Consider the following 128,353-nt stretch of genomic DNA (forward strand, 5'->3'; position numbering starts at 1 on the left):
TGGCTGTTATCTGCTGAGCAGTTCTTGAGGAGCATGGGCACAGCTTGGATACAGCTTGCTTTTATCTGTTTTGCATGGAGGGGGGGTGTGGTGGAGTCACCATCACTGGAGGTGTTCAGGAGGAGACTTGATGGGGTGCTTGGTGCCATGGGTTAGTTGGTTAGGTGGTGTTGGATGATAGGTTGGACACGATGATCTTGAAGGTCTCTTCCAACCTGGTCTGGTCTATTCTATTCTATTCTATTCTATTCTATTCTATTCTATTCTATTCTATTCTATTCTATTCTATTCTATTCTATTCTATCTACTGATGCCATATTTTATATCCTGCAGCTGTCTGTTTGTTCCCAATGAGGTTATTTTCACTTGGATTTTCCCCTTCAGGAACATCACAAACATTGAAGATGTGGTCAAGGAACCTATTGCCTTCAGTCATTAAGTCCTGGAAGGGGTCATTATACCTTACTAATCACAGTGAGAGTCCATGATGCCATTTGAGCTGGTGTCTGATTCTGTTTCCTTTCATGGTACATCTCATCAGATCTGTATCATAATCATGTATGCCTTTCCATCAATAAACCTCTCTTTTACAATGGGCATTGTCTTTTTGCTCAGTGTCACAGAACAGACATCTTAATCTAAGCTGGGAGGGAGTCTTGATGGGAGGGAGGCTCTACAGAGGGACCTGGGCAGGTTGGGCATGGGCCAAGGCCAATGGGATGCAGTTCAAAGAGGGACATTTCATATGCCAAGCTGAGTTCCACCTTCCAGCAGCATCTTCAAAGAGTACCCCAACACCTTGCTGTCCTACATAGTAACTACTTGGATCCAGCACCAGGCAGCCTTTAAAAAAAGCCATGCAGAAATACATGTGGCAGGGTGAAAACTGGGATGTCACTTCAAGACATGGTTTGATGGCCATGGCTGGACTCTATGATCTTAGAAGTCTTTTCCAACCAAAACAATATTAACATTTGTGGTGGGTTGAAGTTTCCCCCCCAGCATTAACTTTGCCAGACCAACTCAGTTAGAAGCAAATGAAGCTCTACTTGCAAGCCAAATCTACACTCTGCAGTGGAATGCAATCAATGTGAACAAAATATCCAGGAGTTACAATAGTATGCAGATATTTACAACTAATAAACAGCACAAGAACCTCCCCTGGCCAAGAGCCAGGGGAAGCTACTAGCTTCTCCCTCCCTGCCTCCTCCCTTGACCCCCGTGTACAAAAGGGACAAGAGAAAGGATCAGAGAAGTTAGACTTAGCCAAGGCCAGCCAAAGCAGGCAGATTATCTCTCCCTGGTGAAACAAAACCAGCCAGAGCTCAGAAGATAAGAGAAAAGGGAAGAGTTGTTCTGGTACAGCTCCTCTTATTCCCAATGAATTTGTTTAGAATAATCTTTTGTTTTCCTTTTTACTGGACAGGGTCCAGTGGAGGACTATGAGGAGGGTTAGGGGACTGGAGTAATGCCTGGTGAGGAGAGGTGAGGGACCTGGGGCTGTTTATTCTGGAAAAGAGGAGACTTAGAGGGGCTGGGGGTCAGGAGGGAGGGGACAGGCACTGTTCACTTGCTCCCTGGGATAGGACAAGGAGCAATGGATGTAAGCTGCAGCACAGGAGGTTCCACCTCAACACAAGGGGGAACTTCTTTATGTAAAGGACACAGAGCACTGGAACAGGCTGTTCAGAGAGGTTGTGGAGTCTCCTTCTCTGGAGACTTTCAAGGCCTGTCTGGATGTGTTCTTCTGTGACCTGAGCTTGATTGCATGGTCCTGCTCTGGCAGGGGGTTGGACTCAATGATCTTTGGGTCCTTTCCAACCCCTGACATCTTGTGAGCCTGTGAAAGGCTAGAGAGAGTCCCAGGGGGATGGGCACTCCTTTTCAGGCTATTGTAGCATGTTATTCACAGTATCACAGGATCACCAGGGCTGGAAGAGACCTCAAAGATCATCGAGTCCAACCTGTCACCACAGACCTCATGACTAGACCATGGCACCAAGTGCCACATCCAGTCCCCTCCTGAACACCTCCAGGGATGGGGACTCCACCACCTCCCTGGGCAGCACATTCCAATGGCTAACAACTCTCTTGCTGGGAAGAACTTTCTCCTCACCTCCAGCCCAAACCTCCCCCGGCACAGCCCTATTTAGTTTTCTGGTATCTTACTATTTAAGGAGGGTGTGCAGCTGCTACCTCCCTCTTCACTCCTGCTCTCTGGTCAGGATGTGCGTACGTTGTCTCATGTGGGGGAGATGGCTTTGGCTGGCAGGGAACTTCCATGCTGTAATATAGATGCTCTCAGGCCTGCTGAAGCTGAGGGGAGTTGAGGTTTCTGGAAGGATCTGGAAGGGTTTTGCCTGGTAGGCTCAGGTAAAAGCCTGAGCCTAGTTCATGAATGCATTGCTTCTACCTGAATACCTTTTGCATATGTTGGTAAATAGAATTTCCATTTAAACTCCCGATCAGTATGGAGCTCCTCAGAGTAAAGGTTCTGTCCCTCTGCCCTGGGCAGCTGATGGCTCAAAACTTGGACAGCATGACAAGTCACAATAAGAAAGGTGGGTGACAAAGATCATATAACATATTTGTCATCCATGATAAGTTAAAATAAGAACTTGGGCACTTTGGGCCATGATTTAATGGCCATGGTTGGACTTTGTGATCTTAGATGCCTTTCCCAACCAAAAAAAATCACAGAATCACAGAATCACAGGATCACCAAGGTTGGAAGACACCTCGAGGATCATCAAGTCCAACCTGTCACCACAGACCTCATGACTAAACCATGGCACCAAGTGCCACATCCAATCCCCTCTTGAACACCTCCAGGGATGGGGACTCCACCACCTCCCTGGGCAGCACATTCCAATGACGAATGACTCGCTCGGTGAAGAACTTTCTCCTCACCTCCAGCCTAAACTTCCCCTGGCACAGCTTGAGACTGTGTCCTCTTGTTCTGGTGCTGGATGCCTGGGAGAAGAGACCAACCCCTTCTTGGATACAACCATCTTTCAGGTACTTGTAGAAAACAATGAGGTCTCCCCTGAGCCTCCTCTTCTCCAGGCTAAGCAACCCCAGCTCCCTCAGCCTCTCCTCACAGGGCTTGTGTTCAAGGCCTCTCCCCAGCTTTGTTGCCCTTCTCTGGACACCTTCAAGTCTCTCAATGTCCTTCTTAAACTGAGGGGCCCAGAACTGGACACAGGACTCAAGGTGTGGCCTAACCAATGCAGAGTACAGGGCACAATGACTTCCCTGCTCCTGCTGGCCACACTGTTCCTGATGCAGGCCAGGATGCCATTGGCCCTCTTGGCCACCTGGGCACACTGCTGGCTCATGTTCAGGCAGCTGTCAATCAGCACCCCCAGGTCCCTCTCTGTTTGGCAGCTCTCAGCCACTCTGACCTCAGCCTGTAGCTCTGCATGGGGTTGCTGTGGCCAAAGTGCAGCCCCTGGCACTTGGACTTGTTGAATGCCATCCTGTTGGACTCTGCCCATCTGTCCAGTCAGTCGAGGTCCCTCTGCAGAGCCCTTCTGCCCTCTAACTGACCAACATCTGCTCCCAACTTGGTGTCATCTACAAATTTGCTGATGACTGACTCAAACCCCTCATCCAGATCATCAATGAAGATGTTAAAGAGGCTGGGGCCCAGCACTGATCCCTGGGGCACACCACTGGTGCCTGGCTGCCAGCTGGCTGTGGCACCATTCACCACCACTCTCTGGGCTCAGCCTCCAGCCAGTTCCCAGATTCTATGGTTCTGAGAAAGCTGGGTGACAAAAATCCCATGCAAGATTCTCCACATATGATAAGTGAAACAGAGAAGGTTGTTTGTGCTGACCTGTGTGGTTTCAGCAGCACCATTTCTTTTTTTACTGCAAAGCTGCTGCCTCCCAGAGCATTTTTTTTTCACCATTCTATGGAGGAAATTGGAAAAATGTTTCCCCCCAGACTTTTTATTCTTCTTTTCTGTTAATGGAAAATCACAGGTGGCCCCCAGCTCTCCCCTGCAGATAACTCAATAGGAGCCCTGTTGAAAATCATCAAGACCTCTGCTCCCTTCAGTTAATATCCCAGCAGCAGCCCAGCAGGCAGCACATCCTGCCAAGACAAATATGTGGGACTTGGCAAGAGGAGAAGGGGGGCAGTTTCTGCAGACAGCCCTCTCCAGTCTAAACTTCTTAAGGCATGGATACAAACACACTTTTAAAAAGAAGGTGCTGCCCGCTCTGAAAACACAGACTGAGGGAAGCAAACACTGCTAGCTTTGAGCCTCCCTGATGGCTTGGTGTTCAGCTGGATGGCTGGGCTAAACCTGTGTCACTGCTGCCTGCCTCTCACTTTCTTCTTTCACAGACCAGCACCTTTTTGGAGTGACACTAAACACTGGCTGATTTATTGGGGAAAAACAAACAAACAAGAAGGATGCTTTGCCCTTCAGCACCTTTGCCTTCTGCCTCCACCACCTTTGCCTTCTGCCTCCACCACCTTTGCCTTCTGCCTCCACCAAAACACAGCCCCAGCGGTGGGGAAGAAGTTTCCTACACATGTAGCTCCAGGGTTACACCTTCAGTCACTGGGTGGATTTTTATTTCTCATGCCACAGAGCTCCATATTTTGTCAAAAACTGCCTGGTCCCTGGGGGACACCACTAGTGACTGGCCTCCAGCTGGATGTGGCACCATTCACCACCACTCTCTGGGCTCGGCCTCCAGCCAGTTCCTAACCCAGCTCAGAGTGCTGCTGTCCAAGCCAGGGGCTGACAGCTTGGCCAGCAGTTTGCTGTGGGGGACAGTGTCAAAGGCCTTGCTGAGGTCCAGGCAGACCACATCCACAGCCTGCCCTACATCCACCAGACTGTAACCTGGGCATAGAAGGAGATCAGGTTGGAGAGGCAGGACCTGCCCTTCCTAAATCCATGCTGGCTGGACCTGAGCCCTTGGCCATCCTTCAGGTGCACAGTTATTGCCCCCAGGATAATCTGCTCCATCACTTTCCCTGGCACTGAGGTCAGGCTGCCAGGCCTGGAGTTTCCAGGTTCCTCCATCAGACCCTTCTTGTGGATGGGGACCACGTTGGCCAGTTTCCAGTCACCTGGGACCTCTCCAGTGAGCCAGGACTGGAGGAAAATGATGGAGAGCAGCTTGGCCAGCTCATCTGCCAGCTCTCTCAGCACCCTAGGATGGATCCCATCCGGTCCCATGGACTTGTGAGTGTCCAAGTGGCTCAGCAGGTCCCAAACCAATTCCTCATGGATTTCCAGGGCACTACACTGCTCCCCGACCCCATCGCTCAGCTCCGGAGGCCACTTGTCCTGAGCTCCTCCTGCCTTGCTGTTAAACATTGAGGCGAAGAAGGTGTTCAGGACCTCAGCCTAGGATCATTACAGCTGGAAATGGCACTTGAGATCCTCAAATCTTCCTTCTTCCCAGATTTTTTTCTTTACTATTGCCAAAGGTACTAAACAATTTGAGGCAGTAGGACTTGGGCCTTGTGCTTCTGATTTCTTTGGCCTGGCTTCCCAACAACCCAGATGTCTGAGTCCCCACAGGCAGCAGGGTACTCGAATACTCATAAGATCAAAGGTAGGAAAGAATGGCTCAGATCACCAATCCAAATGCCATCCTACCAGCCATGTGTGACTCTGGGACTTGCACAGGGGTTGCCATCCAGGATGTGCATGACATTGATGGCATAAAAAGCCGTCTCATTCAGCTCCACAGACAAAGGTTTTGGAGGGCATGAAATTGCTTTGGGTAGGAGGCAGATTTCCACACTGAGTTCCAAAGTCAAAGCTTGACTGGCAGCAGGAGGAAAGAAAGAAAGGCTGTGGCTTTTGCTTTCCTGAAACATCCTGAACCACAGAAACTGGCTCAATTTACATGAGTGTCAGGCTGCACTGAAACAAGAGAAATTAGTAGTTACAGTCACAAGGCTGAAAATAAGAGCAGGCTGAGTGGATGTGAACGCAGGACAGGCATCTTCCTGGGGGATTTAAGGCCAGTTAATCCAAGCCTTCAGCATTCCACATGAAACTCATAAAAAAATCTCCCTCAGGTCTGGCCAAAGTGTCTTCTGTTCAGTCAGACTTCATTTTCTGGGAAGGAAGAAGGCCCTGGAGAAAAAAAAAAACACCACAAAACCACAAAGCTGCATTTTTATCATTCTTCTGGAGACTTCTTTTCCTCTTAGGCCAAACTTGAACTCCTAAAACATCAAGCACATATTTCCCACTGCAGATCTCTGCACCCTCAATATGAAACTAATCTTGAGACTCAAACAGATAATTGCCAGGGGCAGTCAAATCTAATAAACATCCCATGCTCAGACTCTTCCTATAGATGTTTGCATCTATACCATGATCTTTTTGCCTCCCACTCCCATGGGGACAGTGATATTCCCTAATGGAATCATAGAATCATTAAGATTGGAAAAGACCTTGCAGATCATTGAGTCCAGTTGTCAAGCCAACACCACCATGGCCAGTAAAACATGTCCTGAAATGCCATGAGGACTTTCACTTAACTATGGCCTGTGAAATATACAGAATACAGAATTAACCAGGTTGGAAAAGACCTTTGAGATCATCAAGTCTAACTTATCACCCAACACCATCTGATCAACTAAACCATGGCACCAAGTGTCACATCCAGTCCCCTCTTAAACACCTCCAGTGATGGTGACTCCACCACCTCCCTGGGCAGCCCATTCCAATGGCCAATCTCTCTGTCTGGGAAGAACTTCTTCCTACCATCCAGCCTAAACCTCCCCAGGCACAGCTTGAGACTGTGTCCTCTTGTTCTGGTGCTGGTTGCTAGAGAGAAGAGACCAATCCCCACCTGGCTACAACCTCCCTTCAGGGAGTTGTAGAGAGCAATGAGGTCTCCCCTGAGCCTCCTCTTCTCCAGGCTAAGCAACCCCAGCTCCCTCAGCCTCTCCTCACAGGGCTGTGCTCCCCAGCCTCATTGCCCTTCTCTGGACACCTTCAAGTCTCTCAATGTCCTTCCTAAACTGAGGGCCAGGGCCACAGGACTCAAGGTGTGGCCTAACCAGTGCTGAGTTGTTGTCTCCCACACAACACTCAACCCTGTTTTATCTCTCTGGGCATTGCTGTTCCTCCTACTAATTACAGAAGTACTTTTCCTTGTAATGCCTTTCAGTCATTTGCAATACATTGCACAGAGTTTCTTTGCTTTAGATTCATAGGCCAGAGAAATGAGTATAATTATTTGGATTTCCTTTAAAAGAAAACCACCACATTCTTTTATCTGTTGGGTTTTTTTTCTCTTGAAGGTGTTTTTTTTCAGCCTTTAGCTGAAGAGCTAACAAAATTCTGTTAGTTGGAGTTGTTAAGAGAAGTCTCAGCTTTTATAGTGACTCTTTTCCCACCTGTCCCCACACAAAGGTGTTGCAAGTGCTGAACAGAGAGGCATTCCTTGGCTAAAGCTGCTGCTTTCCACCAGAGGTTCTAAAGTGAAAGTGCATTGGGCCGCCTTAGGCACAGTCCTAGTGTGGTCAAGAACTGTTTCCTCAGCTTTTATTCTGTCAAGTAGTCTTTTCCACACACACATCTTCCTACAAGCTAAAGGCTGAAGTTCAGATTATTGCCTTCATTTAGCTTTGAGGATTGAGCATCCTGCAACACACAGCCCACGAGGTGGCAGAACAAGAAGTGCCTGAGGGAACTGGGTCTGCTTAAGTCTGGAGAAAAGGAGGCTGAGGAGAAACTTTCTTTCTCTCTACTACTGCCTGAAAGGAGGTTGTAGCCAGGAAGGGGTTGGTCTCTTCTTTCTAGCAACCAGCACCAGAACAAGAGGACACAGTCTCAAGCTGTGCCAGGGGAAGTTTAGACTCGAGGTGAGGAGAAAGTTCTTCACTGAGAGAGTTGTTAGCCATTGGAATGTGCTGCCCAGGGAGGTGGTGGAGTCTCCGTCCCTGGAGGTGTTCAGGAGGGGATTGGATGTGGCACTTGGTGCCATGGTCTAGTCATGAGGTCTGTGGTGACAGGTTGGACTTGATGATCTTTGAGGTCTCTTCCAACCTTGGTGATACTGTGAGACTGTGATACTGTGATCCTGTGATACTGTGAATGAGATGGGAGTTGATCTTTTCTCCCTTGTAACAAGTGAAAGGTTGAGAAGAAATGGCCTCAAGTTGCACCAGGGGAGGTTTAGGCTGGCTATTAGAAGGAACTTCTTCACTGAAAGGGCTCTCAAAGCCTGGAACAGGCTCCCCAGGGAGGTGGCTGAATCTCCATCCCTGGAGGTGTTTCAAAGCCACAGAGATGCAATGTTGAGGAATGTGGTTTAAAATCAGGCTTGGCAGAGTTAGATAACAGTTGTGCTCAATGTTCTTAGAGGTCTTGTCCAACCCAAATGATACCATGATTCTGTGACCTTGGGTCAGAGTCCTGAGAGATTGTCTGACCTGTAGTAGCTCTGTTAGCAACTGCCTCAGCAAACAACTGTATCACTCTGTTAACACAATATGGGCAATGCTTCTGCCTGTGGGTACCCTTTTGTTCTTAGGGTAGTTATAAACCTGGCCTTTGGCTTCAAAAGGTCACAGCACCCCTAGCTGTGCTGTGATTGGATGCTACACATGGGGAGTACTGCTGTCTGCTGAGCATATTTCATCCCCCCAGCACTGTGGGTTCCTGATGGGTTAAAGAAGGCAGGGTATGGAGTTTTCTAATAAAAGCACTACCCAACAAACACACTTCCTCCACTTGAAAAGTCTCTGGCAAACGCTGTCCCTCCGTCTCAGCTCCTCCTTACTGCCTCTCCCCATTTCCGGGTGGGTCCTGGCCCCCAGCCCTTATCTCCTCCAGCCCCTGGGCTGTTTACAGAGCAGTTATAAAGAGGCTGACCCAGCAGAGAGTGAAGGGAACTACAAGGCACAGGAAAACAGCAGCGCTGAACCAGTCTGGGTGTCTGCTTGACTCACCAGAGACCTGCTCTGCACTATGGTGAAGGACAATCTGCCCAGCAAACCAAGCATCCTGCTGCTTCTCCTCTTCTTCCTCCCTGGATATTCCTCTCCCACCACTGAACCGTAAGCTACACATGTGGAGGTGGGGAGGGAGGTCTTTTTGCTTCCATTTTCTTCCTGTCTGTCACTCAGCTCTGCTAGTTTCTTCCACTCCTGCCCTGCATCAAATCACTAGCCAACCCCTGAGCCTCCTGCGCAGCTCCACCACTGCTCTCCATTCCCACCCTCCCTGTGACACACTATCAGCCCAGCCCTGGTCCAGCAGAGCTCTGCCACCACTCCTGCCCTGCAGCTGTCTAATAGTTGAGACCCAGATCCCCACAACATCTATGCTGAGCTCTATTCCTACCTAGAAGCCTTCAGGAGTCGGGGGGTGTTTGTGGGCATGATGTTAGAATCCATGTGCACTTACCTTTCCTGTAGTATATTTGTTTCAGCAACTGAGTTATTGCTCCCCATTCTTCTGCTGCTTTCTTCCTAGCTTGCTTTGCTTCCTCCAGTTTCTTTCAAGGCAGTTCATTTCCCTTGGCAGCATCAGATGTACTTGTTCCCAAAGAGGGTCTGTGACCTAGATTCTTCTCCACTGGCACAGAGCCTGGTGCTGGCATCCTCCTGGGGGCATCTCCCCCAGGGTCCCGAGGGGAGGGGCAGCCCAGGATGGCATGAGCTGACTGGAGTCTGGCTTCCCCAACCTCACCTGCCAAAGCAGGTTGCTCCAGAGCCTTTAGCCTGGATGGAAGCAGCCTCACTCTGCGGAGCCTGGCTGCTGTCACACGCTGTGCCTCTGCCTGTGCTGCAAAAGCACAGTTCTTACCAACACAGATCTGGTAAAGTTTCCCACAGAGATTTCATGCCCAAAGGCACCAGAGCAGAAGGCACAGCATTGCTACTAACCCTTACTTTGTGGTCAGAGGTGGAGCAGTGACCACCTCCAGCAGTTTCCCTTTTACTAGACATCAAGCCCTCCTTCACTTGCCCTCTTTGGGTGCTTCTGGGATAGAGAGCAAACAAAAGCTACCTAGGGCTCAGGCAGAGCTCTCTGGTCTGCCTACAGTAATCTGATGTAATTAAGTGATCACAATTAATTCAGTAAGTAATTAATGGTTGGACTCAGTAGTCTCAAAGGTCTTTTCCAAGCAAAACAAAAACTGATGAACATTTACCACTCTTCATTCATCCCTGCCCAAGATCAGAGGGAAAGGGAATGAATCCCTAGTGCTCAGATGTCTCCTGCTATGAGCAGCATGCTGCCCTTTCTCCTCATCCCAGCACCACTTGGGGAGAGAAGAAGGAGGAAGGGCTGAGAGAGGTGGAGCAAAGTGGGGAGGTTGTGCATTAACCCCAGCCAGCAACTAACCACCACATGGCCACTTGCTCACTCCTTCCCCCACCCCAGTGGGAAGGGAGAATTGGGAGAGAGAGGTGAAACCCCATGGGCTGAGAGAAGAAGCAGCTAACAGAGCAGCACATACAGAGAGTACACCACAGGAATAAGAGTGATAAAATACTCTATAAAATGAGTGATGCACACTGCAATTGCCCTCCACTCAGAACCCATCCCCACCACCCAGCCTAGGTGCTCTCTCCCCTCACATTGCAAGGGCTTCCCCCAGCCACTTGCTCCTTTAGATCCTGGGCATGACATCAGCATGATAGCAAATATTGGCTGCCTTGGTCCAGTCCCCCTGGCTGTGGCCCCTCCTTACTTCCTGGGAAAATGAGCTCTAATGCAGCTGAATGCATCATCCACCTCCTATTTTATACCATCTGCATCACACCCAGACCCTGCACTTTCCAGCTGTTTGCCCCTGCTTTTCCTGTCCTCTATATGTGCACACAAAAGCACAGACATCATTCCTTTCATCCATGGGCTGTCCCTCTCCCATGTCTCTTGAGTTCATTTAATCCATGGCTCTGGGGCTCCAGCTGTCATAACACTCTTCCAGGCAAGGCAGATGATGCTGGACTGTTGCATGCTGCATCCAGAGGTGGAGTCTGGTGTGCCTGGGGAGGGCAGTGCTCATGGTCTGGGAGTTGAAAAGTTTATCTTGAGGATGTTGCTGTCTGCCCCTTGATGAAGCCAGTTCCAGCTCCATCACTGCTGCCCCTTGCTCAGTTTCACCCAACCCACCCCTCACTGATTTGAGGGATTCTTCCTGTCACATCAGTATGACATGCTGCTGCCATAGTGGTGGCAGGGTTGTTTAGCAATCAACATCATCTCACTGAACTCACTGTCTGTCCTCACCCAAAACTAAATCCCCTTGATCCACACACTGCACTTCTCCATTCTTCCACATCCCCTACTGGGTGAACCCAGGCCCTTGAGCAATGAGTTTGCCTCTGCCTGAAGCATAGTACCATAGTATCAGTCAGGGTTGGAAGGGACCACAAGGATCATCCAGTTCCAAGCCCCCTGCCATGGGCAGGGACACCCCACACTAGGTCAGCCTGGCCACAGCCTCAGCCAGCCTGGCCTTAAACACCTCCAGGGACAGGGTCCCAACCACCTCCCTGGACAACCCATTCCAGGGCTTCACCACTCTCATGGGGAAGAACTTCCTCCTCACCTCCAGCCTCAATCTCCCCACCTCCAGCTTCATTCCATTCCCCCTAGTCCTATCACTCCCTGAGATCCTGAGCAGTCCCTCCCCAGCCTTCCTGTAGCCCCCTTCAGATACTGGAAGGCCACAATGAGGTCACCTGGGAGCCTTCTCTTCTCCAGACTGAACAGCCCCAACTCCTTCAGTCTGTCCTCACACTGAACTTCTCCATTCTTCCACATCACCTACTGGGTGCACCCAGGCCCTTGAACAATGAGCCAAACCAATTCTGCTGGTGGGTTTGCCTCTGCCTGAAGCAAGACCAAGGCAGATCATCTTCCCTAATATATTGCTCATGTGCACTACAGAGACCTTATCCTTTTCTACAGTATGTCAGAATTTGGATTAGGCAGGGCCAGCTCGACTGGCAGGTCCTTTACTGGGAACTGAGCTGGTGGCCTTTGCTCAATGTGTGTCCCAGTGCTTGAAGCAAAGCTCCCTGGGCAGGTGCTTGACTTCCCATCCCTGGAGGTAGTTCAAAGACACAGAGATGCAGTGCTGAGAGACATGGTTTAGCACCAGACTTGGTAGAGTTAATAATGGTTGGAGCTGAAGATCTTAAAGGTCATTTCCAACCAAACCAGTTCTACCTAGGATGATATCAGTACAGGTTGGTGGATGATGAAATTGAGAGCAACCATGCAGGAAAGGATATCAGGGTACTGGTAGATGAGAAGCTGGACATGAGCCAACAATGTGCACTTGAAGCCTAGAATAGAATGGGATAGGATAGGATAGGATAGGATAGGATAGGATAGGATAGGATAGGATAGGATAGGATAGGATAGGATAGGATAGGATAGGATAGGATAGGATAGAATTAACCAGGCTGGAAAGACCACAGAGATCTTCAAGTCCAACCTGCCACCCAACACCATCTAATCAACTAAACCATGGCACCAAGTGCCTCATCCAGGCTCTTCCCTCCAGGGATCTTCACCTCCAGGCTCTTCACCTCCAGGGATGGTGACTCCACCACCTCCCTGGGCAGCACATTCCAATGGCAGCACATTCCAATGGCCAATCTCTATGTCTGTGAAGAATTTCATCCTAACCTCCAGCCTAAACCTCCCCTGGCACAGCTTGAGACTGTGTCCTCTTGTTCTGGTGCTGGGTGCCTGGGAGAAGAGACCAACCCCCACCTGGCTACAACCTCCCTTCAGGGAGTTGTAGAGAGCAGGAAGGTCTCCCCTGAGCCTCCTCTTCTCCAGGCTAAGCAACCCCAGCTCCCTCAGCCTCCCCTCATAGGGGTTGAGCTCCAACCCTCTAATTGCATCCTGGGCTGCATCAAAAGAGCGTGGCCAGAAGGTCAAGAGAGGTGATTCTGTCACTGTGCTCTGCTCTGGTGAGACCTCACCTGGAGTAGTGTGTCCAGTTTTGGAGTTCCCAGCACAGGAGAGGCACAATCCTGCTGGAGTGAGTCCAGAGGAGAGCCACAAAGATGATCAGAAGGCTGAAGCCCCTCTCCTATGAAGACAGGCTGAAAGAATTGGGGCTGTTCAGTCTGGAGAGGAGAAGGCTCTGGGGAGACCTTGTAGCTGTATTTAAATATCTGAAGGGGACCTACAGGAAGGCTGGGGAAGGACAGTTTGGAAGGGTTTGCTACTTCTCATTATCTGGCAGTCCATTGTATTCTGGGGCCTCCTCAGCCTGCATTACCTCTTCCTCCTTTGGTGACACCCAAAAATCCTTGCCCTCTGGACAGCCTGTGAGTGCTTCCAAGCTTCATGGGTGGCTAGTGCTCCCTATCCAAAACTGTTGTATTAGCACTGCAACCCACTCACTCCACATGGCATCAGCTGTGCAATGGGGAGAGGAGACCCTTCCTTTGAGCATCCAGCCCAGCACTGGTAGTTGGGGTGCCAGAAGGAGCTCTCTCTAACATCTTCATTGATGATCTGGATGAGGGGATTGAGTCAGTCATCAGCAAGTTTGCAGATGACACCAAGCTGGGAGCAGATGTTGGTCAGTTAGAGGGCAGAAGGCCTCTGCAGAGGGACCTTGACTGACTGGACAGATGGGCAGAGGCCAACAGGATGGCATTCAACAAATCCAAGTGCCAGGGGCTGCACTTTGGCCACAGCAACCCCATGCAGAGCTACAGGCTGGGGTCAGAGTGGCTGAGAGCTGCCAAACAGAGAGGGACCTGGGGGTGCTGATTGACAGCTGCCTAAACATGAGCCAGCAGTGTGCCCAGGTGGCTAAGAAGGCCAATGGCATCCTGGCCTGCATTAGGAACAGTGTGGCCAGCAGGAGCAGGGAAGTCATTGTGCCCTGTGCTCAGCATTGGTTAGGCCACACCTTGAGTCCTGTGTCCAGTTCTGGGCCCCTCAGTTTAAGAAGGACATTGAGAGACTTGAAGGTGTCCAGAGAAGGGCAAGAAGGCTGGGGAGAGGCCTTGAGCACAGCCCTGTGAGGAGAGGCTGAGGGAGCTGGGGATGTTTAGCCTGGAGAAGAGGAGGCTCAGGGGAGACCTCATTGATCTCTACAACTACCTGAAGGGAGGTTGTAGCCAGGAAGGTGTTGGTCTCTTCTCCCAGGCAACCAGCACCAGAAGAAGAGGACACAGTCTCAAGCTGTGCCAGGGGAAGTTTAAGCTGGAGATGAGGAGAAAGTTCTTCATTGAGAGAGTTGTTGGTCATTGGAATGTGCTGCCCAGGGAGGTGGTGGAGTCCCCATCCCTGGAGGTGTTCAAGAGGGGATTGGATGTGGCACTTGGTGCCATGGTCTAGTCATGAGGTCTGTGTTGGTAGGTTGGACTCTATGATCCTCGAGGTCTCTTCCAACCTAAGTTATTCTGTGATACTGTGATACTGTGAAGGAGCTGTGCTTCACTACCAACCACTCCTGAGGCAGCTCCAACTCCTCCATATGCTGCCAGTGTTGTTGGCCTTGGATCCTCTCTGTCTCCAATTCCAGAATCTTAGGGGTCATCAGGTCTCCCCAGATGCTTTCTACCAAGGGCTGCAGGTAGGATCATTCTTCCCAGCTGTGCTGCAGAGCACATTTCAAACATCTTTTGCTGCCCAGAGCAGACCAAGAGCTACTGCATGAACAGTTTGGCAGAATCACTGATTAGCCTTATGAATGTCAGCAGGGGCAAATGTAGAGACCTGCATCTGGGAAAGGGTAACCCCCTGCAACAGTACAGGTTAGAGGCTGACCTACTGGAGAGAAGGACCTTGGTAGAATGGAAGTTCACCACGAGCCAGCAATGTGCCCTGGTGGCCAAGAAGACCAATGCCATTCTGGGGTGCATGAAGAGGAATGTGGCCAGAAGGCCAATGGAGGTTGTGCTCCTCTCCTAGTCTGCTCTGGTGAGGCTACACCTGCACATTCCTAGGCATCCTGCTCTAGCAGTGGGGTCGACTAGATGATCTCTGGAGGTCCCTTCCAGCCCCTGCCATTCTGTGATTCTGTGCTTCACTGCCTTCTGTGGCTGGGTGTTTGCTCTCAGAAGTAGCTAAGAGCCAATACACATCCAGCAGTGCACCTGGAGACAGAGCATCACCTCCCATGCATAGACAATCTCATCATGTTCACCCCAGCCACTTTCTCTGGGGTCTCTGTTGATGTTTGCCTCTCACAGAGCCACTGCCTTTGTTGCCAGAAGAGTTTGTTGCATGGAGGGAGGCTGTTGAGGTCTCTTTTGGCAGCAGGGATTTTATTTATCCTGAAATGTCTATAGGTGGAATTTGTGACCCCAGTTAATTAAAGCCCTCACAGTGCTTTGATTCACCTGACTCTTTGCACCAATATCCCAAAGCAGCTAATGGAAGATGTACAAACAGCTTTCTCTTGATAGTTTTCTCTCATGCCTTTCTCCAAGCTGAAGAGTCTTAACCTATTTAGTGCCTCCTCCTTTGGAAACAGTTCCAGATTTCAGGCCTCTCTTCTGTCTTTCACTGAATGTTTTCAGCTAAATCCATATTTTAAATGGATGTCACATGCCAGATGTGGAAGCATAATGGTTGGACTTGATGATCTTAAAGCAACCCTGAGATGCCTATAGATGGAATTTGTCACCCAAGTTACTTAAAGCTCTCACAGTGCTTTAATTCACCTGGCTCTTTGCACCAATATCCCACAGCAGCTAAAGGAAGATTTACAAATGGCACATTTCCTACCCTTATTTTAAAGGCATGAAGCTCAGTTCAGAGGGGAGCCTGCATGTTGGCCAAAACTCCAGCAGAGCAGTGAATAGGAGAAGGAATGAGCCAAATTCCCCACAAAGTAGGGCATGCTGTTCCTTCAGCAGGCTGGATGCTACAGTGAGATTGCCAGTGCCACTGACAGTGGGAGGGGAAATGGATTTAGTGGAAGTAGGCACAGGGTGAAGCTGTGGTGAGAAAACTACAGAGGGAGGGGAGCACTGGAGCAAGCAGATAGTCATGAGCTGTAAATCACCTCCTGAGTGGCTGCAGCTCCCTCCTTCCAATGCATCTCCAGCAGCACACACTGACCAGAGTTTCTGGTTCACCATTGCCTGTTAGTGAGGGAAATGGAAGTATTGCCTGGGTCCCATTGCCTTCACAGCAGCTGTAGGACAGCCCAAAAGCTCAGAGCCCAAGCAATAATGTAAGTCTGGATGTGCACTGCTATCCCTTTCTCCAGGGCTGGCATGGTACACATTAGCCATCCCCAGTGAAGGTCCTACAGCTGGGGAGGGACTGCTCAGGATCTCAGGTGGTGATAGGACTAGGGGGAATGGAATGAAGCTGGAGGTGGGGAGATTGAGGCTGGAGGTGAGGAGGAAGTTCTTCCCCATGAGAGTGGTGAAGCCCTGGAATGGGTTGTCCAGGGAGGTGGTTGGGGCCCTGTCCCTGGAGGTGTTTAAGGCCAGGCTGGATGAGGCTGTGGCCAGGCTGACCTAGTGTGGGGTGTCCCTGCCCATGGCAGGGGGGTTGGAACTGGATGGCCCTTGTGGTCCCTTCCAACCCTGACTGATACTATGATACTATGCTTCAGGCAGAGGCAAACCCATCAGCAGAATTGCTTTGGCTCATTGCTCAAGGGCCTGGGTGCACCCAGTAGGTGATGTGGAAGAATGGAGAAGTGCAGTGTGTGGATCAAGGGGATTTAGTTTTGGGTGAGGACAGACAGTGAGTTCAATGAGATGATGTTGATTGCTAAACAACCCTGCCACCACTTTGGCAGCAGCATGCCATACTGATGTGACAGGAAGAATCCCTCAAATCAGTGAGGGGTGGGTTGGGTGAAACTGAGCAAGGGGCAGCAGCGATGGAGCTGGAACTGGCTTCATCAAGGGGCAGACAGCAACATCCTCAAGATAAACTTTTCAACTCCCAGACCATGAGCATTGCCCTCCCCAGGCACACCAGACTCCATCTCTGGATGCAGTATGCAACAGTCCAGCATCATCTGCCTTGCTCTGGAAGACTGTTATGACAGCTGGAGCCCCAGAGCCATGGATTAAATGCACTCAAGAGACATGGGAGAGGGACAGCCCATCGATGAAGGGAATGATGTCTGTGCTTTTGTGTGCACATATAGAGGACAGGAAAAGCAGGGGCAAACAGTTGGAAAGTGCAGGGTCTGGGTGTGATGCAGATGGTATAAAATAGGAGGTGGATGATGCATTCAGCTGCATTAGAGTTCATTTTCCCAGGAAGTAAGGAGGGGCCACAGCCAGGGACACTGGACCAAGGCAGCCAATATTTGCTATCATGCTGATGTCATGCCCAGGATCTAAGGGAGCAAGTGGCTGGGGGAAGCCCTTGCAATGTGAGGGGAGAGAGCACCTAGGCTGGGTGGTGGGGATGGGTTCTGAGTGGAGGGCAATTGCTGTGTGCATCACTCATTTTATAGAGTATTTTATCACTCTTATTCCTGTGGTGTACTCTCTGTATGTGCTGCTCTGTTAGCTGCTTCTGCTCTCAGCCCATGGGGTTTTACCTCTCTCAGCCCATGGGGTTTTACCTCTCTCTCCCAATTCTCCCTTCCCACTGGGGTGGGGGAAGGAGTGAGCAAGTGGCCATGTGGTGGTTAGTTGCTGGCTGGGGTTAATGCACAACCTCCCCACTTTGCTCCACCTCTCTCAGCCCTTCCTCCTTCTTCTCTCCCCAAGTGGTGCTGGGATGGGGAGAAAGGGCAGCATGCTGCTCATAGCAGGAGACCTCTGAGCACTAGGGATTCATTCCCTTTCCCTCTGATCTTGGGCAGGGATGAATGAAGAGTGGTAAATGTTCATCAGTTTTTGTTTTGCTTGGAAAAGGCCTTTGAGACTACTGAGTCCAACCATTAATTACTTACTGAATTAATTGTGATCACTTAATTACATCAGATTACTGTAGGCAGACCAGAGAGCTCTGCCTGAGCCCTAGGTAGCTTTTGTTTGCTCTCTATCCCAGAAGCACCCAAAGAGGGCAAGTGAAGGAGGGCTTGATGTCTAGTAAAAGGGAACTGCTGGAGGTGGTCACTGCTCCACCTCTGACCACAAAGTAAGGGTTAGTAGCAATGCTGTGCCTTCTGCTCTGGTGCCTTTGGGCATGAAACCTCTGTGGGAAACTTTACCAGATCTGTGTTGGTAGGAAGTGTGCTTTTGCAGCACAGGTAGAGGCACAGCGTGTGACAGCAGCCAGGCTCTGCAGAGTGAGGCTGCTTCCATCCAGGCTAAAGGCTCTGGAGCAACCTGCTTTGGCAGGTGAGGTTGGGGAAGCCAGACTCCAGTCAGCTCATGCCATCCTGGGCTGCCCCTCCCCTCAGGACCCTGGGGGAGATGCCCCCAGGAGGGTGTATGTGCTGCTCTGTTACATTCTTCTTATCTCAGCCCATGGGGAAAACCTCTTTCTCACAATTCTTCCTTCCCCCTGTACTGAGCTGCAGACCCCTAACCTGCACTGCACAGAAGGTTAATACACCACAGGTGCAGGACTCTGCACTTGTCCTTGCTGAGCTTCATGATTTCCCCTCTGCCCTGCTCTCCAGCCTGTCACCTGGTCTTGTTTCTTGCATGTGTTGCTGCAGGTGATGACACACCATACTTACTTTGTGCAGCTCATGACCTTTTACTTCATAACTTTTTTACCTCAAAAAAGTTTTTCACCTCAGCCACTTTCTCTGAGTCTGCTACCCTTTGTCGATGTTTGCCTCTCACAGAGCCACTGCCTCTGTTGTCAGAACAGTTTGTTGCATGGAGGGAGGTTGTTGAGGACTCTCTTGGCAACTAAACCATGGTACCAAGTGCCTCAGCCAGGCTCTTCCTAAACACCTCCAGAGATGGTGACTCCACCACCTCCCTGGGCAGCACATTCCAATGGCCAATCTCTCTTGCTGGGAAGAATTTCTTCCTAACATCCAGCCTGAACCTCCCCTGGCACAGCTTGAGACTGTGTCCTCTTGTTCTGGTGCTGGTTGCTAGAGAGAAGAGACCAACCCCCACTTGGATACAACCTCCCTTCAGGTAGTTGTAGAAAGCAATGAGGTCTCCCCTGAGCCTCCTCTTCTCCAGGCTAAGCAACCCCAGCTCCCTCAGCCTCTCCTCACAGGGCTGTGCTCCAGACCCCTCCCCAGCTTTGTTGCCCTTCTCTGGACACCTTCCAGCAACTCAACATCTTTCCTAAACTGAGGGGCCCAGAACTGGACACAGGACTCAAGGTGTGGCCTAACCAGTGCTCAGTACAGGGCACAATGACCTCCCTGCTCCTGCTGGCCACACTGTTCCTGATGCAGGCCAGGATGCCATTGGCCTTCTTGGTCACCTGGCCACACTGCTGGCTCATGTTCAGCCTACCATCAACCAGCACCCCCAGGTCCCTCTCTGCCTGGCTGCTCTCAGCCACTCTGACCCCAGCCTGTAGCACTGCATGGGGTTGCTGTGGCCAATGTGCAGAACCTGGCACCTGGATGTGTTCAACCTCCTGCCCTTGGACTCTGCCCATCTGTCCAGCCTGTCCAGGTCCCTCTGCAGAGCTGTCCCACCCTCTAACAGATCAACTCCTGCCCCCAGCTTGGTGTCATCTGCACATTTACTGATGACTGACTCAATCCCCTCCTCCAGATCATCAATAAAGATACTGAGCAGGATGTGCTCCCAAACTGCAAGCACCCACATTTTTGCTCAGCATGAGAAGGGTTTGGAAACCTGGACAGGCAAGGACAGGATATGCCAGGAAAGTGGGTGGATTTCTCAGCCCTAAAACTGCTGAATAGTCAACTTTTTGTTTTCACTTTTCTTTAGCTCTCTCCTTTGAGTCTCAATGGGAGTTTGTGGGATACAAAGAAATCAATTAACAGCCTGGAGCCTTTCACACCATCCCTGCCCCCTGCTGTGATACTGAAAAAAACATCCTTTGTAAAGGACTCTCCTCTGGCACAGAAATTGTTCCTTCCACTGCAGGCATTGTCCTTCTTTGGGCTAATTAGTTAAGAAGTTTAATCTGTCTAAACCCCACATAAAATGAATGCTCATGCAATAAAATGAACTCCCTGTGATTCACAGGGACAGAAACAGGTTAGGCAGGAGGGTTTGTTAATTTCCCTTCACAGAATCACAGCCTGGTAGGGTTTGGAAGGGACCTCTGGAGATCATCTAGTCCAATCTGCCTGCTAGAGCAGGATCACCCAGAGCAAATCACTCAGGAATGCATCCAGGAGGGTTTGGAATGCCTCCAGAGAAAGAGACTCCACAATCTCTCTGGGCAGCCTTCTCCAGTGCTCTGCCACCCTTAAAGGGAAGAACTATTTCCTTATGTTTATGTGGAACTGGACACAATACTCTAGATGTGGTTTCACCACAGCAGAGCAGACAGGGAGGAGAACCTCCCTTGACCTGCTGGCCAGGCTCTTCTTAACATACCCAAAAGTACTGTTGGCCTTCTTGGCCAGAAAGGCACATTGCAGGCTCCTGGTGAATTTCTTGTCCACCAGCACTCCTGGGTCCTTCTTCACAGAGCTGCTTTCCAGCAGGTAAGCCCCTAACCTCTACTGGTGCAGGGAGTTTCTCCTCCCCAGATGCAAGGATCTACACTTGCCTTCATTGAACCTCATGAGGTTCCTCTCCACCCAACCCTCCAGCCTGTCCAGGTCTTGCTGAATGGCAGCACAGCCTGATGGGGTGTCAGCCACTCCTGTCAGTTTTGTATCACTGGCAAATTTGCTGAGGTTACACTCTGCTCCTTCATCCAGGTCATTGATGAAGATACTGAACAAGACTGGGCCCAGTACTGAGCCCTGGGGAACACCACTGACCACAGGTCTCCAAACTGACCCTGCACACAGCCCTGGTCACAACCCTCTGTGCTCTGTCATTCAGCTAGGTCTCAATTCACCTTTCACTTAACACTGCTCCCTTAAAACTGTTCCACATTTCTGATTCTTGCTTCCCTCTGTCCCTAGGCAGTACATGGTGCTGCTGCCCTTCCTGATCCACACTGACTCTCCTGAGAAAGTCTGTGTTCAGCTGAGCCACCTGAACGAGTCTGTGACGCTGAGTGCCACGCTCGAGTACCAGGGGCAAAACAGGAGCTTGATTGATGATGTTGTGTCAGAGAAGGACATCTTCACCTGCATCCCTTTCTCTGTGAGTATCTTAGCATTGTGGGCTGATGGCTTGTGCCAGCTGATGTGGTGTAGCAGATCTAAACAATCCAGAAATGGGAAATAAAGACACATTGCAATCAGAAACTTCTAAGCTAAGCCAGACAAAAAATCAATTTGATGTGGAAAGTTGACTGTGATAGCCTTAGAAACTACCTTAAGGGGGGTTGTAGACAGGCAGAGGTTGGTCTCTTCTCCCAGGCTACCAGTATCAGAACAAGAGGACACAGTCTCAGGCTGCACCAGGGGAGGTTCAGGCTGGATGTTAGGAAGAAGTTCTTCCCAGACAGAGAGATTGGCCATTGGAATGTGCTGCCCAGGGAGGTGGTGGAATCACCATCTCTGGAGGTGTTCAGGAGGATGGGGTGATAGCGTGCTTGGTGCCATGGTTTAGTTGATTAGGTGGTGTTGGATGATAGGTTGGACATGATGATCTTGAAGGTCTCTTCCAACCTGGTCTGGTCTGGTCTATTCTATTCTATTCTATTCTATTCTATTCTATTCTATTCTATTCTATTCTATTCTATTCTATTCTATTCTATTCTACTAGTCTAGTCTAGTCTAGTCAATAATTTTCCACTGTTACCAAAATCTGCTTCCTAGGTGAACTTTCTGCACATACAGGGCTTAGAGCACTCTTCTGGAATTCACCCTACAGCTCTGACTGACAGAGCTATGTCTCTGTGATTTGTATAAGCCTCAGAGTGAAAATGAGTAAAGTAGAGCTGGAACTGTGGAATGGTTAAAGGAAGTGAGGTTCATGAGGTCATTTGTCTCCTTCTGGAGCTTATTGATGACTATTTTCTGCAGAAGGCTGCTTGGTGAATAATGTAAGCAACTGGTCCCAGGCTCTAATGAATCTGGGGTGATCTCCTTTTCCATAAATAATGGGATGGAACAAGATCAGATTCAGTATTTCCCTAAGGAAAGGGAGAGAAAGAAGGGAAAAGTTTTCCAGTATTAGAAGGAGGGGAAGAAGCAGCAGAGAGCAACCTCAAGGATATGGAGATGGGACCTCGAGAGGCTGGACAGATGGGCAGAGTCCAAGGGCAGGAGATTGAACACATATAAGTGCCAGGTGCTGCACATTGGCCACAACAACCCCATGCAGTGCTACAGGCTGGGGTCAGAGTGGCTGAGAGAAGCCAGGCAGAGAGGGACCTGGGGTTGCTGGTTGATGGTAGGCTGAACATGAGCCAGCAATGTGGCCAGGCAGCCAAGAGGGCCAGTGGCATCCTGGCCTGCATCAGGAACAGTGTGGCCAGCAGGAGCAGGGAGGTCATTCTGCCCCTGTACACTGCACTGGGTAGGCCACACCTTGGATACTGTGTCCAGTTCTGGGCCCCTCAGTTTAGGAAGGAGGTTGAGTTGCTGGAAGGTGTCCAGAGAAGGGCAACAAAGCTGGGGAGGGGTTTGGAGCACAGCCCTGTGAGGAGAGGCTGAGGGAGCTGGGGTTGCTTAGCCTGGAGAAGAGGAGGCTCAGGGGTGACCTCATTGCCCTCTACTACTACCTGAAGGGAGGTTGTAGACAGGCAGATGTTGGTCTCTTCTCCCCAGCAACCAGCACCAGAACAAGAGGACACAGTCTCAAGCTGCGCCAGGGGCAGTTTAGGCTGGATGTTAGGAAGAAGTTCTACCCAGAGAGAGTGATTGCCCATTGGAATGTGCTGCCCAGGGAGGTGGTGGAGTCACCATCATTGGAGGTGTTCAGGAGGAGACTTGACAGGGTGCTTGGTGCCATGGGTTAGTTGGTTGGGTGGTGTTGGATTGGTTGATGGGTTGGACGTGATGATCTTGAAGGTCTCTTCTAACCTGGTCTGGTCTATTCTATTCTATTCTATTCTATTCTATTCTATTCTATTCTATTCTATTCTATTCTATTCTATTCCATTCCATTCCATTCCATTCCATTCCATTCCATTCCATTCTATTCTGTCATTGTACCAACTCTGAAAGGAAAAGCTTGTCTTAAGGCAGAGGAGACAAGCCCTCCAAGTTCCTATCAAACCGTCTGCCATGTTTCTCTCTTCCTTCCAGCACTGAGTCTTTGGTATCTCTTTAGGCAACTTCTAGACCTATCTGCTACTCCATCCTTCAAAGGCTTCCCCCAGTGGGGTGAATCAGTAAAGCAGTTCTCTTGTTCCTTTTCTCTAGCTTCCAAAATCGAACACCACATCGGTGGCATTTGTCACTGTGGTGGTGCAGGGGGCGACGCTGCAGTTCAGGAGCCGCAAGTCCGTGCTGGTCCAGCACTACGAGAGCTTGGTCTTCATCCAGACAGACAAACCCATCTACAAGCCTGGACAGACAGGTACAGGGGATTAGCTTGGTCTTGACTCTGACAGCAGAAAATATTATGGACTTCAACTCCTTTTGGTTAAAGTTTGCAAACTTCTTCACAGGGGGAGTCAAAGCACTCAGTAAATCTTGTCTCTGTCAGCTGAGATGTAGGTCCTGTGGTACCTTCATCATTCCTGTTCTTCATTCTCCAGGCTCAGCAGATGTAAGCACAGGCTCAGACTGATTCTACTCAACCAGAGGCATGAATCTTTCTAAATTTATCTGCAAGAGAAAGAGCCTGAAGTAATTCTTTGCCTAACTTAGAGATTTCAGTTCAGGGACTGTGATCCAAAGAATGAATATAAGTCATAAATAATCAAAACACTGATGTCTCCTAGTAATTGGTGCAAAATTAACAGTGGGATTCCCTTCTTTTCCATTACACCCTTCAGTTCTGTTTCGGATCATCTCCCTGGACAAAGACTTCTACCCGCTGAACGAGAAGGTAGAGACATAATTCCTTGTTGCCCCTTGTGACCAGAACAAGAGGACACAGTCTCAGGCTGTGCCAGGGGAGGTTCAGACTGGGTGTTAGGTGGAAATTCTACACAGAGAGAGTGATTGGCCATTGGAATGGGCTGCCTGGGGAGGTGGTGGAGTCACCATCATTGGAGGTGTTTAGGAGGAGACTGGATGGGGTGCTTGGTTGCATGGCTTAGTTGATTAGGTGGTGTTGGATGATAGGTTGGATGTGATGATATCTTCCAACCTGGTTTATTCTCTTCTAGTCTATTCATCATCCAGAACCACTGAAGCCAGCCTTTAAAGTGTATGATCCTTTGTTACTCACACCACCCATGACCCTTTAAATATCCCATCCTGGGACATACCCCAGCTGACTCTACTGAGAAGCAATCCCCTTTTCTTCAAGGGTATATAGGTGTTGAAAGCCAGATGTGCAAAGGAACAAGCATGTAGGCAGGAATCTCACTACTGAAAGAGCCAGATGTGCAGTTGGTGCTGGCAGTAGGGTGCAACCACATGTTTAGAGTCAGAGAGAGCAGCATGACAAGGATCTGGTTTGAGGGAGCAGGTCAAGGGTGTAAGTCCACCTTTTAGCTTATTTGGCAACAGCTCTTCATGCAGACAAGTTCTTGGAAAAATCCTACTTGGTCACACTTTCATACTGCAGTGAGACAAAAAGGTGGGACAGTAAAATATAGGAGAGATCCCTTAACCACCCAGAACTAAGGAAACAGCAAGTGTAGAAAGAGAAGAACCCAAAAGGACTTCTTAGAATGTTGTCCCCCTGCCATGAAGGCCAGATTTGGAACTTGCCTCTATCCATATGTGACTCATTTTTCTAACACTGATTTCCCTTTATTCTCTCCCCACAGTTTCCATTTGTCTATGTTCAGGTGAGTGGACAACCCCACGTGTCATTTCAGCACAGCCTGCAGGCACAGAGGTGGAAAGCTACAGCTGTGGTGTTTTCATGCAAAAAAACCACAAATGGGTTTGACCTCTTTCCTTTGTGTGGGTCTTTGATTGGGGAATGGGCTGCAGGAATAGAATGGTTCATCAGTGTGAGCCATGCTGTGAGAAGAATTATACTGAGAGGTCACAGCAGAATAGCTTACTCCTCTCCCCAGGCAGAACTAAGCATGTCCAGTGAAAGGCAGTGAAGCTGGTGAAGCCTGGAGCACAGGTCTTGGGGAGCATCTGAGGGAACTGGGGTTGGTTAGTGTGGAGAAGAGGAGGCTGAAGACATACCTTGGTCTCTCCAACTCTCTGAAAGGTGGTTGTGGTGAAGTGGGTGTTGGTCTCTTCTCCCTAGAAAGAAGGGATAGGATGAGAGGAAATGGCTTCAAGTTAGACCAGAGGAGGTTTAGATTAAGGAAATGGCTTCAAGTTGGAACAGAGGAGGTTTAGATTAAGGAAATGGCTTCAAGTTAGACCAGAGGAGGTTTAGATTAAGGAAATGGCTTGAAGTTGGACCAGAGGAGGTTTAGATTAAGGAAATGGCTTCAAGTTGGACCAGAGGAGGCTTAGATTAAGGAAATGGCTTCAAGTTGGACCAGAGGAGGTTTAGATTAAGGAAATGGCTTGAAGTTGGACCAGAGGAGGTTTAGATTAAGGAAATGGCTTCAAGTTGGACCAGAGGAGGCTTAGATTAAGGAAATGGCTTCAAGTTGGACCAGAGGAGGTTTAGATTAAGGAAATGGCTTCAAGTTGGACCAGAGGAGGTTTAGATTAAGGAAATGGCTTCAAGTTGGACCAGAGGAGGTTTAGATTAAGGAAATGGCTTCAAGTTGGACCAGGGGAGGTTTAGATTAGCTATTTGAAGAAACTTCTTCACTGAAAGGGCTCTCAAACCCTGGAATAGGCTCCCTAGGCAGTTGGTTAAATCCTTGTCTCTGTAGGTGTTTAAGAGGCAGAGATGTGGTGCTGAGGGACATAGTTTAGCACCAGCCCTGGTAGAGTTAGATAATGGTTGGACTTCATGGCCAAAACTGTTCTGTGCTTCTGCATCTGTATGAAGATGTACAGGCTGCCCAGGGAGGTTGTGGAGTCTCCCTCTCCTGAGATACTCAAATCTTGCCTGGGTGTGTCCCTGTGTGATCTGGTGTGGGTGATCCTGCCCTGGCAGGGGGGGTGGACTAGATGATCTTTCAAGGTCCCTTCCAGCCCCTGAAGTTACAGTATCACAGTATCACAGTATCACTAAGGTTGGAAAAGACCTCAAAGATCATCAAGTCCAACCTGTCACCACAGACCTCAAGTGCCACATCCAATCCCCTTTTGAACACCTCCAGGGATGGTGACTCCACCACCTCTCTGGGCAGCACATTCCAATGATGAATGACTCGCTCAGTGAAGAACTTTCTCCTCACCTCCAGCCTAAACTTCCCCTGGCACAGCTTGAGACTGTGTCCTCTTGTTCTGGTGCTGCTTGCCTGGGAGAAGAGACCAACCCCTTCCTGGCTACAACCACCTTTCAGGTAGTTGTAGAGGGCAATGAGGTCACCCCTGAAGTTCTGTGATTCTGTAAGATTTCCTTGTCTGTCAATTGCCCCTGAAACCACAGAACAATATCAAACAAACCATCAACACTAAAGAAACAAAATGATATGAGCAGACATCCCCTACCTTCCCAAACATGCCCTTTTAGTCTTGTGAGGGTTTTGTTTGTTTGTCTGTTCTGCTTAATTGGCTGAACTTCACTGACAGACAGAAGCTAACAGGCAGGATGTTTCTATCAATGATTTTAACCTGAGACACCTGGATTTACCATTATTATCCAGGACACCTTTTAAGGGAACACTGACAGGAAAGGCCAGCGGTGGGCCTTGAAGCCGTGACAGCTGCACAAAGAGTGCTGACATTCATGTCCACAAATCTTGAGTTGGTTGGTGTGATTATCAGTCCTATGTAGGCAGTCCTGTCGTAGCTTCTTGATGCTTCGTGTTGCTGTCTCCATTCTGCACCATCTCAGTCCAGAGCTGGTAGGCCAGAAACAGGCAAGGCTCCTCTTTTCTACCTTCCTATCAGAGTTCTACCATTCTCTCTTCCCATCAGCAAACCTCCAAGATAGAGCCTTAGAAGCTGCTGTGCCGCTGACAAGCTGTAAATATTTGGACAAAGAAAAGAGTGTGGGGTGTGGAGTGCTAGAGTAGGTGGAGAGCATCTCAAACTACCTTCTGCTGAAGCTCTCCCACAGGGCTGTAGACCTTCCCTTCCAATAAGTTCTTACTTGACTGAATACAAGAATTTCATGAAAGGAGCAAGAAGAATCACAGAATCTCCAAGGTTGGAAGAGACCTCAAAGATCATCAAGTCCAACCTGTCACCACAGACCTCATGACTAGACCATGGCACCAAGTGCCACATCCAATCCTCTCTTGAACACCTCCAGGGATGGTGAATTCACCACCTCCCTGGGCAGCACATTCCAATGGCTAACAACTCTCTCAGTGAAGAACTTCCTCCTCACCTCCAGACTAAACTTCCCCTGGCACAGCTTGAGCCTGTGTCCTCTTGTTCTGGTGCTGCTTCCCTAGGAGAAGAGACCAGCTCCCACCTGGCTGCAACCTCCCTTCAGAGTTGCAGACAGCAAGAAGGTCTCCCCTGAGCCTCCTCTTCTCCAGGCTGAACAACCTCAGCTCCCCCATAATACTGCTTTCAGACATCCCATATGACTTTGCCTTACAAGTTGAAAACAGTCATAACTTACTTTCTTTTTGTGCCAGTGCCATGACAGACATCAATGAGAATCACTGGGAAGTCCATCTGGTGTCCTCAGCTCCAGTCAGTGAGGCATGGTGTTTATCCACGCTGTTTAAGCCACCTTATGTAGGCCTTGTCCTCCATCCCCACTATCACCTCTCCCTTCCTCAATGCTCCTCCTCAGTCCAGCACTGACACAGATGTCTGTGAGGCAGTCTTGCAGAGTGGAAAACCCACGTGGCAGTAAATTCACTAGGGTGTTTTTTTCAGACAGACCTCCAACCAGAGGATGTCATTCACATCCCCTTTCCCCTGGGACCTGAGATAAAATCTCAGTGAAGTAAATGCACACAGTCACATACCTTGAGTCACACAACTATCTAGGGTAAACAGACTTTTGGTGGCAGCCAAGGTGCAATGCAAAAACCATGCAGAAAATGGAGGACTGTAAACTTTAACCCTCTTGCTGAAGGAATCTGCATCAATCTATGCAGCACCACTGGGCTAGTTCTACAAGAAATTTGGGGTTAATCTGAGGAATTTGGGGAGTTTGTAGTTGAAAGTTCATAATGGGCAATACTCACGTGCTGTAGTGATGAGATTTTAAGCTTCAGTGTTGGAAGCAAAGAGAGACAGGAAGGGAGAACTCTCAGCTGGATGGACATGTGTGGAAGGTACATGTTCCTGTTTCCACCTTTCCATCACAGATTTGGACTCTTCCACACATACATTTCTCAGCTCCATGATTAAGTGTCTCATTCCTCAGAAGATTATGCACCTCTACACAGTTGGTTTCTATTCCAGGCATGGAAAAAGGACCTTCAGCAGTGTGTATAGCAAGTAAAGGAGACTGAAATGTCCCTCCTCTTTGCCCATACTCCACTTACTTCTGCTGTCCATCTCTTTATCTTGCTACCTTGCCAGTCTGTCTTTCCCAGCTTCCTGGCTCCATCCTTCATAAGGACGCAGGTAGAGATGAGGGGGAGACAACACAGGAGTTCCATGGTTAAACAGCTTTCTTGCATGTCAGTCATGCAGACCTGAGAGGTAAATGCTCACTGACTCTTCTCAGACAGGATAACCTTTCCAGGAGGGTGGTTGAATCACCATCCCTGAAGGTGGCAGAGAAGTGGTGCTGAGGGACATGGTTTAGTACTAGGCTTGGTAGTTAGATAATGGTTGGACTCAATGATTTTAAAGGTGTTTTCCAACTGGAACAATTCTATCCTTTTATGATCTATGTACACTGGGCACTCCACTCTCCCAACCCTGGGAGCCTCCTCTACTGTCTTGTGACCTTGAGTTATCCTCACTTGCAGGATCCCCAGAGGAATCGTGTGTACCAGTGGCAAGGGGTGGAACTAGAGACTGGCCTTACACAGCTCTCCTTCCCCCTCACCTCAGACCCCATCCAAGGCTCCTACAAAATAGTTGTGCAGAAGAGTTTCTCATCTGATGTGGAGCACTCCTTCAGCGTGGAGGAATATGGTAAGGAGAGAAGTGTATGGGCTGCAAGTGGGGCTGCAAGCAAGGCCTTTCACTGTGACCTCTCAATTGGGCATTGTCTGGGACTTGCATAGAAAGGGGTGGACCTGAATGTACAGGCAATGGGGTTCAGAAGGACTGCCCCATAAGATGCTGTGTGTCAGAGGTGTTTGCTCACTTTATGACATTTCTGCAATCTATCTGAGATGGTATTTGCTCATAGCAGTTTTGGGAGTGTGGAGTCTGACAAGCTACCTGTGCATGGCTTGTGGCACCAATTCCAGCTGACCTTGTTTGAGTTACTTTTCAATCCAGCAGCTTGCTGTAAGTAGCACTAGATGTGGAGTAAGAGAAGATAATACTTTGGTGAGTCTGTTTTGCAACTCATGATCTGCTTTAGTTCTGTTTCTTCACTTGTACTCCTTTCTCTTTTTCCCTCTTCTTTCCATGTTGTTGCAAAAGCTTAGGAAACATGCTTGGTAGGAACCTTAGTTTGAAGAACATTCCACAAATCACAGAATGATAGAATCCCTTCACTCAAGAAAGACATTGAGGTGCTGGAGCATGTCCAGAGAAGGGCAATGAAGCTAGTGAGGGATGTAGAGCACAAGTTTCATGAGGATTGTTTAGCTTGGAGAAAAGGAGTCTGAGGGAAGAACTTTCTCTCTACAACTACCTGAAAGGAGGTTGAAGTGAGGTGGGGGTTGGTGTCTTCTGCTGAGTAACAAGTGATAGGACAAGAGTGTCATGGGTTGAGTTGAGTCTGCTGATGTGTATTCAATCCCATGCTGATGTCACGTCAGCTTCAAAATGAAAGTGCTGGAGCCAAGTGTCATGGGGGTTGAAGTACAGACTGTCATATCAGAGGCTTCCTCTTTTGGTTGTGGCTTCTGGCTTCTGGGTTTGGGGTGCTGTTTTTTTCTGCTGGGCTGGTTTGGGTTGGGGAAACTAATTTCTTGCTGGCTTCAGCTGCTGTTTGTGCTGTGCTGTACCTTTCTGTGAAATAAGGCCAGGGTAATTGTGCATCTCATTAAACTCTTTATCTCAACCCAAAGCAGGCTATTTTGTGTGATTTTCCCTCCTGTCTGTGTGGGTGAAAAGGGGCTTGGGAGAGCAGACTGTGTTCACTCAAGACAGAGAGGAAATGGCCTCAAGTTGCAGCAGAGGAGCTTTGGATTGGATATTAGGAAAAGAGCCATTACTGAAGGAGTGGTCAAGCACTGGAACAGGCTGCCCAGGCATATGGTTGAGTCACCACCCCTCAAGATGTGTATCTAGTGGAGTGCCTAAGGGACTGGGACTGGTACTATTCAGTATGTTCATCAATGACGTGGCTGAGGGAACAGGGTGCATTGTCAGCAAGTTTGCTGATGATACAAAACTGTGGCTGAAGGCTATGTTGCCATTCAGTGGGACCTGGAGAAGCTGGAGAGTTGAGTGGGGAGAAATGTAATGGAAAACAACCAGGACAAGTGTAGAGTCTTGCATCTTGGAAAGACCAACCCCATGGACCATGAGCCAACAAAGTGCCCTTGTGGCCAAGAAGGCAAATGGCATCCCCGGGGTGTGTTAGAATGGGTCTGGTTAGTAGGTCGAGAGAGGTTCTCTTCACCTTCTACGCCCTGGTGAGGCCACATCTGGAATATTTTGCCCAGTTCCAGGGCCTTCAGTTCAAGTAGGACAGGGAACTGCTTGAAAGAGTCCAGTGCAGAGCTACAAAGATGATTAAGGTAGTGGAGCATCTCCCTTCTGAGGAAAGGCTGAGGGAGCTGGGGTTTTTTAGCCTGGAGAAGAGGTGACTAAGGGATGGCCTCAGTAATGTTTATAAATATATGAATGGTGAGTGTCAGGAGGATGGAGCCAGGCTCTTGTCAGTGATGTCCAATGACAGGACAAGCAGCAACAAGTGAAAGCTGGAGCACAGGACACTCTGCTGCAACATAGGGAATAACTTTTTCACTGTAAGGGTGGCAGAGCACTGGAACAGGCTGCACAGAGAGGTTGTGGAGTCTCCTTCTCTGGAGACATTCAAACCCCACGTGGACATGTTCCTGTGTGGTTTATTCCAGGTGATCCTTCTCTAACAGGAGGGTTGGACCAGATGACCTTCAGAGGTCCCTCACAACTCTTACTGTTCAGTGATTCTGTGATTCTCATACCAGACTTTCTTCCGTTTAGTGCTGCCTAAGTACGAAGTCCTGGTGAAGATGCCCAAGGTGATCACTATTAAGGACAAGGAACTTCCAGTGTCCGTCTGTGGTCTGTGAGTCACAGAGCTGGAGCACATCTCCCTTGCTCCTCCTTCACTTCTCTTTTCTCAGACTGAAACTAGAGTTGGGGAAGGCTTTTTGTACTCTGTCCTGACATCCAGTGCAGGCTTATTCCACCCTATCAATCCTGAGCCTACTACTTGGCCTGAGCATTGAATGTCGAGGGTCTTCTCCATGTTCCATAAAAGATGATGCCAAACCCATCTGCAGCTATCTCCTCCCAGTTTACTATCCACTTTCTCTCTCTGTCTTTACATTTTAAGTCCAGTCACCAACCCATCATCATCATCATCATCATCATCATCATCATCAAATCATTCAGGTTGGAAAAGGCCTCCAGGCTCATCCTGTCCAGTCATCAACACATCACCACCACGGCCCCCAAACCATGGCCCCAGGGGCCATGGCCGCAGGTTTCTTGAACACCACCAGGGATGCTGACTCCACCACCTCCCTGGGCAGCAACCAAAATTGCCCTAAGCATGAGCTAAGATGCTGGGAGCTGCCCAGTGTGGCCATCAATGTGTAGCTTCCATCCAGTTTAGTACATTCCTCATGGTTTTTAGGACCCTGTGAGGAGAGGCTGAGGGAGCTGGGGTTGCTTAGCCTGGAGAAGAGGAGGCTCAGGGGAGACCTTCTTGCTGTCTATAACTACCTGAAGGGAGGTTGCAGCCAGGTGGGGGTTGGTCTCTTCTCCCAGGCACCCAGCACCAGAACAAGAGGACACAGTCTCAAGCTGTGCCAGGAGAAGTTTAGGCTGGATGTTAGGAAGAAATTCTTCCCAGCAAGAGAGATTGGCCGTGGGAATATTCTGTCCAGGGGGGTGGTGGAGTCACCATCACTGGAGGCTTTTAGCAAGAGCCTGGATGAGGCACTTGGTGCCATGGTTTAGTTGATCAGGTGGTGTTGGGTGACAGGTTGGACTTGATGATCTCAAAGGTCTTTCCCAACCTGGTTAATTCTATATTCTATTCTATGTTCTATTATCTCATCATCTACTATAATACTACTTTGCCATTATAGGTACACCTATGGGAAACCTGTTCCTGGTTTGGTGAATGTCCAAGTGTGCAGGAAATTTTCCCATTCTGCTTCAAATTGTTATGGAAAAGAAGCAGAAGCTGTATGTGAAGAATTCACTAGGCAGGTGAGTCCAAGATTCCAATGTAGTGGTCTTCTTTGTGGCACATGGGCAATGCTGTCTGAGGGATGCCAAATCTGCAGCTGTAGGATCCTGGGGAGAGTAGGACATCAGGGAATGCAGGGAAAAACAGATGTTCTCAGAGGAAAGCATTCTTAAGAAGTGGGTTATTAAACTGGAAACAGAGTTGATGAAGAAAATCCCACAGCTGAAATCCTGACCCCCTTGAAACTAGTGATGAATATGCAGTTAGCAGCTGCAAGGCCTCAAACCCAGAACAGAACCTGTGACAGAATTTTGTGACTGCACAAAGGATTGTCAAGGAGCAAGGAACAAAGAAGGTGAGGAGAAAACAAGGTGGTGATACTGTATGTAGGCAAAACAGAGGGGAAATGGCAACAAGGAAAAGAGTGAATAGAGGAGAAATGGAAAGAAAAACAGAACAAAGGTAGGAAGCAATTGACAAGGAACTCCATTGCCTTGGAGAACTGAGTGCCAATGCAACACAGAACAGGTGTGGATGAAACTCTGGGAAAGAGATGTAGACAAGTTCTGTTCTTGGAGACAAGCCTAAAACATAAGGCTGGGATTTTGCAAGCAGAATTTAAGCACGTTGGGTTTGGGGGTGTCTGTGCCTTGTCTCACAAGGCACCAAATTCATTCACAGAATTCCCATTTCCCCTCCAATTTCCTGCTCAGGCAGATGCTCGTGGTTGTGCTTCTGCTGTAGTAAAGACCAAGATATTTCAGCTCCAGCGCAGGGGATACGAGATGAGCATTGAGGTGCAAGGCAAGATCACAGAAGATGGCACAGGTATGTATCACATGGAGATGCCAAAGCGATGGCAGGCTGTAACAGGAGGGCCCCTCAGTTTAAGAAGGACATTGAAACACTTGAAGGTGTCCAGAGAAGGGCAACAAGGCTGGGGAGAGGCCTTGAGCACAGCCCTGTGAGGAGAGGCTGAGGGAGCTGGGGTTGTTTAGCCTGGAGAAGAGGAGGCTCAGGGGTGACCTCATTGCCCTCTACAACTACCTGAAAGGTGGTTGTAGCCAGGAAGGGGTTGGCCTCTTTTCCCAGGCAAGCAGCACCAGAACAAGAGGACACAGTCTCAAGCTGTGCCAGGGGAGGTTTAGACTCGAGGTGAGGAAGAAATTCTTCACCGAGTGAGTCATTCGTCATTGGAACGGGTTGCCCAGGGAGGTGGTTGAGTCATCGACCCTGGAGGCGTTCAAGAGGGGATTGGATGTGGCACTTGGTGCCATGGTCTAGTCATGGGGTCTGTGTTGATAGGTTGGACTCGATGATCCTCGAGGTCCTTTCCAACCTAAGTTATACTGTGATACTGTGTGATACTGTGATACTGTGGCCTTGCAAAGATGGGGAAGGTGAAGTAATGTGTCTAGAAGTGCTGCTATTTATTAATAATCTCTCTTTACTATGCTCTCTCTCTCTCAGGAACAGAGATGATTGGAACAGGCTCTTGTGGAATCACATCCATCATGAGCAAAATCAGCTTTGACCTTCTGGACTCTCAGTACAGACCAGGGATCCCACTCTTTGGGAGGGTAGGGAATGTCTGAGACCCTGGACAATGAATGACATAGCAAACCAACAAGTGCACAATCCCATCAGATGGAATGGCACTGTGTGCAGATGGCATGGTCCACCTTTCTCTGCCCTTGCACAAGCAGATGAACCAATGGGGCACTGTAACAGATACGTGACCCTGATCCTCCTGGCAGTCAGCCCAGTACTGAATGGAAGGCTTGCTGTTCTAACACATGAGGATAACAGCAGGGATCAGCAAGCATGGGCTATTCCACAAGGGAACATTATCCAGGTGAAAGGGTGACCACAGCACACGTAGGCATGGTGACCTCATCAACAAGGGCACAGTCTCACAGTACACAACCATACCAAGAAGAGCAGGAATCATGACAGTAAGAGGTTCTACCAACAATCCAGTGGCCACCAGATAATGTGATGTGATGAGTCAGGGCTGAGCTCAAACAACAAAGTTCAGTTAGCCAGATGGAAACAGCAGGCTTATCTTCAGTGCAGCTTTAGTCAACGGCTTGGGCAAGGCATAAGACTGAACTTAGAGATTCTGAGCCAAGAGGTAGATGATAATGTATTGAAGGTCACAAATGAGATTCACCAGAGAGTGAACTACTGAGGAGCTCATGGCCCTGACAGATAATTTTCCTGAGCCATTCAGATTGCTTTGCTGAGAGTTTTCTCAGCAAACTCAGTTAACTCAGCCAGCTCAGGACTCACCTCACTCATCTCCACATTCATGCTTTTTCTTTTCTGTAAGGAAGCAACCTTCCTGACAAGGAAGGGGGGAAAAAAGAAGGGACTTTAGGACTTGAGAACTGTTTTCCATTTCTAGACTACATTCTGAAGCTACTGGGGTTTTCTTTGCTCTGCTAGGTGAAACTGGTAGATGGCACCAACGCTCCAATTGCCAATGAAACCATCACAATTTCTGTGGATGGAGACAGATACAAAGGGAATTACACCACAGATGAGCAGGGACAGTCCTGGTTTTCCATAGACACTACCACCTTCACAGAAGCCTCCCTGGAAATCCAAGTGAGTGGCAGAGAAAGGGCAGAGGAGCTGGGGTAAGCCTTTCTGATCATCAGGGGGAATCTCCATCCGTGGGTTAACAGACTTTCTGCCAACAGGAAGATAAAGCCAGTATCTTGTCAGGCCACCTCCCTTCTCTGGGTCTCCTATGAATGCAAGGCATTGGAACAAGCTGCTCAGGGAAGTGGTGGAGTCACCATCACTGGAGGTGTTAAAAAGTGTGTATGTTTGGCACTTTGGGACATGGTTTAGCGGTCATGGTAGTGTTGGGTTGCCGACTGGACTTGCTGATCTTAGAGGTCTTTTACAACCTGTGTGATTCTGTGGCTCTTCTGAGACTGGGAAATCTGGAAGATATCCAGAGTTTTTTCTGTGGACTTTCATGTGAATTGTTATCTGATTTTGGTCAGCTGTGACCTTTTGATTCTTCTTTGTCAGGCTGACCATAGCCCTGAGCTGAACTGCTATGACAGTGAATGGATCACGCCTTCATACGAACATGCCTTGCGTAGAGTCAGCCGGTTCTATTCCTCCAGCAAGAGCTTCCTCAAAATTGAGCCCAAACCCGAGACATTAAGTTGTGGCTCCACCACAGAGATCCATGTGCACTATATCCTTACTCCAGAGGCCATAGAAGAGCAGAGGAAGATTGTGATTTACTATTTGGTAAGAATTGTTTGTGGTTGCTTTGATCTGTGGCCGCAGAGAGCATTGTGGCGCATGTAGCTGCACTCCTTGATGAGCAACCACAGTACTGCTATGCTTAGTCCTGAGTCTGTATTGACAGGAACAGAAACTCTGGCATGTGGCAGTGGGATTGAAACACATTTCTGGACGTTTCTCCTGTTGGCTTCTGTGTGAAAGCATGGGTGGGGTGCACATGTTTTATTAAGAGCAGAAGAGAGACAGTATCACAGTATCACAGTATAACTTAGGTTGGAAAGGAGCTCGAGGATCTTCGAGTCCAACCTATCAACACAGACCCCATGACTAGACCATGGCACCAAGTGCCACATCCAATCTCCCCTTGAAGGCCTCCAGGGTCGATGACTCAACCACCTCCCTGGGCAACCCGTTCCAATGACCAATGACTCTCTCAGTGAAGAACTTCCTCCTCACCTTGAGTCTAAACCTCCCCTGGCGCAGCTTGAGACTGTGTCCCCAAAATGTTGATGGAGAGAGCACTGACTTGGATGCAGCCATCCAAAGCTAATTTCATAATACAGTTTCCACTATTCCAAATTCTCATTCATATATGGAGACCAGCTGATTCTGGAGAATAGGTCTTATGAAGACTGGCTGAGGGACCTGGGGATGTTTAGCTTGGAGAAAAGGAGGCTGAGGGGAAACCTTCTTGCTGTCTACAACTCCCTGAGAGAGGTTGGAGTGAGGTGAGTGTTGATCACTTCTGCCTAGAACAAATGATAGGTTGAGAGAAAATGGCCTCAGGTTGCCCCAGGGGAGCTTTAAGTTGGATATTGGAAGAAACTTACACATTGAGAGGGTTTTCAAACCCTGGAGCAGGCTCCCCAGGGAGGTGATTGAATCCCCATCCCTGGAGGTGTTTAAAAGCTGAAGAGATGTGGTGCTGAGGGACATGGTTTAGCATCAGCCTTGGTAGAGTTAGATAATGGTTGGACTTGATCTTAATAGTTTTTTCCAACCAAAATGATTCTCTGATTCAATTCACCTTTTTCCTTTGGTAGTCATCTGACCACTGAAACCAAACTAATGCCTCTCACTACAGTACTAGAAAAGCCCCCAAAGACTAGAGCTCAGATCACATATCAGGCTGGTGAGAGGCCTTGAGCACAGCCCTATGAGGAGAGGCTGAGGGAGCTGAGATTGTTTAGCCTGGAGAAGAGGAGGCTGAGGGGTGACCTCACTGCCCTCTACAACTACCTGAAGGAAGGTTGTAGCCAGGAAGGGGTTGGTCTCTTCTCCCAGGCAACCAGCACCAGAACAAGAGGACACAGTCTCAAGCTGTGCCAGGGGAGGTTTAGGGTGGAGGTGAGGAGAAAGTTCTTCACTGAGAGAGTCATTGGTCATTGGAATGTGCTGCCCAGGGAGGTGGTGGAGTCCCCATCCCTGGAGGTGTTGAAGAGGGGATTGGATGTTGCACTTGGTGCCATGGTCTAGTCATGAGGTCTGTGGTGACAGGTTGGACTCGATGATCCTCAAGGTCTCTTCCAGCCTTGGTGATACTGTGATACTGTGATACTGTGATCAGCAATGACTGGGATGCCACAATCAATGGAACACACTTATTTATAACCATGAACTGGCTCGTCTTGGGGGGCAGAGAGCTAATTGAGCTCTGACTGAACAATCACCCCTCAGTGTCACTTCTACTATTCAAATGGATCTTTTTCCTTCCTAAATTTATTTTTTCTGGTTATCTTATCCAGTGGCACTAGCACAGGAGATGAGAGAAGCCTTGGAGCCAGGAGGGGATTGGTCTCTTCTCCCAGGCAACCAGCACCAGAACAAGAGGACACAGTCTCAAGCTGTGCCAGGGGAGGTTTAGGTTGGAGCAGAGGAGAAGGTTCTTCACCAAGAGAGTCATTTGTCATTGGAATGTGCTGCCCAGGGAGGTGGTGGAGTCCCCATCCCTGGAGGTGTTCAAGAGGGGACTGGATGTGGCACTTGGTGCCATGGTCTAGTCATGGGGTCTGTGGTGACAGGTTGGACTCGATGATCCTCGAGGTCTCTTCCAAACTTAGTTATACTGTGACACTGTGAAATCAGTGACCAGACACTCCTGTGCTGATGGGCTGCACAGAACAGCAGGGGAGAGTTTGACTGAGTTTATAAAAGAGAAAAGAGAAGCCTGTGATAGAGATGGCTCAGTGGTTGCTTTCAAGAACATGAATTGCAGTGCAAGATTCCCATTTATCACAGTAGCCTGGAAAGCTCTTCTTGCTTACAGCCTGTACTTTTTAGTTCAGTTCTGTGTGAGTTACAAAACTACACCACATTATTTTTTTCTCCAGACTGTTTCACTGTTCAACTGTGTCATAGGGTTGGAAGGGTAAGGGCAAAAAGCCTCCTCCCTCCCCCCTGTAAAGTAAAGGGAAAGAAAATTGAAGGGAAAGGAAAAAAAAACTCACAGCTGAATTAGCAAAGCAGTGGAGCTGTATATTTACAAAGCAATGTAGGATATGCAGGGGAATTTACAGAATTTACAATATTTACAATATATACAAAAATATACAACAAAGTAGCACAGAAATGAGAGTTCCCCCCTCTGCTGAGGGGGGTTCCCCACCTCCGCTCCCCCCTCTCTCCCCCTTTCCCCAGAGCGGGTTAGAAAGAGAGAGAAAGAGAAAAAAGTTAGAAGCAGTTTTGTGTTAATTGGAAAGCAGTTAATGCAGGCCTTGCAGTCTATCAGTTTTCAAGGTCAAGCCTTGGCCGAAAGCCCAGAACAGAGAGCTGCTGCTGCCGAGGGAGGGGGAAACAGACTGACCAGGAAAGTGCAGGCATTCCCAGGAAACTCTGCTGCACTCCCAGTTCAGAAGGTGCTTCCCCCCAATCTACCAATGAAATTAGTTTAGATCCTTCTTTCGTTTACCAACATCCGTCCACCATATCCCTCTTTCTTAAGGGGACAGCCTCAAACGGTCACAAACTGGAAGTGGAATGAGGAGAGCTCCTGATCCTCAGTCTTTTCCAAAGTGTTAGAAATGTGCCTATGCACCACAGACTCCTGTTTGCCCAGAGGCAAAGTGCATCTGAACCTATAGCGAGGGGGGAGTTGGTCTCTTCTCCGAAGTAACTAGAGATAAGATGAGAGGAAATGGCCTCAAGTGGTGCCAGGGAAGGTTTAGATTAGATATTAGGAGAAATTCAAATACTGATACAGTGGTCAGGCATAGTAAGAGGCTGCCCAGAGAGGTGCTGGAGCTGCCATTCCTGGGGGTGTTTAAAAAATGTGTAGACCTGGCACTTTGGGACATGGTTTAGGGGGTACAGAGGTTGAAATTTGGAACTGATGATCTTAGAAGTCTTTTCTAACCATAATGATTCTATGTTTCTATGCTCTATACGTGCAGTACGTAGAAAAGGAAAACCAGACCAAAAGGAAAGTATTTCCCATCCTAAAAGTGGACGTCTCCAAGACACAATATATGCCAGATTGCCACTTGCCCAGTTCTGTGTCCAGTTCTGGGCCCCTCAGTTTAAGAAGGACATTGAGACACTCGAACGTGTCCAGAGAAGGGCAACAAGGCTGGGGAGAGGCCTTGAGCACAGCCCTGTGAGGAGAGGCTGAGGGAGCTGGGGTAGCTTAGCCTGGAGAAGAGGAGGCTCAGGAGAGACCTTCTTGCTGTCTACCTACTACCTGAAGGGAGGTTGTAGCCAGGTGGGGGTTGGTCTCTTCTCCCAGGCAACTAGCACCAGAACAAGAGGACACAGTCTCAAGCTGTGCCAGGGGAAGTTTAGGCTGGAGGTGAGGAGTGGTGGAGTCACCATCACTGGAAGTGTTTAGGAAGAGCCTGGATGAGGCACTTGGTGTCATGGGTTAGTTGATTAGATGGTGTTGGGTGATAGGTTGGACTCAATGATCTCTGAGGTCTTTTCCAAGCTGGTTAATTCTATTCTATTCTATTCTATTCTATTCTATTCTATTCTATTCTATTCTATTCTATTCTATTCTATTCTATTCTATTCTATTCTATTCTATTCTATTCTATCCCATCCCATCCCATCCCATTCCATTCCAAAGCCAAAGCTATATAAAACCCTCTCACCTGTGTCACTTCCAGTCACTGACTTGCAGCATGCAGTAGTACCCCAGCACTTGCTTTGGTCTGGCTGTAGGCTCTCATCTTGTGTTCATAAGAGATCAGATCTCTGCCTTTGAAATGAAGGGATTTGCTAACCATTGGCCATGCTGTTCATGCTCCCACACTATACTTACCTCAATGAACATTCATTCTCCTTCCCTTCAACCCCAGCAGCAACAATTACAGGAAGGTTTCTCTGTCACACAGGTGATGGCCAAGGGAGACATCGCATTAGCAAACACCTCCAATCTGACAGTGACTCCTGGAGATGGTGAGCAGAGCTGTGCCTATTTCTCTGATGACAATTCCGAGGTGGGGTGTTGTCTCTGTGTGTGCATGTGTGTGTGTAGAGAAATTATTTCAACTCAAGTATCCAATATTTGTATTTAAATGTGAGACCTTTTTAAATGGAATGGCTGGGGTTAGTTCTGTTTGCTGTGAGTTCTGTCAGGTGCTATTTTGTTGAAGAGAGAATTTTTGGTATTGTTCCCCCTTTCTAAGCCTGCAGGCACATGTAAAAGCATACCAATGTTCTAACCAATGTTCTAACCAATTCTTTGCCTTTATTTATATAAATGCCCATGGGTTACATATTTCAGTAGCTCAGACTGACTGTGATGAATCTTTAAAGTATTTCAACAATGAGACCATGGAGACCTTTTGGATGTCTACCAGAAGGAGCTGCACTGCAGTGGGAATACGCAGTGTATAGAAGGAAAAGATCTTGGGTGCTGTATGTTCATACAAAGTTTTGCATCCTCATTAGCAGCATAGAATAGAATAGAATAGAATAGAATAGAATAGAATAGAATAGAATAGAATAGAATAGAATAGAATAGAATAGAATAGAATAGAATAGGGATAGAATAGAAGTGGGATAGAATAGAGTGGGATAGGATAGGATAGGATAGGATAGGATAGGATAGGATAGGATAGGATAGGATAGGATAGGATAGGATAGGATAGGATAGGATAGGATAGGAATGGAATGGAATGGAATGGAATGGAATAGAATAGAATAGGAATAGAATAGGAATAGAATTAGAATGGAATAGAATTAGAATGGAATAGAATAGAATAGGAATGGAATGGAATGGAATGGAATGGAATGGAATGGAATGGAATGGAATGGAATGGAATAGAATGGAATGGAATGGAATAGAATAGAATAGACCAGGTTGGAAGAGACCTTGGAGATCATCTACTAGTAGCTGCTGGCTACTAGGCTAAACTAACAGCCTGGCTCATATCAAGACATGTTCTTTCACCTTGTTCGGATTGTGATGTGAAGCTCAGGCCCAGCCAGAAAGAGTTTTTCAACCCAGAGGGATATTTTCCACCGTGGTTGAGGAAACAGTTTGGTGCTCCACCTCAATGCTTGCTTAGGTGTAACTTGGCAAAGTTACTCTTTCAGCCACTCTGCAACCTTTAAGTGCTGCCAGCCATTACAACAGCCCCTTATTTCTATGATTTTCCCCTCATCTAGTTTTTTGTAGATGGCAGAAATCTTGAGGAAAAAAAGGGGCTGGGAACACAAAGAAATTATGTCAGATACTAAGTGAGGAGAAGGCACACTGAGGCCCACCAAACTCAGCTCATTTGGCTACTACACAATCAGTGTTTGAATACAGGTGTGTGGTAGTTTGAGCCTTAATTGGGATTTAAGAGCTCAGATGGGGGCCAAGGCTGTGAATCCCTTCCCTGCTCCCCCCCCACCTCCTCTTTCCTGATTGAGAGGGGGAAAAAAGGAAAAAAAAGAAAGGGAAGGAGCAAATCTACCAAGAAATAATTTGGAATTGGTTTGGATGTAGAGAGGTAACAGGAAGGGTTCACAAGGGTAAGGAACAAGGATGGATGGGGAGAATATGTATACAAAACCAGTCCTTTGGAGCCCTTTGGAGAGGCTTGGATGTAGCAGGGTGGAGGACCAGGCCTGACCACATGTCAGAGAAGCAGGAAGCCAGCAGCAGTCCTCTCATCCAGGCAAGGAGAAGCCAAAAAACAAAGCAAATGGCTGCAGTGTCTTCCTTTTTACAGGCTTGCTGGACAGGGAGGGGGAGTGGAACAGACTAACTCAGTTCCCCAGGGGGAAAACACCCTCCAGGGAGAGCAAGGCTCTCACAAGCCTTTCCCCCCCCACCCCACTTTCAGGATGGGCATAACCCATCACAAAGTGTCTTCAGCCACAGCCATAGACTTCAGCCATGTATCAGTATCCCTGCCCTGACTAACTAAAACAGGTCAGCATGAGTGAACTTGATGATTTTAACCTGGGGAAGACAAATGCTTATACTGGAACTTCTTGTATGTTGCTTAACCTTTTCTTTTCCTTTGCTAGCTTATGGGACATTTCAGTTGATCTTCCCTGTTGAGGCAGCAATTGCTCCTCTGGCACGGATGCTTGTGTATGCCACGTTGCCCAGCGGGGAGGTCATTGCCAGTTCAGCAGATTTCCAGGTTGAACATTGCCTCCCCAATAAAGTGAGTATATGACAGAGTTTGTGTAACCCATAAATATTATTCATTTTAGGCTTGAGGAGAAAGTTCTTCACAGAGAGAGTTGTTACCCAGTGGGATGTACTGCCCAGGGAAGTGGTGGAGTCACCATCCCTGGAGGTATTCAGAAAGGGATTGGACGTGGCACTCGGAGCCATGGTTTAGTAGTCCTGAGGTGTTGGGTGACAGGTTGGACTTGATGATCTTTGAGGTCTTTTCCAACCTTATTGATTCTATGATTCTATAATTTCCTTGTTGCCAGTAGATCAGCAATGAATTCCAGGATGGAGAAAGAATTCACAATGGGTTCATGAAATGGTCTGACCAGGTGTTGACGGAGAATTAATGACTGAAACTCCAGACTAAGTTATGGGTTTCACCACATATTCCCAAGACAAGAACACTCTAGCAGGAGGGTTGGACTAGATGATCTTCAGAAGTTCCTTCTTAAAATCATAGAAGGTTGGAAAAGACCTCAGAGATCATCAAGTCCAACCCCTCATCCAACACCTCATGACTACTAAACCATGGCTTCAAGTGGCATGCCCAATCCCCTCTTGAACACCTTCAGTGATGGTGACTCCACCACCTCCCTGGGCAGCACATTCCAATGGCCAACAGCTCTCTCTGCTAAGAACTTTCTCCTCACCTCCAGCCTAAACCTCCCCTGTTGCAGTTTGAAACTGTGTCCTCTTGTTCTGGTGCTAGTTGCCTGGGAAAAGAGACCAACCCCCACCTGGCTACAACCTCCCTTCTGGTAGTTGTAGAGAGTAGTCTGTGATTTTGTGCCTGTGATAAGTCACAAAGCTGTAACTATAAAAAGTGGAGCAAGATGGAATAAGAAAGAGAATTGTTGATCATTATCAATAGCATTATCAATAACATTTATGATTTTTTGAATTAGGAGAACTGCAAGGCACCAGCAGATCTCAGTTCACAAGGCTAGGTGATTCAGTGTAATAGCATGTAATGATGTCTGGAGAAGTGGCTGCTTTAATTCCCTCCTGGGGTTGCAGGTCAGATTGAGTTTTGCACCCAAAGAAGGCCTTCCTGCTTCCAACGCACGCCTGCAGCTCCATGCCTCACCAAGGTCCCTGTGCGCCCTCCGCTCTGTGGACAAGAGTGTTCTCCTTATGAAGCCTGAAGATGAACTCTCTCCCAGCTCTGTAAGTCTTGGTCATTTCTGGTAATGAACAAGTACAAGAACCAGTGGAGTACCTATTAACACCACTGTAGACATGGAGTTGCACTCACTGCACGTGTTTTGAGATGCCACTTTATGTCAATAGAGCGTTAGGTAGTGTCTGTGTCCTTGGAAGTGCTGACCTGCCATATTTTTCCCTGGTTGTTTTCATTTACCCAGGTGTATGACCTTCTCCCACTGAAGGAAATCCGAGGCTATAACTTCAAGAGCTACTACCTGGAAGAAGACAATGTGAAACCTTGTGTGTCCCTTGACAACATCTTATTAAATGGATTTGTCTACATTCCCATTTCTCCTGATGGTGAAGGTGATGCCTATGACATTCTCAAGGTGAGTGGCAGCCTTTCTTTGTTATTCCTTTCTCTTTTAAATTCAGTCTTGTGACAGGTTAGGCTGAGCCTTTAAGAAAAGGAGAGCTGCAGGATTCTCTAGCTGAATGTTTGGGGGTAAAGAGGAAAGCAAAGATGAATTCTAAACGAATTGCATTGGTCAGATGTGAGATGTGCCACAGCAAATATCTCTAGCGTTCTTTCTCTCACTCACTCCAGCTTCAGTCAGTCTGACTTTTCATTTCTTGGCCAGAGAGCATGCAACTGACCCTGGAATGAAGCTGATAAGAGTAACTAACTGTCTTAACAACTGCTTTGAGATAACAAATTTCCCTTAATATCCTTCTCTCTCTCTTTCTCCTTTCTTGCCTAATTAACTACTAGGGGAAAGGGGAGGAGGGGGAGAGAGGTTTGGGGGGAACCCAAGGGGGAAATCCTTCTTGGGAGGATCTGTGTTTGTGCTCTTTCCTATACATTCTTGTATAACATTGTATATTTTGTATATATTCATTGCATTTTATTATAGCTTGTAAAACGCAGCTTTCCATTCGCTTCTCTGACTGAGTTTAGCTGTGCTTTATGTTGGTGCTTGTGGGCTACAGCATCACACCACTACAAGTCTCCTCTCTTCTTCTCACCTCTCCTGAAAAACTTTTTCATGAACTTTGCTGTGAATTTGCTCTCTTTGCTGTGAATTTGCTCACTTTTGTATGCTAGAAATTAACCAGGCTCAGGCCCTGTATCTATGTAGCCCATCACTGATACCCGAGTGCTTCTCTCCTCCTCATTGCTAATAGGGGTACCTGTGAGTGAGGAAGGAAACAGGTCTGAGAAGTGACCTCTGAAGCCAGTGTTAGAAACTCTTCATGCATGTTCTCTCTCCATCTGATGTAGATAGATCAGTGACTTTGGTAACACACAGACTCACCTGTGCTCATCTGAACAGTCCTGCACAAGACTTGCTGGGTACCTTCAGTCCTATGCTTTTCACACATTTAATTTTGACCTAGGCAGATGTCCCCAAGGTAGACTGGGGGCCTTAGCCACAATTCAGCCCAAGGATGAGAGTAACATGATAAAGTCTCAAAATGTGTGTTGAACCAGTCTGACATTTATGCACAGCCTTTGTGATGCTGATTGATGCTGTATTAAAGTACCTCTATGCTTTATGTATTATGTTCAAACATGTATTTGCAGATTTGTTGTTCTTCTTTCTCTTTGTTTACTAGGAATTGGGCTTAAAAGTCTTCACTAACAGCAAGATCCACAAGCCTGAAATCTGCCAGAATTACCCAGGACACATGATGGAAAGGAGTTACAGTGGTTTTAGTAACTGCTTCATTTTATCTCCCACCCAACTACTTAAAATTTGCCTCTCCACTTCTTTCCTTCCCTCTACTTCTTTGAATATTAATTGCACTAAGCAGATCAGATTCTGCTCCCTTCTGCATTCAGTCCTGAACTGTGAAACTTATCCACCTCTACCTGCTTATCATCAGCTAGAGAGATGTGCTCTGTGATTCCCATGATGGCCCCTACAGCAGGGATCCTGTAGGCACTAAAACACTCTGCCAGAGTGAAATAGTGGATTTTTCCATCACTTCTGAGTCCAGCTATGGGAACCTGAAAAAGGAGTCTTTACTTCTAGGCAGTCACATCATAACAATAACTAGAGGAATAACTAGGGCAAAAATGGGCCAAGACAAATGAGAAGGTGATACCATTCTGGGAGAGATATTCTAACACTGGGGGCTGAGAAATCTGGTTCTGTTCACAGCTCTATCTCAAATAAGAGGCTGGGTAGGTGTGCGGGGCTGAGCAGCAGTCACTGCAGCCAGAGCTCTCCTCCTCTGGGTCCCTGTTTTCACAGTGCCTGCAGTGTTTACAGCTCCCCACCCCTCGGCCATCAAAGCTTACAAAATACTATCTTGTGCCCATTGTCCCCCTGTGCAGAGGGTTCTTAATGGGTTAACACCTCCCCCACCCCATGCAGCCAGAGCTGATCTAATTCACAAGGATTCCATTTAAGCATATAGGACATATTGCTATCCCAGACCACTCTCCCTCAAAAGCATTTTTATCTGCACGGCAAGTTTCATACAATCAATAAGGTTGGAAAAGACCTCAGAGATCATCAAGTCCAACCTCTCACCCAACACCCCTCAGGACTAACTAAACCATGGCACCAAGTGCCACATCCAATCCCTTTTTGAACACCTCCAGGGACGGGGACTCCACCACCTCCCTGGGCAGCACATTCCAAAGGCTAACAACTCTCTCTGTGAAGAACTTCCTCCTCACCTCCAGCCTAAACTTTCCCTGGTGCAGCTTGAGACTGCATCCTCTTGTTCTGGTGCTGCTTGCCTGGGAGAAGAAACCAACCCCTTTCTGGCTACAACCTCCCTGCAGGGAGTTGTAGACCGCAAGAAGGTCTCCCCTGAGCCTCCTCTTCTCCAGGCTAAGCAACCCCAGCTCCCTCAGCCTCTCCTCACAGGGCTGTGCTCCAGACCCCTCACCAACTTTTTTGCCCTTCTCTGGACACCTTCCAGCATCTCAACATCTTTCCTAAACTGAGGGGCCCAGAACTGGACACAGGACTCAAGGTGTGGCCTAACCAGTGCTGAGTACAGGGCACAATGACTTCCCTGCTCCTGCTGGCCACAATATTCTTGATGCAGGCTTTTTGACCCTGCTGGGTTTGCTGGAAGTAAGGGAAGAATGCTCAACCTCATCTAATCTCTGTAAGAAGAGCAGCAGCTTTAGGCAAAAGGAAATATTGAGATGACAACAGGGAAATACACTTGTTTCCTGTAGCCATGGTTTCAAAGCTGTTCTTTCAGTGTAAGAATTTTAGATAAGAATAACCACTGCTTGGAAGGAAAGTATCTGCCTGCCTTAGAACGGAGTTTGACACATCTTTCCCTTCCTTCCTGTCCTTGAACAAATTTGCTAGTCACTGCATCGAGTCTGCTTGAAGATTTTGATGATGAAATAATGGAGCACAGGGCTGACGACAGTCCTTTGGAGACCATCCGAAAGTACTTCCCCGAGACGTGGATCTGGGACACAGTTTCAGTGAAGTAAGTGTGTGTGGGAAGGTATCAGAGCCCCACAGAATGCCAGCTTGGAAGGAACCTCAATGATCATATTGCCCAACTGTGGTGGGTTAATGCCCATTCTGAAAAACAAAACAAAACAAAGCAGGGGGGAGGGCTTGTGAGTGCTTTGCCCTCCCTGCAGGGAGTTTTCCCCCTGGGAAACTGAGTCTGTTCCACTCCCCGCTCCCTGCCCAGATAGGGTATAAAAAGCAGGGCATTACAGCCATTAGGCCCTTTTGTCTCCTGCCTCTCCTGGAGGAGAGCTACTGCAGCTGCCTTCCTGCTCCTCTGCCATGTGGCCAGGCCTGATCCTTCTCTCTGCTGCCTCTGTGCCTCTTCAGAGAGAGGCTGGTTTTGTATTCTTCTTCTTTGTCCCCCTCTCAACCATCCTTGTTCCTTGCCCTTGTGAACCTTACCTGTTATTGCTATATATATATATATATATTGTTTAAAGAAAACTCTTTCCCTCTCTACTTCCAGGCCGACTCCAAATTATTGCTTGGTGGATTTGCTCCTTCCCTTTCCTTTTTTTTCCCTCTCTGTTGGGAGGGAGGAGGGGGAAATCGGGGAGAGATTTTCAGCCTTGTCCCCATCTGAGCTCTTAACTCCCAGTTAAGGCTTAAACCACCACACCAACCTTTCTCAGCAAAAGCATGGCCCATTACCTTTTCCAGCTGAGTCTTAAAAGTGTGCAATGCTGCACCCTCTGCCCCCTACCTGAGAGATTATTCCAAGGGCTGATTGGTCTCATTATGAAAAGTTTTCCTTTTATCTCCAGTTGGAATCATCCCAGGAGTAACATCCACCCATTGCCTCTCGTGTTTTCCATGTGGCTCCTTGTAAAATGATGATAGTTTCCATCTCATTTGTAGTCACCCTTTGAGTACTGGAATGGGGCTGATAAAGTATCCCCTAAGCCTTCTGTCCTTAAAGCCAAACAAACCAAATTCTCTCAGCCTTTTCTCACATGGCACCTTCCCAGTACTTTGGTCATCTTTGTGGCCCTTCTCTGGATTCTCTCCAGCCTGTACCCAGGTAGAGTGTGTCCACAGGTAGAGTGTGGTTCTCTGGGGCAAAACCTCAGGAGATACTAAGCCCCAGTGGAAACATTGCTGCTTCAGTGGGAGAGGTATTACTAGTAGACAGATTTTTCAAGGTCACTAAGTACATAGAATCATAGAATCAATAAGGTTGGAAAAGACCTCAAAGATCATCAAGTCCAACCTGTCACCACAGACCTCATGACTAACTAAACCATGGCTCCAAGTGCCACGTCCAATCCCTTTTTGAACACCTCCAGGGATGGTGACTCCACCACCTCCCTGGGCAGCACATTCCAATGGATAACAACTCTCTCTGTGAAGTACTTTCTCCTCACCTCAAGCCTAAGCCTCCCCTGGTGCAGCTTGAGACTGTGTCCTCTTGTTCTGGTGCTAGTTGCCTGGGAGAAGAGACCAAGCCCCACCTGGCTACAACCTCTCTTCAGGTAGTTGTAGACAGCAATAAGGTAAAGGTTGCTTTAGGATGACACGCAAAATCCAGTGTCCATATGCCAGCTGCTCAGGAGTTTGCTGTCAGCAGGTGGTGTTCAGTAGGCTGATAAAAACACAGATGATCACCAGAATATAGCTGAGATCTTGTTCCATGTCCCCTGCCAGCTCTGAGGGAAATGCTGATCTCGATGTGACGATCCCTGACACCATCACCGAGTGGAAAGCCAACGCATTCTGCACTTCAGCAGACTCAGGCTTTGGTCTGTCCCCAACAGTGTCCTTCAGAGCCACCCAGCCCTTCTTTGTAGAGCTCACCATGCCCTACTCAGTGGTGCGTGGCGAGTCCTTCACGCTGAAAGCCACCGTTTTCAACTACCTGACTGCCTGCATCAGGGTAAGGAACATTCACAGCTTTACTCAGTCTGACAGCTTAGGGAAAGCTACCACAGGCCACTTCCCATTTCATACAGGTGGGAATTACTGGAATGTTTAAGCAAGGGGGAATGAGTTGTTCTGACAAAGTTTTGGAAGCTGTGTTTGATTCAGAACCTAAAGCACTGCTGGTGAGCCTCCACCCCAGCCTTGTCGTGATATATTTATGTCTTTGTCCTGTGGAAATACAGAAACTGTGTTGTCTGCAGACCATGGCATCATTGCACACCATGGCATCATTGCACACCCACAGGAAAACTCCAGGTTCACCAGGGTCTATACCTCTCTGTTTAGCCTTTAGTCTTAGCTCATATAAATATCCCAATATCATGAGACATTTACTGGAATATGCAAACTTCCTGTGATGTACTGCAGGTCCCACTAAGACACTCAGCAGGACTTTGCTATTCTTATCTGCTTCACTGTTCATACCTGCTTCATTATTCATATCTGCTTCACTATTCTTATCTGCTTCACTGTTCATATCTGCTTCACTATTCATATCTGCTTCATTATTCTTATCTGCTTCACTATTCTTATCTGCTTCACTATTCATATCTGCTTCATTATTCTTACCTGCTTCACTGTTCATACCTGCTTCACTATTCAAATCTGCTTCACTATTCTTATCTGCTTCACTGTTCTTATCTGCTTCACTATTCATGTCTGCTTCATTATTCTTATCTGCTTCACTGTTCATATCTGCTTCACTATTCTTATCTGCTTCACTATTCATATCTGCTTCATTATTCTTATCTGCTTCACTATTCTTATCTGCTTCACTGTTCATATCTGCTTCACTATTCTTATCTGCTTCACTACTCTTATCTGCTTCACTGTTCATATCTGCTTCACTGTTCTTACCTGCTTCACGATTCTTATCTGCTTCAGGATTCTTATCTGCTTCACTCTTCTTATCTGCTTCATTATTCTTACCTGCTTCAGTCTTCTTATCTGCTTCACTCTTCTTATCTGCTTCACTATTCTTACCTGCTTCACTATTTATATCTGCTTCACTATTCTTATCTGCTTCACTGTTCATACCTGCTTCACTATTCATATCTGCTTCACTGTTCATACCTGCTTCACTATTTATATCTGCTTCACTATTCTTATCTGCTTCACTGTTCATACCTGCTTCACTATTCATATCTGCTTCACTATTCATATCTGCTTCATTATTCTTACCTGCTTCACTATTCATATCTGCTTCATTATTATCTGCTTCACTATTCTTATCTGCTTCACTATTCTTATCTGCTTCACTGTTCTTATCTGCTTCACTGTTCATATCTGCTTCACTGTTCATACCTGCTTCACTGTTCATACATAGTATCATAGTATCATAGTATCAGTCAGGGTTGGAAGGGTCCACAAGAATCATCTGTGCTGTCTCCAGTAACCCCAGCCCCTCTGCAGCTCCAACCCTCACGACATCTCTCTTTCCAACCATCAGGTCAGTGTGTCTTTGGCTGAATCTACTCATTTCCTGGGTACCCCAGTAGAGAAGCAGGAAGAATCCTACTGCATCTGCATGAATGAAAGGAAAACTGTGGCTTGGGAAGTAACACCAAGATCTCTAGGTAAGAGACTGGACAACAAGAAAATACTGGGATTAGATTTCTGTCAGTGATATCAAATCTTTTGTGTGAGGAGCTAAGGCCATTCCAAACCTGCCTGGAAGGGTGTTGTCTGTGCCAGAAGGGGGAAATCCAAGCCTGAGTTTGAGACACTGCACTGGGATGCAGTTTCCAGGTCCTAAACAGACTATTTAAGTGTTATGTGCCCTTGCTTTCTTAACATGTGAATAGAAATCACAGATTCCCTTGATGCATGCAAAGCACTCAGCTGTTCCTGCTGTGGAGCTCAGAATGTCTTAGCTTAATATGCCTGGGTCTCGAATATTGGAATCAAAGCTTGCTTTCTCTGAAGCCTCTCACAACAAGACTGTTTGACTTGCAAGGGTTGCCTCTCCACTGTTTTTCTTGCTGATGGACTAACACCTGCTCAGGTGGCCATAATGAATGTGTGGATCAAGATAAAAGACTGTCTTGAGTTTAGTTCTCCTTTTGGAAAAGCTTCTTTGTAATGCACCAGAGAGTGGCCAGCACAAATACAAACCCACATGTCCCTGGCACTGCCCAGCATGGCTGGCTGACCCCTCTTTCCTCCAGGGCAGGTGGAGTTCATGGTAAGCACCGAGGCCCTGCAGAACCAGCAGCCTTGTGGGAACATCATTGAGGAGACCCCAGAGAAAGGGAGGAAGGACACAGTTGTACGACAGCTGCTGGTGGAGGTAAGTATCAGAAACACTGTGGCTGTCAGGACCAGGGAAAGGATTGTCCTCCTGGACTCAGCACTGGTGAGGCCACACCTTGAGTGCTGGGTTCAGTTTTGGGGCACTCATACAAGAAGGAGTTTGAGGTGCTGGAGTGGGTCCAGAAAAGGGCAAGGAAGAGGGTGAAGGGTGTGGAGAGCAGGTTGTGTGAGGAGTGGCTGAAGTTGTTTAGCCTGCAGAAAAGAGGAAGCTGAGGGGAGACCTTCTTGCTCTCTGCAACTCCCTGAAAGGAGATTGTAGTGAGGTGGGTGTTGGACTCTTCTGCCTAGTAACAAGTCATAGGACAAGAGGAAATGGGTTCAAGTTGCACCAGGGGATGTTTAGGATGGATATTAGGAAAAACATTCTTCACTGAAAGGCTGGTCAGGCATTGGAACAGGCTGCTCAGGGAGGTGGTTGAGTCATCATCCCTGGAGGTGTTCAAAAAATGTGTAGACATGGCACTTTGGGCTTAGTGGTGTAGGGGACATGGTGGTGCTGGGTTGTCAGTTGGACTTGATTGTCTTAGAGGTCTTTTCCAACTGTAATGTTTCTGTGATTCCATACATGGGAATAATGATGTAATGATTTTATGCTTCACAACAACAGTAGCTGTCTCATAAAGGTTTTCTGGCTTAGACATGATAGCAGTTAGGCCACACCTTGAGTCCTGTGTCCAGTTCTGGGCCCCTCAGTTTAAGAAGAACATTGAGACACTTGAATGTGTCCAGAGAAGGGCAACAAAGCTGGGGAGGGGTTTGGAGCACAGCCCTGAGAGGAGAGGCTGAGGGAGCTGGGGTTGCTTAGCCTGGACAAGAGGAGGCTCAGGGGAGACCTCATTGCCCTCTACAACTCCCTGCAGGGAGGTTGTAGCCAGGTGGGAGTTGGTCTCTTCTCTCTAGCAACCAGCACCAGAGCAAGAGGACACAGTCTCAAGCTGTGCCAGGGGAAGTTTAGGCTGGAGGTGAGGAGAAAGTTCTTCAGCGAGAAAGTCATTCATCATTGGAATGTGCTGCCCAGGGAGGTGGTGGAGTCACCATCCCTGGAGGTGGTCAAAAAGGGATTGGATGCAGCACTTGGAGCCATGGTTTAGTTAGTCCTGAGGTGTTGGGTGAGAGTTTGGACTTGATGATCTCTGAGGCCTTTTCCAACCTTATTGATTCTATGATTCTATCATCTGGCATAATCTCCATGATAAGCTGTGAAGCTTCAGAGCTTTCCTCAGTAATAATGAAGGAAAGCATATGCATTAAATGTCACACTTGTAATTAGCCAGTGTCTCACAGCCCTCAGTTGTCCACACTTCAGTATAATGGGGGGAAAACACTTTGTAAACCATTTCTAAAGACTTTTCAGTATGTTGAAGTTATTACAAAGGAGAATTCCTATTTATTTATATTCATTGCAGAGGAGAATTTATAAGTATTTATGTTTCTTTTAGTTCCATCTCAGTGTTTCTCCCTTTTCTCTGCTCATGTTGTTGATGTTTCTCATTGCTATCAAACACTGGGCTAGGCTCCCCAGGGAGGTGACTGAAGCCACATCCCAGCAGGTGTTGCAAAGCTGCAGAAATGTGGTACTGGGGGGACAGCAGCAGAATTGGTAGAGCTAAATAATGGTTGGAGTTGGTGACCTTAAAAGTCTTTTTCCAACCTTAAGGATTCTTTTATTTCAAAGGTCTTTTCCAGCTGAAATGATTCTGTGATCCTATGATTTTTAGCTTGTTTTCTTACCTTTTTCCCCAAGCCAGAAGGGACTGAGGTGGAAACCACCTACAACTCTGTACACTGTGCATCTGGTAAGAGACTTTTTCTTTCTAAAGCTTTCTTTGCCAAGGTAGAGGTTACAGACAAATGGAGATGAGAAGGTTTGTGAATCCTCCACTCTGAGCAGGAAGGTGCAGGGATCTGATAAGACTGCACAAAGGAGCTGCATGTCCAGCCAGCAGTGACACCAATTCTTCCTGAGGGAGAAGGAAGTGCATAGCCCCAGCAGCAATTACAGAGGCAGCAGTACATCTCTTAGGAACTAAGGCTGGTCAGGTCCCTATGGGGAAAGAATAGCTGGGATTTGATAGAGTTATCTCTAATATCTTATATTATTTGGGTGTGAAATCACAGCCTGGGCTCTGCAGTAAGCCATGTCTGCCCCACCAAAGCAGACAAGGCCACAAAAATAGTCTGTAAGTATATATGTCAGTTAAGGCCAACTGGGAGTGCCACACAGAATTCCATGACAGCCTGTGTGTGCAAGTGCTGCAGGCCCCACACAACCTTTGCAGGGTAGGAAGCTCTGACAACAAAACTACACCTGCATGGATTTGTTGTAGGCTGAAAACCATGGTGCAAGGAATGGTGTCCACATTCTTAACTGCTACTCATGCCTGTATGAGATTCAGCAAGGGCAGGTGCCAGGTCCTGCACTTGGGTCACAACAACCCCATGCAACACCATGGGCTACAGGAAAAAAGGCTGCAAAGCTGCCCAGCAGAGAAAGACCAGGAATCAACAGCCAAGTGAACACGAGCCAGCTTGTGCCCAGGTAGCCAAGAAGGCCACCAGCATCTTGGCCTACAGTAGGACTACTGCAACCAGCAGAACCAGGGATGTGATTGGGTCCTGTGCTCTTTAACGTCTGGACGAGGGCATTGAGTCCATCAGCAGTAAATTTGTGGATGACACCAAGCTGGGGGCAGGAGTTGATCTGCTGGAGGGTTGAGAGGCTCTGCAGAGGGACCTGGACAGGCTGGACAGATGGGCAGAGTCCAAGGGCAGGAGATTGAACACATCCAAGTGCCAGGTTCTGCACATTGGCCACAACAACCCCAGGCAGTGCTACAGGCTGGGGTCAGAGTGGCTGAGAGCAGCCAGGCAGAGAGGGACCTGGGGGTGCTGGTTGATGGTAGGCTGAACATGAGCCTGCAGTGTGCCCAGGCAGCCCAGAGGGCCAATGGCATCCTGGCCTGCATCAGGAACAGTGTGGCCAGCAGGAGCAGGGAAGTCATTGTGCCCTGTGCTCTGCATTGGTTAGGCCACACCTTGAGTCCTGTGTCCAGTTCTGGGCCCCTCAGTTTAGGAAGGAGGTTGAGTTGCTGGAAGGTGTCCAGAGAAGGGCAACAAAGCTGGGGAGGGGTTTGGAGCACAGCCCTGTGAGGAGAGGCTGAGGGAGCTGGGGTTGCTTAGCCTGGAGAAGAGGAGGCTCAGGGGTGACCTTATTGCTCTCTACAACTACCTGAAGGGAGGTAGCCAGTACCAGAACAAGAGGACACAGTCTCATGCTGCACCAGGGGAGGTTTAGGCTGGAGGTTAGGAAGAAGTTCTACACAGAGAGAGTGATTGCCCATTGGAATGTGCTGCCTGGGGAGGTGGTGGAGTCGCCGTCCTCCGTGTTCAGGAGGAGACTTGCTGGGGTGCTTGGTGCCATGGGTTAGTTGTTTAGGTGGGTTGGATTGGTTGATGGGTTGGACACGATGATCTTGAAGGTCTCTTCCAACCTGGTTTGGTTTATTCTAAATAAAGAATGGTTTATTCTAAATTGTCCCCCTGTACTCAGCACTGGGGAGGCCACACCTTGAGTACTGGGTTCAGTTTTGGGGCACCCATACAAGCACTTTGAGGTGCTGGAGTGTGTCCAGAGAAGGGCAATGAGTCTGGAGAACAGGTCTGGTGAGGAACAAATGAGAGAACTGGGGTTGTTTAACCTGCAGAAAAGGAGGCTGAGGGAAGACCATCTTGCTCTCTACAAATCTCCCTAGTAAGAACAGGACAAGAGGAAATGGCCTCAAGTTGCAGCAGGGGAGGTTCAGGTTGGCTGTTAGAAGAACCTTTTTTCCTAGAAAGGGTTCTCAACCACTGGAACAGGTGTCCCAGGGAGGTGGCTGAACCCCCATTCTGTTTCAGAGACATAGAAGTGTGATGCTGAGGGACAGGGTTTAGAACCAGGCTTGGCAGAATTAGAGACTGGTTGGACTTGCTGCCCTTCAAGGTCTTTTCCAACCAAAGCAGCTCTATAATTCTATGTGGATGTGTCTGGAACTGTAACCAACTGGATATTTTAATCTTTTTTAAATCCCAGAGAAGTCTGTGCCAGAGCAAATCTCCCTGGTTCTACCAGAGGCTGTGGTGGTGGGCTCAGCCAGAGCATATTTCTCAGTGCTAGGTAAGCAAAGCATTCCTGATGTCTCACCTGAGACACTGCCACTTTCTTCACCCTGTGCTCAGGCAGCTGCCAAGCCTTGAGCTGTGCTAATTTAGACTGGAAACTTTCCTGTTCTCCAGGTGACATCATGGGCACTGCCATGCAGAACCTGCACCAGCTCCTCCAGATGCCTTTTGGCTGTGGGGAGCAGAACATGGTCTTGTTTGCACCCAACATCTATGTCCTGGACTACTTGAACAAGACAGAGCAGCTGAGCGAGGAGGTCAAGTCCAAGGCCATCGGATACTTAGTGAGCGGTGAGCTGGGTCATGACTTTTGCTTTTCTGCTCATTCTTTCCCTTAGCAACTGGATAAGGACACTTATTGGTCACTGTCTGGGTGCATTCTCTAGCAGAGAACATGGTACTGTGGCAGGGCAGGTGTATATAACAGTTTATCTATAAGAGAATCCTGTACTCAGGTGAAGGTGAGGGGACAGCACCCAAATAGCAACGCACAAAAAGTCCAGGACTGGCAATGAGTTCTGAACATAAGAAAAGGGGTGTATGAAATCCATGAGTCAGCTGGTCACTAATGGCTGCAGCTGCTTATGCAGATATGTGGATAAAGAGCTGGCCTGAGGGCCACACCCAAAGAGTGGCTGTCAATTGTCGATGTCCAAGTGGAGGCCAGGGACAAGCTGGCCCTCAGGGATCAGTCCTGGCACCAGGATTGTTTAACATCTTTGTGGGTGCCATGGACAGTGGCATTGAGTGCACCCTCAGCAAGTTTGCTGATGACACCAAGCTGTGTGGTGCAGCAGACAGCTGGAGGGAAGGGATCCATCCAGAGGGACCTGGACAGGATGCAGAGCTGGGCCCATGATAAACTCATGAGCTTCAACCAGACCAAGTGCAAGGTCCTGCAGCTGGGTTGGGGCAATCCCAAGCACCAATGCAGGCTGGGCAGGGACTGGCTTGAGAGCAGCCCTGAAGAAAAAGACATGGGGGTGCTGGGGGAGGAGAAGCTCACCAGGAGCTCTCAGTGTGCACTTGCAGCCCAGAAAGCAAATCAGATCCTGGGCTGCATCAGGAGAAGTGTGGCCAGCAGGGCAAGGGAGGTGATTCTCCCCCTCTGCTCAGCTCTGCTGAGACCCCACCTGGAGTACTGCATCCAGTTCTGGAGCCCCTGTTACAGAAAGGATCTGGAGGTGCTGAAATATGTCCAGAGAAGGGCCACAAGGATGGGAGAGGGCTGGAGCACGTCTCTTATAAGGACAGACTGAGAGAGTTGGGGTTGATCAGTCTGGAGAAGAGAAGGCTCTGAGGAGACCTATTTGTGGCCTTCCAGGATCTGAAGGGGGCTAAAAGAAATCTGGGGAGGGACTTTTGAAGGTGTCAGGGAGTGATAGGACTGGGGGGAATGGAACAAAAATAGAAATGGGTAGGTTGAGATTGGATGTCAGGAAGAAGTTCTTCCCCATGAGGGTGGTGAGAGACTGGCACAGGTTGCCCAGGGAGGTGGTGGGAGACTCGTCCCTGGATGTTTTAAGGCCAGGCTGGATGTGTCCCTGGGCTACCTGCTCCACTGTGAGGTGTCCCTGCCCTAGGCAGGGGGGTTGGAACTAAATGATCCTTGAGGTCCTTTCCAACCCTGACCAGTCTGTGATCTAAGACCCTTGTGAGAATCAAGACTGGGAAAGTGTCACTCACCTTTGACTAAAACAGAAGTTGAGCTCAGTATGTTGGCAGACATAAGGCTGGTGCCTATGAAGAAAGGACTTGTTTTACTCAGCTATTTTGCAGGGAAATTGTACCTCCAGCAATGAAAATTACCCTGTTTTCTGCATCCCTCATCCTGTGTGAGGCTTACCTTTGTATTTAGTTTTCCTCTGGGAACTGTTTTTCTGCCTCTCTCAGTCCTGGGCTACATTTACTTCTCCTCATCAAGCTTAGGGCAGAAAGCTGCAATGACCACAGATAGCCAGTTTCCAGAGCACAAGGACTGAGGTACTTGGAGCTGTGGGTTTGCCTGAACTTCCTCTATACCACTGAGCAGCACAGCTCACACTGCATGCTACAGCTCCTTTGTGTGTCTCCTTGAAAGGTCCTGTGACATCTGTGCTGCTCTTGCACTCTCCATTTCAGGGTATCAACGGCAACTGAAGTACAAACACTGGGATGGTTCTTACAGCACCTTTGGGCCCCGTTATGGGCAAGCTGGGAACACCTGGTAAGACTCAGTACCACTGACTTGTCATTTCTGCTTTTCATGCCCTTCTTTTCCTCAGTGTTGAATAGAATGGAGTGGAATGGAGTGGAATGGAGTGGAATGGAATGGGATGGAATGGAATGGAATGGAATGGAATAGAATAGAATAGAATAGAATAGAATAGAATAGAATAGAATAGAATAGAATAGAATAGAATAGAATAGAATAGAATAGAATTAACCAGGTTGGAAGAGACCTTCAAGATCATCGTGTCCAACCTCTCATCCAACACCACCTAACCAACTAACCCATGGTACCAAGCACCCTATCAACTCTCCTCCTGAACACCTCCAGGGATGGTGACTCCACCACCTCCCCAGGCAGCCCATTCCAATGGGCAATCACTCTCTCTGTGTAAAACTTCCTCCTAACCTCCAGCCTAAACCTCCCCTGGCACATCCTGAGACTGTGAACTCCTGTTCTGGTGCTGCTTGCCTGGGAGAAGAGACCAACCTCTGCCTGTCTACAATCTCCCTTCAGGTAGTTGTAGAGAGCAATAAAGTCACCCCTGAGCCTCCTCTTCTCCAGGCTAAGCAACCCCAGCTCCCTCAGTCTCTCCTCATAGGTCTTGTGTTTGTTCCTTTGTGTTTGGTCTTTGTGGAGGTGAAGATGGAATCCGTATCATGACACCGTAGGATAGTCACGTGTGACAATGGAGTAGAGGAGGGTGATGAAGGAGATGCCTTTCAGGTTTGCAATGCTGCACTAATAGCTGTTTAGCTGACATCCTTCTTCAGCTCAAGTGGCCTGCAGGATGCCCTAGATAGTTCTTGCTAGCAGAAGATGCTGATGAGTCCCCAGAGTGCCACTGCCCACCCACCTGCAGTCCTCAGGGCTATGAATTGCAGGCTCTATTTTGCATTGATTCTTGTCTCACCCAGTCTGTAAGCTAGATCATGGTGTCAAACCAACCCATTGTCACCAAGACACTGCTTTCCTGCAGAATGCTGATGCTCACATGGCTCCTGTGACCTCTTATGTTTACTCTGCAGCTTGTCTCTGATCTTTACTAGCTCATTTATTAATTAATCACTGTTAATTTTTGCATCTGTAGAGAATTTTAACTCTTAGGACTCATTACTCCTGAATCCTAGAATCAGAGAATTGTTTGAGTTGGAAGGGACCCTTAAGATCATTGAGTTCAACCCTTCTCTAACTGCCCATGGCAGTAGGGTTGGAACTGCTCAGGATTTCTTAGTTCCCTCTATCACTTCCAGGCTCACAGCCTTTGTCCTCAAGTCCTTTGCCCAGGCTCGGCGTCACATCTTCATAGATGAGAAGCACATCCAGGATGCTTTGGTCTGGCTCACTGAAAAGCAGAAGGAGAATGGCTGCTTCCAGAGTTCTGGGACACTCCTGAACAATGCCATGAAGGTAATGTGTCAGCCTGGTTGGCTTTGCATGGACTCATGTCAGTCTGCAACATGACCAGAAGTCATTCCAGGACCCACAGAGCTATTTCAGTACTTGGGGCTGGGGAGGAGGTGGAAGTTGTGCATGAGAGCTATCACACAGGAGTTGATCTGCTGGAGGGTAGAGAGGCTCTGCAGAGGGACCTGGACAGGCTGGACGGGTGGGCAGAGTCCAAGGGCAGGAGATTGAACACATCCAAGTGCCAGGTTCTGCACATTGGCCACAACAACCCCATGCAGTGCTACAGGCTGGGGTCAGAGTGGCAGAGAGGGACCTGGGGGTGCTGGTTGATGGTAGGCTGAACATGAGCCTGCAGTGTGCCCAGGCGGCCAGGAGGGCCAATGGCATCCTGGCCTGCATCAGGAACAGTGTGGCCAGCAGGAGCAGGGAGGTCATTCTGCCCCTGTACACTGCACTGGGTAGGCCACACCTTGAGTCCTGTGTCCAGTTCTGGGCCCCTCAGTTTAGGAAGGAGGTTGAGTTGCTGGAAGGTGTCCAGAGAAGGGCAACAAAGCTGGGGAGGGGTTTGGAACACAGCCCTGTGAGGAGAGGCTGAGGGAGCTGGAGCTGCTTAGCCTGGAGAAGAGGAGACTCAGGGGTGACCTTATTGCTGTCTACAACTACCTGAAGGGAGGTTGTAAACAGGCAGAGGTTGGTCTCTTCTCCCAGGCACCCAGCACCAGAACAAGAGGACACAGTCTCAGGCTGTGCCAGGGGAGGTTTAGGCTGGAAGTCAGGAGGAAGTTTTACCCAGAGAGAATCATTGCCCATTGGAAGGTGCTGCCTAGGGAGGTGGTGGAGTCACCATCACTGGAGGTGTTCAGGAGGAGACTTGATGGGGTGCTTGGTGCCATGGGTTAGTTGTTTAGGTGGTGTTGGATGATAGGTTGGACGCAATGATCTTGAAGGTCTCTTCCAACCTGGTTTATTCTGTTCTATTCTATTCTACAATCAGGTGGAAGCCAACAGCATCTTCTCAGGCACCTACCATGAGACTGTAGATAGGTAGCACAGGGAGAAACCAGTGGTGCTGTGTGGGATCAACATCTGCTTTTGTGGTTCCCTGCAGGGTGGAGTGAACGACGAGATCACCCTTACAGCCTACATCATGATTACTCTGCTGGAGATTCCCCTGCCTGTAACGGTTGGTGTCTGCACCCCAAGCTGAGCCACAGGTGGTACTGAACCACCAGTGCCACCTCAGATTATCAGGTCCCTTTACCTTTTGAAGGAAGAAATCCTGTTTGAATATTCTGTCCATTCAAGCCTAGACTAGCATAACACTTGTTTCTCCATTTTCCTCTCCTCTCTGCTTCTCTCTTCCACACAAACATTTTACTTAGTCTTTTCCTGAGTCCTTTCATGGAGAATTACACCTTTTTCCTCCTTTGAAAGAGGACAGCTTTGATCAATAATGGATCAAATACCATTTAAATCTCTGAAATGAGCCAGATTTCCACACCAGAAGAAAATCTGTGTCTTACAATAGGACATTCCTGTTGCACCACTTCCATGGCCCTGTTGCACTGGCACAGGAGCAGAAGTCTGAGGGGAACAAAAAGGGGGCACAGTCAGGGATACATTTTCATTTTTTCCCTTCCTCTTCTAGTTTTCTTCATGATAAATCTCCATCCTTGACACTGGGGGAGAAAAGATATACCTGTAGGTAATAAGGAATAGCAACACAGAAAACCATACACAATAGTTTGAGTCTGAAGAGTCCTTCAAAGCAGAGTAGGTTTGGACATTCTTATTGAAAGGCCTCTCAAACACTGAAAGAGACTGCCCAGGGAGGTGGCTGAAGCCCCATCCCTGGATGTGCCGTTAGCAAGGCAAAGACCTCATTGCTCCACAGCCTACTAATCAGAAGTTCTTTCTCCCCACATCGTTAAGTCAAAGTGTGAAAGAAAGAGAGTGATGGTGAATAGTGTCACATCCAGCTGGCAGCCAGGTACCAGTGGTGTTCCCCAGGGATCAGTGCTGGGCCCCACCCTCTTTAATATCTTCACTGATGATTTGGATGAGGGGATTGAGTCAGTCATCAGCAAGTTTGCAGGTGACACCAAGTTGGGAGCAGATGTTGGTCAGTTAGAGGGTGGAAAGGCTCTGCAAAGGGACCTCGACCAACTGGACAGATGGGCAGAGTCCAACAGGATGGCATTCAACAAGTCCAAGTGGCAGGTGCTGCACTTTGGCCACAACAACCCCATGCAGAGCTACAGGCTGGGGTCAGAGTGGCTGAGAGCTGCCAAACAGAGAGGGACCTGGGGGTACTGATTGACAGCTGACTTAACATGAGGCAGCAGTGTGCCCAGGGGGCCAAGAAGGCCAATGGCATCCTGGCCTGCATCAGGAGCAGTGTGGCCAGCAGGAGCAGTGTGGCCAGCAGGAGCAGGGAAGTCATTCTGCCCTGTGCTCAGCACTGGTAGGCCACAGCTTGAGTCCTGTGTCCAGTTCTGGGCCCCTCAGTTTAAGAAGGACATTGAGAGACTTGAAGGTGTCCAGAGAAGGGCAACAAGGCTGGGGAGAGGCCTTGAGCACAGCCCTGTGAGGAGAGGCTGAGGGAGCTGGGGTTGCTTAGCCTGGAGAAGAGGAGGCTCAGGGGAGACCTCATTGCCCTCTACAACTACCTGAAGGGAGGTTGTAGCCAGGTGGGGGTTGGTCTCTTCTCTCAGGCAACCAGCACCAGAACAAGAGGACACAGTCTCAAGCTGTGCCAGGGGAGGTTTAGAATCGAGGTGAGGAGAAAGTTCTTCACTGAGAGAGCCATTGGCCATTGGAATGTGCTGCCCAGGGAGGTGGTGGAGTCACAAATACAGTGAACCAGTACAGGATGTGTTAAAGAAAGCCAGACCCAAGCCACGAAAGAGTCTGTGGCTGGCTGTGGAGTCCCTGGCTTCATTCCAGGGGCACGTTAGACTGGAAGGGGAAGGGATGCACAGTGTTTGTCCTGCCAGAGAGAGGAGATGTCCGTTGCTGCTGCAGGGCTCAGTGCGAGGGGCGGCTGCTGCAGCTGGGTCCCTCTCTCCGGCAGCACTCGGTGGTGCGCAATGCTCTGTTCTGCCTGGAGATGGCAGCGGACAAGGAGGAGAGCCACGTGTACACCAAGGCGCTGCTGGCCTACGCCTTCGCCCTGGCGGGCAAGGAGGAGAAGCGCAGAGCGATGCTTGGCTCGCTTGGAAAGGAAGCTGTGAGGAAGGGTGAGTGCTCCCGATGGCACATCTCCTTTGCTGGCCTTACGGCCTCCCTTCAGAAAGTGGCTTCTGGTGGTGGTGAATGGCTGCAGGAAATGGCTTCAGTGGGGGGGTGAGGAGGGGTGGAGGGAGAGCAAAAGCTTGTGCACAGGACTTGCATTCCTCAGAGCTTCTGCTGAGTGCCCAGTGCTGCTTCTCTGCTGTGAGGGAGGCCCTCAGGCAGCACCAGACACCACCCCCATCAGTGCTGAACTGAGGGCAGCTCTGTCAGCATCTCTCACAGTACCACAGTATCACAGTATCACTAAGGTTGGAAGAGACCTCGAGGATCATCAAGTCCAACCTATCACCACAGACCTCATGACTAGACCATGGCTCCAAGTGCCACGTCCAATCCCCTCTTGAACCCCTCCAGGGATGGGGACTCCACCACCTCCCTGGGCAGCACATTCCAATGACGAATGACTCGCTTGGTGAAGAACTTTCTCCTCACCTCGAGTCTAAACCTCCCCTGGGCCTGCTGCTCGCTGCCCAGTGCCAGCTGCTCTCTGCACAAGGGAAGGAGTGCCAGCCTGGTGCTCTGCTGGTGCTCAAGCCTGTAACTGCCTGTGTGAATCTGGAGCCCAGCACAGAGTGGTATCCTGGTCCAGGGACAAAGGACTGAGCCTGGGCAGCTGAGTCCTTAGGTTTCCTCTGGCTGCAGACCTGCAGCAACAGCAAACCTAAGGCTTCCCTCTTCATCCTACGTGACAGATGCCTCCTGCAGGCTCTTCTGTCCTGCCAAGCAGCTCAAGGGCTCCCTTGCAGTAGCTACTACTGATGGCTTGTTGTCTTGTCTCCACCTGCCTGCCTGCTGTGCAGATGGGTCTGTGCATTGGCAGCGGCCTGGGAAGGAGCCGGAGGTGGCTCTCCCCTACCGCGGCGATCGAGCTCCCTCTGCTGAAGTGGAGATGACAGCCTATGTGCTGCTTGCTCAGCTCAGCACACGGCCAGCACCTTCCCAGGAGGAGCTGTCCTTTGCATCTCTGATTGCCAAGTGGATCATCAGCCAGCAGAATCCCAATGGGGGCTTCTCCTCCACCCAGGTGAGCTGCTTCCCTCCCCAGCAATGTCCGGAGCCAGAAGTGTCAGAGATGCAGCTGGGGCCCAGCCAGGTTTGTCAGGGCAGGGACTGCAGCCCTGCAGTAGAGCCTTGCACTTTCTACCCTGGCTCCAAGTTCCCCAGGGGCCAGGAGGTCAGGCAGTGCCTCTAGGAATGACTGAGAGTGATGCATGAGCTGCTTTTGCTGGCACCCTGGGGCAGAATGGGAGGGACTCTGTGCCTGGCCACTGGAGAGGGCTCCCTCTGCCATTTGCTTGTGTAGAGGAGCTGCTGCTTCCCCCTGGGGCGAGCGAGGGAAGGCTGTGCAGAGCTGCAGGCAGCTCAGGGAATGTGCCACTGCAGGGCAGAGGACACAGGAAGGGAATGGAGAGCAGGAAAGGCCACTCTGCCCCTCTGTCCTTGCCACCCAAAGTGGGGGCAAGTGAAGCCTAGAGGGGAGGGTGGCTGCCCCCAGCAGCGGGCAGGCTGTGGGAGCAGAGAGTGGGCAAACCCTGACTGCATGCCTGTGGGTGCTGGGGCCCATCTCTTGCAGGACACAGTGGTGGCTCTCCAAGCCCTGTCCCTGTATGGAGCTGTCACCTATGCCAAGAGTGGAGCAGCTTCCACAGTGAGCCTGAGCTCTGCAGGGGGCTTCCAGCAAGACTTCCAAGTGGATGCCACAAACCGGCTGCTGCTGCAGCGCGTGGCCCTGCCCCGGCTGCCAGGGGAGTACAGCGCTGAGGTGTCTGGTGCAGGCTGTGTCTACCTGCAGGTGAGGGGAGGAGGGCAGCTGACAGCCTGGGAGGGGAGCCCCTTGCCAGGCAGGAGCCAGCTGGGGGGCAGAAGGGAGTGAAGAGAAGGGAAAAGTGGGAGGGAAGGCCGTGGGAGGGGCAAGGGGAGAGCAGCAGAGCTATGTGGAGGGGACAGAGAGGAATGGAAGGGGGAAAGGATGTGGAGGAGCTGTGAGCATGGGAGAAGCAGGGAGGCTGGATGGGGAGAGGGTCAACACTCCCATGTGCTGAGCACAGCTGCACACAGGCTGACACAGAGCTGCTGCTCTCCCCTAGACAAGCCTGAGGTACAACGTGCAGCCCACGCAGGAGGAGGCTCCCTTCATGCTGCATGTTCACACCACCCCAGAGACATGTGTGGACTCCAAGGCTCACAAGATGTTTGACATAGGCATAAATGTCAGGTGAGTCTGCCTTTGGATCTGAGCCTTTGCCAGAGGACACAGGAGGTGGAGGAGGGCTCTGGGAGCCCTGGAGAAGCAGAGCATCCCGGGAAGGTGGGCAGGGAGCCGCTGGGCTGGGAGGAGAACCTGTGGGGGAAGGCCATGTCCTGCAGGGGTGGAGCTGTGTGGGGCTAGTGAGAGGCCACAGGATGACTAGAGCACTGTGGAGGAGCTGGAGAAGGTGGTGCTGAGTGTCAGGACATGGCAGGGGGCCAGGCTCCATGGGCAAGGTGGAAGTGGCCTGAGCTTGGAGCTGAGGTGTCCTGAGTGGCTGCTGTTTGCCTCCTCAGCTACACTGGGGAGCGCAATGCCTCCAACATGGTGATTGTGGATGTGAAGATGCTGTCAGGATTTGTGCCCTTGAAGTCCTCTGTGAGGAAGGTAGGAGCCTGTGTGTCTAACAAGCTGCAGCATGCCTCTTGTCTTTGAGCCCCCTGCTGGGGGCTGCAGCAAAGGGGAGAGCTGCAGGGCAGCAGTCAGCTCTCTCCTGCCCTTGCCAGCTCCACAGCTGCAGTAACTTTGTCTTCTCTCCTCAGCTGGAAGGTCACCCCAGCATTGAGCGCACAGAGACGAGTGCCAACCATGTCCTGGTGTACCTGGACAGGGTGAGAGTCCAGCTGGGCTGAGCATGGCTCACAACCATCCCTCTGCTTCTGTGCTGGGGACATTTGGCCACACCAGGCAAAAGCTTTGGGACTCCAAACTGCTGAGGCTCTGACAAGCTCAGGGCTGAGTCTCCTTCTGACTTCTGCCCACAGTTCAGCCCTCTGGCTCAGTCTTCACAGCTCCTCTGTTCCATGTTCCAATTGGGCCCTGGCTTCTCCTGCAGCCTCAGTGTGGGGACAGGCCCCAGGGCTTCCCTTTGCCCCTTGGCCAGACCCAAGCCTCTCACAGATCAGGGGTCCTGGGCACAGGGGACAGGGGAGAGCCATTGATCCTAGGGCAAGGTGGGGAGGATGGGGCAGGGTAAGGCTGGGGCAAGGTTGGGGCAGCCTGGGGCAGGGTAGAGCTGGGGCAAGGTGGGGAGGATGGGGCAGGGTAGAGCTGGGGCAAGGTGGAGAGGTTGGGGCAGGGTAGAGCTGGGGCAAGGTGGGGAGGTTGGGGCAGGGTAGAGCTGGGGCAAGGTTGGGGCAGCCTGGGGCAGGGTAGAGCTGGGGCAAGGTGGGGAGGTTGGGGCAGCCTGGGGCTGGTCAGTGCCACCTCTCAGCCTCCTTTGCTTCCCTTAACCAGCTGAGCAGTGAGACCCTCAGGTTCTCCTTCACGGTGGAGCAGGACATTGCTGTGCAGGGCCTGAAGCCAGCTCTGGTGAAGGTCTATGACTACTATGAGACAGGTGAGTGTGGGGCTGGGGGTGCCCATGGCAGGGAGGGTGGGCAGCCCGGGGCAGGGAGGGTGATGTGCTGGCAGGCAGAGCCTGGAGCCCTGTCAAGCCTGCTGTGATCACTGTGGAGAGTCTGGGGGGGGTCTGTGACCTGCTTTGGGGCCTGGCAGAAGTATTGCAGCTGTCCCAGCACCAGGAGCTCCAAGGAGCCTGACAGCCTCTTCTCTCCCTTCCCTTCTCTTTTCCAGGGGAGTTTGCCACACAGGAGTACAATGCTCCCTGCACCACCGGTAGGAGAACTAAGAGCCCTTCCCTCCTTCACAGCTCTCTGCGTGGTCCTCCTCCTTTTTTCACTCTTTCCAGCCAGTGGTTTTCTATTCCTGCTCAGTTTGGATGGGTCTGGCCCTGCTCAGAGGCACAGATTTTGTGTGCAAGTCTGAAAGCACAGAGGCACTAAGTTGTCTCATTCCAAATCCCTCACCCCTGAAATCTCAGGAGTGATGTCCACAGTCTCTTTCTCCTGGCTGCAGTGGAAGTTGTGTCCCTGCTGTTCTCCTACTGCCCCTTGGACTTGGTTTTTAAGTCTCTTCTATCATTGCTGTTGTCTCAGATTTGAGGTATCCTGTGGTCCCTTCCAAGGGCTCCAGCTAGTACAGCTGTGAGCCCATGGTAAGAGGACTTTGCTCTTTCCAATCACTCAGCACCCTTCCTCCCAGCAGCACTTGTCTGCAGAGAGTGGTGGTGAATGGTGCCACATCCAGCTGGCAGCCAGTCAGTAGTGGAGTCCCCCAGGGATCAGTGCTGGGCCCCATCCTCTTTAACATCTTCATTGATGATCTGGATGAGGGCATTGAGTCCATCAGCAGTAAATTTGCAGATGACACCAAGCTGGGGGCAGGAGTTGATCTGCTGGAGGGTTGAGAGGCTCTGCAGAGGGACCTGGACAGGCTGGACAGATGGGCAGAGTCCAAGGGCAGGAGATTGAACACATCCAAGTGCCAGGTTCTGCACATTGGCCACAACAACCCCAGGCAGTGCTACAGGCTGGGGTCAGAGTGGCTGAGAGCAGCCAGGCAGAGAGGGACCTGGGGGTGCTGGTTGATGGTAGGCTGAACATGAGCCTGCAGTGTGCCCAGGCAGCCAAGAGGGCCAATGGCATCCTGGCCTGCATCAGGAAGAGTGTGGCCAGCAGGAGCAGGGAGGTCATTCTGCCCCTGTACACTGCACTGGTTAGGCCACACCTTGAGTCCTGTGTCCAGTTCTGGGCCCCTCAGTTTAGGAAGGAGGTTGACTTGCTGGAATGAGTCCAGAGAAGGGCAACAAAGTTGGTGAGGTGCTTGGAACACAGCCCTGTGAGGAGAGGCTGAGGGAGCTGGGGTTGCTTAGCCTGGAGAAGAGGAGGCTCAGGGGAGACCTTCTTGCTCTCTACAACTACCTGAAGGGAGGTTGTAGCCAGGTGGGGGTTGGTCTCTTCTCCTAGGCAGCCAGCACCAGAACAAGAGGACACAGTCTCAGGCTGTGCCAGGGGAAATTCAGGCTGGAGGTCAGGAGGAAGTTTTACACAGAGAGTGATTGCCCATTGGAATGTGCTGCCCAGGGAGGTGGTGGAGTCACCATCACTGGAGGTGTTCAGGAGGAGACTTGACAGGGTGCTTGGTGCCATGGGTTAGTTGATTAGGTGGTGTTGGATGATAGGTTGGACACAATGATCTTGGAGGTCTCTTCCAACCTGGTTTATTCTATTCTATTCTATTCTATTCTATTCTATTCTATTCTATTCTATTCTATTCTATTCTATTCTATTCTATATCAAGCCCACCAAAACATAACTCATAAAGCAGCACATCATGGCCTGGCCTGCCATGATTGCATGCTGCATTCCAGACCTCCTGCCCAAGGCTGGCAGGCCTGTGAAACACCCTGACCCTACATGGAGTCTGCCAATATGAGACTGGCAGGGCTGGCTCCCCAGCACTTGCCCAGCTGTAGTTTTTGGAGCATGGATGGGTCTGTGGATCACAAAACCTTGGGAACTGGTTTGTGATGGGGCCTGACTGTGGCATCTCAGAGCAGAGAAAAGTCATTTGGGCTCGAGGACTGCAGAAGTTTTGTATCTTGGTGGTGGGAAATGATAAATCCCACTCTGGTTCTCTCTCCCTGTGTGCCAGGAGGAGCCTCTGCCCTCTCTCAGCCTCACACAGCTTTGAAAGTGCTACAGGTGTTGAGAGATGTAGATGACCTTCAGCCTTAGTCTGGCTCTCCTGTGCTGTGCTTCATGTACAGTCTGGCTTTGCACCCTCACATCTTGCTCTCTGCTTCTCAGCCTGAGAGGGGGAACTGGCATTTCTGATTCCATTGCTAAAGCTAATTCCTCCTGTCTTCCATCCTTGCAGAGGAAGCAGACCAGAGCAATCCATAAGGTGTATGCACAGCTGCTGGAGCCACCTGCCTCACTACAACCACCATCTATGGAGTGACAGATGAACAGTGCCTGCAAAGCTGGGAAGTGAACTTGGCAAATAAATTACCTGGCCTCACCAATGGGTTTTGAGCTCTTCATTCCCAATTCTGTTCTTCTTGCTGAGCCTCCACTCACAGCTTTCATCTGCCTGGTTGCTTAAGTTGAAGAGCCCCCCCAGCCATGCCTGTGTGCAGGGTAATAAGGCTGACAAGTCAGGGGGGGAGGGGAAGAACAGGGGATGGAATGATTTAACCTGGGGTCTAATGTGGCCAACTCAGTGTTACAAACTCTGAACTTTCATCTGACAAGTGCTTTTGGGAACAGTTTCTCTCCTTTGGCTTAGAAACCATAGCTGTGATGTAATTGCTGTGCCTACACACATCACTCACCAGCAGGCAGCTTGGATGAGCAGCTAATGAGCTAATCATAGAAGCATAGAGTCAGTAAGGTTGGAAAAGACCTCAGAGATCGTCGAGTCCAACCTGTCACCCAGCACCTCCTGACAACTAAACCATGGCTCCAAGGGCCCCAGCCAAGCCTTTTCTGAACACCTGGAAGACCAAGGATGGGTCACCTGCCAACTGGCAGCAGAGGCAAGGTGCAGAAAGTCACCTGCCCAGCCTACCCCAGGCAGCAGCTTGGGAGGGAGCAGCCCAAAATGAAGCCACAACTGTCCTGAGCTTCAGCTTGACCCAAACCCTCCTCTCATCTCCTCCTTGGCCAAAACCCTCCTGAGCTCCTCCCTGGCCCAAAGCCTCCTCAGCCATCCTCACTGAAGTTGTGCTCTGAAGAAATCTGGGGCCACTGATGAAGATGACTCCTCCAGGTGAGACAGAGAGAGGCCACAGCAGGCACTCCAGCACAGCTACAAGGAAGGCAGCCTCTGTGGTATCTCCCCACAGCCAGCCTTCCCAGGGTTGTTTCTTGCTTGTAGAGTAGTGGGAGGAGACCCATGGTGTGCCTTCTTCTAAGAGTGTGCACTGTGGGAGGCAGGAGGGATGTGTACATACATGATACCCCCAGCTGCTAACTGAAACGAGCCTGTGCTCCACTTGAACCTTGTGTGTTCTTGTGGGAGCTTCCACATTCTGTGCCTGCTGCTTCTCACATACTCCAAAGGAGAAGCTAATGACATTGGCCAGCAACCCACCTACCTAAGCCTGGCTTCAATGGCACATTTAGTTTAATCAAAGGGTTGCTTTGGTGAAACTGTCTGTAGTCCTGTTAGACATCTGCAGCGAGCCTCCTCTTGCCTGGCTTTTGTCCCACTCATTCCTGGCTTTAACTTTTGAATGGCAGAAAGATCTGAGCTGACTTACTGCTTCTCAAAACATGCTGCTTGTTCCTCTGGTTCCACCCAGGGTGTTTGTAGTGTGCCTGTCCAAACAGTGTTATCAAGAGCAAATAAAGCCCAGCTCTTTTGCTAGATGTCAGTTGTTTTGTCACTGTCTCCTGTGGGTTATGGGGGGCAGAATCCAATGGTATGAGATTGAACACATCCAAGTGCTGGGTTGGCCACAGCAACCCCATGCAGTGCTACAGGCTGGGGTCAGAGTGGCTGAGAGCAGCCAGGCAGAGAGGGATCTGAGGAGGGCTGGTTGATAGTAGGCTGAATATGAGCCTGCAGTGTGCCCAGGCGGCCAAGAGGGCCATTGGCATCCTGGCCTGCATCAGGAACAGTGTGGCCAGCAGGAGCAGGGAAGTCATTGTGCCCTGTGCTCAGCATTGGTTAGGCCACACCTTGAGTCCTGCATCCAGTTCTGGGCCCCTCAGTTTAGGAAAGATGTTTGTCAGGCAGGATTTCATAGAATCATTATGGGATAGGTTGGATTTGATGATATCTGAGCTCTTTTCCAACCTTATTGATTCTATGACTCATAGAATGGTTTGAGTTGGAAGGGACCTTAAAGATCATCTTGTCCCAACCCCCTGCCATGAGCAGGGACACCTCCCACTACATCAGGTTGATCAAAGCCTCATCCAGACTAGTCTGGAACACTACCAGGGATGCCACCAACCACCCCCTTGCTTTCCATGTCCCCTAGCAGAATCATCAGAGGATCTGCTCCATTATGTTGCTGGGCACTGTGGGAGACTGGTTGGCCTGTGGTTCCCTGTTGCCTCTCTTTTTGCAAGTGGGGCTTATGTTTCTCCTTTTCCAGTCAGAGGGAACTGCACCAGCCCCCCATGGCTTCTCAAACATGATGGAAAGTGGCTCTGTAACTTCCTCTGCTAGTTCCCTCAGGAACCATGGCTGGATCTCATCAGGTGCCCTGGACCTGTGTATCTTCATGTTCATTAGATGGTCTCAGATCTGGTCCTCTCTTACAGTGGGCAGATCTTCATTCTCCCTGACCCTGTCCTTGCCTTCTGCAACGTGGATGGTGTTGTTAGAGCCCTTACTTACCATGGAAGATGGAGGCAAAAAAGTCATTGAGTACCTGAGACCTTTTCCATGTCCTGTGTGACCAGGTCCCTGTTTCCTTCCAGAGAGGGTCCACATTTTCCCTGGTCTCCATTTGTCACTGATGATCTTCTTAGCCTTGATGTCCCCAGCCACATTTAATTCTGTCTGGGCCTTAGCTTTCCTGACCTGATCTCTGGCTGCATGGAGAACTTCTCTGTCTTCCTCCCAGGCTGCCTGTCCCTCTCCACCCTCTGTAGGCATTCTTTTTGCAACTAGTATCCAGGAGCTCATTCATGCAGGCTTCCTGGCATTTTTCCCCCTCCTTCTTCTTTATTGAGACACATTGCTCCTGGGCTCAAGAGAGCTAATCCTTGAATACTAACCAGCTTTCTTGGGCCCCTCTCCCCAAGGACTGAGCAGCTCCTTGAGGAGCTCTAAGTCTGCACTGCTGAAGTCCAGGCCAGTGAGGTTGCTATGCATCCTCCTCCTTGTCCTAAGGATCATGAACTAAACCATTTCATGGTCATGGATTTCAAGGTTGCCCTTGATCTTCACAGCCTATTACACATGAATGGGAGAAGAGACAAGACACAGCAGCAGAAACTAAGGCCAGAGGCATCTGATGAGAAACAAGACTTTATTTATGCTGTTACTTCCTGGTTTGGTGTTGAGGTGTCCTCCTCTAATATTTTAATGGCCTCCCTCAACAAGAAGGTCTTCTAGGAGCAGAGACACACAAGCTGATCCAGCAAGACTCAGACAAGATTTGGCCTTCAGGCATTTCCCTCTTCAGCCTGGGCTGGAGGTGTGAAAAGGAGAGAGGTGAGCATGCTGAAGAGGTGGTGTCCAGAGTCCTGGACATTTTCCCTATGTTCTGGTGGCTGTGTTCAAGCTCTGTTAAAATCTGCTTCACTTGAGAATGCCAAGTTACAGACAGATAACTGAATGGGAAGGGCTGGGCAATGTTTAAGTATCACAGTATCAGTCAGGGTTGGAAGGGACCACAAGGATCATCTAGTTCCAACCCCCCTGCCATGGGCAGGGACACCCCACACTACATCAGGCTGGCCACAGCCTCATCCAGCCTGGCCTTAAACATGGCAGATTTTGAAAGGTCACCACCAAAGTTGTGAACAACCTAAACACTTCACCAAGAGAAGTCTCTCAGTACACTTCTGTGTTTGCAGCCTGGCAAATGTGGCCCTAAAAAGGGTAGGGTAGGGTAGGGGAGAGGAGAGGTTCAGAGAGGAGAGGAGAGGTTCGGAGAGGAGAGGTTCGGAGAGGAGAGGAGAGGTTCAGAGAGGTTCAGAGAGGAGAGGTTCGGAGAGGAGAGGTTCAGAGAGGAGAGGTTCAGAGAGGAGAGGTTCAGAGAGGAGAGGAGAGGTTCAGAGAGGAGAGGAGAGGTTCAGAGAGGAGAGGAGAGGTTCAGAGAGGAGAGGAGAGGAGAGGTTCGGAGAGGAGAGGAGAGGTTCGGAGAGGAGAGGTTCGGAGAGGAGAGGTTCGGAGAGGAGAGGTTCGGAGAGGAGAGGAGAGGTTCGGAGAGGAGAGGAGAGGTTCGGAGAGGAGAGGTTCGGAGAGGAGAGGAGAGGTTCGGAGAGGAGAGGAGAGGAGAGGAGAGGTTCAGAGAGGAGAGGAGAGGAGAGGTTCAGAGAGGAGAGGAGAGGAGAGGTTCAGAGAGGAGAGGAGAGGTTCGGAGAGGAGAGGTTCAGAGAGGAGAGGTTCAGAGAGGAGAGGTTCAGAGAGGAGAGGAGAGGTTCAGAGAGGAGAGGAGAGGTTCAGAGAGGAGAGGTTCAGAGAGGAGAGGTTCAGAGAGGAGAGGTTCAGAGAGGAGAGGAGAGGAGAGGAGAGGAGAGGAGAGGTTCGGAGAGGAGAGGAGAGGAGAGGAGAGGAGAGGAGAGGAGAGGTTCAGAGAGGAGAGGTTCGGAGAGGAGAGGTTCGGAGAGGAGAGGTTCAGAGAGGAGAGGAGAGGAGAGGTTCGGAGAGGAGAGGTTCAGAGAGGAGAGGAGAGGAGAGGAGAGGAGAGGAGAGGTTCAGAGAGGAGAGGAGAGGTTCAGAGAGGAGAGGTTCAGAGAGGAGAGGTTCAGAGAGGAGAGGTTCAGAGAGGAGAGGAGAGGAGAGGTTCAGAGAGGAGAGGAGAGGTTCAGAGAGGAGAGGAGAGGTTCAGAGAGGAGAGGTTCAGAGAGGAGAGGAGAGGAGAGGTTCAGAGAGGAGAGGAGAGGTTCAGAGAGGAGAGGTTCAGAGAGGAGAGGTTCAGAGAGGAGAGGAGAGGAGAGGAGAGGAGAGGAGAGGAGAGGAGAGGAGAGGAGAGGAGAGGAGAGGAGAGGAGAGGAGAGGAGAGGAGAGGAGAGGAGAGGAGAGGAGAGGAGAGGAGAGGAGAGGAGAGGAGAGGAGAGGAGAGGAGAGGAGAGGTTCAGAGAGGAGAGGAGAGGAGAGGAGAGGAGAGGAGAGGAGAGGAGAGGAGAGGAGAGGAGAGGAGAGGAGAGGAGAGGAGAGGTTCAGAGAGGTTCAGAGAGGTTCGGAGAGGAGAGGTTCAGAGAGGAGAGGTTCGGAGAGGTTCGGAGAGGAGAGGTTCGGAGAGGAGAGGAGAGGAGAGGAGAGGAGAGGAGAGGAGAGGAGAGGAGAGGAGAGGAGAGGTTCGGAAAGGAGAGGAGAGGTTCAGAGAGGAGAGGTTCAGAGAGGAGAGGTTCAGAGAGGAGAGGAGAGGAGAGGTTCAGAGAGGAGAGGAGAGGAGAGGTTCAGAGAGGAGAGGAGAGGTTCAGAGAGGAGAGGAGAGGAGAGGAGAGGAGAGGAGAGGAGAGGAGAGGAGAGGAGAGGAGAGGAGAGGAGAGGAGAGGAGAGGAGAGGAGAGGAGAGGAGAGGAGAGGAGAGGAGAGGAGAGGAGAGGAGAGGTTCGGAAAGGAGAGGAGAGGTTCAGAGAGGAGAGGTTCAGAGAGGAGAGGTTCAGAGAGGAGAGGAGAGGAGAGGTTCAGAGAGGTTCGGAGAGGTTCGGAGAGGAGAGGAGAGGTTCGGAGAGGAGAGGAGAGGTTCGGAGAGGAGAGGAGAGGAGAGGAGAGGTTCAGAGAGGAGAGGAGAGGAGAGGTTCGGAGAGGTTCGGAGAGGAGAGGTTCGGAGAGGTTCGGAGAGGAGAGGTTCGGAGAGGAGAGGAGAGGAGAGGTTCGGAGAGGTTCGGAGAGGAGAGGTTCGGAGAGGAGAGGTTCGGAGAGGAGAGGTTCGGAGAGGTTCGGAGAGGAGAGGTTCGGAGAGGAGAGGAGAGACCAGAGACACAGAAGATTGAATGTGGTGCTCAGCCTCAAGGAGACTTCAGTCTCAGTTGTACAACATGACCAGGGAAGTGCCCCTGTGCAGATGAAGGCTGTAACCCTGGGATTGCTGCTCCCAGTGAGCCAAAAGGAAAGCTGTGTCCAACCTTGCACAGAGCATTGGGTAGCAGCAGTGCATTTCTCCTCTCTACTGAGGCATGCCTAGAGACTGCAGCAGGCACAGTGAAGATCAATGCTGAGAGGATGCATAGGCTGAGAGAACCCAAGAACTGCAAAGACTTTCATGTGAGACAACCTGCAACAGCCCAGGCTGGAGCATTTCAGTTGCTCCTGTGCACCTTACCTTGGCTGCAGGGAGCAGTGTACTCCTGTGTGGCAAAGTCATCTGGAAAAGACAAGGAAGAGAGTGGGCAGTCAGAGCCCCTCCTGGCAGGAGAGGTGCCAGAGCAATGATTCTCCCCACAACAGGCCACTGACACCATACCCAGCTTGCCACCAGAGCTCTCATCAGGGCTGGGGGGATGCTAGTCACAACCCTGCCCTGAGGCTGCAGCAGTAAGGCAGAGCCAGTCTGCACAAGCAGCCCTAGGGCTCCACCCAGTATGCCCAAGGCTGCTTGGACACCTCCTCAGAGCATGCTGCAGTGGGGTGGGGCCTACCTGGGTGGGAGAAGAAGGAATGGGGCAAGAGAAGAGGCTGTCAGGCAAGAGAGAAGAGAATGGGGCAGGACAAGGGGGGAAGCAGGCAGGCAGAAGGGGGATGCTGGCTGCATATTTCCCCTAGAGCTCCTGGTTCCTCAGTGCATTGCCCTCCCTGCCCACCCTCCCTGCCATGGGCACCCCAGCCCCACACTCACCTGTCTCATAGTAGTCATAGACCTTCACCAGAGCTGGCTTCAGGCCCTGCACAGCAATGTCCTGCTCCACCGTGAAGGAGAACCTGAGGGTCTCACTGCTCAGCTGGTTAAGGGAAGCAAGGGAGGCTGAGAGGTGGCACTGACCAGCCCCAGGCTGCCCCATCCTCCCCACCTTGCCCCAGCTCTACCCTGCCCCAGGCTGCCCCAACCTTGCCCCAGCTCTACCCTGCCCCATCCTCCCCACCTTGCCCCAGCTCTACCCTGCCCCAACCTCCCCACCTTGGCCCAGCTCTACCCTGCCCCAACCTCCCCACCTTGCCCCAGCTCTACACTGCCCCAACCTCCCCACCTTGGCCCAGCTCTACCCTGCCCCAACCTCCCCACCTTGGCCCAGCTCTACCCTGCCCCAACCTCCCCACCTTGCCCCAGCTCTACCCTGCCCCATCCTCCCCACCTTGCCCCAGCTCTACCCTGCCCCATCCTCCCCACCTTGCCCCAGCTCTACCCTGCCCCATCCTCCCCACCTTGCCCCAGCTCTACCCTGCCCCAACCTCCCCACCTTGCCCTAGGATCAATGGCTCTCCCCTGTCCCCTGTGCCCAGGCTCTGCAAGGGGTGAGAGGCTTGGGTCTGGCCAAGGGGCAAAGGGAAGCCCTGGGGCCTGTCCCCACACTGAGGCTGCAGGAGAAGCCAGGGCCCAATTGGAGCATGGAACAGAGGAGCTGTGAAGACTGAGCCAGAGGGCTGAACTGTGGGCAGAAGTCAGAAGGAGACTCAGCCCTAAGCCTGTCAGAGCCTCAGCAGTTTGGAGTCCCAAAGCTTTTGCCTGGTGTGGCCAAATGTCCCCAGCACAGAAGCAGAGGGATGGTTGTGACCCATGCTCAGCCCAGCTGGACTCTCACCCTGTCCAGGTACACCAGGACATGGTTGGCACTCGTCTCTGTGCGCTCAATGCTGGGGTGACCTTCCAGCTGAGGAGAGAAGACAAAGTTACTGCAGCTGTGGAGCTGGCAAGGGCAGGAGAGAGCTGACTGCTGCCCTGCAGCTCTCCCCTTTGCTGCAGCCCCCAGCAGGGGGCTCAAAGACAAGAGGCATGCTGCAGCTTGTTAGACACACAGGCTCCTACCTTCCTCACAGAGGACTTCAAGGGCACAAATCCTGACAGCATCTTCACATCCACAATCACCATGTTGGAGGCATTGCGCTCCCCAGTGTAGCTGAGGAGGCAAACAGCAGCCACTCAGGACACCTCAGCTCCAAGCTCAGGCCACTTCCACCTTGCCCATGGAGCCTGGCCCCCTGCCATGTCCTGCCACTCCAGCACCACCTTCTCCAGCTCCTCCACGGTGCTCTAGTCATCCTGTGGCCTCTCACTAGCCCCACACAGCTCCACCCCTGCAGGACATGGCCTTCCCCCACAGGTTCTCCTCCCAGCCCAGCGGCTCCCTGCCCACCTTCCCGGGATGCTCTGCTTCTCCAGGGCTCCCAGAGCCCTCCTCCGCCTCCTGTGTCCTCTGGCAAAGGCTCAGATCCAAAGGCAGACTCACCTGACATTTATGCCTATGTCAAACATCTTGTGAGCCTTGGAGTCCACACATGTCTCTGGGGTGGTGTGAACATGCAGCATGAAGGGAGCCTCCTCCTGCGTGGGCTGCACGTTGTACCTCAGGCTTGTCTAGGGGAGAGCAGCAGCTCTGTGTCAGCCTGTGTGCAGCTGTGCTCAGCACATGGGAGTGTTGACCCTCTCCCCATCCAGCCTCCCTGCTTCTCCCATGCTCATAGCTCCTCCACATCCTTTCCCCCTTCCATTCCTCTCTGTCCCCTCCACAAAGCTCTGCTGCTCTCCCCTTGCCCCTCCCACAGCCTTCCCTCCCACTTTTCCCCTCTCTTCCCTCCCTTCTGCCCCCCAGCTGGCTCCTGCCTGGCAAGGGGCTCCCCTCCCAGGCTGTCAGCTGCCCTCCTCCCCTCACCTGCAGGTAGACACAGCCTGCACCAGACACCTCAGCGCTGTACTCCCCTGGCAGCCGGGGCAGGGCCACGCGCTGCAGCAGCAGCCGGTTTGTGGCATCCACTTGGAAGTCTTGCTGGAAGCCCCCTGCAGAGCTCAGGCTCACTGTGGAAGCTGCTCCACTCTTGGCATAGGTGACAGCTCCATACAGGGACAGGGCTTGGAGAGCCACCACTGTGTCCTGCAAGAGATGGGCCCCAGCACCCACAGGCATGCAGTCAGGGTTTGCCCACTCTCTGCTCCCACAGCCTGCCCGCTGCTGGGGGCAGCCACCCTCCCCTCTAGGCTTCACTTGCCCCCACTTTGGGTGGCAAGGACAGAGGGGCAAAGTGGCCTTTCCTGCTCTCCATTCCCTTCCTGTGTCCTCTGCCCTGCAGTGGCACATTCCCTGAGCTGCCTGCAGCTCTGCACAGCCTTCCCTCGCTCGCCCCAGGGGGAAGCAGCAGCTCCTCTACACAAGCAAATGGCAGAGGGAGCCCTCTCCAGTGGCCAGGCACAGAGTCCCTCCCATTCTGCCCCAGGGTGCCAGCAAAAGCAGCTCATGCATCACTCTCAGTCATTCCTAGAGGCACTGCCTGACCTCCTGGCCCCTGGGGATCTTGGAGCCAGGGTAGAAAGTGCAAGGCTCTACTGCAGGGCTGCAGTCCCTGCCCTGCCAAACCTGGCTGGGCCCCAGCTGCATCTCTGACACTTCTGGCTCCTGACATTGGTGGGGAGGGAAGCAGCTCACCTGGGTGGAGGAGAAGCCCCCATTGGGATTCTGCTGGCTGATGATCCACTTGGCAATCAGAGATGCAAAGGACAGCTCCTCCTGGGAAGGTGCTGGCCGTGTGCTGAGCTGAGCAAGCAGCACATAGGCTGTCATCTCCACTTCAGCAGAGGGAGCTCGATCGCCACGGTAGGGGAGAGCCACCTCCGGCTCCTTCCCAGGCCGCTGCCAATGCACAGACCCATCTGCACAGCAGGCAGGCAGGTGGAGACAAGACAACAAGCCATCAGTAGTAGCTACTGCAAGGGAGCCCTTGAGCTGCTTGGCAGGACAGAAGAGCCTGCAGGAGGCATCTGTCACGTAGGATGAAGAGGGAAGCCTTAGGTTTGCTGTTGCTGCAGGTCTGCAGCCAGAGGAAACCTAAGGACTCAGCTGCCCAGGCTCAGTCCTTTGTCCCTGGACCAGGATACCACTCTGTGCTGGGCTCCAGATTCACACAGGCAGTTACAGGCTTGAGCACCAGCAGAGCACCAGGCTGGCACTCCTTCCCTTGTGCAGAGAGCAGCTGGCACTGGGCAGCGAGCAGCAGGCCCAGGGGAGGTTTAGACTCGAGGTGAGGAGAAAGTTCTTCACCAAGTGAGTCATTGTCATTGGAATGTGCTGCCCAGGGAGGTGGTGGAGTCCCCATCCCTGGAGGTGTTCAAGAGGGGATTGGATGTGGCACTTGGTGCCATGGTCTAGTCATGAGGTCTGTGGTGACAGGTTGGACTGGATGATCCTCGAGGTCTCTTCCAACCTTAGTGATACTGTGATACAGTGATACTGTGAGAGATGCTGACAGAGCTGCCCTTAGTTCAGCACTGATGGGGGTGGTGTCTGGTGCTGCCTGAGAGCCTCCCTCACAGCAGAGAAGCAGCACTGGGCACTCAGCAGAAGCTCTGAGGAATGCAAGCCCTGTGCACAAGCTTTTGCTCTCCCTCCACCCCTCCTCACCCCCCCACTGAAGCCATTTCCTGCAGCCATTCACCACCACCAGAAGCCACTTTCTGAAGGGAGGCCGTAAGGCCAGCAAAGGAGATGTGCCATCGGGAGCACTCACCCTTCCTCACAGCTTCCTTTTCAAGCGAGCCAAGCATCGCTCTGCGCTTCTCCTCCTTGCCCGCCAGGGCGAAGGCGTAGGCCAGCAGCGCCTTGGTGTACACGTGGCTCTCCTCCTTGTCCGCTGCCATCTCCAGGCAGAACAGAGCATTGCGCACCACCGAGTGCTGCCGGAGAGAGGGACCCAGCTGCAGCAGCCTCGCACTGAGCCCTGCAGCAGCAACGGACATCTCCTCTCTCTGGCAGGACAAACACTGTGCATCCCTTCCCCTTCCAGTCTAACGTGCCCCTGGGATGAAGCCAGGGACTCCACAGCCAGCCACAGACTCTTTCTTGGCTTGGGTCTGGCTTTCTTTAACACATCTTTTAATCGTTTTTTCACACTTTGACTTAAGGATGGGGGAGAGAGATCCTCTGATTAGAAGGCTGTGGAGCAATGAGGTCTTTGCCTTGCTAATGGCCCATCCAGGGGTGGGGCTTCAACCACCTCCCTGGGCAGTCTCTTTCAGTGTTTGAGAGCCCTTTCAGTGAGGAAGTCTTTTCTAACAATAAGTTCTCCTGCATTCCTTTTGCTGCAGTTCACACCTCAGTTCTGCTTGTATCAGAGTCTTGTTTTACAGTGAGAAGATCACAGACTTTGCAATGAGAATGACCCAACCCACACTGCATTGAAGCAGGCATCAGATCTGCTTTAGTTTAGCGTGCAGCCACTTACAGTTACAGGCAGAGGAATCTCCAGCAGTGCAATAGTGATGTATGCCGTCAGCGAGACTTCGTTGTCCACTCCACCCTGCGGGGAAAGACAAGCATGGCTGTTGATCTCACCCAGCTGATTGTCTTCAGTCTTATCCAGTGGGGATACTTTGTTCTGCATTGCCTCCTCTCATTGCACCTGATCTGGGGGGAGTAGTGCCACTTCTAAAGTGCAGGTTAGCTTTCGTTCCCCGTTCTGTTGTGGTGGTCCTGCAGAATGGTCTCTGGGTCCCTAGTGCTTGCCATCGACTTGAGAATTTCCCATCTGCCTGCATGCTCAAGAACCTCATCTGGACCCATGAACAAGTTCTAGCCTCACAAGAAAGAACCCCAAGCAGGCAGGCAGGCAGGGTACCTTCATGGCATTGTTCAGGAGCGTCCCAGAGCTGCGGAAGCAGCCATTCTCCTTCTGCTTGTAGGAGAGCCAGACCAAAGCATCCTGGATGTGCCTCTCATCTATGAAGATGTAACGCCGAGCCTGGGCAAAGGACTTGAGGACAAAGGCTGTGAGCCTGGAAAGGAGAAAGAGCAGTGCAAGGGTCTGAGCAAGCGTGTTGCCTGTCTGAGATGACAGGGCCTGAGTGCGTATCGTCTGTCTGGAGAGAGGCAAGAAAGCCTGGAGAACTGTGGGACATTAGGCAACATGCATGGAATACCTCCACCTCAAAAATATCAGTGAAAGTCTGCTTCCTGCCTCCATTCCTCTCTTGGCTCAGGAAATCCTGAGATCCCTTTGTGTTGATAGAATAGAATAGAATAGAATAGAATAGAATAGAATAGAATAGAATAGAGTAGAGTAGAATAGAATAGAATAGAGTAGAGTAGAGTAGAGTAGAGTAGAGTAGAGTAGAGTAGAGTAGAGTAGAGTAGAATAGAATAGAATAGAATAGAATAGAATTAACCAGGTTGGAAAATACCTTTGTGATCATCCAGTCCAACCTATCACCCAGCACCATCTGATCAACTCAACCATGGCACCAAGTGCCTCATCCAGGCTCTTCCTAAACACCTCCAGGGATGCTGACTCCACCACCTCCCTGGGCAGCACATTCCAATGGCAAATTATTCTTTCTGGGAACTTCTTCCTAACATCCAGCCTAAACCTCTCCTGGCACAGCTTGAGACTGCGTCCTCCTGTTCCGGTGCTGGTTGCCTGGGAGAAGAGACCAATCCCCACCTGGCTACAACCTCCTTTCAGGTAGTTGTAGAGAGCAATGAGGTCTCCTCTGAGCCTCCTCTTCTCCAGGCTAAGCAACCCCAGCTCCCTCAGCCTCTCCTCACAGGGCTGTGCTCCAAACCCTTCCCCAGCTTTGTTGCCCTTCTCTGGACACCTTCCAGCAACTCAACTCAGTAGGTGAGAAAGAGCATACAGGGGAAGTATAATTGACATTGAAGACTCACCAGGTATTCCCTAGTTGTCCATAACGTGGTCCAAATGTACTGTAAGAACCATCTGGGTGCTTGTAGTTCAGTTGCCTTTGATAACCTGCAATGGAGAGTCAAGGCAAGACTCAGATGCCAGAGAAAGTCTGTTGAGGAATGGATGAGCAGAAGAACAAAGATGACAGGACTAGGTCAGTCCTATCCTAGCCAGTAAGAAGAACTGGCACATCACCATCTCCATGCATTGCTTGTGTTGCATGAGGAGAAGCAACTCCTGCCCTCCTTCAGAAAAAAGGCAGGACATACTAATGACAATGAACAAGTCACTGTCGTGGGTCACCTGAGACCTCTGCACTGCACTGCAACCCAGCTAGGGAGCAGAGGGAAGGAGGTGCAATTATTATGTACCCTAATGCTTAAGCCACAGAAAATAGTAAAGTAAAAAGTAATGAAGGTTTTTTTCAGGTGTAGGGTAAGATTAGAATAGAATTAACCAGCTTGGAAAAGACCTTCAAGATTATCCAGTCCAAGCTCTCACCCTACACCATCTGATCAACTAAACCATGGCACCAAGTGCCTCATCCAGGCTCTTCCTAAGCACCTCCAGGGATGGTGACTCCACCACCACCCTAGGCAGCACATTCCAATGGCCAATCTCTCTCTCTGTGTAGAATTTCTTCCTAACACCCAGCCTAAACCTCCCCTGGCACAGCTTGAGACTGTGTCCTCTTGTTCTGGTGCTGGTTGCCTGGGAGAAGAGACCAACCCCCACCTGGCTACAACCTCCCTTCAGGTAGTTGTAGACAGCAAGAAGGTCTCCCCTGAGCCTCCTCTTCTCCAGGCTAAGCAACCCCAGCTCCCTCAGCCTCTCCTCACAGGGCTGTGCTCCAGACCCCTCCCCAGCCTTGTTGCCCTTCTCTGGACACCTTCCAGCATCTCAACATCTTTCCTAAACTGAGGGGTCCAGATCTAGACACAGGACTCAAGGTGTGGCCTAACCAAGACCATCTGTGCATGAGAGCAGCTCTTTTTCCACATCTGGCCAACATGTGACAGAGTGACTGCAGTCAGGATCTGAATAAGAGCCAAAGGAGATGCAGAGGTCATGACCCAGCTCACCGCTCACTAAGTATCCAATGGCCTTGGACTCGACCTCCGCGCTCAGCTGCTCTGTCTTGTTCAGGTAGTCCAGGACATAGATGTTGGGTGCAAACAAGACCATGTTCTGCTCCCCACAGCCAAAAGGCATCTGGAGGAGCTGCTGCAGGTTCTGCATGGCAGTGCCCATGATGTCACCTGGAGAACAGGAAACAGAAGACAAATCTTAACAGAACTTCGGGCTGGATATCAAAGTCAGAATGAGCTGGTGAGGGAAGGAATTAGGGAATGACAGGCAAGAGAAAATCATAGAACTACAGAATGCACTGGGCTGGAAGGGACCTCTAGAAGTCATTTAGTTCAACCACTTTGCAGGGAGCAGGGACATCCCCAACTAGATCAGGTTTCTCAGTGCCCCATCAAATCTGACCTTGAATATCTCCAGCAGTCGGGCCTCCCTGGGCAGCCTGTTCAGGTATATCAGCAGCCTCACAGGAGAGAGCTTCTTCCCTATACCCAACCTAAATCTACCCTGCTCTAGTTTAAAACCATTGCCATGGTCTAGTAATATCTGCCTTTGTAAACAGTCCTTCCCCAGCTTTCTTGTATGTACTGGAAGGCCTCCCCACAGCCTTCTCCAGGCTGAACAGACTTCCACTCCCTCAGCCTATCTTCATAGGTAAGGTGCTCCAGCCTCTGATCATTTTTGTGGCCCTCCTCTGGACCCTCTCCATCAGGGCCATGTCTTTCTTGTGTTGAGGACCCTGGAGCTAGACACAGTACTGTAGGTGAGGTCTCACCAGAGCAGAGTAGTGTGATCTCTCAACCTGCTGGCCATGATGCAGCCAGGATGCAGTTTGCCTTCTGGGCTGCACATGTGCATTCTTGGCTCATGTCCAGCTTCTCACCCACTAGTACTCCCAAGTCCTTTTCCACAGAGCTGCCCTTTGCTCTGTCCTCTCCAGCCTGTATTGATAATGAGGATTGTCCTGACCCAGGTGCAGGACCTTGTACTTGGCCTTGTGGAACCTCATGAGGTACTCCTGTACCCACTTCTCCAGGTCCCTCTGGAAGACATCCTGTCCCTCTGGTGTAGTGATTGCACCACTCAGCTCAGTGTCATCTGCACACTTGCTGAGGGTGCACTCAGTCTCACTTTCTATATCATTGATGAAGATATTGAACTGGACCCCTGAGAGACACCACTTCACAGTATCACAGTCTCACAGTATAACTAAGGTTGGAAGAGACCTCGAGGATCATCAAGTCCAACCTGTCACCACAGACCTCATGACTAGACCATGGCACCAAGTGCCACATCCAATCCCCTCTTGAACACCTCCAGGGATGGGAACTCCACCACCTCCCTGGGCAGCACATTCCAATGGTGAACGACTCTCTCAGTGAAGAACTTTCTCCTCACCTCCAGCCTAAACCTCCCCTGGCACAGCTTGAGACTGTGTCCTCTTGTTCTGGTGCTGGTTGCCTGGGAGAAAAGACCAACCCCCTCCTGGCTACAACCTCCCTTCAGGGAGTTGTAGAAGGCAATGAGGTCTCCCCTGAGCCTCCTTTTGTCCAGGCTAAGCAACCCCAGCTCCCTCAGCCTCTCCTCACAGGGCTGTGCTCAAGGCCTCTCCCCAGCCTTGTTGCCCTTCTCTGGACACCTTCAAGTCTCTCAATGTCCTTCTTAAACTGAGGAGCCCAGAACTGGACACAGGACTCAAGGTGTGGCCTAACCAGTGCAGAGTACAGGGGCACAATGACTTCCCTGCTCCTGCTGGCCACACTATTCTTGATGCAGGCCAGGATGCCATTGGTCTTCTTGGCCACCTGGGCACACTGCTGGCTCATGTTCAGGCAGCTGTCAATCAGCACCCCCAGGTCCCTCTCTGTTTGGCAGCTCTCAGCCACTCTGACCCCAGCCTGTAGCTCTGCATGGGGTTGCTGTGGCCAAAGTGCAGCCCCTGGCACTTGGACTTGTTGAATGCCATCCTGTTGGACTCTGCCCATCTGTCCAGTCGGTCGAGGTCCCTCTGCAGAGCCCTTCTGTCCTCTAACTGACCAACATCTGCTCCCAACTTGGTGTCATCTGCAAACTTGCTGATGACTGACTCAATCCCCTCATCCAGATCATCAATGACGATGTTAAAGAGGATGGGGCCCAGCACTGATCCCTGGGGGACCCCTCCCCATCTGGACATCAAGCCATTGACCACTACCCTCTGGATGCAACCATCCAACCAATTCCCTATCCACCAAGCAGTCTACCTACTGAATCTGGATCTCTCCAATTCAGAGAGAAGGATGCTGTGGGGGACTGTGTCCATGACCTTGCAGAAGCCCAGATAAATGACATCTCTTGCCTTTCCCTTACCACCCCATTGTAGAAAGCCATGAGATTGGTCAGGTAGGACATGCCCTTGGTGAAGCCATGCTGGCTGTCCCAAATGACCTCCCTGCCCTCCATGTGCTGTAGCATAGTTTCTAGGAGGATCTGTTGCATGATCTTCCTAGACACAAAGGTGAAGCTGACAAATCACTGGTCCCCAGGGTCCTCCTTTCTACCCTTCTTAAAAATGGGCACAATATTTCCCTTCTTCCAGTCTCCAGGGACTTCCCCTGACTGCCAGGACCGTCATGGAGAGTGGCTTGGCAACTACATCAGCCAGTTCCTTTGGGACTCTGGGATGCATCTCATCAGATCCCACAGACTTGTGTATGTTCATGTCAGGATACAGGGGCCCCTTGATGCTGAGTGCTTTCTGACAGGTGCTCCCTTTTCTCTTTCAAAGAGGGCAGAGCCTGGCTCCAGCAGTGAATCTCATGTTCAGCCTCCCTGATGCTTCTTAGCCTTTCCACCTGCTCTTTTAGCTCTGCCACGAGGCTGAGCAGATCATTCACCTCGTTGTCCCACAGACAGGCATTGTCTCTCCTGTCCTCAAAATCTGGATTGATAACAATCCTGGAATCACAGAACGGCACAAATAGGGAAATGAGTGAAAGGTTAGGGTGCTGGCAGAGAACACCGAGCAGAAGTACACACAGAAAGGGGAGAAGGAAGAGCACAACTGGAAGGGAAAGTGCTCAAGACAGACCAGATCAATGATGGGAGTCAGGAGTGGGGGAAACTAAGAAGAAAAGCTGTGAAGTAGGAAGCCAACACTGAGGGGCAGAAACAACATATGGCTCTTCTGCCAGGCTGTGCACTCACCCAGCACTGAGAAATAAGCTCTGCCTGAGTCTGGAACCACATTGGAGGGTAACAACAGAGAAAACTTCTCTTCCACAGGCACTCCTATGACAAAAACAAGACCCAAAGAGCTTCAGTGCAGGCCTAAGAAATGGCTAATGGAAGGGGAGGTCATGGGGGTCTCAGTGAAACAACAGGAACACATTCTGTTACAAAGGTCATCTTTGCTTTTTCCTGGCTGGGAGACATTCTCTGCATGAAACCACACAAAGCCCCTCTTAGGCACTGTAGGCTGCATCACTACAACTTGTTCCTGGGCATGCCAGAAAGCAGGAGACAGCATTTGTAATTCCACTGTCATCACACAAGGGAATGTGGATGCAAACAGTCCTGCTCCACCTCCCCTGATGTGTAGGCAAGAGCATAGAATTACATAGGTGTTTTGGTTGGAAAAGACCTTTAAGAGCAGCAAGTACAGCCACTGTCTAATTCTAACAAGTCTAATTCTAAACCATGTCCCTCAGCACCACCTCTCTGCAGCTTGGACACACCTCCAGGAATGGAGATTCAACCACCTCCCAGGGAAGCCCATTCCAGAGGTTGAGAACCTGTTCCATGAAGAAGTTTCTTCTAATAACCAACCAAAATCTCCCCTCGTGCAACTTGAGGCCATTTCCTCTTGTCCTATCACTTCTTACTAGGCAATAGAGATCAACGCTCACCTCACTACAGCCTCCTTTCAGGGAGCTTGTAGAGAGTGAGAAGGTCTCCCCTCAGCCTCCCTTCCTGCAGGCTAAACAACCTCAGTTTCATAGAATCAATAAGGTTGGAAGAGACCTCAAGGATCATCAAGTCCAACCTGTCACCCAACACCTCATGACTAACAAAACCATGGGACCAAGTGCCACATCCAATCCCCTCTTGAACACCTCCAGGGATGGTGACTCCACCACCTCCCTGGGCAGCACATTCAAGTGGCCAATTACTCTTTCTGTGGAGAACTTTCTCCTGACCTCCAGCCTAAACTTTCCCTGGCACAGCTTGAGACTGTGTCCTCTTGTTCTGGTGCTGGTTGTCTGGGAGAAGAGACCAACCCCCACCTGGCTACAACCTCCCTTCAGGTAGCTGTAGAAAGCAATAAGGTCTCCCCTGAGCCCTGCTCCTCCCAAGGCCTGTCTCCAGACCCTTCTCCAGCTTCATTGCCCTTGGCTGGACATTGTCTATGTCTATCTTGTAGTGGGTGCCCTAAAACTAAACACAGTACTCAAGGTGTGCCCCACCAGTGCTGAGCACAGGGAGACAACCACTTCCCTGGTCCTGCTGGTCACACTGTTCCTGGTAGTGCCACCTGGGCACACTGGTGGCTCCTGTTCAGCCAGCTGTATTTCCAGTCTGTGGTCCATTCTCTAGAGCTTTCTTCTGTCTGAGGTTTCAGGCTCCCAACTGACAGGATGTGTTTTGATTGCCTAAAAGGCTAGCCCACCTGGAGTATGACAGGAGCAGCACTGTCTCCCTCCTCCAAGCATGTCCCACCCATCAAACCACATCAGACCAACTGAGAAGGGTGGGGAGAGGGAGCTTTACCTTTTGCACAGATCACAGAGTTCTGGGAATTTTCCTTCTCAACTCCTTCAGGCTTGCATGACATGAAGGAAAACAGGAGAAGTTAGTGAGACAGGAGGCACATGTGGGCAGAGGAATCCTTAATAAGGACAAAGGTGCCAGTGAAAAGTGTGTGAGCTGAAGGAGAGGTAGTCACACAGAATCTCACAGAGTGATAGGGGTTGGAAGGGACCTCTGAAGATCATCTAGTCCAACTGTCCTGTCAGAGCAGGACCACCTGAAGTAAATCACACAGGAACATGTCCAGTCAGGTTTGGAATGCCTCCAGAGATGGAGACTCCACAACCTCTCTGGGCAGCCTGTTCCAGTGCTCTCAGTCAGAAACACTCCTGAAACATTGATCTCTGAAATCATCATTTAAGCAAGTACAAGAAATGTGATCCCAGTGGAGTGGTGTGGTATGTGGTGGAAGGACAGAAAAGGAGAACACTGCAGGACTCTCACATGGGCGACCTGCAGCTATTGTAAGCAGTGAGAGATGGACTGTGGGAATGGGGGATTGAGATCTCCCCCAGCCTGTGATGCTGATGGACCCAAAGATCATCTCATCTAGGCTCTCTTTCCCTGAAAGGGAAGACCAGATGATCTTTTGAGATTCCTTCCAGCCTGGGCTGCTTGTGATTTGAGGAGATCAGTCCACAGCATGGCAATATAACAGCCAAACCTCATCTTCATACTGCAGGACTGGATAGCCTGCAGCTTAACAGTATTGTGCACTGTGCCTCCCAGTGCTCTAAACTTTCCCTGTCTGCTATTGTAGCAGGACTCCTACTCCAATCCATCATCCTCTGATTTCAATACCCCCTGTTTACAGCCTCTTCTCCTTCTGAGACACCCCCAGTAAGTTTGCCAGTTGGCACATGCTGCTTCTCTGCTAGCTGAGTGGCAAGCAAAACGCCTCTTAAGCTGAGTGCTATGTAGCTCAGCTTTGCCACCACAGTCTGGCACTAGGATGAGGGTGAGGAATTCACAAGCACCTACAGAAATTCAGTGCCAGGAGAGAATTCTCCTCAAGATTCCAGATGTTATAAAAGTCCATGGAAAGAAGTTGAAATCTTCCAGTATGCCCATTTCATAGTATCATAGTATCAGGCAGGGTTGGAAGGGACCACAAGGATCATCTAGTTCCAACCCCCCTGCATGGGCAGGGACACCCCACACTACATCAGGCTGGACAGAGCCTCATCCAGCCTGGCCTTAAACACCTCCAGGGACAGGGCCCCAACCACCTCCCTGGACAACCCATTCCAGGGCTTCACCACTCTCATGGGGAAGAACTTCCTCCTCACCTCCAGCCTCAATCTCCCCACCTCCAGCTTCATTCCATTCCCCCTAGCCCTAGCACTACCTGAGAGCCTGGCCTGAGCAGTCCCTCCCCAGCCTTCCTGGAGCCCCCTTCAGATCCTGGAAGGCCACAATGAGGTCACCTGGGAGCCTTCTCTTCTCCAGACTGAACAGCCCCAACTCCTTCAGTCTGTCCTCACAGGAGAGGTGCTCCAGCCCTCTGCTCATCCTCCTGGCCCTTCTCTGGACACCTTCCAGCACCTCCAGATCCCTCTTGGAATAGGGGCTCCAGAACTGGAGGCAGTACTCCAGGTGGGGTCTCAGCAGAGCTGAGCAGAGGGGGAGAATCACCTCCCTTGCCCTGCTGGCCACACTTCTCCTGCTGCAGCCCAGGATCTGATTGGCTTTCTGGGCTGCAAGTGCACACTGAGAGCTCCTGGTGAGCTTCTCCTCCACCAGCACCCCCAAGTCTCTCTCCTCAGGGCTGCTTTCCAGCCAGTCCCTGCCCAGCCTGGATTTGTGCCTGGGATTGCCTCCACCCAGCTGCAGGACTCTGCCCTTGGTCTTGTTGAACCTCCTGAGGTTGGCTTGTGCCCACCTCTCCAGCCTGTGGCAGGAAGAATTGCTCAGGCAATGTTGTACAGCAGGAAATATCTGTGCCAGCGCTGTGCATCCTTTATAGGGCAATGTGCTGGGTGAGGTAATCTGACAGGTAGATTCTATGCTCTTAGTTTGTCTCTGTATGTTGCAGGGCATCAGCAGTGTCACCACATATCACAGTGTACAACATCTGCCCTTTCTATTATTAACAGGCACATAGCTGGGTGGTTTTTTTTTGCCTAAAGCATCTGCAGCACTATGATGAATAGCACTGCAGACATCACTGCAAGACAGCCCTCTGCAGCCACTGTGAGCTATTCCTACCTAAAGCAGTTGCTGTATTGCTGCAAGTCAAGGGGATTGAGTCCATCATCAGTAAACTTGCAGATGACAGTATCACAGTATCACCAAGGTTGGAAGAGACCTCAAAGATCACCAAGTCCAACCTGTCACCCAACACCTCATGACTAGACCATGGCACCAAGTGCCACATCCAATCCCCTCTTGAACCCCTCCTGGAATGGTGACTCCACCACCTCCCTGGGCAGCACATTCCAATGATGAATGACTCTCTCTGGGAAGAACTTTCTCCAGCCTAAACTTCCCCTGGCACAGTTTGAGACTCTGTCCTCTTGTTCTGATGCTGCTTGCTTGAGAGAAGAGACCAACCCCTTCCTGGCTACACCCTCCCTCCAGGGAGTTGTAGAGAGCAATGAGGTCTCCCCTGAGCCTCGTCTTCTCCAGGCTAAGCAACCCCAGCTCCCTCAGTCCACATACCTCCACCAGCAGCTTCCTGATGACTGTGTCCTTCCACCCTTTCTCAGGGGTCTCCACAATAGCATTCCCACAGGGCTGCTGGTTCTGCAGGGCCTCACTGCTCACTGAGAACTCCACCTGACCTGGAGAAAACAGGGGTCAGCCAGCTCAGGCAGGCAGGGCCAGACAGTGGGAGTCACTGCCACTGCCAGGAGTTTCATCTTGCAGGCTCATGGATAGGGATTTTCCATCATATCTTTTCCACAAGCACATAGCTCTCTCTCTCAGAAGCTGTCCTGGGAGAGATGAGCTGCACTACCATTGGAAGGTGACTTCATTTTGGTGACTCTTTTCAGGACACCAGTGGTGGGACTCACCAGCCCCTCTGCTGTTCATCACAGTGCCACTCCACAGCTGCAATCAGCTGCACATAACAACACAGTGAAAACAAAGTATTGCCATGGGGCAAGCATCTAATCTCTGGGAGGAATATCTTCTGAGCACACCTTCTGGCCAGCAATATCTATGGCTTCAGAAGATGTTAGCTGAGTGATGTAAGGCTTCATAGCACTGCATGTGGTACCAGACACAGCCTTGGACACTGTGAGTCCAACAGCCTCCTAAACACTCTCACATGTGACAGCTGCAGTGGGTCCCAGGAAGCTGTGGTGCTCTAACACCTGATACTGAACGAAGAGAACAGCACAAGGAAACCCTCCCTGCAGCTTTCAGCACCCTGAGATCTTTACCTAGAGTTCTGGGAGTCACCAGCCAAGCCACAGTTTTCCTTCCATTCTCACAGAGACAATGAGACTCTTCATCCTTTTGCACTGGAGCAGCCAGGAAGTGAGCAGACTGAGCCAGAGCCACGCTGACCTGCCAGTTGTAGACAGAGGTGCAGTGAGAGAAGGGAGACCATGGGAGCTAGGGAGCCAGAGGAACAGCTACATTTTCAAAAGCAAAGGAGCAGGGAGCTGGAGCTGTGGGGTCTGTGTCTGGAATGCATAGGAAAATAAGAATTCTGGGGGTGAAGGATCTAGGGATACTTAGAGCTAAGAAGGCTGAGTGAAGGCATGAGGTGTGTGAGAAGGTACACACAGGACTTAAACCTTCCTTACCCTGATGCAGGCAGTCAGGTAGTTGAAAACGGTGGCTTTCAGCGTGAAGGACTCGCCACGCACCACTGAGTAGGGCATGGTGAGCTCTACAAAGAAGGGCTGGGTGGCTCTGAAGGACACTGTTGGGGACAGACCAAAGCCTGAGTCTGCTGAAGTGCAGAATGCGTTGGCTTTCCACTCGGTGATGGTGTCAGGGATCGTCACATCGAGATCAGCATTTCCCTCAGAGCTGATAAAGCACAGAGCAAGGACAGAGGATCATTCTTGTGGCACTTTGCTGACAATTTTTACCCTTTTTAGCCTACTGAACACTACTGCCTCTGTAGCAGACAGGAACACTGCATGTTTGTTACTGTAGGACCACACCACATCCTCTTCCAGCCCCAATCAGGGGACAAATCATGGAATCATAGAACCAATAAGGTTGGAAAAGACCTCAGAGATCATCAAGTCCAACCTGTCACCCAACACCTCATGACTAATGAAACCATGGCTTCAAGAGCCACATCCAATCCCCTCTTGAACACCTCCAGGGATGGTGACTCCACCACCTCCCTGGGCAGCACATTCCAATGGCCAATCTCTCTTGCTGGGAAGAACTTTCTCCTCACCTCCAGCCTAAACCTCCCCTGGCACAGCTTGAGACTGTGTCCCCTTGTTCTGGTGCTGGTTGCCTGGGAGAAGAGACCAACCCCCACCTGGCTACAACCTCCCTTCAGGGAGTTGTAGAGGGCAATGAGGTCTCCCCTGAGCCTCCTCTTCTCCAGGCTAAGCAACCCCAGCTCCCTCAGCCTCTCCTCACAGGGCTGTGCTCAAGGCCTCTCCCCAGCCTTGTTGCCCTTCTCTGGACACCTTCAAGTCTCTCAATGTCCTTCTTAAACTGAGGGGCCCAGAACTGGACACAGGACTCAAGGTGTGGCCTAACCAGTGCAGAGCACAGGGCAGAATGACTTCCTTGCTCCTGCTGGCCACACTCTTCCTCATGCAGGCCAAGAAATCTAACTACAGATTAAGAAAATTCCATCTCAGAGGACTGCCATGTGCTCTCTGCAAACAAGGGAGGACTTTTTGGCATTGAAAAGCCTTGGCACACATGTGGGGATTCAAGTTTTCACTTTAAAAACAACAGTGTTATGAGAAAGGAAGGAGCTAGCTCAAGGTGCTCACCTTACAGGCACCAAACTCCAAATCCACGTTTCTGGGAAGTACTTCCGGACTGTCTCCGTCAGCTTCTCAGGCCTGCTGTCTGTTTCACTGTTTCTAGCTGGCTGATGGCCTGAATGTGGTGGAATGGAAAAGAAAATAACCACTGATAATTGCAAGCAAGCCAGGTCTGCACTAGCCTCATGCCTCAGTCTGACAAAGTGGCAATCTCTGTGGCAATCAGAAGCTGTGCCGGCGGCAGGTCACAGAATCACAGAGTGTTCAGGGCTGGAAGGGACCTCAAAAGCTCATCCAGTCCAACCCCCCTGCCAGAGCAGGATCACCTAGAGCAGGTCACACTGGAATGCATCCAGGCAGGTCTTGAATATCTCCAGAGAGGGAGACTCCACAACCCCACTGGGCAGCCTGTGCCAGTGTTCTGTCACCCTCACAGGGAAATAATTCTTCCTTCTGTTTCCATGGAACTTCCTGTGCCTCAGCTCCCACCCATTGCCCCTTGTCCTGTCACTGGGCATCACCCAGCAGAGCCTGGCTCCAGCCTCTGGGCACTCACCCTTTACATATTTACAAACATGGATGAGGTCACCTCTCAGTCTCCTCCTCTCCAAGCTAAAGAGCCCCAGCTGCCTCAGGTTCTCCTCATAAGGAAGATGTTCCACTCACTTCATCATTCCTGTGGCTCTGCACTGGACTCTTTAAAGCGGTTCCCTGTCCTTCTTGAACTGAGGGGCCCAGAACTGGACACAATATTCCAGATGTGGCCTCACCAGGGCATGGCAGAGAGGGAGGAGAACCTCTCTTGACCTACTAACCACAGCCCTTCTAATCCACCCCAAAATGGCCTTGGCCTTCTTGGCCACAAGAGCACATTGCTGGCTCATGGTCAACCATCCATTCACTGGGACCAACAGGATGTTTGCTTTGGCTGTAGTGAGCACAGGTACCAAGAGCAGTGAAGTTTCAAGGTCAGAACTTACTTAGGAAGAAGAACCAGCCTTCCATCATTTCCCACTGGTCTCCAGTGAACCTCAAAGTTTGTGAGGCTGCACTTCCACAAGGATAAAACAAGGCCAAAGAGCTATTTATGACCTTCTGTGCAAGCAGCCTGTTCCCTTTCATGGGAAAGGGAAGTCACAGTATCAGAGTATCACCAAGTATCACCTCAAAGATCATCAAGTCCAACCTGTCACCACAGACCTCATGACTAAACCATGGCACCAAGTGCCACATCCAATCCCCTCTTGGACACCTCCAGGGATGGGGACTCCACCACCTCCCTGGGCAGCACATTCCAATGGCTAACAACTCTCTCAGGGAAGAACTTTTTCCTCACCTCGAGCCTAAGCTTCCCCTGGCACAGCTTGAGACTGTGTCCTCTTGTTCTGGTGCTGGTTGATAGAGAGAAGAGACCAACCCCCACCTGGCTACAACCTCCCTTCAGGTAGTTGTAGAGAGCAATGAGGTCTACCCTGAGCCTCCTCTTCTCCAGGCTAAGCAACCCCAGCTCCCTCAGCCTCTCCTCACAGGGCTGTGCTCAAGGCCTCTCCCCAGCCTTGTTGCCCTTCTCTGGACACCTTCAAGTCTCTCAATGTCCTTCTTAAACTGAGGGGCCTAGAACTGGACACAGGACTCAAGGTGTGGCCTAACCAGTGCAGAGCACAGGGCACAATGACTTCCCTGCTCCTACTGGCCACACTATTCTCAACACGACTTCTTCATGCCACCAGAGCAGCTAGCAACAGGACATCCCTCTCTTGAAGTGCTTTGAGCAGGGTCTTTGTGACTCTGAAAACTACCTTCCTTTGCCAAATCTATGGCCTCCTCAGGCACGAGGCTGAAGATGTTAAAACTAAAACACATGCCACTGGAATTTTGGAGGGGTAAAAGCAGACATTTTTACTGAACCTACATTTCCACATGCAAAAATTATTCCCAATAAAATATTTTGAGTTTGGGGTGAAATCTGGACACCTTTTACTTTGGTTTTGAACAACTGGAAAACAAAGATGGAGTGGGTGGGACTTGGTTTGCTTGGCTTTAGCAACAGAAAGAAAAACCCTCCCAAGCATGTGAAGAAGAGAAGTTCATAACTAGACTCTAGTTTTGGGCATCTTTTCTTTGGCTAAGTTAACCTCTACACTTGCATAACATCCTGAAAGCACACCAAGTTATCCCTGAGGATTTTGTCATCCACTTCATCTGATTTTGACCAGATATAAAACTGGATGAGTCAATCATAGAATCAACAAGGTTAGAAAAGACCTCAGAGATCATCAAGTCCAACCTGTCACCCAACACCTCATGACTAACTAAACCATGACAGACTGAAAATTGTACTGGAAACCACTTAAGTGATATCTGTGGGGGGGGGAAGTCTACTCTAAAAGCCTAGTGGCCAGAGAATTCAGCAGAATTCAGGGTAATATCCTCTGCTCTGCCAGAGTCTTTGAAAAGACCCTGGTTCTGTTGGCTTCTCATGTGGAGTCATGGAAACTTGTCTCTAGGCCTTCTTGCCCCAGCAAAAGAGATAAGCCTCACACTCGTGCAGAAGTGCTCATTCAGTGCTACTTCCAATGGCTCAGTTCACAACCCCATCTTTTGTCTAAGTATTCACCCCAAAATACAGCTGGGAAGTCTGCTGAGAACAGAGGAGAGAACAAAAGCCAGGTCCCTTACCGCCTGTCCTCATAGCGTAGGTGGGGGCTGCAGACATGACGGAGGGCGAGGCAAAGCGGGCGGCCACGGGCACCAGATTCTCGTTGTTGCAGTACCAAGGTTTCCTCACCCTGGTATTTGTGAAAATCCTTAAACCCATTTCCTATGGGAGAGAAACCAAACATTGGGGTTTTTGTTACTGATTCCTGTTCAGGTTTACCCAGCAGACCTGACATTGGCATTTTACTGCCACAAAAGGAGAAGCTTCCTGTGGATTGGACCTTGACATGACCCTCCTAACCTTGAGCCTAGGTGCCTGGATGACTCAAGAGGCAACAAAGCATAGATCCCCATTGCTCCTAGAACACTAGTTCCAATCCATTTCCAGCCCCTAGGGGTCAAGATGAGCCAGAGAGTAGATACAGCTTTCTCCCTGGAAGGAAATGTCTGTCTGTGATGCAGCTCATATTGATCTATTTGGGGCAACTACAATAGCACAGGGCTATTTATGTCCCATCAGAAACTCAAGTCGACCTCAAAGCTTTTCCTTACAGAAGAAACTGATCCTCTTTCTACCAAGTGGAGAACAAAGCTGGAAAGAGAGGTGAAGCTTATAACTCACTCAATTTGCTTCTGGATAAAAATGAGCATGAGATCATTCAGACTCACAGACTCTTCCTTTGTTACATTGCTAAAGCAGGCTCAAGTATTCTCAGTCCTTCTCCCACTCCACTCCCTAACTATGCAAGCAGGCTATACCTTTAGGATGGAGTAAGTGTCCTCTTCATTCATCTCCACTACTGGAGAATAGGTGATCCCATTCAGGACTATCTTCTTCAAGGGGATGCAGTTCTCCTGGGGCTCCTCCAGGACCATGCCTGGACCATCAAGAGAGCCATGGAATTCCTTTGCTAGCAGCAATCTATAAACCTAGGCAGAAAGAGTCACAGAATCATAGGAGGGCCTAGGTTGGAAGGGACCTTAGAGATTATCTACTCCAAACCCCCTTGACATCAGGAGGGTATTTCCGTTTCCAGTGTCCATTGCCACAAAACACACAGAGGGAACTGGATTCAAGCATCATAACAGTCCCATCCCCTGCATCCCTCCTGGGGGAGCAATGGCAATTTGGGAGTCAAAAAAGAGATCCAAATTTGAAGCTGCTGCCTCTTGTGTTATGGTCAGCGTGTCAGTCTGGTCATTAGGGCTCAAAAAGCACAGGAGCCATTCCATCTGCAGCACTCTGTCCTTAGGGATTGCTGTTTGCTGCTTGGCATGAGCAGAATAAACTTTTTGGTGCTTCTAGAGGCACGAAGAAAATTAATCCATGGTTGGAGAGAATGGCTGAAAAACGATCACCAAACACATGACAGTGTTTGGCTGTGGCCAAGACAAAAGCTGCTTAATTCCATCCCTACAATTGCACAAACCCCCTAAGAAACAGCTGCTGCCCAGTTCTCTTTTTTCACCCACTGGAGGAAGACAAGAAGCAGCACAAGGCAGCTGTCTGGGGCCAGCACTGCCAAAAAGGACTGTTTGCTTCCCACTCCAGCACTGGCCTGCACTTACTCTGGCTGCACTGTGATCTGCTCCACAGACTTACAGAGCTGGGTGACAGTTCAGCCTCAGGCTTCATGAGAAGAACACTCTTGTCCACAGCACGGACGGCACAGAGGGAGTTCGGTGAGGCTCTGAACAGCAAGTGAGCATCAGAGGAAGGCAGGCCTTCAGAAGCAGAGAAGCTTAAGTCCACCTGTAGCCACAGGAAAAGCTGTGTCACATATGCTCCACCCTTGCAGAGCCTTTCCCTCCAGTTCATAAAATCATAGAACTGTGGAGGTTGAAAGAAACCTTTGAGATCCTCAAGTCCAAATCACAGTATCACCAAGGTTGGAAGAGACCTCGAGGATCATCGAGTCCAACCTGTCACCACAGACGTCATGACTAAACCATGGCACCAAGTGCCACATCCAATCCCCTCTTGAACACCTTCAGGGATGGGGACTCCACCACCTCCCTGGGCAGCACATTCCAATGGCTAACAACTCTCTCAGTGAAGAACTTTCTTCTCACCCTCACCTCCAGCCTAAACTTCCCCTGGCACAGCTTGAGACTGTGTCCTCTTGTTCTGGTGCTGGTGAATGCTCAGCTGGAGCTCAAAATCCCACCCACTACTGCTAAGCCACTACCACTGTGGCAGTTTTAGGCTATGCCTTTAAAATTAGCTGCAGATTTTGAGGAGAAAAGTAGAGAAATCTAAATCATTGATTATTGGGGGTAAAAAGGAAAACAAAAGATTATTCTAAACAAATTCTTTGGGTAAAATGTGTGGGATGGACGCAGATGTACCCTAACAATCTTTCACATTTCATTTCCATTTCCATTCCTTTACTTTTCTCCTGTGGTCTTGGCTGTTCAGCTTCGCTGGGGAGATAATAATTGCTTCTGCCTGGCCTTGAGAAGAGATGAGAACACTAACATTGCTTCTCTTAAACTAACATTCCTTCCTCTCAGCTCCTCTTTTCTCCTGTTGGAAGGGGGGGGGAAGAGGAGCCTCCGGGGGGTGGGGGCAGTGGAGCAACTTCCCTGATCTCTGGGGAACCCAGAGGGAGTACAGGGGGGTTGCTATGCTATTTTCTAATTGTAAATATGTGTATAATATTGTAACTACTGTATATTTCAGACTAGACTAGAATTAATAAGGTTGGAAATGACCTGAGAGATCATTGAGTCCAACCTATCGCCCAACACCATCTAATCAACTAAACCATGGCACCAAGCACCCCATCTAGTCTCTTCCTAAACACCTCCAGTGATGGTGACTCCACCACCTCCCTGGGCAGCACATTCCAATGGCCAATCTCTCTTTCTGGGAAGAACTTCCTAACATCCAGCCTAAACCTCCCCTGGCACAGCTTGAGACTGTGTCCTCTTGTTCTGGTGCTGGCTGCTTGAGAGAAGAGACCAACTCCCACCTGGCTGCAACCTCCCTTCAGGTAGTTGGAGAGAGCGAGAAGGTCTCACCCTGAGCCTCCTCTTCTCCAGGCTAAGCAACCCCAGCTCCCTCAGCCTCTCCTCACAGGGCTGTGCTCCAGACCCCTCCCCAGCTTTGTTGCCCTTCTCTGGACACCTTCCAGCAACTCAACATCTTTTCTAAATCACTTTGCTTGCACCCAGACTTTAATGCATGGCCTTTAATAGTATGACATTTAATACATGAACAAAGTTCAGGTGAACAAGCTCCTACACTAGTCTCAATAGCTCATTTAGCTTGGGTTTTAGCAGGACAAAGGACTGGCCTTTAGGAGATCCTGTCTACTATTCTGAAGTCCTGATGAATTTAAGAGATTGTTCTCTTCTTAAGGCTGCTTGTACATCAATCTGCCATTCTGCTCAAGAAATATGTGGGGTCATAGAAGAAAAATGGTCCACAAGCTCACAGAATTATTCTTCACTTTCTTAGTTTCTCCATTGCTATTGAAGCATCACTGTGCCTTGCTCAGCAGATTCAGGCAAGGTTTATCTCCATTTACATACAACAGAAACTCAAATGTCAGGATGAGGTGTACAGGAGGTGAAAGATCTCACAAGAATCAGCTTCACCCCCTGGATTGAGGCTCTGTGTTTTATTTTTGCTCTGTGACCCCACAGGCAGCCACCTCATTGCTGGAATGAGTTTGTGTGAGAAGGAGTGAAATGTATGTGTTGCAGTATGACCTAGGACATGCTGTCCTCTTTTCTCTTACCTAGGGCCATCTGTGAGACCAGTGGCTGTGACTGGTTGCTAAAAGAGGTTTTGTCAGTCTGCCAGCAGCTTTTTTTCCCAACAGTTGAGCCTCTCCACAAACCAGTAAGCAATGAATGACTGATCAGTGGCTTGCCCAGTTTTATTATATCTAAAGACATGAACTCAGCCAGGCTCAGTAAGTGAGCTTCACCATGCTGCAGTCCCATGGCTGCTCAAGAAGTGGACACTTACCTTATTGCTGAAACACTTTTCTATGCTAAACTTGGCTGAATCAGCAATCACCTCACTGCTGGGAGCAGTGGTGTAGACAAGCACTTGGGCCACTGGAGCAATATCACTTTCTACAGGCAGCTGGATTGAGAAGACACCATTGGCTAGGAAATAAAACAAGAGCAAAAAGTTAAGGTACAGGAAGCAGCCCAAATTCTCAGCTTGACTTCATGCTGAACTTCATCCTAGCCACAAACAAACTCCTGGCCTCCAAGTGGGATGAACTGGTGCTCACAGAGATGGGTAAGTCTTGTTTTCCATAAGCATGCTGAATGTTGGTTCAGCTTCTAAAAGTCAGACCCTCAGTCTCCTCTAGGAGCACTGCAGCCCCAGAAATGCAGTGTCAGCAGAAAGATGGCTGCCAAGGGGAATTAGAGCAGATATGTACAAAGCCTAAATAGAGGCAGAGAAAAGGAAACTCAAACTCTTCACATATCTTGGGGGACATGGAGATGTAGAGCCCTGCATTTACATGGAAGCAATGTGTATGCCTGACACTGCTTCCTGGCTTCCCAGGACAGTGGCAGCTTGGCAGGGGATTGAAACTCACCACTGTCCTGGTCCAGATCCAGAATGTGGGTGCCTGCATGCTTAATGATTCCCTTGGCCATCACCTGGATGGAAAGAGAAATCCTGCTGTGATTGAGGTGGTGCATGAGCCAAACCTTAAAGATGAGGTCTTGAAAGGAGAGCAACTGAGGTCTAGGTCTGCTGCTTACAGGCTGCTCAGCTGATTTCTGCCTTCCTGTGGTAGAATCCCAGTGCCCACTCTTTACTCTGCTGCTCCTAACCCATACCTTCATTTCTTTTGTGGGAAAAGAGCATATGGAGAATGATGAAAAAGTGCTTAAACCTTCTGTCACACACCACAGTGTCTGTCTCCAGCCACCCTACAATTGCCAGTGATAACCTCACCAAGCGGCAGGTGCAAGCTTACCAGGTAGTAAAAGACTATTTTCTTCTGCTCTCCTGTGGCCTCTGGAGTAAGGATATAGTGCACCCGGACCAGTGTGGAGGAACCACAGCTTAGTGTCTTGGACCTGGGCTCAATTTTGAGGAAGCTATTACTAGGGGAGAAAAAGCGTTTCAGGGGCAGGTAGCCTTCTTCATAGCGGGGAGAAACCCAGGACCGGTCGTAGCAGTAGGAGTGCACTTTATGGATTGCCTGGAAAAGAAAACAACACACACAGACAGATCCTTGAACACAGGTATCATAGAAACATAGAATCAATAAGGTTGCAAAAAACCTCAGAGATCATCAAGTCCAACCAATCACCCAACACCTCATGACTAACGAAACCATGGCACCAAGTGCCACGTCCAATCCCTCTTCGAACACCTCCAGGGATGGTGACTCCACCACCTCCCTGGGCAGCACATTCCAATGGCCAATCTCTCTTCCTGGGAAGGACTTTCTCCTCACCTCCAGCCTAAACTTCCCCTGGCACAGATTGAGACTGTGTCCTCTTGTTCTGGTGCTGGCTGCTTGAGAGAAGAGATCAACCCCCACCTGGTTACAACCTCCCTTCAGGTAGTTGGAGAGAGCAAGAAGGTCTCCCCTGAGCCTCCTCTTCTCCAGGCTAAGCAACCCCAGCTACCTCAGCCTCTCCTCACAGGGCTGTGCTCCAGACCCCTCCCCAACTTTTTTGCCCTTCTCTGGACACCTTCCAGCATCTCAATATCTTTCCTAACCTGAGGGGCCCAGAACTGGACACAGGACTCAAGGTGTGGCCTAACCAGTGCTGAGAACCATAGGGAGAAGAGCAAGTACAATTCTAGGCCATGTACCCTGTCCTAGGGTGAGGTATTACAAAACATGCACATTACACAGTGCATTCTCCATTTACAGAGGGATGCTCAATATCACTTTCCCCAGGTAAACAAACTATTAGGGGGAGAGTGCCTGTGAATGCTTTGTACTCCCTTTCTCTTTGTGGCAGGAAAAAGGGGGTGAAAAATAAAAAGAACAAAATGAGGAGGACCACTTAGAAACTCAGAACAATAAATAAACCTCTGAGAGATGCAGATGACCTTACCTCACCATAAAGAATATTGTGATACCTGGGAAAACATTTGATCAGAAAGCCAGCAAAGCAACTGCAGCACTACACATTGGGAGGCAGAGTCACCCTTGAAAAAGATTTGTCTAGGTAGAACTGGTGATCCCTTGGAGCAGAATGGACTGTTAGGATCTCTTGATGTGTTTTCTAATCTTATATTGCTATTGCCAAGCAAAAATCAAATACAAGCAGAGTGTAGTTGTGACATGGCAACCTGGTTTGTTGTGCAACTCTTTCCACCACACTGGTGTCAAGTTTAGCACAAACCAGGAACGAACAGCGAAGTGTTTTTGCATATACAGTAGAAACTTCAGAGGTACTCCCAGCCCTGTGGGTCCCTTCATCACCTCCTTTGTCTGCAGGACTCACCCTAATTCCAACAGAATCGAAGTTCAGCATGGAGGTGTTCAAGGAAAACCATGCCCTGCCCTCTTCATTTGTTGTGTAGTTGGTTTCCTGGTCTCCGTGTATAGAAATCCTCACAACTTCATTGGCAATTGGAGCACCAGATCCATCCACTAGTTTCACCTGAAGGAGCAAAAACAGTACAGTATAGGAGGAGAGGAACATCTGGCACCTGATAGACCACCGAGCTAAGACTGTTGGGCTTGGGTCTCCGTTGCACTTCACGTGTGTGTCACCTGTCTCTTTCAGAGAGCTGCAAACTTTCTGAATCTTATTTCTTTGGCTCTGCCGAATAGCATAGCATAGCATAACACAGCATAGCATAGCATAGCATAGCATAGCACAGCATAGACCAGGTTAGAAGAGACCTTCAAGATCATCGCGTCCAACCCACCAACCAATCCAACCCACCTAAACAACTAACCCATGGCACCAAGCACCCCATCAAGTCTCCTCCTGAACACCTCCAGTGATGGTGACTCCACCACCTCCCTGGGCAGCCCATTCCAATGGGCAATCACTCTCTCTGTGTAGAACTTCTTCCTAACATCCAGCCTAAACCTCCCCTGGTGCAGCATGAGACTGTGTCCTCTTGTTCTGGTGCTGGCTGCCTGGGAGAAGAGACCAACCCCCACCTGGCTACAACCTTCCTTCAGGTAGTTGTAGAGAGCAATAACATCACCCCTGAGTCTCTTCTCCAGGCTAAGCAGCCCCAGCTCCCTCAGCCTCTCTTCATAGGGTTCACCTCTGGGTCAGAGGAGAGACTGATGTGCACATGGAGAATGACATTAACTCTGTGATGGTTTAACCCACCCACATTAACAGAAGCTCAGCTAACTGAGTCGGGGAAGCAAAATGGAAAGCTGTATTACACAAGCAACAGCTACACTCTGCAATGGGATGCAATGAATGTGTACAAACACACAGTATTTACAATATTGTACACGTATTTACAAAGAGAAAACAGCACAGAAATCCTCCTTGTGCAGGAGGACATTGCCTCACTTCCCCCTATCCTCCCCTTCCCCTTCTTCCTCTGGGTAATTAGAAGAAGAGAGAAAAGGAGAATGTTAGGGAAATTTCAGGTAGTTCAAAAGCATTGTTAAAAAAAGACAGTAATGCTTATCTGTGAGGTTAGCTGATAAGAGGTCTCTTTCCAGGAGCAGCAGATGCGCATGCCAGCAGAGAGAGAGACAGAATGAGAATGGAATGTAAGATCATTAAAGCTACATCCCACACATCTAGCCAATGAAATTAGTTTAGAATAACCTCTTGTTTTCCTTTTTACACCCAATTGTAGAGTTTTGTTTGTCCTTCTCCAGTCTCCTGCTCGAAAATTTGCAGCTAGCTTTAAAGGCACAGCCTAAAACTGTCTCACAGTCACACCCCTTAGGCCTCCTTTTAGACAGGTGACTGGAAAAGCAGACTTCTGGCTGGCTGGAGAAGTGGAAGCACGAGGACAGAGAAGTAAAGCAGAATGAGGGTTGTGCTCTCAGCTGCTGTTCCCCAGTTCAGGAGCCTGAAGAGGAGAGGGGGCTCACATGGATTAGCAGCACTGAGGTTTGGCATCTTTGCAGAGGGAGGAGGCACATATCTTGTCCAGGGCATTCAGTACTATGTTTGCTTGGCACTAAGGGCATCCCATTCTTACGCTTTCATTTTCCTACCTGCCCAAAGAAGGGAATTCCAGGTTTGTAGTGGGAATCTGAGTTCTCAAAGGTGATTTTGCTAATGGTGGTTGTGATCTCAGAGAAGCTTGTTCCAGTCAACTCCAATCCTGCAGGAAGAAGCATGGAGAATTAATTTGCCACTGTCTGACCAGAATTACTTTTATCCAGGCCAACCTTCCTGTGCTGGATAAGCAATTTTGTTGATACCCCTGGCCTCCAGGTAGGAAAACCTTAGAATTCCAGAAAAGCAACAGTTTGGTTTCATCTCTCGTTCCTGTTTGGCAAGCCTCTCTGCTGCTCTCTCCTGGGTTTATTACACAGGTCTTTAATCCAAATGATTCATACCTGTCCCCTCCTCTTTAATCTTAGCCTCCACGTGGAGTTTATTCTCATACCCACTTCTTTTGAGCTGGAATAACTTGGTCTTTACCACTTCAGAAATGCAGCCATAGTTGTCTGCCTGTTTGAGGAAAAGAAACAAGACCAGTTTAGTCCCATTCTTAGGTTTATCCAACTTAATGAATCCATCCCTGTGCACTGCTCTGAACTGGAAGGGAAACCATCACCTCATTCCCTCTGCTGTTTTTATCAAAACTGGAAAAGTGGGTGAGTATTAGAATAAACCTTTATTAGAATAAACCAAACCAGGTTGGAAGAGACCTTCAAGATCATCATGTCCAACCCATGAACCAATCCAACCCACCCAAACAGCTAACCCATGGCACCAAGCACCCCATCAAGTCTCCTTCTGAACACCTTCAATGACGGTGACTCCACCACCTCCCCAGGCAGCACATTCCAAAGGGCAATCACTCTTTCTGTAGAGAACTTCGTCCTAACATCCAACCTGAACCTCCCCTGGCGCAGCCTGAGACTGTGTCCTCTTGTTCTGGTACTGGGTGCCTGGGAGAAGAGACCATCATCCGCCTGTCTACAACCTCCCTTCAGGTAGTTGTAGAGAGTGATAAGGTCACCCCTGAGCTTCCTCTTCTCCAGGCTGAGCAACCCCAGCTCCCTCAGCCTCTCCTCATAGGGCTTGTGTTCCAAACCCCTCCCCAGCTTTGTTGCCCTTCTCTGGACACCTTCCAGCAACTCAACCTCCTTCCTAAACTGAGGAGCCCAGAACTGGACACAGGACTCAAGGTGTGACCTAACCAGTGCTGAGCACAGGGCAGAATGACCTCCCTGCTCCTGCTGGCCACACGGTTCCTGATGCAGGCCAGGATGCCATTGGCCCTCTTGGCTGCCTGGGCACACTGCAGGCTCATGTTCAGCCTACCATCAACCAGTACCCCCAGGTCCCTCTCTGCCTGGCTGCTCTCCAGCCAGTCTGACCCCAGCCTGTAGCACTGCATGGGGTTGTTGTGGCCAAGTAACTTGGCAAGGAGCATTTTGAAGCACTTGCAGCAGCAGCAGGGCAAAGAGTTTGCAAACTGGATTTGTGTGAAGTTTGAAACTGCAAAGGCTTGCTGCAAAAACACAGGGAATTATTCCTGTGTATGCTACACAGCAGAAGTTTGCCAGGCATCAGGCACTGCTGACTCAAAATACACAAAGCTGTATGAGTGATCCCTCAACCAAAGCCTGTGCCTGTGTAGAAAGATGACAGCTGGAAAAGGATTTCCAAAGTTTGTGACCTCTTTTTGGCATCTTCATGCACAAGGCTGGCCTCCAGAGAGCAGGGAAGTGAGGCATGGAACAGTGTTTGCACTTTCTTTTGACATGTATAACGGCAGTGGCAGAGGCAGTGGTGGGGATCACAGTGTAGCAGACCCCAAAGGCCATAACAATGTCTTTGGCATTCATCCTTGTCCTGGCATATTTCCACAGTTGCTCTTACCCCACCTTCTGTCAATCACTGCACCTATCCATCTTTCAAACACCATTTAGGTTTGCTGTTCCAGACTTGCAAGTCTGAGGAGCGGAAGAAGTGTGGCTCTTTTTCTGTCATAATGCTGCTGCTAAACACAAATTCCTTTCCTTCTTGCTCAAACCACATCACCCCTCCCCTGATTTCTGTTCCTTTCTGGCACCAAGTTCGGATGCCACACAATATCTCTAGTGTAAGCCAACTACAACTCTGCTCTCATCACTCACATCTTTTCCCACTTCCCTCTCGTACTCTCCAGCTGACCTTTTTCTTGGTTGTTTCTTTCATCTTTCCCTTCTCCATCAGCTTCTTGCCTTTGCACACACCTTTCTTCCTGCAAAGACCTCCCTCCTCTTTTCAGTTTTCACATTTCATCTTACACCCAATCTTCTCTCCTTCTTCAAGCTTCCTTAAGATGCACGGACTCTCTTCTGCTAGCACACGTGGACTCCCTTCCCTCCGCGCACCCTGCTTGTGCATGTGGACTCCCTTTCTGCCGCGTGCTCCGCTCACACACATGGACTCCCATCCCTATTCACACTCCACTCACGCACATGGACTCTCTTCCCTCTTCACACTCTGCTCGCACACATGGACTCCCTTCCCTCTGCACACTCTGTTTCCACACACGGACTCTCTTCCCTCTGCACACTCTGCTCGCACATGCAGACTCTCTTCCCTCTGCAGACTCTGCTCGCATGTGCGGACTCCCTTCCCTCTGCACACCCTGCACGCACACATGGGCTCCCTTTCCTCTGCACCCTCTGCTCGCACACATGGACTCTCTTCCCTCTGCACACTCTGCTCTCACACATGGACTCCCTTCCCTCTGCACACTCCGTTCTCACGCATGGACTCCCTTTCCTCTGCACCCTCTGCTCGCACACATGGACTCTCTTCCCTCTGCACCCTCTGCTCGCACACATGGACTCCCTTTCCTCTGCACCCTCTGCTCGCACACATGGACTCCCTTTCCTCTGCACCCTCTGCTCGCACACATGGACTCTCTTCCCTCTGCACACTCTGCTCTCACACATGGACTCCCTTCCCTCTGCACACTCCGTTCTCACGCATGGACTCCCTTTCCTCTGAACCCTCTGCTCGCACACGCGGACTCCCTTTCCTCTGCACCCTCTGCTCGCACACATGGACTCCCTTTCCTCTGCACCCTCTGCTCGCACACATGGACTCCCTTTCCTCTGCACCCTCTGCTCGCACACATGGACTCCCTTTCCTCTGAACCCTCTGCTCGCACACATGGACTCCCTTTCCTCTGCACCCTCTGCTCGCACACATGGACTCCCTTTCCTCTGCACCCTCTGCTCGCACACATGGACTCCCTTTCCTCTGCACCCTCTGCTCGCACACATGGACTCCCTTTCCTCTGCACCCTCTGCTCGCACACATGGACTCCCTTTCCTCTGAACCCTCTGCTCGCACACACGGACTCTCTTCCCTCCGCACACTCCGCTCTCACACACGGACTCCCTTCCCTCCGCACACTCCACTCACACTCGCAGACTCTCTTCCCTCCGCACACTCCACTCACACTCGCAGACTCTCTTCCCTCCGCACACTCCGCTCACACTCGCAGACTCTCTTCCCTCTGCACACTCTGCTTGCACACACTCAGTGCAAGCCCCTGCCTACAAGGCATGATCAGTAAACAACACTTTCTCCTATCACCCCACCCACATGGGTACTCATGGCTCACCTGTCCAGAGAACTCATCACACACTGCTTTAGACTCTTCACCATAGCAGGTGGTAGCTGCGTATTCAAACCTCCGGCAGATGCGGAAGCTGACGTGGCCAGGAACAGGCTTCCCAAATGTGTAGCTACCAGTAGCATGGATTGGAAGAAAAACAGAGCCATCAGGTAAGTGAGAGGGATGGAGAAACATTGCTACCTCCCTCCCCATGGATCCAGGACTCTTCCCTAGAGGTCCCTCCAGGACAAATCAAGGTCATAACAGGAAGAAATTTGGTAACATATTAGGGTAGAGCTTGGTGACAGGGACAGGATCACTAATTCTTATGGTCCCCCATGAGGGACAGGGTTTAGCATCAGACTTGGCAGACTAAAATGATGGCTGGACTCAATGATCTTAAAGTTATTTTTCCAATCAAGATGATACTGTGATTCTCATGCTGATTTAGTTGAGAGTACCCCTCCTCTTGGAGAACATGTTGCACTGCCTACCCCACCACCTAACTCTGGTGGAATTTGTTTGTGCATGGATGTGCATTGGGTCCTCCAGCACGTTCCAACCTCAGCCTTGACTCTCCCTGGAGGATGTACAGAACATTGCCATGCACAATCAAATGAGGTGGCCCAAAGGAAAGAGAGGAGCTGTGTGTCACTTATGGTTTCCTCTCAGCCATGACAAGTAGAAACAACAGTTAAAACATCATTCTCAGGTAAACAAAATTGAAGACCCTTTCCCTGGTGCTGTAGCTGGTCTGAAATAACAGACTCAAAGAATCATTTTGTTTGGAAAAGAACTTCAGGATCATCAAGTCCAACTATTATCTGACTCTACCAAACCTGGTGCTAAATCATATCCTTCAGCACAACATCTCTGCCTCTTTGAAACATCTCCAGGGATGTGGGTTCGGCCACCTCCATGGGGAGCCTTTTTCAGTGTTTGAGAACCTTTCATTGAAGAAGTTTCTTCTAACAGTCAACCCAAGCCTCTCCTTTTGTCCTATCACTTCTTACTAGGGAGAAGAGACCAACACCCAGCTGACTCCAACTTCCTTTCAGGGACTTGTATCACAGTATCACAGTGTCACTAAGGTTGGAAGAGACCTCAAAGATCATCGAGTCCAACCTATCAGCTGTAGACAGCTTTTCTCCAGGCTAAAAAACCTCAGTTCCTTCAGCTGCTCCTCACAAGACCTGTTCTCTAGACACTTCACTAGCTTCAAGACCCTCCCAAAACCCAGAAGAGCTATCTGTTTCTGCATATTACACACAAAGCTCCCCATGCAATAACTGATGGTAGATGTAATCTGTTTTGGTCCTGGGCCCCCAAAATAATTGATAAACATAATGAAGTCTCATATCTCAGTCTCCCAGCTGGACTTCCACCAGTACCAGAAGAAAAAGCTTGGAATCAGGGACTTGAAAGAATGACACTCACAGACCACAAACTTTCACTGTCAGCTTCTCATCCAGAATGGTGATCACCTTGGGCATTTTCACTGTTACTTCAAATTTTGGCAGCACTGCAGCAGAACCACAGGAAAAGAGGCATTGTGGTGAGGGGTAACGGAACAACAAGACGCGAAGCCTGCTCAAAGGTTATGCTTACAAGTGACCTGGATCTCTGTTGTGTCTAAATGATCAGACTTTAGAGGCTTCATAGAGTAATAGAATCAGAGAATGGTAGGGATTGGAAGGGGTGTCTGGAGATCATTGAGTCTAAGCTCCCTGTCAAGACAGGATCACTCAGGGCACATGCCACCTGCGTGTGCCACAGAAGGCCATGAGGACATCAGGCACTCAGCCAACCGCTGTGCAGGATAAGAAGATTGGATTATCACATCAGCTATTAAATATACAGCAGTGTCTGTGCCAACACTTGAGTTATCAGTCACAAGGCAATAAGATGTAGTAAACCAGAGATAAGTCAGTAGAGATACCCCACAGGCATACAGAGCTGGAACTGCAGCCTGGTCTGTGCATGTCCAAAGCACATAGATCTGACCAATTCACAAGATAGGAAGACCTCATAGCATCCCCTGCAACTCTGCATAGGGTGACATCACATCCAAATCCAGCTGCAGAAGGGGAAGTGGGTGGTGGCTGTCCTGGGAGAACTAGGAGGGATTCAGGACTTAGAAACTGTTCTGCAACTGACAGAGGTCAACCAGCTTCCAGGACTCACCTCTGCTGCATGAGCTAGATCATGTCAGACCATGCAACAAGGGCTGCAGCTGGCTTGCTAGGTTGGAAAGCTGTGTTGGTTGCCACCACGTGCAACTGTGTATTAGCTAGGATTTTCTAGCCTAACAGATGGAATCAGCATACAGGTGAGAGCACCAGAGAGTGCTTAAGGCACTAAGGTGTCATGAGAGCTCCAGGATTAGCACGTGGGTGAAGAAAGGCAAAGTCTGCATTTACAGACAGCCTCAGCCTACAACAAAAGGTCAGGGCTTCAGGCCTGATGTGGGAGTCCCATATTTGTAGCATGACACTTGACAGATGTGGCCAACTGAAGATCAGGCTGTGGCTTTAGGTCAGCTCTGAAAGGAGGTGAGGCTTGTGGTTGTCTGCACAGAGTGATCCAACCACATCACTCCTCCTGATGGGAGCCTTGCTGAGGTGAGACAGAATAGCTAAATGGCCTGGGGCTTAGGGAAGAGTGGAGACAGGTCATTCAAGCCCTCCAGACTTCACCCCTCAGACAGGGATGATGCTTGGGAGGGAGTGGACACAGAGACATTTTTCTAGCTGTGCTGAACATCCTGGAGAGATTTTACCACCCTGTTCAGTTAAGCTGTTATAAATCATATGACTAGCTGTTAGAAACTTGAAACTAAAGCAGCAGTTACCATACTCCTCCACAGAGAATGGATGGTGAATTGTCCTCCCAGAGGCCTTCTGTGCCACCACTCTGTAGGTCCCTTGCATAGGTTCAAAGGTGAGGTTGAAGGACAGCTGGGTTAATCCTCTCTTCAACTCTACCTTTGTCCACTGGTACAGACGGTTTCTCTTTGGGTCCTACAGAGAATGAAATCACAAGGAGATGCTGAGAACAGCAGGAGTCTGCAACAGGAGCTAAAAAGCACTAGTGAAATGAAAGCAGTGAGAGGAGGCCCAGACCCAGTGTTTCAGGAAGCTGGGCCCCCTGACGTGGGATGCACCAGCAGTGTTGTGTGGGTAGCCCAAGGCTGGACAGTAGAAGGAGCTGCAACCTGGGCCCAGAGTACATGGCTGGCAGCATATAACTCAAAAGCTCTGTACATTCAAATTAACATAATGGACCTGCTTGATACATAACAAGAGGACACAGTCCCAAGCTGTGCCAGGCGAGGTTCAGGCTGGATGTTAGGAAGAAGTTCTTCCCAGCAAGAGAGATTGGCCATTGGAATGTGCTGCCCAGGGAGGTGGTGGAGTCCCCATCCCTGGAGGTGTTTAGGAAGAGCCTGGCTGAGGCACTTGGAGCCATGGTTTAGTTGATTAGATGATATTGGGTGATAGGTTGGATTCAATGATCTCAAAGGTCTCTTCCAACCTGGTTAATTCTATTCTAACTGGTAGTTATTCTACCCAGGCTGAGGTGTAGGAGATGTGGAACACAAGTGGAATGTTTGCACATACCTCGATGTACACCAGTGGAAACTGGAAAAAGAAGAAAAGAAACAACATTTAGACTGAGTGCCAGCAACCACATTTCAAGGAACAAGATGGTGACCAACAGGATAATGGTCTGGAGCAACATAGCATTTTGAGGTACATCAAGAGGAGGGACAATCCTTTGTCTCGGGTAGAAAGTCATCTAAACAGAAACAACTAACCATGGGTGATCTGCAACACTAATAAGAGCAGGCATACACTATGGCAATGGCAGAATTTCTCTCTGCTGAGGTGTTTTCCATTCCATTCCATTCCATTCCATTCCATTCCATTCCATTCCATTCCACTGTCCTTCTAGGCATTGGTGAGTGCATTGGCTGATGGGCTCAAGGACCCATCCTACCCCCTCATCCTGCTCTTCCTCTTCATTCTCTGCTCCTCATTCCCATCTGGTTTCTATGTATTGACAGTTTGGTATTTAAATAGCAGGACTTTGGGTGGGTAGGGAATTTTCTTTCATCCTCATTTCCTCTCTGTGTTCAGAGTTCTGAGTGAAAACCTGAGCAGGGCAGGATTTATACTAGTATGAAAGAGGAGGAGAACGGCAAATGGAAGCCCTCTGTGGTGAGGACAGGCTGAGAGATTGTTACACCTGAAGAAGTCTCTGGGGAGACCTTCTTGTGGCCTTTAAGTACTTAAAGGGGCTAATCAGAAAGATGGGGACAGACTTAGCAGGGCTTGCTGTGAAAGGACAAGGGGTGATGGTTTTAAAATACAAGAGGAGATATTCAGCCTAGTCAGAAGGAATAAATTGTTTTCCACTCATGGTGGTGAGAACCTATCCCAGGTTGCTCAGAGAGTTGGTAGAAGCCCCATCCCTGGAAGCATTCCAGGTCATTTTTCTGGGACTCTGAGTGACCTGCTCTAGTTGAAGATATCCTTGCTCACTGTAGAGGGGTTGGACTAGGTGACCTTTAAGGTCCCTTCCAAACCAAAACATACCACTCTTCTATAAATGACTAAGGTCCTTCAAATCAGTCATGAATTACCAAAACCACTCCATATTTCAGTTAGCATCCAGTTTCCCAGGTGTCTCTCCATGGCTGTGTGGTCAGATAATGATCTTAAATGTACACTACAGTGGAGAGACACTGGAACAGGCTGCCCAGGGAGGTCAGGGATGCCCTTTCCCTGGAGGTGTTCAAGGCCAGGCTGGATGGAGCCTTGAGCAACCTGGGCTAGTGGGAGGTGTCCCTGGCCATGGCAGGGGGGTTGGAGCTAGATGATCTTGAAGGTCCCTTCCAACCCAAACCATTCTGTGAATTCTGTGAGACTGTTTCTACCAGCATTTCCGAGAATGCAGAAGGAAGATTAATGCAGGAATGTGAAGAACAGACTCTGTTACGAGGATCTGAGGTAACCCAACGACTGCACAATCACCTCACTGTACTGAGAGCTCTCCCCAAAAGACACTTCTTTCCTCTCTTCCCCCTCATAGATGATTTAAGGTCAGCTAGTTAGTGCAAAGGAAGTATCATACTTACCTCCTCATTCAAGGGAAGGAAGGATTGATCCAAAGAAACGATTCTGAACAGCACTGATGGAGAAGGGCAGACAGTGAGATTCCAGAGTGCAGACACGAGCAGAAAGCATCAGTTGCAACAAACAAATGGTGCAACAGAGAGCAGAGCTGTCCTCTGCTGCAAATCCCATTCACTGCAAAGCTAAGTTAAGCTAGAAGGTCACCAGTGTAAGAAATTACATGGGTAAGAATATGTTAAGAGCAAACCCTTGGCAATGGGAACATCTTATTGATTATGAATCTCATTAGTTGGGACCAAAGTTAAATTTCAGCTGCCTTTGTTTACTTTGCAAGGACGCATTTTTCCACTGGAATTCACATGAGTCTCCTAATTTTGTTATAACTAGACTGGCTTCTTGGGAGGGAGGAATGCAAGCAAATTATTTCGGCACTTGGCTGCAAGTTTGTGTTGGCTCTGGACGGGCAGGGAATTCAATGCCTCTTTTAGGACACTCAATTCTGTGCAGGCCAAATTTAGGAGATCAATGGCCCAGAAGAAATAAATGGCTTATATAGTTCTCTCTGTCTTCACTGAGCAAAATCAGCTTCTGCTTTGAAAGCTGTTTCATGACTTACTGCGAATTTTGGCCCTGTTCTCTGAACAGCAACTACCCAGTCTGTCTCTGATTTTAATGTGGGACCCTAACTGCATGGACCACAATAACAGATCCCCCAATGCCAGAGGAGTTGTGTGCAGGTGCTCCAGATACATACATGTATATTAAGGTTCCCCAAATGATTCCCAAGTGAAGCATGGAAAATCTAATCCTCCGCTGCGAGGTGGTGGTTCTGACCCCCACTACCAGCAGTCAACATCTGGCCAGCACAGTTCAGCAGTTTTAGGACAAATTTCTTGCCTCAAACACAAATCTCCACCCCTTTGCTAGTACCTGTCTGCCCAGGCTTGTAGATGGGTTTGTCTGTCTGGACAAAGACCAAGCTCTCAGAATTCTTCACCACCACCGGCTTGCGGCTCCTGAACTGCAGCGTTGCCCCCTTCACCACCACAGTGACAAATGTGCCTGATGACAGGTTATTTGCCTTTGGAAGCTGGAGAGAGAGAAGGCAGCTCATGTTACAGACCACATTTAAAGGCTTCCTGAACTTCAATGGCCTTCATGAAATAAGAGATCTAACATAATCCTGATGGACCCAACACAAAACCATAATCAGGAACAAGAAACTTCTCTTCCTTGATCCACATGCCTACTCATTACTGCTTGTGTAGAGTGATTGTGCAAAGGAACTCCCAGCCTTGATGCCCAGCTTTAAGAAACTCTCACTACCCTGAACAAAAGCTTTCTGTTAGAGGAGGCTCCAACACTTCTATGTCCATCAGTTGGCCTGAAGGGAGAAAGCTCTGGCCTCTCAGCTCCCAGCTCTGCTCTCTGTTTATGCTGAAAGCACTGCACCACAGGCTTCTTTTGCTGGGGAGGAAAAGACATTGCCAAAAAAAGCCAGAGAATGCCTCTGGGATGCCAGGACTCCTGTGTGCTGCTCCTGCCATACATGTGCACACATGCAGACCACACACGCTCCCTTCACATACCAAGAGGGCAAAGGGAGGTGAAAAGTGATGCAGCACAACATGCACTCACAGAGCTGAACAGTCACAGCCATAGCATCCCAGCCCCATAGAATTCTTTTGGCTGGAAAACACCTTTAAGATCTTCCAGCACCACATACTCCTGGGTAAGAAGGAAATTTTCCTTCCATAGGGCTGAGCTGAAAATTGTGGTTCAAGGAATGAAGTCCTTGCTGCTCATACCAGATCTGTTATTTGCTCCTGACCTTTTCTTTTCTCATTAACAAGCTTAAATCCACTCCCATCTCCTGGCAAGCAGAGCAGCTGACCCCCAGTGACACCCTTCAGTGTTGTCTTCAAGCTTGTCTCTCAACAAAAAAACTGAATGTGTAAACAGTTACAAAAAGTTTTCTGTATTCATGTTGACATTCACAGGGCTAAAGGAATAATCCCCCTTCTCCTCCAGATAACGTCTGTGGTCCTTGCAGAACATTTATTTTCCAAGCTAGATATGCCAGATCTCCATAAATCTCTCTCCAAGCAAACAAACAAAAATATCTTCAGCCTACACGTGACAAACCCTAGATCAACAGCTGTCTGAAAATGAGCCAGGAGTGTGCCTGGGTGGCCAAGAAGGCCCATGGCAGGTCTGTGTCAGGAACAGTGTGACCAGCAGGACCAGGGGAGTGATTTTCTCCCTGTACTCAGCACTGGTGAGGCCACCCCTTGGGTACTGGGTTCAGTTTTGGAGCATTCACTAGAAGGAAGATATTGAGGTGTCCAGAGAAGTGCAACTAAGCCAGAGAGACATCTGAAGAACAGGTCTTTGGAGGTCAGGTAGTGATAGGACTAGGGGGAATGGAATGAAGCTGGAGGTGGGGAGATTCAGGCTAGATGTGAGGAGGAGGTTCTTCACCATGAGAGTGGTGAAGCCCTGGAATGGGTTGTCCAGGGAGGTGGTCGAGGCCCCGTCCCTGGAGGTATTTAAGAGCAGGCTGGATGAGGCTCTGTCCAGCCTGATCTAGTGTGGGGTGTCCCTGCCCATGGCAGGGGGGTTGGAACTAGATGATCCTTGTGGTCCCTTCCAACCCTGAATGAAACTATGAAACTATGAAACTATGAACAGCTGAGGAAATTTGGGCTGTTTTTTTCTGGTGAATAGGAAGCTAAGGGGAGACCTTCTTGCTCTCTACACCTCCCTGGGGTTGGACATGGCACTTGAAGCCATGGTTTAGTAGTCATGAGGTTCTTGGGTGATAGGTTGGACTTGATGATCTTTGAGGTCTTTTCCAACCTTATTGATTCTATGATTCTAAAAGGAGGTTGTAGCAAGGCGGGTGTTGGCCTGTACTCCCTAGCAGCAAGTGATAGGACAAGAGGAAATGGCCTCATGTTGCACCACAGGAGTTTTAGGTCAGTTATGCAAAGAAATGTCTTCACTGAAAGCATTCTCAAACTCTGAAACAGGCTCCCCAGGGAGGTGGTTGAACCCCATCCATGGAGGCGTTTAGCAGACGCAGAGGTCTGGCGCTGAGGGACAGAGTTGAGCCTTGGTAGAGTTAGGTAATGGTTCAGCTTAATGATCTTAAAGTTCTTTTCCAACCAAAACAACTCTATGATTCCAACCCAAACAGGGGTGCCAAACAGATCAGTATCTTGAACGTCAGTTCTTCAGACTTCAGGCCAAGGACATAATCTGTGCTCTGAGCTCAGTGATCAACATTCCCAGTTGCCTATGACTTGCTATAGTCCCTGGGGCTGTCAGGTACACAAATTTCCTCCTTCACTCTCTCTCCTGGATAGAGGCAATCACAGCTATGTGGTCCTGTGTTAATTCAGAATACTAAAGCTAGAAAGCAGGCAAGGTCCAGATCTATCCCAATTTGAAGGCACTCAGGTGACAGTGTGGCTGTTGAAGGATGATGTGGAGAGCCATCTGAAGAAGCTGTTCACTGAACAGCCATCAAGACCATCAATACTACCCCCATGTCTTTCTCCTGGCCTGTTTTCCTCCTGTTCTAGAGAGAGGCTAGGTTTCTAGGATTCAATGTTTCCCACTTAGGTAGCACCTTAGGGAGATGTCAGCAGTGAGAAGGTGCTGAAGGTGGACGTGGACATTACCTTTGGCCAAGAGGAAAGTTAATACCTACACAGTGTTTCTCTGGTCATTACTACTCAGCACCCTTACAGTTCATCCCTGGCACAAGCCATCAGCCCACAATGCTAAGATACTCACAGAGAAAGGGATGCAGGTGAAGATGTCCTTCTCTGACACAACATCATCAATCAAGCTCCTGTTTTGCCCCTGGTACTCGAGCGTGGCACTCAGCGTCACAGACTCGTTCAGGTGGCTCAGCTGAACACAGACTTTCTCAGGAGAGTCAGTGTGGATCAGGGAGGGCAGCAGCACCATGTACTGCCTAGGGACAAAGAAGGACTGGTCAGAGGAGCAGGAACTGCTAACAGGAGCTGTACGGAAAGAGCAAACAAACCAGTTTGATGACTACAGCCTTCACTGTACAGAAGTGCAACAAGATCTCCAGGATAAGAGTAAGAGCAGGGGAAAGCATAAAGGCTGGTCTCAGAGGTCAGATACCACAGGAAATCCTCAGTGCAAATGGATCTTTTTCTAGGTTCTGGCACAACAGCAGCATTTCCTCCTGGGACCTTGAGTAATGCCAATGGGGAAGAGTCAGTTGTCACCTCTGATAGGCTGTGAGAACAGGGTAGGATTCAGGAGCCATCCAAGTGCTGGTACCCAGTGAATAAATGCCATTGATGCTGCAAACCGTCTGTAGCATTCCTCTCGTTCCTCGCAGAAACCCCAAACTACCACAGCGTGGTGCCAGATCTTCAGCAACACAACTGCAGCACATCTCAGCTTTTCAGGGAAGCAAGCCCCTCTCTCTCGGCCCAAGCAGGGGGACTCTGCTCATCCCCATGCAGCCTTCCTCCCAGCGGAGCAGCTCGTCGATGGTGCTCCAGGTGTGCCTGGCAACTGCATCTGGGAATCAAACCTGATCTGCCTAATGACTACAGGGCTCTCTTTCAGGTGTGTGAGGACCAGCCTCTGACTGGTACCCCCAGAGCAGCAAGCATCTGGGGGAAGAACCCTTGACACCTCAGCAAGTAAGGAAGGGCACCCCCTTTAGTGGTAGAGAAGGCTCTAACACCTATGTCCTGAACTGCAGCGTTGCCCCCTTCACCACCACAGTGACAAATGTGCCTGATGACAGGTTATTTGCCTTTGGAAGCTGAAGAGAGAGAAGGCAGCTCATGTTACAGACCACATTTAAAGGCTTCCTGAACTGCAATGGCCTTCATGAAATAGGAGATCTAACATAATCCTGATGGACCCAACACAAAACCATAATCAGGAACAAGAAACTTCTCTTCCTTGATCCACATGCCTACTCATTACTGCTTGTGTAGAGTGATTGTGCAAAGGAGCTCCCAGCCTTGATGCCCAGCTTTAAGAAACTCTCACTACCCTGAACAAAAGCTTTCTGTTAGAGGAGGCTCCAACACTTCTATGTCCATCAGTTGGCCTGAAGGGAGAAAGCTCTGGCCTCTCAGCTCCCAGCTCTGCTCTCTGTTTATGCTGAAAGCACTGCACCACAGGCTTCTTTTGCTGGGGAGGAAAAGACATTGCCAAAAAAGCCAGAGAATGCCTCTGGGATGCCAGGACTCCTGTGTGCTGCTCCTGCCATACATGTGCACACATGCAGACCACACACGCTCCCTTCACATACCAAGAGGGCAAAGGGAGGTGAAAAGTGATGCAGCACAACATGCACTCACAGAGCTGAACAGTCACAGCCATAGCATCCCAGCCCCATAGAATTCTTTTGGCTGGAAAACACCTTTAAGATCTTCCAGCACCACATACTCCTGGGTAAGAAGGGAATTTTCCTTCCATAGGGCTGAGCTGAAAATTGTGGTTCCAGGAATGAAGCCCTTGCTGCTCACACCAGATCTGTTATTTGCTCCTGACCTTTTCTTTTCTCATTAACAAGCTTAAATCCACTCCCATCTCCTGGCAAGCAGAGCAGCTGACCCCCAGTGACACCCTTCAGTGTTGTCTTCAAGCTTGTCTCTCAACAAAAAAACTGAATGTGGAAACAGTTACAAAAAGTTTTCTTTCCAAGGAGCTAATTTATGCAGAAAAAACCAATCTGTTGACATCCTCTCCGTTCACTCAGGCAGCAAAAAGTATCCTCTCAGACCCTTCCCTCCTCTTTCCTTCCCCTTACTGCTTTCCTGAGGCTTGACCGTTATCTCGGTTCTATAGACTGTTTTGGGTCCCCCTGAAGCACTACAGCTGCTGCTTGTAGAAGACACTTTATGCAGCCATGGTGTCTTTATTCCTGGGTGAAAAGAAAGTAGGCAGAAGGTAAAGGAACAAAGCCACAGCCAGAGGAACGCAACCCGGGTCTCCTGCCTGCCCAGACACCCCCCTGCATCGCTTACGGCTCTGTGGTGGGTGAGGTGTCTCCAGGAAGGAAGAAGAGGAGAAGGAGAAAGGTGTTTGTTTGGATGAGCAGCTTCACCATGGTGCAGACCAGGACGTGATGAGCCAACCAGGCACCCAACCTGGTCCCTTGCTGCTTGTGCTCCTGCTCTGCTCTCCGACTCAACCTCTTTATACTCTCCTCTGCAAACAGAGGCTGGAGGAGATAAGGGCTACGGGCCAGGGCCGATCCGGAAATGGGGAGAGGCAGCAAGGAGGAGCTGGAGCTAGCAGCTCCGAGTCTGGGCAGCAGGCCAGGCTCTGGCAGGGAGAGGGAGGGGAGTGCGCCCAGGAGGCTGGAGCTGCTTCTCTTTTGGGGCAGGGCAGCAGAAAGTGGTAGAGAAAAAGTGGTAGTTAAAGAGCAGTGGAGCTAACCACAGAAACCAAGAACACCTCCGTTTCTGGGAGGGCTCCTTACATGGAGCTGAACACAGCGCTGCCTCCAGGAGCAGGAGCAGGAGCAGGCTGATCCCTTTCAAACTGGGAGCAGGACATTGGGCTAAGTTTTGGGAAACAAGAGTGGGTGTTCCCAGCCCCCTCTTACAGGCAGGATCTGCAAACACGGAGTGCAAACTGAAATCCTTCCCCCCCGCTCACACTGCTCTCCTGTGCCGTCCATTCCCGGCCCCACCGGGGCTACTACCAGGAAATGAGGCCAGAGAGTGCCTAGACAAATGAGTTGTCAAAGAAGATTTAACCTTCACCCTGATAGAAACAGGGGCAGTGACATGATGGGAAGCTGCCAACAGTTCAACCCATTAACAGCACGTAACACATTAACCAGTTCCTCAGAACAGCAGCTGCCCTCACGCAGCGGAACAAACCTGCCCTGGGCCTTGCTTTCCCTGGGCTAGCTCGTGCTCCAAGTCAAGTCATTGGTACATCTGGATCAAGGCATTGCTGTTTGATGGGGTCCTTCACGCTTTTGGTATGGGGAAAACCCATGTAAAGCACTGCACATGTGATGTATCACAGAGGGAAACTTCTTTTCAGACATTGTCTTTACCTTGGTCTGCAGCAGGATGATCAATAGCTGTGATAATTATTGACATTATAATTGGCAGTAGAATATCTCTCATACTGATAGCCTTAACCTAAACTCCAAACATACACTCTGTGTAGGGGCTTAATTTAGAGATTAAAAACAGGTGACTGCCTGGTGGATGTGGGGCAGGCTGTGGATGTGGTCTGCCTGGACTTCAGCAAGGCCTTTGACACCATCCTCCACAGCAAACTGCTGGCCAAGCTGTCAGCCCCTGGCTTGGGCAGCAGCACTCTGAGCTGGGTTAGGAACTGGCTGGAGGCTGAGCCCAGAGAGTGGTGGTGAATGGTGCCACAGCCAGCTGGCAGCCAGGCACCAGTGGTGTGTCCCAGGGATCAGTGCTGGGCCCCATCCTGTTTAACATCTTCATTGATGATCTGGATGAGGGGATTGAGTCAGTCATCAGCAAGTTTGCAGATGACACCAAGTTAGGAGCAGATGTTGGTCAGTTAGAGGACAGAAGGGCTCTGCAGAGGGACCTCGACCGACTGGACAGATGGGCAGAGTCCAACAGGATGGCATTCAACAAGTCCAAGTGCCAGGGGCTGCACTTTGGCCACAGCAACCCCATGCAGAGCTACAGGCTGGGGTCAGAGTGGCTGAGAGCTGCCAAACAGAGAGGGACCTGGGGGTGCTGACTGACAGCTGGCTGAACATGAGCCAGCAGTGTGCCCAGGTGGCCAAGAGGGCCAATGGCATCCTGGCCTGCATCAGGAACAGTGTGGCCAGCAGGAGCAGGGAAGTCATTGTGCCCTGTGCTCTGCATTGGTTAGGCCACACCTTGAGTCCTGTGTCCAGTTCTGGGCCCCTCAGTTTAAGAAGGACATTGAGAGACTTGAAGGTGTCCAGAGAAGGGCAACAAGGCTGGGGAGAGGCCTTGAGCACAGCCCTGTGAGGAGAGGCTGAGGGAGCTGGGGTTGCTTAGCCTGGAGAAGAGGAGGCTCGGGGGGTGAGCTCATTGCCCTCTACAACTCCCTGAAGGGAAGTTGTAGCCAGGAGGGTGTTGGTCTCTTCTCTCAAGCACCCAGCACCAGAACAAGAGGACACAGTCTCAAGCTGTGCCAGGGGAGGTTTAGGCTGGAGGTGTGGCAATGCCAGCAATGAGCAGTGTGAGCAGTCTGGCAATGCAGGCCTAGAGCCTGACATGGTGGTAGGCCATGCTCAGCATGAGTGCAGAGCCAGCTAGCAGTGCAGCAAAACAGTGCTGTGCCTGCAGCATGTGACTAGAACAGGGCACTGGTAGCTATAAACATGGACAGTTATCTTGGGACCACAGGACATGCACCTGCATCAACAACCTCATTGTGTCATTAGTAGTTGGACCAATGATCTATAGCAGTGCCATGTGTGGTCACTCATGGGGAACCAATGAAGCCATGCCAACGAGGCTCTCTGAGTTTAGATAAGTTGTAGAAGTTCCCTTGCTACACACTTCTGCCTTTCCTTTCCCTTCTTCTTCTACACTTTACTTTACTGTGCTATACTGGCACCATCAGCCTGCACCACTGGAACAATAAAGGAACAATACTCCATCATATTGGTCAGCCGTATTGATTCCCATCTCCGTCGTCTATATGGAGGTGAGGAGAAAGTTCTTCACCGAGAGAGTCATTTGCCATTGGAATGTGCTGCCCAGGGAGGTGGTGGAGTCCCCATCCCTGGAGGTGTTCAAGAGGGGATTGGATGTGGCACTTGGTGCCATGGTCTAGCCATGAGGTCTGTGGTGACAGATTGGACTCGATGATTCTTGAGGTCTCTTCCAACCTTGGTGATACTGTGAGACTGTGATAAAATGATTTTCTAGCTGTCCTCCATTAGCTGAAGTTTGGTAAGGAGCTTTGAAGAACTTGAAGAAATTCAAGTGCAATGAGACAAACCTTCCTTACAGACCTCACTCTGCCCTGGAATGACCTGCATGGGCAAGGAGAGGAGGAGAGGACGGTAGGGCAGGTCACAGAGTCATTACATTGTTTTGGTTGGAAAAGTCTTTTAAGATCATTGAATCCAATCTGACTCTAGCAAAGCTAGTGCTAAACCATGTCCCTCAGCACCACACCTCTGCCTCTTTGAAACACTCCCAGGAATGGGGATTCAACCACCTCCCTGGTGAGGCTTTTCCAGTGGTTGAGAGTCCTTTCAGTGAGGAAGTTTCTTCCAGTAGCAAATCTAAACCTCCCATGGTGCAGACCGAGGCCATTTCCTCTCATCCTAACACTTGTTAATAGGGAGAAGAGACCAACACATGCCTGGCCCCATCCTCCTTCCAGGCAGTTGTAGAGAGCCAGAAGGCCTTTCCTCAGCCTCCTTTTCCCCATACTAAACAACCCAAACTCCCACCTTGGGGACTGCACAAAAGACAGCCCAGGCTTGTACTCTTCCTTCTCCTTGGTAAAAAGAAGCCTAGGGAGGGTGTGGGCCCCCTCAGAAAGGAAACAGGTGAGCTGGTGATGAGTGACATGGAGAAGGATGAGGTTCTCAAGGACCTCTTTGCCTCAGTCCTCACTGGCAAGGGCTCCAGCAGCACTCCAAGACTAATGGAAGATAATGGCAGGGACTGGAAGAAAGAACTGCCCCTGGTGAGTGAAGATCAGGTTGTGACCATCTGAAGTACCTGAAAGTGTTCAAGTCCATGGGACCTGATGGGATACACCCAGGGGTGCTGAGGGAGCTGGGGAGGAGGTTGCTAAACTGCTCTCCATCATATTCCAAAAGTCCTGGCAGTCTGGGGAGGGCCTCACTGACTGGGGAAGGGGAAACATAACTCCCATGGTCAAAAAGGGAAGGAGGGATGACCCAGGGAACTATAGGCCACTGGTAAGGTCATGGAGCAGATCCTCCTGGAGGCACTGCTGAGGCAAAAGAATATCAAAGAGGTACTGGGCACAATCAGCACAGCCTCACCAAGGGCAAATCCTGCCTGACAAACCTGGTGGCCTTCTGTGACAAGGGCACAGCATCAATAGATGAAGGCAGAGCAACTGAGGTCATTGACCTGGACCTGAGCAAAGCCTTCAACACTGTCCCACACCACATCCTGGTCTGCAAGCTGGTGCAGGATGGGTTCCATGGATGGACCATTCAGTGGATACAGAACTGGCTTTAGGGCTGCAGCCAAAGGGTGGCTGTCAATGGTGCATGGCCAAGTGGAGGCCAGGGACAAGCAGAGTCCCTCAGGGATCAGTCCTGGGACCAGGCTTGTTCAACATCTTTGTGGGTGCCATGGACAGTGGCATTGAGTGCACCCTCAGCAGGTTTGCTGATGACACCAAGCTGTGTGGTGCAGCAGGCAGCTGGAGGGAAGGATCCATCCAGAGGGACCTGGACATGCTTCAGAGCAGGGCCCATGGCAAACTCATGAGGTTCAACAAGACCAAGGGCAAGGTCCTGCAGCTGGGTCAGGGCAATCCCAAGCACCAATGTAGGCTGGGCAGGGACTGGGTTGAGAGCAGCCCTGAAGAAAAGGACCTGGGGGTGCTGGGGGATGAGCTCAACAGGAGCCAGCAGTGAGCACTTGCAGCCCAGAAAGCCAATCAGATCCTGGGCTGCAGCAAGAGAAGCATAGCCAGCAGGGCAAGGGAGGTGATTCTCCCTCTCTACTCTGGTGAGAGCCCACCTGGAGCTCTGTGTCCTGTTCTGGAGCCTCTACAAACCTTGCAGGAAAGAGATGCAGACCTGCACAGAGCCGAGGAAGCCAGCACTACCCTTCCTGGCAATTGGACAACCAGCTCACATGGCTCACAAGGCAGCCAGATCATTAGGACCTTCATCAAAAATGTGCTGTGCAGCCAAAAAGTGAAGAGATGTTTTCATTCATTTGTGGGGTGGGCAAGATTCCAAAGGCTTAAGAGTCCCAGTAGATAGGGAACTAACTTTTAAAACCTGCCCTCAAGCTGCTTGTCCTCCATCCCATTCCCAAAAGTAACTTGGCCCCCTGCACCCTCAGCAGGGTTGCTGATGACACCAAGCTGTGTGGAGCTGCTGACAGCTGGAGGGAAGGGATCCATCCAGAGGGACCTGGACAGGCTGGAGAGGTGGGCACAAGCCAACCTCAGGAGCTTCAACAAGACCAAGGGCAGGGTCCTGCAGCTGGGTGGAGGCAATCCCAGGCACAAATGCAGGCTGGGCAGGGACTGGCTGGAAAGCAGCCCTGAGGAGAGAGACTTGGGGGTGCTGGGGGAGGAGAAGCTCACCAGGAGCTCTCGGTGTGCACTTGCAGCCCAGAAAGCCAATCAGCTCCTGGGCTGCATCAGGAGAAGTGTGGCCAGCAGGGCAAGGGAGGTGATTCTCCCCCTCTGCTCAGCCCTGGTGAGACCCCACCTGGAGTACTGCCTCCAGTTCTGGAGCCCCTATGGCAAGAGGGATGTGGAGGTGCTGGAAGGTGTCCAGAGAAGGGCCAGGAGGATGAGCAGAGGGCTGGAGCACCTCTCCTGTGAGGACAGACTGAAGGAGTTGGGGCTGTTCAGTCTGCAGAAGAGAAGGCTCCCAGGTGACCTCATTGTGGCCTTCCAGGATCTGAAGGGGGCTACAGGAAGGCTGGGGAGGGACTGCTCAGGATCTCAGGGAGTGATAGGACTAGGGGGAATGGAATGAAGCTGGAGGTGGGGAGATTGAGGCTGGAGGTGAGGAGGAAGTTCTTCCCCATGAGAGTGGTGAAGCCCTGGAATGGGTTGTGCAGGGAGGTGGTTGGGGCCCTGTCCCTGGAGGTGTTTAAGGCCAGGCTGGCTGAGGCTGTGGCCAGGCTGATCTAGTGTGGGGTGTCCCTGCCCATGGCAGGGGGGTTGGAACTAGATGATCCTTGTGGTCCCTTCCAACCCTGACTGATACCATGATACTATTTCAAGGGGCTCTCCATGGACCATGAGATTCAGCTTGCAGGACAAGGCAGTGGCAATGAGGTTTCCCGGTCCCTTTTGCCATTTCCACCTGCTGAGAGTACAACTTAGAAGGCTAGCAGGCTTTAGAGAGCTTTTTGACTACATTTGATGTGGCTAACTCTAAGCACCTCAAGAAACCCAGGAGGAGGCTGTGTTTTAGAACAGGGAGTCTGAGGTTCTGTCATTTGGGATAGCTCAAAGGCACAGGTGTCCTGTCTGTGCAGGCAACAGCACCTGTGTCTGAAGCAAGAATCCTGCTGCATCCATTGACAACAACACAGAAGTGCTGATTGGAATGGGCCTCTGGAAGCTGCCTGGTCCATGCTGTGAGGCAGGACTCTGCCAGTGCTGTCAGCTGGGACTGTGCCAAGGCCAATCTTGACAATTTCCAAGGATGGAGAATCTCCATTTCTATGGTGAGCTGAAGAGGAGGCTCAGGGGTGACCTCATTGCCCTCTACAACTACCTGAGGGGTGGTTGTAGCCAGGAAGGGGTTGGTCTCTTCTCCCAGGCAACCAGCACCGGAACAAGGGGACACAGTCTCAAGCTGTGCCAGGGGAAGTTTAGGCTGGAGGTGAGGAGAAAGTTCTTCCCAGCAAGAGTCATTGGCCATTGGAATGTGCTGCCCAGGGAGGTGGTGGAGTCCCCATCCCTGGAGGTGTTCAAGAGGGGATTGGATGTGGCACTTGGTGCCATGGTCTAGTCATGAGGTCTGTGGTGACAGGTTGGACTCGATGATCTTTGAGGTCTCTTCCAACCTTGGTGATACTGTGAGACTGTGACCTCTTTACTCATGTCTAGCATGAACTCCCCAAGCTGCAGGTGCAGCCATTGCCCCATCCAGCTGGGGGCAGGAGTTGATCTGTTAGAGGGTAGGAGATCTCTCCAGAGGGACCTTGCCAGGATGGACAGATGGGCAGAGTCCAAGGGCCTGAGACTGAACACATCCAAGTGCCAGGTTCTGCACATTGGCCACAGTAACCCCAGGCAATGCTACAGGCTGGGGTCAGAGTGGCTGAGAGCAACCAGGCAGAGAGGGACCTGGGGGTGCTGGTTGATGGTAGGCTCAACATGAGCCTGCAGTGTGCCCAGGGAGCCAAGAAGGCCAATGGCATCCTGGCCTGCATCAGGAACAGTGTGGCCAGCAGGAGCAGGGAGGTCATTGTGGCCCTGTACACTGCACTGGTTAGGCCACACCTTGAGTCCTGTGTCCAGTTCTGGGCCCCTCAGTTTAGAAAAGATGTTGAGATGCTGGAAGGTGTCCAGAGAAGGGCAACAAAGCTGGGGAGGGGTCTGGAGCACAGCCCTGTGAGGAGAGGCTGAGGGAGCTGGGGTTGCTTAGCCTGGAGAAGAGGAGACTCAGGGGAGACCTCATTGCTCTCTACAACTCCCTGAAGGGAAGTTGTAGCCAGGTGGGGGTTGGTCTCTTCTCCCAGGCACCCAGCACCAGAACAAGAGGAGCACAGTCTCAGGCTGTGCCAGGGGAGGTTTAGGCTGGAGGATAGGAAGAAGTTCTTCCCAGCAAGAGAGATTGGCCATTGCAATGTGCTGCCCAGGGAGGTGATGGAGTCCCCATCCCTGGAGGTGTTTAAGAAGAGCCTGGCTGAGGCACTTGGTGCCATGGTTTAGTTGATCAGATGCTGTTGGGTGATAGGTTGGACTTGATGATCTCAAAGCTGTTTTCCAATCTGGTGCATTCTATTCTATTCTAAAATGAAATCTTCTGCCCCTTCCAAGAAAGGTCAGGTTCAGACATCCTTGTAACTGCCTTCCAGGGTATTTGTTGAAAGCTATTTAATCATTCCAACTTCCTTTTAGTCAGATTAAACAATCAAAGCTCCTCTTGTCACTCCCTGTTGGGTTCATGAAGGGCAGGCCCTGATTGTCAGAGCTAATCTCCTAGGACAAGGTCACCCATTTAGTGGGTGAGGGAAAGGCTGTGGATGTTATTTACCTGAACTTCAATGAAGCATTTGACACTGTCTCCTGCAGCATCTTCCTGGAGAAACTGGCTGCTCAGGGTTGGATGTGTGGACACTTCACTGCACAAAAAGCCTGTCTGAATGGCCACACCCAAGGATTGATGGTGAATGGATTAAATCCAGCTGGTGGCCAATCACAGGGGTGCTCCCCAGGGCTCACTATTGGGGGCCATTCTTGTTTACTGTCTTTATCAATGATCTGGATGAGGGGATTGAGGGACCCTCAGTAAGTTTGCAGATGAGAGGTTCGGAGAAGAGAGGTTCGGAGAGGAGAGGAGAGGAGAGGAGAGGAGAGGAGAGGAGAGGAGAGGAGAGGAGAGGAGAGGAGAGGAGAGGAGAGGAGAGGAGAGGAGAGGGTTCGGAGAAGAGGAGAGAGAGAGAGGAGAGGAGAGGAGAGGAGAGGAGAGGAGAGGAGAGGAGAGGAGAGGAGAGGAGAGGAGAGGAGAGGAGAGGAGAGGAGAGGAGAGGAGAGGAGAGGAGAGGAGAGGAGAGGAGAGGAGAGGAGAGGAGAGGAGAGGAGAGGAGAGGAGAGGAGAGGAGAGGAGAGGAGAGAGGAGAGGAGAGGAGAGGAGAGGAGAGGAGAGGAGAGGAGAGGAGAGGGAGGAGGAGAGGAGAGGAGAGGAGAGGAGAGGAGGGAGAGGAGAGGAGAGGTTCGGAGAAGAGGAGAGGAGAGGTTCGGAGAGGAGAGGTTCGGAGAGGAGAGGAGAGGAGAGGAGAGGAGAGGAGAGGAGAGGAGGAGAGGAGAGGAGAGGAGAGGAGAGGAGAGGAGAGGAGAGGAGAGGAGAGGAGAGGAGAGGAGAGAGAGGAGAGGAGAGGAGAGGAGAGGAGAGGAGAGGAGAGGAGAGGAGAGGAGAGGAGAGGAGAGGAGAGGGAGAGGAGAGGAGAGGAGAGGAGAGGAGAGGAGAGGAGAGGAGAGGAGAGGAGAGGAGAGGAGAGGAGAGGAGAGGAGAGGGAGGAGAGGAGAGGAGAGGAGAGGAGAGGTTCGGAGAGGAGAGGAGAGGAGAGGAGAGGAGAAGAGAAGAGGAGAGGTTCGGAGAGGTTCGGAGAGGTTCGGAGAGGAGAGGAGAGGTTCGGAGAGGTTCGGAGAGGAGAGGAGAGGAGAGGAGAGGAGAGGAGAGGAGAGGAGAGGAGAGGAGAGGAGAGGAGAGGAGAGGAGAGGGTTCGGAGAGGAGAGGTTCGGAGAGGAGAGGTTCGGAGAGGTTCGGAGAGGTTCGGAGAGGTTCGGAGAGGTTCGGAGAGGAGAGGAGAGGAGAGGAGAGGAGAGGAGAGGAGAGGAGAGGAGAGGAGGAGAGGAGAGGAGAGGTTCGGAGAGAAGAGAAGAGAAGAGAAGAGAAGAGAAGAGAAGAGAAGAGAAGAGAAGAGAAGAGAAGAGAAGAGAAGAGAAGAGAAGAGAAGAAGAGAAGAGAAGAGAAGAGAAGAGAAGAGAAGAGAAGAGAAGAGAAGAGAAGAGAAGAGAAGAGAAGAGAAGAGAAGAGAAGAGAAGAGAGAAGAGAAGAGAAGAGAAGAGAAGAAGAGAAGAGAAGAGAAGAGAAGAGAAGAGAAGAGAAGAGAAGAGAAGAGAAGAGGAGAGAAGAGGAGAGAAGGCTCTGAGGTGACCTCATTTGGCCTTCCAGTATCTGAAGGGGGGATACAAGAAGGCTGGGGAGGGACTGCTCAGGATCTCAGGCAGTGATAGGACTAGGGGGAATGGAATGAAGCTGGAGGTGGGGAGATTGAGGCTGGAGGGGAGGAGGAAGTTCTTCCCCATGAGAGTGGTGAAGCCCTGGAATGGGTTGTGCAGGGAGGTGGTTGAGGCCCTGTCCCTGGAGGTGTTTAAGGCCAGGCTGGCTGAGGCTGTGGCCAGGCTGATCTAGTGTGGAGTGTCCCTGCCCATGGCAGGGGGGGTTTGGAACTAGATGATCCTTGTGGTCCCCTTCCAACCCTGACTGATACCATGATACTATGATTTTAATTTGGGTTGATGCTGCCATGCCACATGTCTGTAAGCACTACAAACAGCTGTGAAATCACAGAGAAAACAGACACAGGATCTTGTTACCCACAAGAGGATTGCTGATTCCCCCACAAATGTTGTTTTCAGACCTTTGGCCTGTTCCTGCACCACCTGGTTGGAAGAAGGAGATTAATGCAGTTTTGAGCAATCCAGGTGCAACACAGCAGCAGATTCCTCACACTGGTGTTCACAGGATGCCTTCACATACACACCCCTGGTATGTGAGGCTTGACACCCATAGAAGATGGAGCACATGAAGGTGTCAGGACAGATGATGGCAAAAATACAGACCTTAGCATAAGCAAAGTGGATGACTTCTGAGGATCTTCTTGAGTTCACTGACCTGAGGGGACCTGATAGCTTGGACTTGATGATCTCAAAGGTCTTTTCTAACCTGGTTAATTCTATTCTATTCTATTCTATTCTATTTCTATTCTATTCTATTCTATTCTATTCTATTCTATTCTATTCCATTCCATTCCATTCCATTCCATTCCATTCCATTCCATTCCATTCCATTCTACTCCATTCCATTCTACTCCATTCCATTCCATTCCATTCCATTCTGTTCTATTCCATTCTGATCCATTCCATTCCATCCCATTCCATTCCATTCCATTCCATTCCATTCCATTCCATTCCATTCCATTCCACTCCATTCCATTCTACTCCATTCCATTCCATTCCCATTCCATTCCATTCCATTCCATTCCATTCTGATCCATTCCATTCCATTCTACTCCATTCCATTCCATTCCATTCCATTCCATTCCATTCCATTCCATTCCATTCTGATCCATTCCATTCCATTCCATTCTGTTCTATTCCATTCTGATCCATCCCATCCCATCCCATCCCATCCCATCCCATCCTATCCCATCCCATTCTATTCTATTCTATTCTATTCTATTCTATTCTATTCTATTCTATTCTATTCTATTCTATTCTATTCTATTCTACTCATTGCTGGCTCCAAGTTCACCAGGCTTTCTCCCTGGCTCACCTCCCCTGGGGAGCTGTTCCTCCCCAGCTGCAGGACTTTGACCTTCTCCTCGTTGAAATTCCAGAGGTTCCTGGCAGCCCTTTCCCTCCATCTGTCTCTCCCAGAACAAACACACACCACCAAACAGCCATCTCACTCACT

General features: G+C 50.1%; 2 protein-coding genes across 2 annotated transcripts; one reads left to right on the forward strand and one right to left on the reverse strand.

Annotated features, from left to right (window-relative positions):
- Positions 1 to 8,873: 8,873 nt before the first annotated feature.
- On the forward strand, positions 8,874 to 69,841 carry LOC137455319 (alpha-2-macroglobulin-like). Its single transcript, XM_068166031.1, has 36 exons — positions 8,874 to 9,054; positions 20,952 to 21,135; positions 23,307 to 23,463; positions 23,885 to 23,937; positions 24,830 to 24,850; positions 28,979 to 29,147; positions 31,323 to 31,407; positions 32,438 to 32,561; positions 33,255 to 33,369; positions 34,012 to 34,121; positions 34,990 to 35,151; positions 35,587 to 35,814; positions 40,140 to 40,203; positions 42,271 to 42,413; positions 43,445 to 43,594; positions 43,792 to 43,962; positions 45,191 to 45,290; positions 46,915 to 47,041; positions 48,718 to 48,946; positions 50,441 to 50,567; positions 51,159 to 51,280; positions 53,048 to 53,099; positions 55,376 to 55,459; positions 55,579 to 55,755; positions 57,586 to 57,670; positions 58,927 to 59,083; positions 60,192 to 60,266; positions 62,157 to 62,322; positions 63,178 to 63,401; positions 63,951 to 64,169; positions 64,465 to 64,592; positions 64,922 to 65,012; positions 65,168 to 65,236; positions 65,862 to 65,964; positions 66,201 to 66,242; positions 68,346 to 69,841. Exons 1-36 carry the CDS (start codon positions 8,966 to 8,968, stop codon positions 68,369 to 68,371), a joined length of 4,428 nt encoding a protein of 1,475 aa, XP_068022132.1. The 5' UTR covers positions 8,874 to 8,965; the 3' UTR covers positions 68,372 to 69,841.
- A 1,599-nt stretch (positions 69,842 to 71,440) lies between these two features.
- Positions 71,441 to 117,475, reverse strand: LOC137455318 (alpha-2-macroglobulin-like). The gene is made up of 36 exons (XM_068166030.1): positions 117,279 to 117,475; positions 115,045 to 115,228; positions 112,174 to 112,333; positions 111,246 to 111,298; positions 109,726 to 109,746; positions 108,957 to 109,125; positions 107,543 to 107,627; positions 106,112 to 106,235; positions 102,873 to 102,987; positions 102,525 to 102,634; positions 100,822 to 100,980; positions 99,330 to 99,557; positions 98,943 to 99,006; positions 98,354 to 98,496; positions 95,978 to 96,127; positions 95,134 to 95,304; positions 94,396 to 94,537; positions 91,723 to 91,831; positions 90,556 to 90,784; positions 90,187 to 90,313; positions 89,459 to 89,580; positions 86,759 to 86,810; positions 85,196 to 85,279; positions 82,006 to 82,182; positions 80,905 to 80,989; positions 79,859 to 80,015; positions 79,466 to 79,540; positions 78,752 to 78,917; positions 77,674 to 77,897; positions 76,906 to 77,124; positions 76,483 to 76,610; positions 76,062 to 76,152; positions 75,838 to 75,906; positions 74,937 to 75,039; positions 74,424 to 74,465; positions 71,441 to 71,619 (listed from the first exon to the last, which is right to left on the reverse strand). The coding sequence occupies exons 1-36, from the start codon at positions 117,359 to 117,361 to the stop codon at positions 71,594 to 71,596; spliced, it is 4,446 nt and encodes a 1,481-aa protein (XP_068022131.1). The 5' UTR covers positions 117,362 to 117,475; the 3' UTR covers positions 71,441 to 71,593.
- Between the last annotated feature and the right edge of the window lie 10,878 nt (positions 117,476 to 128,353).

This window comes from Melanerpes formicivorus, unplaced genomic scaffold, assembly GCF_026170545.1.
Source record: "Melanerpes formicivorus ecotype bairdi unplaced genomic scaffold, bMelFor1.0.p_v2 SCAF_96, whole genome shotgun sequence".
Classification (NCBI taxonomy): domain Eukaryota; kingdom Metazoa; phylum Chordata; class Aves; order Piciformes; family Picidae; genus Melanerpes; species Melanerpes formicivorus.

Excerpts from the sequence above, each read along its gene's own strand:
- LOC137455319 (XM_068166031.1), top strand. The coding sequence starts at position 8,966 with ATGGTGAAGGACAATCTGCCCAGCAAACCAAGCATCCTGCTGCTTCTC. Across the intron at positions 34,122-34,989 it reads GGATCCCACTCTTTGGGAGG|GTGAAACTGGTAGATGGCAC; the intron begins GTAGGGAATGTC and ends TTGCTCTGCTAG. Across the intron at positions 55,756-57,585 it reads CATCGGATACTTAGTGAGCG|GGTATCAACGGCAACTGAAG; the intron begins GTGAGCTGGGTC and ends TCTCCATTTCAG.
- LOC137455318 (XM_068166030.1), bottom strand. The coding sequence starts at position 117,361 with ATGGTGAAGCTGCTCATCCAAACAAACACCTTTCTCCTTCTCCTCTTC. Across the intron at positions 90,314-90,555 it reads ACCTGACTGCCTGCATCAGG|GTCAGCGTGGCTCTGGCTCA; the intron begins GTAAGGAAGGTT and ends TACAACTGGCAG. Across the intron at positions 74,466-74,936 it reads CTATGACTACTATGAGACAG|ATGACTTTGCCACACAGGAG; the intron begins GTGAGTGTGGGG and ends TGTCTTTTCCAG.